The 143,274-nt window shown below is 49.3% G+C and overlaps 3 protein-coding genes across 6 annotated transcripts in view; 2 read left to right on the forward strand and 1 right to left on the reverse strand.

The window, feature by feature from the left end:
• The first annotated feature begins 292 nt into the window (after positions 1-292).
• cps1 (carbamoyl-phosphate synthase 1, mitochondrial) lies at positions 293-41,801 on the forward strand. 2 transcript variants are annotated; one of them, XM_066687620.1, is made up of 38 exons: positions 293-632; positions 3,873-3,982; positions 4,141-4,285; positions 4,394-4,483; positions 4,648-4,704; positions 5,008-5,100; positions 5,215-5,304; positions 7,190-7,318; positions 7,636-7,742; positions 7,952-8,093; positions 9,227-9,304; positions 9,941-10,039; positions 11,184-11,279; positions 11,408-11,597; positions 11,736-11,893; positions 13,464-13,592; positions 13,893-14,037; positions 14,208-14,418; positions 14,626-14,824; positions 15,047-15,223; positions 16,037-16,155; positions 18,971-19,112; positions 19,895-19,960; positions 20,101-20,164; positions 20,672-20,853; positions 21,063-21,257; positions 22,023-22,090; positions 23,354-23,429; positions 26,544-26,621; positions 32,239-32,346; positions 32,502-32,591; positions 33,257-33,427; positions 36,103-36,177; positions 37,136-37,234; positions 38,735-38,794; positions 38,917-39,035; positions 40,867-40,996; positions 41,109-41,801. In XM_066687620.1, exons 1-38 carry the CDS (start codon positions 513-515, stop codon positions 41,205-41,207), a joined length of 4,506 nt encoding a protein of 1,501 aa, XP_066543717.1. In that variant the 5' UTR covers positions 293-512; the 3' UTR covers positions 41,208-41,801. The 2 variants fall into 2 exon arrangements, with proteins under 2 accessions (XP_066543717.1, XP_066543719.1); XM_066687622.1 differs by lacking the exon at positions 293-632 and adding an exon at positions 2,995-3,738.
• A 19,657-nt stretch (positions 41,802-61,458) lies between these two features.
• LOC136711908 (uncharacterized) lies at positions 61,459-105,325 on the forward strand. The gene is made up of 10 exons (XM_066688496.1): positions 61,459-61,745; positions 62,087-62,108; positions 64,317-64,388; positions 66,375-66,505; positions 66,898-67,000; positions 88,471-88,586; positions 101,553-101,631; positions 102,358-102,516; positions 103,716-103,831; positions 105,271-105,325. The coding sequence occupies exons 1-10, from the start codon at positions 61,684-61,686 to the stop codon at positions 105,323-105,325; spliced, it is 915 nt and encodes a 304-aa protein (XP_066544593.1). The 5' UTR covers positions 61,459-61,683.
• Positions 105,326-141,989: 36,664 nt separating this feature from the next.
• Positions 141,990-143,274, reverse strand: part of erbb4b (erb-b2 receptor tyrosine kinase 4b) — a 258,461-nt gene continuing 257,176 nt past the window's right edge. For all 3 annotated transcript variants that reach the window (XM_066687236.1, XM_066687238.1, XM_066687237.1), the window contains exon 27: positions 141,990-143,274. This exon is cut by the window's right edge and continues 6,800 nt beyond it. The gene's annotated coding sequence lies outside the window, so the exon portion shown is untranslated.

Here is a 143,274-nt window from a genome sequence, read left to right on the forward strand (position 1 = left end):
CTACGTGGGGACTTGATTCAAGTCTTCAAAATCATGAAAGGCATCGACCACATCAAACCAGAGGAGCTTTTCCAGATCAGCAGGGACACACGCACCCAGGACACAAATGGAAATTGGGCTTCACCAAATGAGCACGATGGGGCCAATGGGCTCCTCTCGACTGGACACTGTCCTGTGCGCCGCTACTCCACAGTGTACGGGACGCTGTGCGCCGCTACTGCACAGCCCACGGTACCGTGTTTGCCCCTGGACACGTGGTGTGAGCAACAGGCGCTGTTGCCCACTCCTCCCTCTCTCCCTCCTCCCTCTCTCCCAGCCCTGGGTCGGATCCACGCCGATCACATTTCACTCTCCTGCGTGGGACAGCTGGGCGTCTCAGTGCATTGAGCTGTGCACGCCTCTATCTCAGTCTTATTCATATTCCAGTTAGTAAGAGCTGTGAACTTGTGCGCAGAGCAAGTGCCGCTGATATAATAATAATAATAATAATTAATATTAGAGATAAACCCGATATGACAAAGATCCTGACAGTGCGTGAGTTGGTGCGGGGCTTCAGGTCAGGGCTGTCCGTCTGCTGCAGCCGGAGTGGACGTGGCTGGAGAGACGCCGGGACACGACTTCTGAGCATGAAGGTAGGCGGACTTATTGCGGTGATTATTATTAATTAGTAGGCACGCTCTTGTGTGAGTTAATTGCTGTCAGATCCCGAGTTTCTGCGCACAGACGCACTGCGCATGTTCCACAGATTGCGCACCAGGTTTATAGTTGGTATGGGATGATTCTGGGCATCTGTTCATTGCATCACTTTTTTGTTGTTGTTGTAGAGATAGTAAAGTAATAGTTTTCTTGCGGGGGAAATAGACTTTTGCAACTCAATAATGTTTCACATTGTTTCAGAGCCAGATACAAGTGCAAACACGCAGGAGGAGGGAGAGCAGCACATTCCGGGTCTTTATTTGTATCTGTTGTGATTGTAATGTGGGAAGTGCAAGGCTTGCAAATGCCATCAGGTTTCCCCGTCCAGGCAAACTAGACCAGGTCGACCTGCTGTGCCCCCCCAGGAGAGGACAGACTCATGGACTGTCTCGCCCGCAGGAGCCTCTTAGAACATTAGAACATAAGAACATAAGACAGTGTCCAATGGAGAGGAGCCCATTGGCCCCATCGTGCTCGTTTGGTGTCCATTAATAACTAAGTGATCAAGGATCCTATCCAGTCTGTTTTTGAATGTTCCCACATTGTCTCTTCAGCCACATCGCTGGGGAGTTTGTTCAGATTGTGACGCCTCTCTGTGTGAAGAAGTGTCTCCTGTTTTCTGTCTTGAATGCCTTGAAGCCCAATTTCCATTTGTGTCCCGGGTGCGTGTGTCCCTGCTGATCTGGAAAAGCTCCTCTGGTTTGATGTGGTCGATGCCTTTCATGATTTTGAAGACTTGAATCAAGTCCCCACGTAGTCTCCTCTGTTCCAGGGTGAGAAGGTTCAGTTCCTCAGTCTCTCAGTAGGACATTCCCTTCAGACCTGGAATAAGTCTGGTTGCTCTCCTCTGAACTGCCTCTAGAGCAGCGATATCTTTCTTGAAGTGAGGAGCCCAGAACTGTCCACAGTATCCAGATGAGCTCTAACTAGTGCATTGTACAGTCTGAACATCACTGCCCTTGTTCTCAATTCTACACTTTTGACAATATACCCTAGCATCGTGTTTGCCTTTTTTATTGCTTCCCCACATTGTTTGGATGGAGAAAGTGAAGAGTCCACATAGACTCCTAGGTCTTTCTCATGCGTTACTTCCTCTAGTTCTGTTCCTCCCATAGTGTCATTATAGGGACATTTTTGTTACCTGCATGTAATACCTTGCACTTGTCCACATTGAATTTCATCTGCCAAGTGTCGGCCCACAACTGAATGTTATCTAAGTCCCTTTGAATAGCCTGTGCTGCCAAGATTGTATCTGCTGAGCCACCTATTTTAGTATCATCTGCAAATTTGACAATGTTGCTAACTATCCCAGAGTCCAGATCATGAGATCATTGTTCAGGGTTTACCTGCAGTCTGCTTCTGAAGCCCACGCATGGCGCTGAGCATTTCAGACTTGGTTACCCTGTCGCTGGCATGCACAAACAACCTTGATTTGGCTGTTAAATCCTTTGAAACGTTGCTTTCATGCTCCATCACTGCACTCTGTACTAAATCGTGCAGTATGTAAAACCCGCTGTGGCTCAGACATTGGCAATTGGCACACTACACAAACCACGGGCAAAGCGTCAAGTGTTGTGGTGCACTGCACTGAGGTTGGACTCCCTGTTGTGTAGCAGGTGTTCAGAGCATGGGTTTAAGGTCACGAAGGGCAGGACATGAAAGTTCAGGGTCATCAGTGCCATTCTAGTGGACATGGGGTTTGTAGGGTTTGTGTGTTTAGGGTTTGGATATAGTCTTGTCCCTCAGCTGTGTACTAATCCCCTGAATCAGCTGATCCTCAACTTTTTTTGTTGCAATGGGAAGTGACTTAATCTGCAGCCGGGGATGCAGCCCTGAAGAGCAGTGACAGTCAGGTCAATAAATATTTGGACAGAGACACAATTGTCATCATTTTGGCTCTGTACGCCACCACAATGGATTTGAAATTGTTACATTCATTTTGATTGTTTAAGTGTAGACTTTCATCTTTAATTTGAGGGTAGTTACATCCAAATGGGGTGAACGGTGGAGGAATTACACCCATTTTTATATATGGTCCCCCAATTTTAGGGGCTCAAAAGTATTTGGACAAACTAACATAATCATGAATTAAATTGTCAATACTTGGTGGCAAATCCTTTGCAGTCAATGATGGCCTGAAGTCTGAACCCGTAGACATCACCAGATGCTGGGTTTCTTCCCTGGTGATGCTCTACCAGGCCTGGACTGCAGTCTACACTTAAAGCACATCTTGATTGTTTCCTTTCAAATCCATTGTGGTGGCGTACAGAGCCAAAATTGTGACAATTGTGTCTCTGTCCAAATATTTATGTACCTGACTGTCACTGTGAGTCTCAGTAGGCTTGTGTTCAGTGCCATGACCGTGTAGGTGTGTTCAGAGTCAGAGTCTCACTAACTGCGTCGAGTGACTGCCTGACACAATTAAGCTGAATGGTGACCGAACTGACGTTGAGCAGGGAAGTGTACGGGCTGGGGACCAGACGGGCGGGGGATGGACACAACTATAGCTGTATTTGTATTTATAAAGATTGGGAGACACGGCAGCAGTTATTTCTGCGCCGTGGTGTGTTACCCGGTGACCTGGAGTGACCCCGGCCTTGCGCTGCGCTGCAGGAACAAGGGAAGAGTCTGGCTCAGCGATCAGGGCAGGAGTGGGGCGGTTCGGTGACGAGGGTGTTTTGTGTGGGTATTAGACTCCGGTGTTCCCAGGCATGTGTCTTTCAAATACTGTTTCAGGCCACTGTCCCTCTGCCTGCGTGTCGGGTGAGTGCTAGGCGATCATTGTTGGACAGATGACAGCGGGTTCGAGGCAGGACTCGAGCTGTGCGGCTTTACATATTTCCCATCTCCACTGAAACCTCACTGGTCTGGCTGATCCACAGCCCAGATGCGCAGATCCTGGTGTGTTTGGTTGTAGGGGCAGTCCGCCATTGTGAAACGGGTTTGAACAGGTTCCCAGAACTGTCTGGGGTGTGGCTGCGTGGGAAGCCCTGAGGGGAAGAGCGTCCCAGTGGGTGGTGACGATGCTGATCGATTCACTGCGTAAGTGCCTGATTGGCTCGGCCTGCTGCTCAGCGGCTCGGCCCAGCATGGAGACGGTGGCATCACAGAGAGACCCCTGCGGCTGCCTCCTCTCCTCCCCTGTCATCCCCTCTCCTCTCCCCTCCGCCCTGCAGGCACAGTCTGCACACCTGGTTCTGGATGACGGGACTCGGATGAAGGGCTTCTCATTCGGACATTCGCGGTCGTCGACGGGGGAGCTGGTGTTCAACACTGGGCTGGTGGGGTAAGAGCCGAGCCCTCTTCCCTGCCCCCAGTATATTACCCCACGCACTCTGAGATCCTGCCCCACTTCACCTTGCGTGTGAAATCCTGTCAGTGTCCTCTCTCTCTCTCTCTTTCTCTCTTTCTCCTCACCATCTTGCCGGTGTCTCTGTGCTGTAGGTACCCCGAAGCCCTGACAGACCCCAGCTACAGGGGGCAGATTCTCACCCTCACCTACCCCATCGTGGGCAACTATGGCGTGCCCGACACCCAAGAGCTGGACAGCCTGGGTCTCAGGACCAACGTAGAGTCTGATCGCATCCAGGTGTCCTTTTCTCTCGGATTATTGTGTAATGAATTGTAAAGATCTGCAGCGCGCAGTTTGTAACCCCCTTGTGCGTGCCGAGCGGTGAGTGTGCGCTGTGTGTTGCAGGTGTCGGGGTTGCTGGTGCAGGACTACAGCCACGACTACAGTCACTGGAAGTCAGTGAAGAGTCTGGCGCAGTGGCTGCAAGAGGAGAAGGTATGACGCCGTAAAGGGCCACCCGGAGGCGCTGTGTCTGTGTGTCCGAGTGTGTCCGTGTCTCTCTCTGTCTCTCTGTCTCTGTCTGTGTCGGTTGAGTGGTGGGTGACGTGTGATGTATTGGATTGGACTTCACGTTTTGCCCTGTGCTTGTGTCATCGCAGGTCCCGGCCCTGTATGGAGTCGACACCCGGATGCTGACCAAAATCATCAGAGACAAGGTGCGGGGGGGTTGTGCAGTAGCCAGCCTCAGACACTCGGTCCTCCTGGGCCAGGGGTGGGTCTCCCGGGTTCTGCAGTGTCACAGCGGGTTCTGATTTGGGGGATTTGAATCAAGAGCCCGCTTGGACGGTCCTATCCAGTGGGGGGCGCTCTCTCCGTCCCAGTGGGCTGCCGTGGGAGGGCAGATAGATTGGTCATGGTATCTGCGGGGATGTCTCTCCTCTCACAAAACAGACATTGACACCCAATAGGCGTACGCGGTGTGAAATGATGTCGTGTTTGTGTTTGTTTACCATTTCAAGGGCACAGTTTTGGGGAAGATTGAGTTTGACGAGCAGCCCGTTGAGATCTACGACCCGAATCAGCGCAATCTGGTGGCGGACGTGTCCACGAAGGTAACTGCGGCTGCGCACTCTCGGGAGGGGTTCGGTGGGGCGACCGCAACCGCTGTTTGTTTACTCTGCTGTTCAGAGATCTTTGAAGAGTCCCTCCCTGTCTTCCTCCCGCAGGAGGTGCGTGTGTTCGGGAAGGGGAATCCCATTAAAATAGTGGCAGTGGATTGTGGGATCAAGCACAACATCATCCGTCTTCTTGTGAAGGTGAGAGCACGCCCGGGGTTGCTCTGCCAAGGTGATTTGCTCACCCATAACTACAGTAAAGGCACTGTGTCCTCTGTGTGACAGATATGCTTTCTCTGCGCTGTGATAACGCATTGTCTGTGTGCTGTGAGTCATTGTGTCTGCTCTGTGCTGTAACGCTGTCTGTGTCTCGGTGCTTTGATGCATTTTTGTCTTTACTGTGTTATGAATCAGTGTGTTGTGCTATGATGCAGTGTGTCTACTCTGTGCTGTATCGCTGCAGTGTGTCTACTCTGTGCTGTATCGCTGCAGTGTGTCTACGCTGTGCTGTATCGCTACAGTGTGTCTGTGCTGTGCTGTATTGCTGCAGTGTGTCTGCGCTGTGCTGTATCGCTGCAGTGTGTCTGCGCTGTGCTGTATCGCTGCAGTGTGTCTGTGCTGTGCTGTGCTGTATCGCTGCAGTGTGTCTACTCTGTGCTGTATCGCTGCAGTGTGTCTACTCTGTGCTGTATCGCTGCAGTGTGTCTACTCTGTGCTGTATCGCTGCAGTGTGTCTACGCTGTGCTGTATCGCTGCAGTGTGTCTACTCTGTACTGTATCGCTGCAGTGTGTCTGCGCTGTGCTGTAACTCTGTGCTGTATCGCTGCAGTGTGTCTACTCTGTGCTGTATCGCTGCAGTGTGTCTACTCTGTGCTGTATCGCTGCAGTGTGTCTGTGCTGTGCTGTATCGCTGCAGTGTCTACTCTGTGCTGTATCGCTGCAGTGTGTCTGCGCTGTGCTGTATCGCTGCAGTGTGTCTACTCTGTGCTGTATCGCTGCAGTGTGTCTACTCTGTGCTGTATCGCTGCAGTGTGTCTGCGCTGTGCTGTATCGCTGCAGTGTGTCTACTCTGTGCTGTATCGCTGCAGTGTGTCTGTGCTGTGCTGTATCGCTGCAGTGTCTACTCTGTGCTGTATCGCTGCAGTGTGTCTGCGCTGTGCTGTATCGCTGCAGTGTGTCTACTCTGTGCTGTATCGCTGCAGTGTGTCTGCGCTGTGCTGTATCGCTGCAGTGTGTCTACTCTGTGCTGTATCGCTGCAGTGTGTCTGCGCTGTGCTGTATCGCTGCAGTGTGTCTACTCTGTGCTGTATCGCTGCAGTGTGTCTGTGCTGTGCTGTATCGCTGCAGTGTCTACTCTGTGCTGTATCGCTGCAGTGTGTCTGTGCTGTGCTGTATCGCTGCAGTGTCTACTCTGTGCTGTATCGCTGCAGTGTGTCTGCGCTGTGCTGTAACACTGTGCTGTAATGCTGCAGTGTGTCTGCGCTGTGCTGTATCGCTGCAGTGTGTCTGTGCTGTGCTGTATCGCTGCAGTGTCTACTCTGTGCTGTATCGCTGCAGTGTGTCTGCGCTGTGCTGTATCGCTGCAGTGTGTCTACTCTGTGCTGTATCGCTGCAGTGTGTCTGCGCTGTGCTGTATCGCTGCAGTGTGTCTACTCTGTGCTGTATCGCTGCAGTGTGTCTGTGCTGTGCTGTATCGCTGCAGTGTGTCTGTGCTGTGCTGTATCGCTGCAGTGTGTCTACTCTGTGCTGTATCGCTGCAGTGTGTCTGCGCTGTGCTGTATCGCTGCAGTGTGTCTGTGCTGTATCGCTGCAGTGTGTCTGTGCTGTGCTGTATCGCTGCAGTGTCTACTCTGTGCTGTATCGCTGCAGTGTGTCTGCGCTGTGCTGTATCGCTGCAGTGTGTCTACTCTGTGCTGTATCGCTGCAGTGTGTCTGCGCTGTGCTGTATCGCTGCAGTGTGTCTACTCTGTGCTGTATCGCTGCAGTGTGTCTGCGCTGTGCTGTATCGCTGCAGTGTGTCTGTGCTGTGCTGTAATGCTACAGTGTGTCTGCTCTGTGCTGTAACGCTGTGTCCACGTGTCCGCAGCGCGGCGCGGAGGTGCACTTGGTGCCGTGGGACCAGGACCTGCTGGGGCTGCAGTATGACGGGCTGTTCATCTCTAATGGCCCTGGGGACCCTGCACTGGCCACCACACTCGTCCAGAACCTCCGCAAGGTACCGAGCGCCGCCTGCACCGGGCCGGGGGGGTGGGCAGGGTGGGCTGAGCTTTGTGTTGGGTAAAGCACAGGATAGGTGACCCGGTGAACACAGAGGTGGTTGATTATGAGCTGTGACACGTGTGTTGTGTGTGAGGGCGCGATGCAGGGAGGCGCTGTAGTCCCTCTGGCTGCTGTGTGCTGAGCCCAGTGCATCGTCTCGGCCATCGGAGTTCAGCTTTATTCTTGGTTTTGGGGGTTCCTCCGTGTGATGTGGTTTGCTGTGCCTGCGGACCCCCTGGTCCAGCTCACTGCGGAGGGTCTGTGTTGTCTCAGGTGCTGGAGAGCGACCGTCGGGAGCCGGTGTTTGGTATCTGCATGGGCAACCAGATCACGGCACTGGCGGCCGGTGCCAAGTCCTACAAGCTGCCCATGGGGAACAGGTAGGCAGGGGGGGCCCCGAAACTGCTGCACCATCCCACAGCATTCAGACGCTTCCTTGGACTGATTTAATCTGTCTCTGACGTCAACTTGTCTGCATGGAATAGACTGTTTCATACACACAATGAAAAATAAATAGTTTAATTTGAATTTCCTTACAACTCTCCTCTCTCTCTGTCTCTCTGTCTCTCTCGGTCTCTGTCTCTCTCAGAGGTCAGAACCAGCCAGTGTTGAACCTGCTGACGGGCCAGGCCTTCATAACGGCGCAGAACCACGGCTACGGCATCGACAGCCAGTCCCTCCCGCCCGGCTGGAGCCCACTGTTCGTCAACGCCAACGATGGCACCAACGAGGTGCGAGTGTTCAGTGTGTGGTGTTCAGTATGTGAGTGATTCTGTTGTGTTGAGTTGCTCAGTGAGTGTGTGTATCAGTGCTCATTGTCTGTATGTGGTGTTGAGTGTGTGTGTGTGTGTGTACACCGATCAGCCATAACATTATGACCACCTGCCTAATATTGTGTAGGTCCCAAAACAGCCCTGACCCGTCGAGGCATGGACTCCACTAGACCTCTGAAGGTGTGCTGTGGTATCTGGCACCAAGACGTTAGCAGCAGATCCTTTAAGTCCTGTAAGTTGCGAGGTGGGGCCTCCATGGATCGGACTTGTTTGTCCAGCACATCCCACAGATGCTCGATTGGATTGAGATCTGGGGAATTTGGAGGCCAAGTCAACACCTTGAACTCGTGATTCATCAGACCAGGCCACCTTGTTCCATTGCTCCGTGGTCCAGTTCTGATGCTCACATGCCCATTGTAGGTGCTTTCGGCAGTGGACAGGGGTCAGCATGGGCACCCTGACTGGTCTGCGGCTACGCAGCCCCATACGCATCAAACTGCGATGCACTGTGTGTTCTGATACCTTTCTACCAGAACCAGCATTCACTTTTTCAGCAATTTGAGCCACAGTAGCTCGTCTGTTGGATCGGACCACACGGGCCAGCCTTCGCTCCCCACATGCATCAATGAGCCTTGGCCGCCCATGACCCTGTCGCCGGTTCACCGCTTTTCCTTCCTTGTACACTTTTGATAGGTGCTGACCACTGCAGACCGGGAACACCCCACAAGAGCTGCAGTTTTGGAGATGCTCTGACCCAGTCGTCTAGCATCACAATGTGGCCCTTATCAAAGTCGCTCAGATCCTTACGCTGCCCATTTTTCCTGCTTCTAACACATCAACTTTGAGGACAAAATGTTCACTTGCTGCCTAATATATCCCACCCACTGACAGGTGCCATGATAACGAGATTATCAGTGTTATTCACTTCACCTGTCAGTGCTCATAATGTGATGGCTGATCGGTGTAATTGCTCAGTGTGTGTGTATTAGTGCTCAGTGTCTGTATGTGGTATTCAGTGTGTGTGTATATTAGTGTTCAGTGTGTATTTGGTGTTCAGTGTGTGGTGTTGAGCCTGTGTGTGTTGTTGCCAGGGGATCATGCACGACTCCAAGCCTGTCTTCACTGCACAGTTCCACCCCGAGGCTAAAGGCGGCCCGACTGACACTGAGGTAAGTGTACACACCCTCTCTCTGGCACTGAGGCTGACAACGCCCTTCTAGTGAAGAACGCACAGGGGCCACACACGGGTGCCACACGCTCCGGTGTCATAAGCCTGAGGTTGTGTGAGTGTGAGTGTCTGTGTGTTAGAGTGTGTGTGAGAGTGTGTGATTGAAGCGTTTTCTGCAGCGCTGTGAAATGTAGCACACTCTTAAAACCACAAAAGGAGAAACAAACTGCTTGCATTACAGAATGAAACACAATCACTTCAGCTGGCTACAGGGGGCCTTAAATCAGCAGCCCGGGAGAGCGATGTGACTCCTTGTTGCTCGGTTGTGTTGATTGCATGCCGAGTGGTTTATGAATATGTGTGCCGGGGGAGCGGTGCCGAACACACAGCCCTGTTTCACTCAGACAGGCGAGGAGTAACACGGCCAGCTCACCTGTTTATTATTGAGTGTTATTGGAGTCAGAAAGTGTCCATTACAACGTGTGCAAATGCATTTGAATATATAGAACAGAATACAGTGTTTATTTAAATGTATTTCAGGCCAATGCTGATGTATATTTTACTATTTATTTTCTGCACAGGAACATATCCTGTCCACAGTGTGTGTGTACTGACTCTGTTCTCTTCTCTGTTGCAGTTCCTGTTTGATGCCTTCATATCCCTCATTAGGAATGGTAAGGAGGTCAGCATCGTGTCTGTGATGCCCAGGAAAGAGCAGCCAACCAGACGAGCCCAGGTATAACCGCACTGTTCTGCACAACTACTGTGTGTGTTCCTGTCTTACAGTGTGTGTGTTACTATTATAACATACAGACGGGTGACAAATGAAAGGAAAAACCTGAATAAATGAGTGGAGGAACATAACGAATTCAGACGCCTCCAAACAGGTGCACTGCATGATACAATTAAGCAATTAACATCCTATCCTGCTCTGTGCATGTATACAAATGCTGAGCAGCCCAGCTGACCTCGATTTTGGATCAAGATGGCGAGAGGAAAGGATCTAAGTGACTGTGAAAGAGGGTCATTATTGGGGCACGAATGGCCGGAGCTTCAGTCACACAGACGCTCAACTGGCTCGTGTTCTGGACAAGTGGGCGAGTGCATGTGTGGGACACCAAGAGAACGGGACAGGCCTGACTGCTGGACCCTACAGTGAGGGGGTCCGGAGGCTCTGTTGTGCTGTGGGGGGCATTTTCCTGGCATGGTTTGGGTCCACTTGACCCTTAGAGCCAAGGGTCACTGCAAATCATGACAGAGTGATTCTGAGTGATCACCTTTATCCTGTGGTGACACATTTCTCTCCTGATGGGAGTGTCTCTTCCAGGATGACAATGCCCATCCACAGGGCACGAGGGGCACTGAATGGTGTGATGAGGATGAAAATGATGTGACTCATATGCTATGGCCTTCACAGTCACCAGATCTCAACCCAATTGAACACCTATGGGAGATTCTGGACCGACGTGTTAGACAGCGCTGTCCACCACCATCATCAAAACCCCAAATGAGGGAATGTCTTTTGGAAGAATGGTGTCCATCCCTCCAGTCGAGTCCAGAGACTCTAGAATCTGTGCCAAGAGCATTGAAGATGTTCTGGGGCTCGTGGTGCCCAACACCATAGTGAGACACTGTATGTTGGATTTTCCTTTAATTTGTCACCCGTCTGTATGTTATGGTGACACATGTTACAGTGTGTGTGTTACTATGGTACAGTGTGTGTTATATGACACACAATGTGTGTTACTGTGATAGTGTGTGTGTGACAGTGTGTGTTACTGTTTGTGTTGCTGTGTCTCTCTGTGTAGCTTTATGTGCGACTGTGTTACAGTGTGTGTTACTGTGTCACTCTGTGTTACAGTGTGCGTTTGTCCGGCCAGGTGTCCAAGGTGCTGGTGCTCGGCTCCGGTGGACTGTCCATCGGCCAGGCCGGGGAGTTCGATTACTCCGGTTCTCAGGCCATCAAAGCCATGAAGGTAAACCAGTGGATCTCTCGTCAAGCATGTTTTTCTCCTCTCCCCTCTGCTCTATCTCGCTCTCCTCTCTCTTCTCTCGCTCCTCTCCACTCACTGACTCCTGTCCCTCCCTCCTCCCGCGGCCACAGGAAGAGAATGTGAAGACGGTGCTGATGAACCCCAACATTGCCTCGGTGCAGACCAATGAGCTTGGCAGCAAGCAGGCCGACTCAGTGTACTTCCTCCCTGTCACGCCGCACTTTGTGTCCGAGGTGATCCGCACCGAGCGGCCCGACGGCATCCTGCTGTCCATGGGCGGCCAGACGGCGCTGAACTGCGGTGCGTTGCCGAGAGCTGCCCTCCTACACACTGCCGCCTCTCCCTCACCGTCGTGCTGTGTGTTGTGTGTGCTCTCTCTCACAGGTGTGGAGCTGTGTAAGAGCCCTGTGCTGATGTGTACGGTGTGTTCTCTCACAGGCGTGGAGCTGTATCAGAGCGGGGTGCTGCAGCGCTTCGGGGTGCAGGTCCTGGGCACGCCTGTGGAATCCATCATGGCCACCGAGGACCGGCAGCTCTTCTCTGACCGGCTGACGGAGATCGGCGAGAAGATCGCCCCCAGCATCGCCGTGGACACAGTGAGGCGCAGCATGGGCGGCCATTTCCCATAGCAACACACGCCCTCTCTGGCACACGCTACATGCCCTCTCTGGGTCACTCTCTACACACCCTCTCTGGGTCACACGCTACACACACTCTGGGTCACACACACACTCTGTCGCACTCATGTTCACCTACACACCCCATGTCCAGGCTTCCTTGCACATAAACTCCACACGTGTGTCATTGCATTAGCGTGGCAGCCTGCAGCACCGGCACTGTTAGGCTCTCACTCGTGTTCCTGTCGCCTGTTCGGGTTATTTATTCTCTGAGACCCGGTGCAGTCCGTCTTTACGGCCACAGCGATGACGCGGCCGATCCGATCATATTCACTCTTCCTCAAGAATGACCATAAACCACACTGTACTGTTTCATGATAAACCGCTTGTAATCCTCCTTTACGGCTCGGTCGTTTGTCTTCTCTGCCACAGCCGAGTGTCCCGCCTGCCGAGCCGTGATTCAGAGACGCCCCTCTCTGGAAACTGCAGACCGTGGCTGTCCAGTGGGCCTGAGCAGGATTAAGATTGGAGGGACTGCGCTGATTATAGACCACATAATAAGGGCTCTCCAACTCAACAGCTATTTATTACGCAATTAAAGCTCCCTGGCTGCACTAATGAAGGCCGTTTCAAGGTTCTTCATTGCTATTAATTCACACATTTTCTTGAGTTCACAGCTCTAGATTACAAATATGAGCAAATTAGTCTCCATTCAGGCAGCCATTGTGATGCCGCACTAAACCCTAATTGCTAAACCGAAACCCGGCTGAAAATATCACCAGGGTATCATCTGGAGTGTTTCTCCCCAAAGAGCGTTTTGCATTGTTTATAAGTGATTGTGTGCGTTTGTCAATACAGACGCATGAAGCCCGTCTTTCCAAGTCCTAATTGATCTCAATAATCGTGTCCTCGCGGTTAGACACTGTGCTTTTAGTCCCGTGTAAGTGTGGGGGATTTAAAACCACGTTCGGCACCGGAGTGGGTCGGGCGTCGGTACCACAGGGCTCAGCAGTCAGTTATTTCTCAAAAGGGACGATCGATATTTTCAGGGGAAGCACGGAGGTTTAAAAGCTGACTCTCCAGTCCCTTCATCTTTAGAGTGTGCTGGTCCGACGCTAGGGCCCGCCCGCCCGAATCGGGGTACCTGTCCTCCGCTGGGTTACACGGCCAATGGGGAAAATTTAATCTTATGTCATCGCGGCTGATTTGTTTACATCGGAAATTAACGTGACCTACACAGTATTAATTTCTGATGATCGTATTTGGCAAGTTTTTGTCAAACTCGTTTGCCCCGGACTCGGGTCACTTTTGACCTCTCAAATTACAAACCTGTATCCTATAATTTTTTGTATTTATTTATCAGTGATAGAGAAGGGCTTCTGATGATAAATTAAAGCAGGACAGGGTGCCAGGTGTGTAACTGGCCTTCTGCAGGTATTGATGTGCCTCGGCCCGTGTTTAGTGTGACTCCACACCCTACAGCACAGCTATGTGTGGGCGGTTATTTGCTTGACCCTGTTGACACTGTTCATGTGTCTCTCTCCCGCAGGTGTCCGACGCCCTGCAGGCGGCTGAGCGGATCGGGTACCCGGTGATGCTGCGCTCTGCCTACGCCCTGGGGGGGCTGGGGTCGGGGCTGTGCGTGGACAGGGACCAGCTGCGGGAAACGGCCAGGAAGGTGAGTCTCAGCCCCCGCGGGCACACGACCCTCTGGCTGTCGGACATGTGGGGAGCCTGCGGTGTTTGGTTTGGTTTGTGTGCGAGTGTGTGCGTGACTGTGAGAATTTGTGTTCGTGAGAGCGTGCGTGCCTGTGACCATGAATGTGTTTTTGTGAGCCTGTGTGTGTGTGTGTCTGTGCGTCTGTGCGTGAACACGTGTGCCTGTGTGTGCGCGTGTGCATATAGTAAGCCAGCAGCAGGTCTGTCTCTCCACGTGTGTGATCTGTGTCGTGTTGCTCTGTGCTTCTCCGTCCTCCAGGCCCTGGCGATGAGCAGCCAGATCCTGGTGGAGAAGTCTCTGATGGGCTGGAAGGAGGTGGAGTACGAGGTGGTGAGGGACGTGGCGGACAACTGCGTGACCGTGTGCAACATGGAGAACTTTGACCCCCTGGGCATTCACACAGGTATGACCCAGCCCCTCCGCTGGTAGGGAGCGGCCAGAGCCGTCCCATTCCGTGTCCGGTGCACAGCTCTGATTGGCCAGTCCGCACGAGCCGACATAGCCACACGATGCACGGCAGCACGAGGCCATGGGGCGGTGATTCAGCAGTCTGCGTTTGCGTTTCCCCGGCAGGCGACTCCATCGTGGTGGCGCCGAGCCAGACGCTGTCCAACGAGGAGTACCACCTGCTGCGTGAGACGGCCATCAAGGTGGTGCGGCACCTGGGCATCGTGGGCGAGTGCAACATCCAGTACGCGCTGCACCCTGGCTCGTTGGAGTACTGCATCATTGAGGTCAACGCCCGGCTCTCGCGCAGCTCCGCCCTCGCCTCCAAGGCCACGGGGTAAGAGGGACGGGGACACGCCGGGGGACACGGAGGCACGGGGACACGGGGAGAAGCCCATCAGAAGAGGACGCTCAGACACACCAAACATTTGGATTTATATCTTTAAAACCTTTAATCTGAACTGGGGAGACTTCCCGATGCCGTGGTACAGGTGCTGTGGTAAAGAGGCTGTTTTTCCCGTCTGTCTTCTCGCCCGTTTCCCAGCTACCCCCTGGCGTTTGTGGCTGCCAAGCTGGCACTGGGCATCCCGTTGCCGGAGATCAGAAACGCGGTGTCGGAGAAGACCACGGCCTGCTTCGAGCCCAGCCTGGACTACATCGTCACCAAGGTCCCGCGCTGGGACCTGGACCGCTTCCAGGGCATGACCCGGGAGATCGGCAGTGCCATGAAGAGTGTGGGCGAGGTGAGCAGAACCGGGCGTCATACTGTTACACTTATAGTGATCATTTTACAGGCAGTCACTCTGTGTATCTGTCAGTCAGCCAGTGTGTCAGTCAGTCAGTCAGTCATCAGTGTGTCAATCAGTCAGTCAGTCAGTCACTCAGGGTGCTAGTGTGTCAGTCACTCAGTCAGTCACTTGGTGTGTCAGTCGGTGAGTCAGCCTGCCCGTGTCTGTGTGTGTCAGGTGATGGCAGTGGGGCGCACTTTCGAGGAGAGTATCCAGAAGGCTCTGCGGATGTGCCACCCCTCTGTGAATGGGTTCGAGCCCCAGCTGCCCATGAACGAGGCCTGGGCAGAGCCTCCCGACCTGCAGCAGAACCTGGCTGTGCCCTCCAGCACACGTATCTTCTCTCTGGCAAAGGTAAGGCATCCACACGGCACAGCACAGCTCAGTATGGCACGGCACGGCCCTGGGTCACACCAGTTGATAAAGGATGAATGTCCCTCTCTCTCTCTCCATCCCTATCCAAACTGCCCCGCCTCGCTCCGCCCCGCCTGCTCTTCCTCCCTCTGCACCGCCCTTCACTGTGGCATCACCGAGCAGCACCAACTTTTGCTCCGGCTCTCCTTGAAATGCCTTCTCCGGCTGACTCTGAGAAATAATGTTTCGGGAGTCTTGAATGAAATTATTGACGCTGGCAGATTTATTTAGGAGTAATGGGCCAAATCGCGTGCAGCTCTGAAACATCAATAACTCTCAAGGTTAGCCGTGTAACAGCGGCGCCGTCATCGCATTGTTCCCCAGGGGCCGCAATCCCACTCATTAGCAGGCGGGCTGTCAGTCTGCTGATTGGCTGCGGAGCTGCGGGGTCCTGCGAAGTTCAGCGTTCTGGGGGTGTTGTCCCCGATGTGATTTGAACACGCAGCCTTTGATCTGGAGTCAGATACGCTACTGTTGTGCCACAAGGTCTTGACACTCACACGGACACTCACACCAGCACATGGGCACACAGACACTCACATGGGCACATGGATGGGCACATGGACTCACAGACACTTGCACGGACACTCACACGGGCACACGGACAGGCACACGGACACTCATACGGGCACACGGACACTCACACATACCGTACACATAGACAAACACAATCTCACTCTTGCACACATGGACTCACACTTGCACAGATATACATGTGCACACATCCATACACGCAAGGCTCTGTCTCCGCAGGCGCTGCACAACGGGGTGACGGTCGATGAGATCCACGCGCTGACGGCCATCGACAAGTGGTTTCTGCACAAACTGCGGCGCATCACGGAGATGGAGAAACACCTGGGCCAGTACAGCAGGTGAGAGAGCGGCAGAGGGAGGGAGGCGTTGTTTGACTGGAATTCTCCGGCTCGGTTTCCCGACAGAAGCGTGTCGAAGCCGACTGACTCCCAGAGCGTCAGTGCCGAGACGGACACCAGATGGCGCTGCGGCGCTGCAGGAGGCGGCCGGCCGCGTCTCTCTGGGCCTTTATCTCGGGCTTCTGTACATGGAGACGGAGGGAAAAAAATCAAAGGAAATAAAAAAACGCACCCAGACAAAATGAACAAAGGCAATCTGAGGCAACAGTTTAACTTTACACGGAGCTAATGGCACAGACAAAAGAGGCACATCGGTTAATTAGAGAACAAGGCAAATTGAGTTGAAACGATGTGAACTCGGTGCAGAGCCGCCACAGTTCAGACAGAGGGCTGTGAGGGGTGAGAGCTGAACCGCACGGATCCGGGCCGGCCTCAGGGTCCACACCTGCGGTACTGGATCCACAACGATACAATATACAACACTGTGTCCTGTCTTAGGGATTCCTGCACCTTCTTAATCCATACAGATATATACAGGATATATACATACATACATATACTACTGTTCTTGTGTAGAACAGTAAACTGTCAGTGCAGTTTTCATTATTTAAATCTACACCGTGGTGTATCAACAGACCCGTTCCCTGCCCACGACAACGCACTGTGCCAACACACCGGTCCCCTGCCCACGACACTGTGGTGTGTTAATAGACCCGTCCCCTGCCCTTGACACTGCGGTGTGTTAACAGACCGTCCCCCTGGCCATGACACCGCACTGTGCCAACACACCGGTCCCCTGATTATTACACCGCAGTGTGCCGTCACTCCGACTGTGCCACCCTTCGCACCCTTGCCCAGCCCTGCGCAGCCTCCAGCAGGGTGTAAACACAGAAAACTCGTAGAACTTACACCCAGAAAGATATGTGCAAGAGAAATTATATATAAAAAAATCCGTCTTTCCCTGCATTACTGCTCGACTCATGCTGTACAGCCCCCCGGCCCTCTCCTCGCTGTTCAATAATACATGATAGCTGGAATTTGGGCCTAATGAGGGAATCTCGGCCGTGCGCTTGATAGGGAGGCAGTGCAGTCTGGGACGTGCTGTAAGCATATCAATTAGCACAGAGAACGAGCACAGTTCTGTATCTCTCGCTCTCTTCCTCTGCCCTCTGCTGAAATCGGCCTTTTATCTCTCATCAGCGACTGGTAGGAAATACTAAACAACCCCCTGCGCTCTCCGCCCGACCGGATGCCCCCCGCCTTGCCGCTCTGCGATAACAGAAATATTACTGAACTGATCTGGGCTCTTTTTGAATTTCTTCAAACTCTCATTGTAGTGGAGCAGGGCAGGTGTTGGGGGGATGGGGGTTGAGATAACACTCAGAACGTAAGAGCATGAGACAGTGTCCAATGGAGAGGAGGCCATTGGCCCCATCGTGCTCGTTTGGTGTCCATTAATAACTAAGTGATCAAGGATCCTATCCAGTCTGTTTTTGAATGTTCCCAAATTGTCTCTTCAGCCACATCGCTGGGGAGTTTGTTCAGATTGTGTCGGAAGAAGTGTCTCCTGTTTTCTGTCAGGCTGTGGAATGATTTCACCTCCCCCCCCTCCGGCTCTGTTCTTACTCTCTTATTGTTTTCAGGGAGATGCACTGTGTGCATCTAGCTGAGATTCATTCAGGGTTACTATTCGCATGGGAAGTGTGTGTCCCCGGGATCGTGCACTGGACAGCATCGTGCATTACACAGTGCATTGCATTGGACGGGCCTCGTGCATAGGCCAGTATATTGCATAACACAGCATATTGCATAGTCTAGTCTGGAGACAATTAAAGGAGGGTGCCACTGGCTGTCAGTCACTTTTTCAGGAGTAAGATGTAAGTGGGTGGCATTATTAGTGGTAGTTGTATTCATTTTTAATACAAATCATAATAATCTATCCTTCAGCTGCCTGTTTCTTCTGACTGAACAGAAGACGACTTGCTTGCTCTGTTTGTGATCCTGGGAGAGTGTGGAGTTCCAGTGAGACTCCGGCTCCTTCGGCGAGCTCCTGGGTGAATTCCAGTTATGCAACCACCGATTCTTTGAAAGGGCGAAGAAAGGAGTACAAAATATAAAAACAAATGTTCTCGCAGAACGGGAGAGCAGAGCTGCCGGGGGAATTGCAAGCAGCTCGGCGTGTTGGATCTGGTTATTTGCAGTGAAGCCATTTAATAATTAAGTAAAAATAAAGAAATGTGCAGACTTGAGCAAAAAGGCCTGCTTCCTTTTCTGAGACGCCGTTTCCCCCGAAAATGAATCTGTGCTCACATGAAAACCCACTCAGCCCGGCACTCTCCCGCCGCACTCGTTTAGTTGGGCGCCTCTGTGGAATTCTACCCTTAATTTTCCCGGAGTTGATTCTGTAGACCATTCCTTATTACAATATTCCCACAATCCCCGGCTCCCTTATTCCCACACCCCCGTCGGTTTATTTACTTTTTCTCAATGGAGGTTTCCATGAAAGGAATCGATGTGTCCACCCTGAGCACCAGATCAATGGTGATGCCAGGACCAGGGCACACGAGGTGGGAAGTGTCTTTTGGGGGAGTCGAGACAGTAAAGTTGGCGCACAGAGCTGTGACCGATAAGGACAGACCGCGCGGGGGGCTGGAGAGTCAGCTGTAGTTGTTGTGAAGGATGCAGACGGACTGCGTAGAGGCGCGGCTGCGGCACCGCTCTGGTGTTCGCTGTCACACGGAGACCAGATCGACGTCTCCCGCTGTCTGCCAGCCGTGCTCCACGCAGGGTTAACGCTGTGCTCTCTGTGCCACAGCTCCACGGTGCCGCAGACGCTGCTGCTGAAGGCCAAGCAGGACGGCTTCTCGGACCGGCAGGTAGGCGCGGCGTTGCACCTGGAGGAGACGGAGGCCAGGGAGCTCCGGCTGAGACAAGGCATCAGACCCTGGGTCAAACAGGTGGGTGACGTCTCTCCTCATTCGACACTGTCTGCACTGTCCTGAGAGGACACACACCAACACACACACACACACACACAACCAACATACATGCACGCACACACACACACACGCACTGACTCTCCAATGTGTGGCAGTTTGCCCTGGTTCTTCAGGGACCGGGTTCTTCGTGTGTCAGAGCCTGGTTAGTGTCGTCCCTGCAGCCAATTGTAGGTTGAACTGCTCTAGAGGCAGATCAGAGGAGAGCAACCAGACTTATTCCAGGTCTGAAGGGAACGTCCTACTGAGAGACTGAGGAACTGAACCTTTTCACCCTGGAACAGAGGAGACTACGTGGGGACTTGATCCAAGTCTTCAAAATCATGAAAGGCATCGACCACATCAAACCAGAGGAGCTTTTCCAGATCAGCAGGGACACACGCACCCAGGACACAAATGGAAATTGGGCTTCAAGGCATTCAAGACAGAAAACAGGAGACACTTCTTCACACAGAGAGGCGTCACAATCTGAACAAACTCCCCAGCGATGTGGCTGAAGAGACAATTTGGGAACATTCAAAAACAGACTGGATAGGATCCTTGATCACTTAGTTATTAATGGACACCAAACGAGCACGATGGGGCGAATGGGCTCCTCTCCACTGCACACTTTCTTATGTTCTTTTTCAACATCATGCGGTTTGTGTGCCGAGGCTCAGAGTGTGTGCTTCCTCCTCTCTGGACCGGTGGTGCCGTGTGTGTGGGTGTGAGTGTAACTGTCCACCTGATCCTCCTGTCCTCAGATCGACACCCTCGCTGCAGAGTACCCTGCTGTCACCAACTACCTGTACTGCACCTACCATGGCCAGGTGAGTGTGTCTCTCTCCCTTTCTCACACACCCACTCACACTCCTGCCCCTGTAGACAGTGCACTGGTCTCCCTCTCCTCGTGGCTCTCTCACTCTCTCTCACTCTCTCTCTGCTCCGTGTTTTCTGTTCCCCCCCACAGGAGCACGACATCGACTTCAGGGACCAGGGTGTGATGGTGCTCGGCTGTGGACCGTACCACATCGGTGAGCAGGACTGCCGGGGGGCCGGGCGGGTGGGCAGCTGGGCCCTCGGCTCAGTGATTTTCTCTCGTTTCCTTCTGTGTTGGTGCTCCTCTCCTGCGATGGCTGCCCGTCTTTCTCCCAGCCTCCGAGGGCTTTGCTGCTCGGTCACACAGCCGCAACAGTACGGCCAATCAATCAATCAATCAACTGTATAGTGCCTTGCACAGTGGAGCCACAGAGCGCTTTGCAGAATCACAAACATACATACAAACTAACAAATAAACCAGAAACAGTTTAGAAAATGAAATAAACCAAAATAAAATAATCATTCGGCACAAAGGAGAGAGAAACACACTGCAATGAACGATTATCAGAGGAGAAAATAAATCTCTGGGGGTCCACGGCTCGAGGCCCAGGCCTAATCAGACGCCTGAGAAACCCCAAGCCATCCCTCGCTCTTTCTCATATATCATATCTTTCTCTCTGTTCCCCCACTCCTCTCCCTCGCTCCCCCCGCCCCCCCCGCAGGCAGCAGCGTGGAGTTCGACTGGTGTGCCGTGTCGTGTATCCGGGCCCTGCGGCGGCTGGGCCGGCGCACCGTGGTGGTGAACCACAACCCCGAGACGGTCAGCACGGACTTCGACGAGTGCGACCGGCTGTACTTCGAGGAGCTGACGCTGGAGCGCGTGCTGGACGTGGTGCAGCAGGAGGTCGGCGCCGGGGCTCGGGGGGGCGGTGGGCCTGGTGTTCGGGCCGCGCTCCGGCTGGGCGGGGGGGTCAGGCGCCAGTGTTCCTGGAGCTCCTGGAGATGTGGTTTAGTGGGAGAGCGCAGTGGGCCGAGGGAGAGCGCCCGGCCCCTTGCTGTGCCTGATGTGTGTGTCTCTCTCTCTCTCTCTCTCTCTCTCTCTCTCTCCCTCAGGGCTGCAGCGGGAGCATCATCTCGGTGGGGGGGCAGATCCCTAATAACCTGGCCATACCGCTGCACCAGTGTGGCGTGTCCATCCTGGGCACCAGCCCCCTGCAGATCCACCGGGCCGAGGAGCGCTCTGTCTTCTCCACCATACTGGACCAGCTGGGCGTGGCGCAGGCGCCCTGGAGAGCCCTGAGCTCGCTGGTGAGGAGCAGGGCCACGGGCAAGAGCAGGGCCAGGGGCAGGGCCAAGGGCAGGGCCGAGCCACAGGCAGGAGCAGGGCCACGGGCATGGGCACGAACAGGTGCAGGAGCAGGGGCAGGGGCGAGAGATTCATCTCTGTACATTTGCACAGTAGTGGTTCTGGCGTTTTCTCCTGTGGTTTTGCCATGCCTGTGCTTTGCCGGGGTTTTTCCAGGCCAGGTGTCTGTCCTCATGGTGGGGGGGGGGGCAGCCTGTCATGAGGAAGTATGTGTCAGTCAGAGCCTCTCTCTGAGATCCGAAACAGCATGGCGTTCCCTTTGAACAGTCGGATCTGAGCTCCGCCTGCAGGCCTCTGTAGCTGCTTCAGTTTGCATTTTACTCCCAATTTAAATCCTGCGTACACCTGTCTGCGCCGGCTGCTCTTGCAGCTCGTGTTCGTGTCGGCGGCGGGTCGGGCTCCTGGCTTTCTAAGAGCTGTCTGATGGGCTCTCCCGGTATCGGAGCTTGTTAATAAAAACGAAAAGAGAGACAGAGAAATTGCCTTAAGTAGCACTTTGATAAATGCGGCTGTTTCTTCTCATCAGCCCGCAGCCTCTCGCAGCACCGGCCCGGCGTGACTCGCTTTTAACGAGTGGTGGAGCTGTTCCTCCACGCCAGGCGTGCTCTGCCGGCGGTCACGGGGGGCTTATAGGGGGGAGGCTGTAGGGGGGCTGAGACAGGAACACATGCTGACCGGTCCGTCAATCTCCCTCTGGTGTGTTTCAGGAAGACGCCATCGCCTTCACCAGTCAAGTGGGCTACCCCTGCCTGCTGAGACCCTCCTACGTGCTGAGGTGAGGGCCGGCGCCGCCCGTCCTCGGCACGCCTTCGCACCCGTGTGCCGTTGTTGACATCTGTGTGTTGCGTGTGGTTTCCACTCTCGCTCTGCAGTGGGCAGCACCTCAGCATTGTGTGTGTGTGTGTGTGTGTGTGTGTGTGTGTGTGTCCAACACTTTCTCAATCTCTCTCACACACTCACACAGACTCTCTCTCTCTCTCTCTCTCTCACACATACTCAATTTTCAGTTCAGTTCAATTCAAGGTTGCTTTATTGGCGTGATAAACAGGTCTGCAGTGTTGCCAAAGCAGTTAATATTACATACATACATTGAAAAGATTTCATATTTCATAAAATATATTACAGTAAAAAAAAGGGAAAAAGTACAATATAATGTATAAATAAGATCTTAATATACATCTACATTTACTTTATTTATTTATAACTAACAAGTTTACAGCTGGTGTGTGTTTTCACGGTGAGCCCCTTGGGTGGCCAGGGGGGCTATGTGTCCCTCCCCCAGGAGGATAGCTATTTTTTTATTCATTTATCATTTACTCTCTCTCTCACACACACACACACACACACATACTCTCTCTCTCTCTCCCTCCATCCACAGAGGAGGTGAAAGCCTGTATCAGTTCTGTTCATCTTTCCTACTTTTCTGTACGAAACCCCCCCAAACCCTGCAGTCTTCTCTCCAAAACCGCGTCTTTCCCGCCAAGCACCGGATGAAACATTAAACATCACCTCGATACTCTTTAACTTGGCAGACGCCCTTGAAGTGTGCGTTTCCTGCCGGCGGTGAACGAACACACCAGGGTGCGTCTGTGTGTTTTGCTAATCGTGCACAGTTTGTGTTTTTGTAGGAAGTCCAATGAATCGTTTAGTAAAACCAGCTCAATTAGCAGAGTGCCAGCGCTGTGCGGGGCGGGGGGGCCGCGCTCTCGGGGGTGCTGCGGCGGTGGGAGGAGCTCCCCAGAGTGAGGTAGCCCCCCAAATCCCACTGAGGGGGGGAGAGAGACTTCTGCACCGTGGGCCGAGAGCCCGGGGGGGCACTGCGTGTACACGGCTTTGTTTTGCTTAGTTTGAAGGAGAAGAAAGAAAAAGGAAAATTACCCTAAAAGCCTGCTCTCTTGGTGACGGCTCTTCCCACAGAGGGCTGGTGAAAGGACGAGTAATTTCTCAAGAGCCTGGAGTGGTTGTTGACCTGAATGCCTCTCTCACTCAATCGTTCTTATTCCCCCTCTTTCCCTCTCCTACTCTCTCTCTCCCCCAGTGGCTCGGCGATGAACGTGGTCTATGGGCAGCAGGAGATGAAGAGGTTTCTGGAGGAGGCGACCCGGGTGTCTCAGGTGAGCCGCTGCCCCCCCCGGCCCCTCTCTCTCACGGCTCCCGTCAGACTCTGCTCTCTGTCTCGCCTCGGCACTATTGATTTTCTTTTTTCCTTTCTGTTTTGAACGTCTTGCACCTGAAATCTGCAGATTTCTTCATAAAAATGTGCCTCGCTCCGGCACTTCTGTCCTGAAAGGGAGCTGAATTATACATCTATTCATTTTTAAACCATGCTCAGCGTTTCACAGAGCCGGTTGGACTGAGGAGTGTCGTTTTTCTTATAAAGGAGAGCCCGGCATTTGAGTCTGTTGTATTTTCTCCATTCTGCCCGTATTCCCTCTCTCTGTGTGATTCACAGCAGACAGACTCTCTCCTGCCGGCATGTTAATGGAGTCTCTTTACACCTTCGCCCGGCTCTCTGAGGCGCCTGGGAGGACGAAGGAGAAATTGCGTTCGATATCCTCGGCGCAACAGACCCGTGTTGCTCTGACTGAGCACGTGGGCCCGAGGGCGAGATCACAGGCGGTATAACCAGTGAACCCGGCGCAGCAGACTCTTCACACTGAACGGCACAGTTGTGTAGGGTTTCCTGAGTGCAGGCGCCCCACACAACCCACAGTATTGAGTTTTAAACCAGCATCGGCACACACAAACACACAATCGCTCAACAGGGCGACGGCTCGGTCGGTACACGTGAGAGGACGACGCTCAGGACTGTTGAAGTTGTACAGAAAGCACTACAGCTCCACATACACACACACAGTAGTCCGGGGGGCGTGTTAGTTGGGCAGGAGGGCTGCGTTGATCTCGGTGTCCCACCTGCGGAGACAGTCAGGAGAGCTGGACTAGACACAGAGGACGAGGACACAAACGAAACGAATCAGAGCACAGCAGCGTCGAGGGCAGGCGACCGATCAGAGGCCCGTCCAACCGGCGGCCGATAACAAATTGATCGGAGGGTCTCGCCCAGCTGTTTGTGGGAGCCGTCCTGGGGGCTTCGCCTCACTAATGAGGGGCTTCGCTTCTCCTGGTTCCAAATACACGCGTCCAAAAAGTGTACAGTTTGTCTTTTTCTCTTGTGCCTTTCTTTCACCTTTCAGGTGAAAACACACGCCTAAAGAAGGGCAGCGACTGCAGCGAGTTTTACAGCAGTCAAAAGGCTGCGTTTTGAAGCTAACAGCCTGTGTTTAGGTAGAAACGGATTCCCACTCGTGCTGACAGCGCCTCTGCGTTGGGGGATTCTCTCCTTGCCTTTGGACTGGAAGCCGCTGCCGCTCCCCCCCTCCGTTCGGCGCTCACCTTTGAACAGATCGTGCTATTATAAGCAATGCTCCGACACTACGGGCTGTGTTCTTTGAGGTAGCTGAGCGGAGAGATCTGAGCGAGTTTCTGGGCCGTGTTATATGTCACATGAGCCCCGAAGAGATTTAAAAATAGAAGGAAAGCGAAAAAAGAAACTGAAAGGAAGAAAAGAACTCGACAACTACAAAGCTCTTACGTAATTCCCTCAGATTTGTATAAATGGCGGCGATGGATAGTTAAAGATGACGATGTGCAGACGAGCCGCTGCTTTCGGAGGATGGGTGTGTCTTGCTTCCTACACTCTTTCTCCTCGCTGTTGTTTGTGTATTAAATGTGTTTCGTGTGTTTGTGGACAATAACGAAACGACGGCCCACCTGATAATGGCTGACAGCCGGTTCTCAGTGCTCTGTTTGAGTTCTTCTGCGTCATATAACCACTGTCAAGTCCTGGCATCGTACCCGATGTCTACGGTCTCCAATTCAGGCCAAGGCCGCTCTGTGTCTTGGGCACGGGTTGCGTTTGTGTCACAATAGTTTCCACGAGGATCGTCAGTTTATTTTTCCTTTTCTCCTCCTCCTTCATTTCACTGTCTCTCAGTGTCAGATCAGTGCACGATGCCCAGAGTTTCAGTGTCCGTCCTGTCTTGTTTATTGCACATAAACAACCTAATTAACCTCTAGCGAGACAATCTGTAAATATGTGTCACTCTGGGTGTGTGTGTGTGTGTGTGTGGGGGGGGGGGGGTGTATACAGTGTATATCCTCTTGTGACATTAGAAAGCGCAGCCTCGTTCTCTGAGGCTCCAGTTTATGCCAACGTCGCTCTCACAGCCAACTGACCTGCTGCTCGGGGGTCAGATACTCACCCTCCCTCTCCATTTCAACACTCGCTCACACACTCTCTCACACACACACACACACACACACACACATGCGGTGTTTGAGGCTCGGATTGGTGTCCGTCTCCAGTGCTTGACGCTCCTGTGGGTAATCGGCTCTGCAAGGATCTCTGTTACTCCTCCGTCCTGGGGCTCTTTCTGCGCTTCTCCCCCCCCCCCTCTCTCCTCTCTCTCTCTCTCTCTCTCTCTCTCTCTCTCTCTCTCTCTCTTTCTCTCTGTGTTTATTTGTACACCTGGTAACCTGTAAAGAGCAGCCGCTCCTGCCCTGCGGAGCCACAGGCTCTCTGTTTCATGAAGCTCCTCCTCCGCCCTCGCGGCCCGGATGGGCACAGGGGTTGTGCACCGCTGGACTGGACAGATCAGAGCAAGGCTCCGACTCGACGACAACAACAACAAGCGATCAGATAAACCCCATCTCTCTCCAGAGTTGGGCTCAGCTCCCGCTGTGGGCTGCAGGAGAGCAGCTTTAAGCACAGCGCTGGCTTGGCATTTTTGTTGTTGTTGTTGTTAACACAAAAGCTGCTAATTTGCGGCCTGGGAACAATCAATCAGGCCTGGGTGAGGAGTCACTGACTGTCTGATAGAACCGTCTCATCTGGTGCAGTGTCGACGTACAGATGTGTGTTCCAGCGCTTCCCCCCCAAATGAATCTTCCCCAGTTTTTAATCCAGTGCGTCAGCTTCAATAACATGGCGGGGGGTTCGTGGGGAGACTCTGTGGGACTCGTTTCCTCTCGCTGTCCCTCGGTCTTTGTGTCACAGGGTCTCGGATGAACTGTCCAGGCTGACAAACTGGGTGAGAGGAGCTCTCCGTGTGGGAGTGTGAGTGTGTTACAGTGAGAGCTTGTGTGTTTTCCATCTGTTTGATCTGGTGACCGGCGGCTGCAGGTCCGCTCCGCCGATCCCTGATCCGTGCTGTGTTTCTCTCCCCCAGGAGCACCCTGTGGTCATCACCAAGTTCATCGAGGGAGCCAGGGAGGTGGAGGTCGACGCCGTGGCCAAGCAGGGAAAGGTGAGTAGGAGGGAAGTAGCTTGTTGGTATAGCAGATGGGTTATAGTATAGCCCACCGTGATGCTGACCAGTGTACAGTATAGCCCACCGTGATGGTAACCCCCGCAGAGCAGGTGGCCAGGGCAGAGAACACGTGTGGCACAACCACGGCACAGCGGGTGGAAAAAGCTGCCACTGGCCAGCCAGCTTACCGATACAGTTGAGTCTCATCACGGAGACCTGGCTCGTCGAGTGCCACAGCAGAGTGGGTGCCGTGGGGGTGTGCGAGAGGGGGCAGAAAGGTATGCAGACGGGACTGCCCAGTCAGGCGGCGCCGCACTGTGAGCCAGCAGGCACTGAGGAATGTGAGTCAGGCAGCGTGGTGAGAAGGGAACAAGACGGTGAGCCTCAGTCTTCCTTGCAGCCTGCCTGACCCCCGGCTCCGACCACCGCTCCCACACCCGGTCGCAGGGCTGGTTTTATCTGCTCATTGAGGGAAACCGGCGTTTCCTTTCTGCAGGGCGGTTTCGTAAGCCTGGGAGCAGATGCCGGTGCGTTTCTCCTGAAACACGGAGCACAGAGACTCTTGCATCACCCTGCGTTTCGCTCCCTTGCTGTAGAGCAAATATATTTATAGTATCGATGCATGAAAGCGTTTTTTTCTTCCGAGTTCGTGCTGGGCGGAGAGAGGGAGGGGGGAGTCTGTTTCTGTGTGATTAAGTATGAATATATCAATATGAATCTATACTGTCTAGATACCGTCTTAATAATTCATAGAGACACCCTCTGAGGCTGTTTCTGTAAATAGAGGCAGAACGCAAAGCAAGAAACAAACAAACAAACTCCCAAATTAAACCCCATCCAACAAACAGAGAGAGATGCATCAGGCCAGTCCTCAGTCCCCCCGCATCAGCGTCTCCCTCGGTCCTGCCGTGACTTCTCCATTCGCTGCGGCCCCCAGCCCTGCGAGGCACGTCGGTGGGGCTCTCTCACTGACTCTTGGATGGGGAGGCCAGAGGGGGGTTTCCCAGGTCACTCGACTCGCTGCCCGGGAGGCAGCGCTCACTCCCTGCTGCCCTCGGTGCCAGCGCTGCAGCGAGGCTGAGAGGGCGACACCCTGTCCCAGCGAATCAGAGCCGCTCCCAGACGGGCCGCTGAACTAGATCAGTGCCTTCATCCCGTCCTCTACTGCCTCCTGTCGATTCACGACAACAAGAGAAATGCAGAGACGGCCTGATCGTGCAAGAGCTAAACTGTGTATCGATAACATCACAGAGGCTTTCGATTTAGATGAGCTCATATCAGTAGGCAGATAAGAACATGAGAAAGTGTCCAAGTGAGAGGAGGCCATTGGCCCCATCGTGCTCGTTTGGTGTCCATTAATAACTAAGTGATCAAGGATCCTATCCAGTCTGTTTTTGAATGTTCCCACATTGTCTCTTCAGCCACATCGCTGGGGAGTTTGTTCAGATTGTGACGCCTCTCTGTGTGAAGAAGTGTCTCCTGTTTTCTGTCTTGAATGCCTTGAAGCCCAATTTCCATTTGTGTCCCCGGTGCGTGTGTCCCTAACTGTGTCAGCAATTGTGTCCACATGCGCTCGTCAAGGGGGGTGTCAGCAGGAATCGGACCTCCCTGGGTTTGCGCCGTACCCCTGTGGGAGTGACTGCTATAGGCCCAAACCCTTACAATTATTTATTTATGATGATTTTTCATAATAATCATGCAGAAATGACACTTGGCGAACACTCAGTTCTGTTTGTTGAACTGGTTCCTGTCCACAGTCTGTCCAGGGCAGCGTATCTGTCCATTGTCTCTTTCTTCACGGTCAATAAGCAGTTTTTATCTCTCTCCTAAAGTGCTGGCGTCGCTCCTCAGGCAGCCTGGGCCGCCACTGACTGTGTATCGTTGCCCTCCGAGTCGCCCGGCTGCTCGGGAACCAGAAAACAATCAAGCGCTTTCTATAGATATAAGAGCAAACAAACAGCGGAGCCGCTTCAGAGCCGCTTGACTCGAGACGTGGGGGGAGGGCAACGCTGCGGGATCGTGGCCGGGGGGGGCAGCGTTGATGGAAAGTCACTGGAAAGGGTGGGAAACAGAAAACCGTCTCTTTCATTTGCTTCGTATTTAGGTGTAAACGCGGCAGCCGGGCTGAGAGCGAGGCCGCGTAGCGGGGGGCTGTGCTGGGGGGGATGGCTCTCCGCAGCCCGCCACTCGCTTAACCGCTGCAGCCGAGGCCTGGGCACGCTCCCCCAGCCGGCGGCCCCCAAAACAGTCCCGCTGCCCCCCCCAGCCTGCACACGCTCGACATGAAAACAGACCAAAAATTACATGAAATATCGTACAAGCAGAGGGGAAAACTGTTTTCAAGCACAGGCTGTGAGCTTTAACCCTTCCCCTGCCGTCCTCCTGCGCTGGAGGCCCTGCTGAGCTCCTCCGAGCGCTAACGATGCGTCTGATTGTGACGCAGCAGCTCCAGCCTGTGAAACAATGCCTTAATGAATGATGATGATTAATTGCAATCCGAAACAAAGGACGCTTCACCACGACCGTCCCTTGGCAGTGTTTGGTAGCATCTTTGCTCTTGTGTGTTTAACTCTGAAGAAAGAAGTACGTTCAAGTGTTTTTTGTTGCAACCAAGCTCTCAATTACTTAATTGGACCCTTAATTGAACTCATAATTTCCTAAATCAGAGCATTTTCATTATTTTTAACAGTTGGGGTTTTAAGTTAAGTATAGAATTGTATAAAGAACTTATTAGAGATCTAACTCTTTTATTACACAATTTAAAAAGTCAAATCTAAGCAGATTGTTACTCTAATTAGCGTTCAATTGAGTAATTGAGAGCTCGGATGGGACGGATGTTATAGCCATTTAAAGGGAGCTCCTGCCTCCTGTTTGTCTGCTGTCCCTCTGTCCTGCTGTTACCCTGCTCTCCATCCCTCCCTGTGTTTGTGAGCAGTCAAACAATCAATGTTTATTTGTATAGCGCCCTTCGCAGGGTAGCCACAGAGCCCTTTCCAGAATGGTAAACATACAACAAAATTAAGCAACAATTTAGCTCAGTGGAGAACTTAGGACCAACAATGAGTCTCCTCTGTGTTGAAGAAGCTCTCGTGGAAGCGGTGTCGGGGTGCGAGGCGCCTGCTGATCAGTGGCTAATAAGACGAGTCCTAACCTTTCCTTCCCCGCGTGTCTGAGTGCCGTGGCGGGAGCTCGGCACTGTGAGGAGCACCAGACACGGCTGGCAGATGACGGGGTAGTCGGGACGCGGCTGGGATTCGCCTCGGGGAGCTTCTCACAGCCCTGACACTTGGCAGTTAGCTGATAATGTTAATTGCTGATGTGTTTATGAGATCTCTGCAGAGGTGCACTCACTCACTCACTCACTCACTCACTCACTCACACACGCACTCGCACACAGACACACTCACACACATAAACATGCACTCGCACACAGACACACACACTGACACTGACACACACACTGACACTGACACACACACACACTCACACATAGACACACACACTGACACTGACACACACACACACTCGCACACAGACACGCACGCACATGTACTTGCACACAGACAGACACACACACACTCACACAGACACACACACTGACACTGACACACAGACACACACTCACACACAGACACACACACTCACACACACACACACTCACACACACTCACACAGACACACAGACACACACACTGACACACACTCACACAGACACACAGACACACACACACTGACACACACACTGACACACACACACACTGACACTGACACACACACACACACACACACAGACACACACACACACACACACACACACACACACACACACACAGACACTCACACACACACACAGACACACACACACAGACACTCACACAGACACACAGACACACACACACTGACACACACACTGACACACACACACACTGACACTGACACACACACACACACACACACAGACACACACACAGACACACACACACACACACACACACACACACACACACAGTCCCCGCTCTCCTCCCCGTTGCCTGCTCTGTCCCGAACATTGACTGACTGCCAAACAAAATGCATTATTCAAGTCAGACGGTGAAAGCAATCTGGGAGCACTTCGTGTGGCTTTTCCATATTAATTATCGTGCTCATTTGAAGTGTGTTAATGAACGTTACAGTTATTGAGTGTTCAGGGGCTCTAATGACATTGCAGTTCATGAAATTCTGCAGCTTTCCCCCGAGCAAACAATAGTATTTGGAACAGAAAAAAAAACAGAAAGAAAAGGATTCAAAAAAAGGGAAAAGGTGGCATTCACAGCTTTGGAATAAATTGTCCTTAAAAGCACAAAGAAAGCGCCAATGCAAATACAGATCCAGGTAATTCATTCATTGATCTGTTCATTCATGGTTTACCCCAGAACACACCCGTCATCTGCGCATTAATTTTGCATCCCGGTCTGGAGTCGTTCCAGAAAGTCTGTGGCTCCGGGACAAGATTAGAGTGAATCTCCACCGCTTTTCTCTTTCTTCTCTCCGTGGCAGAGGAAGCTGCTGGAGAATTCTCCTCGTGGCTCCACGGGTGGCGTGTGACGGTCGTTTTGTAGTGTTTAATTGCTGCTCTTATGCTCATTTACGAGCGATGAAGGGAGGAATGGTAGGAGTCTCCGTCCTGTCCCATCTCACTTCCCGTGCAGAGAGAGGGGGTCCGGGTTTAAGCCGAATCTGGGGATGTCCTAGGGTTTTATTTCAGCTGGAAGTGTTGTCTTGTGTGTAGAGCTTTGTGTTATTATCATAGTCTCTCTCTCTCACGAACACACCGCTGCACAGAGGGCATTGTTCTTGCAAACACCTGCAGCCGTTTCTTTATTTATTGTACTTCTTGATTTCTCTCTCTGACCTCAGTGAACTGGCTGCTTCACAGCGGCAGCACAGAGACGCTGGTATCTCCTCGGGGGTGAAGACTCAGACCTGCCTGCCGGGGTCTGGCGCTCCTCTCGGGGTTTATCATCACTGCCGAAGAAGAGAGAAATGAAATGTTGTGATTGTGAGCACAGTCCGCTGGAGGAGCAGCTTTTGAGGCTACCTACGGTCATCGACTTCACCAAAGTGAAAACCAGAGGAGCTTTTCCAGATCAGCAGGGACACATGCACCCGGGGACACAAATGGAAATTGGGCTTCAAGGCATTCAAGACAGAAAACAGGAGACACTTCTTCACACAGAGAGGCGTCACAATCTGAACAAACTCCCCAGCGATGTGACTGAAGAGACAATGTGGGAACATTCAAAAACAGACTGGATAGGATCCTTGATCACTGAGTTATTAATGGACACCAAACGAGCACGATGGGGCCAATGGCCTCCTCTCGATTGGACATTTTCTTATGCTCTTATGTTCTAAAGCACCATTTTGTCTTTACAGCATTTTGTCTGTGATAAACACTGTGAAAAGACATGCAAATTACTATTTTTCCCTGTATAGCCTTAATTTGTTGTGTGGAAATGCACATAAATCACAGTGCAGAGTGTAGTCTTTGGGCTACAGCACCTGACCCTGGTGTCTGTGACTTGGCCGTGTTCAGTGTGCCGTTGTGTTGTGATTGTGCTTTCCTGGTCGACAGGTCCTGGCCCACGCCATCACGGAGCACGTGGAGGATGCCGGGGTCCACTCCGGGGACGCCACGCTCATGCTGCCCACCCAGAACATCAGCCAGGGGGCCCTGGAGAAGGTCAGGACTCCCCCGCCGTCCGGCCTGAGTGCTCCTGTGGGGCCCAGGCCCAGGACCGCCTCCTCGTTTAACTACTGCACATATAGGACAGGATATGGCACAGCAGAGCCCGTTATTCCCGTCCCCGTTTCTGTCTTGTGTCTGTCTGCATTCAGGTGAAGATTGCGACGAGGAAGATCGCCCAGGCGTTCGACATCTCGGGCCCCTTCAACACGCAGTTCCTCGTGAAGGGCAACGACGTCATGGTGGGCTTCTCTACTGTCGCCGTCTTTGATATGAACCGGCGTTTTAATCTCCGCTTCACAGTGTGAACAGTATCTCTGTAACTTTAGTGAGGCCTGAGACACAAACCTCAGAGCCCTGATTGTGTGTTTTCTCACTCTGTGTTTGTAGACAGGCTTGTTCCCCTGCTGAGCTCCCCCTCCTCCTCTCTCTCTCTCCTCTCCCCTTCAACCCATCTCTGCATCTCTGGTAGTTCGGTCCCATTGTGCAGTTCCTGTAGGTTCCCTGTGATATACATCTATTGTGACACAGCTAGGGGTTTCTCGGGTGTGTCGGTCCCAGTCCCAGATTACTACAGTGTGTCTTTGTGCGTGTGTGTGGCTATGTGTGTGTGTGTGTGTATGTATATATGTATATATATACGACAGCATAAATAGGTGAGAGACGGTCTTTTCAAGGCGATTCAGTGAGAAAAACAGCACAGATGCTCCTCTGAACAACTTGAAAACATCTGCACTGGAGCGCCGCTACGTCACCCTGATCTGTGTGCTTTTGTAACAAACTACAAACTAAATAAAACTCTTCTTGTTCAGAAAGTGGGGGAGGTAGAATCACTGGCTCTGTCCTTGTCACTTCCTGGGGGGTGACGCTGCCCGTCCGTGACCTCTGACCTGTGCCTCGTCCGCAGGTGATCGAGTGTAACCTGCGCGCCTCGCGCTCCTTCCCCTTTGTGTCCAAGACGCTGGGCGTGGACTTCATTGACGTGGCCACCAGGGTCATGGTGGGGGAGAACATTGACCAGAGCCGGCTGCCCACGCTGGACAACCCCATCATACCGGTGGACTACGTGGGCATTAAGGTGAGGGAAGGGGAGAGGGTGGGGGGGAGAGAAGGGGGCAATACATCCTGTCTCTTCAGAGGACACCTGCACCTCAGGGACCGGACTCCAGTCCTGTCACTCAGCGCTTCTTTATTGTGACGCCTCTCTGTGTGAAGAAGTGTCTCCTGTTTTCTGTCTTGAATGCCTTGCAGCCCAATTTCCATGTGTGTCCCGGGTGCGTGTGTCCCTGCTGATCTGGAAAAGCTCCTCTGGTTTGATGTGGTCGATGCCTTTCATGATTTTGAAGACTTGGATCATGTCCCCACGTAGTCTCCTCTGTTCCAGGGTGAAAAGGTTCAGTTCCTCAGTCTCTCAGTAGGACTTTCCCTTCAGACCTGGAATAAGTCTGGTTGCTCTCCTCTGAACTGCCTCTAGAGCAGCGATATCTTTCTTGAAGTGTGGAGCCCAGATTCAATTTGTCAATTTGTCTCCACTGTCGTAGAGGCACAGAAACTGTGTTGTGTGTAACGAGAGTGAAACTCCAGAGAGAAAACCCTGAAACGCAGAGTTGTGTGTTTTGTTGATTACACGGTGTGAGAAGCCCGGCGCAGGCAGGCAGGGTGTCCCTCTCTCGGCCGCGGTGGGAGGAGGACTGTAGTGCCACATTTTTCTCTCGAACTCCAGGAGTGGAGGGAGATTAGCTGAACCGGGTTATGAAAATGTGATCACGTCCCTAATCTTAAAAAAAAAAACATCTCTCGTCGCTCTACCTTTTTCATGGTAATGGGGCTTGTTAATCAACAGCCATTCTTCTGTGGAGAGGGACAGGGAGATGATTGCGCTCTGATTTGAATACAGATCTCTCGAACGCACTGTTCTCGACACTTCATTCCCTGCCATTTTGTTACTCTCTGTTGTTTTTGAAAATGAGACTTAGTCCGAGTAACTCTTTCCATCCACTGCGGCTGCTGGGCTGAGGCGACCTGCAGAGACGTGTCCTACAGAGACAGCGAGGGAAAAGAGTGTTGGGTTAGAGTGAGACCACAGGACGGGGATTGTCCTAATGTCACCTGGTCGCAAACAGGGGGGGATCGGGGATCAGCTTCTCTCTGAGCGCCGGTCTCAGTGCGATCTCTCCATCCTTCAACAGGTGTCACCACCACGTCTGAGAGACAGATGCCCAAGTAAGGCTTATCGTATGACTCCTGTGTGCTGTGTTTACATATCTGCAGCATCACACTGCATACCATCATCCTACAGCCAGAGCCCTGCCCTGCCCTTCCTGCCCTGCCCTCGCCTCCGTTTCACTCGCTTTTCTTCCTTCTCAAGGTCTCTCAAACAGAACTGGAGCAAAGTTTATTCATCTTCTCATTCCTTGTTGATGTATTTATTAAGTTCTGAATATAAAGAGAGTCTGGGCCCTGCGTCGGCAGTGCTGGGGTGCGGTGTTGCCCCCGTACCGAGCTGCCCCGGGCCGGGCCGTGTCTCCGAGCCTCTCCACACTCCAGCTGGCACAGTTGACGGGCTGCAGCCGGAGCCTTTGGCCCACTCCTTCCCTCGTCCCTGATCTGATGAGAACCCAATAAAGACACTAAATGGTTTGCATGTTAACATATGTTCGCCTCTCCCTGGGCCGGCTGGTATAAACAAATTTAAATGCAGGAATTCATTATGCATTCTTGTGCGTCTCCAGTCCAAGATGGTTGGTCCCACTGGCGGCTCCCGGCTAATGCAGACAACATGGCATTCAAACCACTCGCCAGGAGACCGGCCGCGATTATCATTTCCATTCGTTTATTTATCTGAAAAAAACGCTTCGTTTCGTTGCGCTGGAGCCGAGGCTGGTGTTTCTCCTTTAACAAGTCCCATCTGCCCGGTGCTGCCTCCCCGAGACTCGCGTTCCCGCAGCGCGGTCTGCCGAACAGCGCGGCTAAAATTAGATCCGCAAACAAGGTGAATGCAGAACAGCAATAAATTGGTGGTGGATGCTGGGGTGTTTGTTTTTAATCTCCAGTACGAATTGATCCGCCGTTAGAGCCCCCAATCGGCACACAGGACCAGTGAAATGCTGTGAAATTGGTGTCGATGCACAGGAAGGCGGGGGAGGCAGTTGCGAGCCATCGGAACATGGTTAATTGCCTAATTAAAACTGTAATAATTTAATTAGAGAGATAAGGAACATGCAATTGGCATTATTCCCCTAATTTTTCACAATTGATTAAAGCTGTCCTCTGTCAACTTGAAAGCCTTCTTCCTGTGTGTGTTGAGCAGTGTGCCATCTCCCTGCGATTCGCTGCGGTGGAATATCAGACAGCGCTCGGGACAAAAGAGCCCGGCTCCGTTAAGTGGGGAGTCTGTCCCGTCAATTGCACAGACTGGTAAACCGGTGGGTAACCAGCGAGCGAACACTCCCTTCCAGGCTCCTGACATTCGAAAACCTGTTAAAAACAAAACCAAGCAATCAAACGAGCAACAACCGCAATATCTGTGTCAGTCAGACATCGGGCACTAATTAATTCTCAGCTGGAGTCGCAGGGACTTTCTACTCCTGCTGTGTGTATCAGCGCCGGCGGCCTCCGGGTGGCAGTGTGGTCTCAGCCATGCCAGGCAGTGCCGTCCTGTCCTGCTCGGCGCGGGGCTGAGCTGCGGCTCGCTGCGGGGAGGGGGGGGTTGTCTCCGGACTGCGGCTCTCTGACGGCGCTCTTGTCTTTCAGGCCCCCATGTTCTCCTGGCCGCGCCTGAGGGACGCCGACCCCGTGCTGCGCTGCGAGATGGCGTCGACCGGAGAGGTGCCCACAGCCGCCCGATTGTGTTCCTGACGTCCGCTGTGTGTTTATCTCTGCTGTTTGTTTTACTCGTGCTTTTCTGTGTCTCGGATCCCCGGTTAATCTCTAGCAAAAAGGCAGTTTAGCTTATTTAATCAGGGAGCAAATGCTAAGCCCCTCCCGGCACTGTCCCCGAGTGGACCGATACGGGCCTCGCTCATTAAAAAGGGCTTAGTGTAATTGCACTCGACCCCCTCAGTCGCTCTCATATCCGCGCTCTGCCTCTCCAAACACCTGAAGGCCTGAGGGAGGGTGTGGGGGGGTGTCACTGAATTCTGGGTAATATTGGACTGAGCGCTGATGTGCAAATATCAGTCGCTCAAGCAGCAGGGACTGAAACTGACAGAAACGCTTGAAAGGCAGCGAACAGGGGAGCCCTGCGTTGTTGTGTTATTGTGTAGGCAGGACTGTACACCTGCTACACTTGGCACGGCAGCACCGATCGGGGCTAATTTCCAGAACCCAGGGTGAGTGAGTGCCAGCTAGGCCACGTCTCCCCCCGAGGAGTGGCTCCAGACCCGCCCTGCCCACCGCGCGGCACCCAGCCTGCGGACGACACCACAGGTGGCAGAGGGGGTTCGGGAGCGCAGATTACAGCCAGGAAAACAAGGAGAAATGACTCCCACGGCACGGCGCCGGGCGGCAGCAGTGCGTTCAGACGCTGCTGTTTGTGTGTCACAGACAGGTTCGTCTTCACCATCGTGTGAACAGCAGCCGCTCACACAGCGGACTGAGAGGACGCTGGGCCGAGCAGAACCACGGTGAAGTGTAGAAAAGCAAAGTTAAAATGATGGGGGTGTATAGGTAGAACAAACCAGGATACACAACCACAGACAAACAAAATAAATGCAGTGCTAACCCTGATCTTGCCTGAGTGACTGTAGCCGGGCCTGTGTGAGGCTGTGTGGTTGTGTGTTCGCAGGTGGCCTGCTTTGGGTCCGATATCTACTCGGCGTTCCTGAAGGCCATGCTGTCCACGGGCTTCAAGCTCCCTCAGAAGGGGATCCTCGTCGGGATTCAGGTGAGCCCCCGCGCAGCGCCGGCGTGCCGATTCAAAAGGAAGGCTCCCCGGGCATCGTCACTGTCCCCACGGACCCCCACCAGACCGGCAGGAGCGCGTTGTGTGTTGTGGTCCGTGCCCGACGCTCCAGTGTGTTACAGATTTAACCCTGGGGGGCCCTGCTGTCTCAACCCCCCCGCAGTCTTGCCTGTAACCACACCCTGCATTGCCGTGAGATCAATACAAATCAATACCTCTGATAAGCACAGGACCTGAACATCCAGAGAAGCGGGCAGAGCAGTGCAGAGACCCCCCCCCCGGCCCGTGCAGGTTTACCTGAGAGAAACTGGATGTGTGTGTGTGTGTGTCTTGTGTAGGACTGTGTGTGCGTGTGTGTGAAGGTGGGCTCTGTGAGTCTTGAGCTGTGCATGTGTATAAATGTAGACCTGTGTGTGTGTGTGTGTGTGTGTGTGTGTTGTGTAGCGCTGTCTACGTGTGTGTGTGTGTGTGTGTGTGTGTGTGTGTGTGTGTTGTGTACAGCTGTGTAGAGTGGCTCTATCCTTGGCTCGTCCACGACAGCCCTCCCGGTCCCTCCCTCTCTCTCTCCGGCCCTCGACTCTTTTGAGGCGCAGATGGGAGTCGACAGAGTTATTCCTCATCATGGAGGAATGTTTAATGTGTCACCGGCCATCAATACTCATCTGAGAGGAGAACGGAGCGCCGTCATGACACACAACACACAACACAGAGCCCCACTGTGACACACAACAGCCCCAGAGCCAGAGCGCTCGCTGCTTGGGAACCTGCCAGTAGTGTCACGTCTCATCCTTTCTGCTCGGGGAAGCCTATGCGGAAACGACTTCATAACGGCTTGAGCTGCCAAGCCTGCGGAGGCCTTCACTGCAGCTGGGGGAGAGGATCGGAGAGAGGGAGGAGAGGAGCGGAGAGAGGGAGAAGAAAGGAGGGAGAGGTGAGAGGAGAGAGGTGCGTGAGGAGAGGCAAGAGGAGAGGAGGATAGAGAGAAGAGGTAGGTGTGAGAGGAGAGGAGAGAGAGGAGTCCCGCTCGCAGTGTGAGGACAGGGCCGGTCGTGTCTGTCCCAGCAGCCCCACTACTGTCCCGCTGCTGCTGCTGCTCCACATTGGAAAACGGAAGCACTGACGCCCAGGTGTGACGGTTCAACACACAAACGCCTCCTCCCGTGCTCCCGTACCCCCTCCGCCATACAGAGAAGCTCGATCCCTGTAGTTGTGCGTTCGATGTGGTTCGGCACGTCTCCGTCACCTGCGCCGGCCGCGGCTCATTGAACGGATCCTGTTTCTGAGTCGAGACGCGGCTCTGTGAACGGGGTTGCGCTCTTGTTAAAAGCTTCTATTGATTTCTAAGTCTTTGAAATTGAAAATGGTTTAATTCCCCTCCTCTCTCACCCTCCCTCCCTCTCCCTCTCTCAGTCAATTCTTTATTTATTTGTGTATTCGTTTATTTATGTTTGTGTGTGTCTTTCTTTATTTGTTTATTCCCAGCATTCCTTCCGACCAAAGTTCTTGGCCGCGGCACACCAGCTGAATAAGGAAGGCTTCAAGGTGAGAGCCGGGCTCTGGCTGAAAATAACACTAATAATAATTAAAGGAGAGACTTTTTTTTTTGTTGAATCACTGCGCTATTGTGTGTCCTGGCGCTGACGCCCCCGCTGTGTCTGTTGCAGCTGTACGCCACCGAGGGCACCTCTGCCTGGCTCAACGCCAACGACGTGCCCGCCATCCCGGTGGCCTGGCCCAACCAGGACAGCCCCGGCTCGGCCGCCTCCCTGCCCAGCATCAGCAGGTGAGAAGGGTACGAATGGGTACACTTTACTGTGTTTATATCACACTACACCACACTGCACTTTACTGTGTTTATACCACAATACACCACACACTTCACTGTGTTTATACCACACTACACCACACTGCACTTTACTGTGTTTATATCACACTACACCACACACTTCATTGTGTTTATACCACACTACACCACACTGCACTTTACTGTGTTTATACCACACTACACCACACTGCACTTTACTGTGTTTATACCACACTACACCACACACTTTACTGTGTTTATACCACACTACACCACACCACACTTTACTGTGTTTATACCACACTACACCACACTGCACTTTACTGTGTTTATACCACACTACACCACACTGCACTTTACTGTGTTTATACCACACTACACCACACACTTCACTGTGTTTATATCACACTACACCACACTGCACTTTACTGTGTTTATTCCACACAACACCACACACTTTACTGTGTTTATTCCACACAACACTGCACTTTACTGTATTTACTGTATACCACACTACACTTTACTGTGTTTGAACCACACTACACCACACTACACTTACCTGTTTATACCACACTTCACCACACTGCACTTTACTGTGTTTATACCACACTACACCACACACTTCACTGTGTTTATACCACACTGCACTTTACTGTGTTTATACCACACTACACCACACCACACTTTACTGTGTTTATACCACACTGCGCTCTTGTAGGTGACAGAAGTGTGTCAGCTCATATTGTGGCGCCTGGCCCCGTGTGACATTTATTGTCCCCTTATAACGCTTTTGTACTTCCACCTCACTGTGTCTGTTCCCCATTGGGGGATTCCCCATTGACGTCTGTGGTCGAAGTGATCCACACATAGGTGCCTGGTCCCTCCTGTTGTGCTATTGACATCGGGTTCGGGATCTCGGGATCTTGACCATTTCATTTTCATCCGATGGATTGAGAACATCTGAGGTGGTGGGTCCTGTAGGACTGATTTAAAATGTGATCTGTTCACATGACGGATGCATAATTGTGTGCATGCGTGTGCAATAATGTCATCACCTAGATGAAAAGATCCCCAAGATGCATGCATTTAAATATATGCTTTATATTGCTATAATTCTTCTCTGATGACCCCAGTGGGTAATCACTCGTCTGCCTCCTCTCCAGTCGACACGTCCTCTTCGTTAGCAGCTTTTCATTGAGTGGCTTTTTTTTCGCCCATTAGTAATAAGAGCTCATTACAATCAGAGCAGGTTGAAGGGGCAGCGGCTGCAGCCGGCGCTGAGCCGAGAGCCGGAGCGGCGCGCGAGAGTGTGAAATTACCCACCGGGCCGGCGCGGGAACATCTTATTAACGGGGAGAAGTGACCATTAACAGCTGTGCTGCGGCTGCAGTCTGTGAAAGCTGTGCCAGTAATCCTCTCGGCCCAGGAGGCAGGGAAGCCCGAGTCAAGTGCGTCTGAGACCTGTGTGACTTGGCCGTTGGAAGGTCTTGCCATGAAGAACGGGGAGGAACATAATGTCAAAAGGACCCGAAGAGCATTTATTAAGAGCGTTTGAATTCTTCGTCGTCGTCTTCATAATAATAATAAAGTCTGTATCCCTGTGGTTCTGTCTGTTTGCTGGGAGAGTGGCAGGAGGAGGAGGATCTGTTAAAGGACAGTTTTAGTCCGGGCTGTGGTGCACTGTTCCTCCGCACACCGAGGTCAATACCATACGAAACCAATTGTGGGGGGGAGAGCCGTGAGCTCTAACGCTTCGCAGTGACTCGACTCTTCAGGTGTCTTAATCCAGCTCTGTCCCCATGTCCCTCAGGCTCATTACAGACGGGGACATCGACCTGGTGGTGAACCTGCCCAACAACAACACCATGTTCATCAAGGACAACTTCCTGATCCGCAGGATGGCCATCGACCACGGGGTGCCCCTCATCACCAACTTCCAGGTTAGAGCGAGGCCGGGATCCAGCTTCTGTTTTATTTTACCTCAGTGTTTTTCCATTCTTCTCTCTCTTCCTCTTTCCCTCTCCTCTCACCCTCTCTCTCTCTGCTCTCCAGGTTGTGAACCTGTTTGCCGAGGCCATCAAGCACTCCGGCAAACTGGACGCCACCAGCCTCTTCCACTACCGCCAGCAGGACACCAGCCAGCAAGGCTAGAGTCCGGCCCCCCAACCCCTGACCCCTGACCCCATCGGCGCAGCCCCACTGAGAACAGCGTCTCCCCTCCCTTTTAACTGAATGACTGTCAGGAACCACAAGTGCCAAATGTTTTTTAAAGGTCCGAAAGCTTTACCAGGGCTGTGGCGTGCATCTGTCACTGCGTCCCACTGTGATGTGTGTTACTGGACGCATGTTGTGTTGTGCGATGTGTGTTCTATATGTGATGTGTGTAATATATGTTTCTGTATGTGAAATACCTCGGCACTAGATACGAACACGAGGAGGACTTAAGGAGCTGTTGAGTGAACTGGGGGACACCGTGGCTCTCATTGAGGGGTTTGGAAGAATCAGTTCACAAGAATCTCTCTGAATTCTTTACTAATTTAAGATACTTATATTATTTTCTTGATAAGGAGAAAGTCAGTGTTTTTGACCGAGAGAGAAGTCCAGTGAATCCAGATATTTTCTGGCTCCCGATCGGTGAACCGAGTCCCCGCCGCCACCCTGATGCCTCCTCCACAGAGAGGAGAGAGAGTCGAGACTTTGACCCCTTGAGATACGGGACGAATAAATGCTTAAAAACACGCAAAACCGGCTTTTGGATTGCCTTTGTGTGTTGACATTCAGTCAAGTCGACAGGGAAGATCGGATGAGTCGAGGGATTAAACTCTATGTGTAAACATGATGCGATGTAGTGTCAGCTCAGAAATATAATAATTATAATATTTCCACAAGGAAACGAGTTAAATTGACTAAACAAACTACCTGGTGCAGCCTCCTGTTCTCTGTGTTGTTCGCTTAGCGACTTCGCTGCAGGAGGCGCACTCACCCAGTCGCCCCAGTCTTTACAGTGTCACACACTCGTGTCACCCCCTCGGCCTCGCAGCCAGCCGACTCTCCTCAGTGGGGGCTGCTGTGGGGAATCGGGGGCCTTACAGAGGAACGCTACGATCTGGGTGTTGGGTCGTGGTTTAGGGGGCTGTCACACTTCAGATCAATCCTTATCACACACAGCCACACACACACGTGAAGAGGGGCCCTGGCAGTGAAGACAGAACCGTGGAGTTACCTGTCCGTCTGCCTCAGGTGTCCCATCTCTCTCTTGCTGACCTCTCAGGACCTCTGCAGGGAGAAACTCCTGCCCGTCTACAGAGCGCCAGGGGGAGTGTGGCTTTGTGTCTTTCTGGATCACAGCCCCGGTGCATTGTGGGCCATCTGTACTGGGGCCTGTGTTTTGCGTGGCAGAAATACACACACACACGCACACACAGTGAGTGCGTTGAGACGTCACAGCCGCTCTGAGCAGCAATTAATCACCCGCCCAAATGATGCCTTTCTTAATTGCGCAGGTTTCTTGCTTTGCTTGCCTGTAATGAAGTTCCTTGTGCTGACATGACGCTGTGTTCCCGTGAATCGCTCCTGACAGTCGGAGCGGGACTCTCTGTTCTCCGGCTGCTTGCAGGCGTGTCGGTGGTTTGCGCATTGCAGCTCAGCTCAGCTCAGTTTAAAAAATGATCAGGGCCTTTGAATGATGAAGGAAATGTCACATACTTCTACAGATATAGATGCGTATTTGATTTTCTTTTCATCTTTTTCTCGTACACCATATACAGTTAAGAGTGGAAACAGTCTGCGTTGTGTGTTGTAACAGCGGATGTTGTTACAGAGCAACAGTAATGGTTTTCGAAGAGTCTACCTGAGCTGAAGGGCCCAGGAAGGTTTGACAAGGGCCTCCCAGGGCCACACTGCACATTCTGTTAAATGTATATTTACACTGAACAGAAATATAAAGGCAGCTTTGCAACAATTTTTAAGATGTTGCGGAGTTACAGAAATCAGTCCATGGAAATCGATTAATTCAGCCCCAATCTATGGATTTCAAGTCTCCGGTGTTAAGGGAGCGTGTGATTAGCTGCTGACTGAATATCCACCAGAGCTGCAGTCAGGTTGAGACCCTGGTGAGGAAGATGAGCCGCAGAGGAGCTTCCCTGAGACGCGGTCTGACAGTTTGTGCAGATTTTTCCGTTGTGCAAACCCACTGTTTCATCAGCTGTCCGGGCGGCTGCTCTCAGAGGCGATTTATGGTAGAGATGAGCATTCGATTCTCTGGCAGCAGCTCTGGTGGACAGTCCTGCAGTCAGCAGCCCATCACACGCTCCCTCAAAATCGGAGACATCTGTGGCATTGTGACAAAATTGCACATTTTAGTGGCCCTTTATTGTCCCCAGCACAAGCTGCACCTGTCACGATCATGCTGTTTAATCAGCTGTTTAGTCAGGTGGACGGATCTTGTCAAAAAGAAATGCTCGCCAACAGGGATGTCAACAAGCTTTGTGTGTGTGCGTGCGTGTGTTGAAAATGTGTGGGATCTTTCATTTCAGCTCATGAAACTCAGGATGAGAACATATGAACATGAGACAGTGTCCAGTCGAGAGGAGGCCATTCGCCCCATCGTGCTCGTTTGGTGTCCATTAATAACTAAGTGATCAAGGATCCTATCCAGTCTGTTTCTGAATGTTCCCACATTGTCTCTTCAGCCACATCGCTGGGGAGTTTGTTCAGATTGTGATGCCTCTGTGTGAAGAAGTGTCTCCTGTTTTCTGTCTTGAATGCCTTGAAGCCCAATTTCCATTTGTGTCCCGGGTGCGTGTGTCCCTGCTGATCTGGAAAAGCTCCTCTGGTTTTATGTGGTCGATGCCTTTCATGATTTTGAAGACTTGGATCAAGTCCCCACGTAGTCTCCTCTGTTCTAGGATCACTTTATGTGTTGTGTTTATATTTGTGTTCAGTATCTATATTATGCTAAGATATAACTGAACTGGCGTGACCTGGAATCGAGTGGAAACGTCTTGGCGAGGCCTCCACCTGGCAGGGGATCAACAACAGCTGCTGCTGATATTAAACGCCTGCTGCATTTGAGTTGTGTTTTGTAATAAAGTAACGGTACACCTTACAGTCACCCTGAAAGATTCAAACTGCAAAATCAAGACCAAGGCGCTCATGAAAACAAATGATCATTGTTCTTCAGATGGTCTACATTTTTGTGTACGATGTAGAGTTTTAATTATTGCAGCTTATTTATTTTCTGGCTGCTTAAAATTTGGAAATGCTCATTTCATTTCATTTTATTTAATCTCTTTCTTTTCTTCCGTGAAGCCCCTCAGATTTCTCACGATGGAGCCGTGCATTGGGTACTCAAGAGCTGCACGGCTGCCGAAATCAGACGTGTCTTTTCCAAAGTGCTGGAAACAGCGGTGTAGGACAGTAGATATATTTAGGTTTTTGCTGATTAGTACAGGAGCTTGTTCACCGCGCTTTCCCAGAATTAATTTAATCCCATGGATAGCTGTCCCGGGAGACTAATGGTCTGTTGTTTCTGGTTTCCTCTCTTCAGAGTTTGTGTCCTTTATCGTACCCATGATGCTTTGCTGTACATATTTACTGTTACGCTACACTTAACCAAACACTCTGCCCCCCCACACACATTTGAATGAAGTGCTTAGACTTCATTATGAGTTGCCTGACAAATAATATTATTCCTTCTGTACGAGTTCCCTGCTTGCATTCTGCGAGTCGGCAGTCACCTGCAGCCACCTCCTGGCATTTCAGGATGTGCGGAGAGATGGGGCTGGAGAACAGGAACGAGCAAATTAACCACCTGTCTTCACCCTTTAATTAAGGCAGGGGCAGCTCCCCGCCAGAGACTGATCCCCCTGTGGGAATGGGAGTGGAGTGGGGGTCCTGTCTGTCCGTTCATCCCATTACAGACACTCACGACTTCCGGTATGCAGCCAGGCAGGAATAAAATGTGCCGTACTCCTGGAGGCAAGACAATAACAGTAATAAAGATGGAGAGGAAGGTTTACCATGAACGTCTTAAGAAAAGGTTGCTATGAAATGCCTTCCACACGTGAATTAATCAAACACATCCTTGTTTTATTCGTTTATTTTCTTTGCCAAATGTACAGTACTCTCTCTGGATCACTCTCTCTGGATGAGCACGATGGGGCGAATGGCCTCCTCTCGATTGGACACTTTCTCATGTTCTTATGATGCTGTGGTTCAGTCTGACGCTCGTCTCAAGTGTCCTGTTTTATACGGACGGTCCGGCTTAGCCACGACATCGCTGGGTTCGTTTCCCTGGCGGAGGAGAGCGGCAGCGAAAGGGGCTGAGCTGCTGCCGGCACGTTCTGCAGAAGCGGGCCGAGCTCAAACTGTTCATCACTCGGCTATAGCAGGGGTTGCCAAAACACAGCACCTGCCTGGAGAGAATAGTCACCCAGGTAGCAAGTGGCACTTAATTACAGCCTCTCCGTGGTCGTTGATGGTGATGATGAATCATGCCAGAGATGCTTTTCTGTTAAAATAATCAAGCCAGTCGCCTGTCGGTCTGTTAGTGCATCCAATGGCATTAGTCTCGCACTCGTGCTCAACGTGCCGCTCTCTGCCTGCCCGGTATTAGTCACCTGCAGGCTCTGACTGTAATTTGCAGCTTTGGACAGTGATGAGGAATAAAACAGGGCTGCCAGGTGTTCGCAGGAGAACAAAAACCAACTGTCAGTGTGACGCTGGTGGTGCGCAGCCAGGCACAGGGCCGCGCAAAATTAATAATTAGCTGGATTCGTTTCAGGCTGTTCATTTCTGTGTTCTGCCCCTGGTTGGAGCCCTTCGAGGTGGCAGAAATAGACGCGGGGCGGTGTGGTTGTGTGCTTGTCTGCACTGCCGGCGCCTCCGAGCTGCGGTCATACGTCTCAGTCAGACGAACGTCTCTGTCCATTTTAACGGGCAGAGTCCCGGGCCGTCGTGGCGCATCGAGGAACACCGAGGGGTTTTGTGCACATTGCAGGACGTCCGGTTCTGGAAGCAGCCGAGTCCGAACTGTCTGCACTCCCCCAATGTCCTCCCGACGAGTTTCACCTGGAGAGTAACTCATCGCTGAGAGCTGAAATGTGCCTGTGAAACCTCCAATCTGTGATTTCTGGTGTTGTTATTCAGATGACAAAGATGCACAATGCATTGGTTTCAGTATTGTGTTACACATAGCAAGGCTGTGTGCATTACAGTAACAAAGATGCCAACTCAGCAGTTATGAAGCACAATTAAGAAGCGGGCCGAACTCTAAGCTTTATCAGTTTTCAAAGCCACTTGTCAGATTTGCGTGCAGGAGGAGTAATGAAACATTAATGAATCCCTGTAGTAAATTAGTCAATTTTCCATTAAGACTCAAACCCTTATTGATGTTTTCAAGCCCCAAAAATCTTTATGATATTGAATCATTTTAACTGTGCTGTAATTGAGTCAGTTGCATTCAAAGCTCTCAAGAAAGCAATTTAAATTGTTCACCACTTTACCAAATATCTTTTGCATATATATATCTCTTTATATATATATTTTAACATCCTATAATTTGATGCTTTCTGACTGCTTAATTAAAAATAGCCTCTGAAGATATTTCCAAAACCAGTAACAATGACCCGGGCGAGTTTATCTCCATATTGAGGTAGCGGCGTATCAGTGAGTCTCTATGAGCCAGAACGTCGTGTGGCATCTTTTACCTGAATGCTGAGATGCTGAGATGGAGGCTGACTCCTCTGCCCAGCTAGCAGGGTCCTTCGTCCTCGCACAGACGTCCTCTTCGGTCAATCTGCCCACAGGGAGGTCATTCTGTTCAGACCGTCCTCCGATACACAGCTGGACAATGTACGGTTAACGTGGAGCTGGCCGGTGGGTTGTGAGACGCACACACATGACCGAGAGTACTATCTCTGTGGCACCGGAGAACTCTGTGCCATCAGTGTCTTTTTGTGTGTGTTATATTTCCCCCCACCTTTCAGTTAATTTATAGCTCTAGAGAACTGCCGACGTTCTGCGCAGCCCTGTCCCCCTGGGTCACTGTCTGCGTTTTAATGTACTACCCAGAGTTTATTATTCATATCAGTATCGTAATGTCATGTGCCAGTGGGCATGTGTCAGGTGAGATTAATGAGGACAGCAGCGCTGAGCGGGATCTCCGCGCATGGCATGACAGTCGAGCACCATTTTCCACATGAAGGATGCTATGGTGGGGGTGCATGATGGGACTGGTGCTAAAGCATGAGCCCGCCCCTACAACATGCTGAGGACTGAGCGCTTGTTGGACGTCACACGCGGGCATCTCTCGGACTGAGGAGATGTTCCCGTGTGGAACAGCATCCCCGCCTGCCCTCTGGATCCTGGCCAATAAGAATCTATTAGATCATAAACGTGTGGCCCCTAAGAAGCTGTGTGATAATTAGTGCCACCACCTAGGGGCCCAGTTACGGTCAGGTGCGATTGCCTGTGAGTCCACTTGGGTAAGGGCGTCTGCCAAGAAATAATACCGATTGCTGTGGCTGCGCAGCTTGTCGCAGCCCTTGGGTGGCCTGTATTCCCATTCGACTCTCCTTTCATAGGCGTAGGTTTAGGGGGGACAGCGTCTCCCCGATGTTGAGGGAACGTCCCACCCGCTTGATAAGAATATTGATGCCAACTCTTCCATGCCCCACAACTGTGCTGTCCTCCAGATAGTTAATATGTACCTTTATAGCAACTGATGTGATCCATCTGCATGTGAGGACTCCATCTACATCTCCACCCTCTTACATCTGCTTCTATCTGAGGATGTAGATATTCTTCCTCCTGGTACCGATGGCTGAGGAGTACTGCTGGCTGTGGGGATCATCTTTCTTTGCATCCCCACGCATCAGCATGGCGGTCGTCTGGATTGACCTAGACTCTCACTTCGAGTGGACACCTTGGTGTTTCGTGGACTAGCCCATGACATCAACGGTGATTCTGGCATCCCAGAACCACCCACCCCCGCCCTCCACTCAGCTCAGCCCTGAATCCTCAACAGCCCACTTCCACTGGTGAACACAGACTCTCCGTCCTCGTTGAGCAGCGATGCCTCTTCCTCTCGTACTCTTCATCAGCAGGGCCCTCCCAGGTGAACAAGGCGTGCCGATCCAGAGCACAAGGCAATGTCTGCAATCAATCTCTCGCTGCCGTCAAGTCTCTTTTGGGACAGTTTGTTTGGAACTCCAAACCTTTCACTTCCATAGACATAATGTTCCCAAATGTATCCAACTGCTTCTCGACTGTTCCACTAACCCGTGAAAGTGCTCGACAGACCCCCGTGCTGATTGTGTCCCGTGCAGTTTTCCCACCAGCCCGTGGCCGTGTGACTGCAGGCTTGTGCCCATTGAGGTTCCTCTCTCTCTCTCACGCTGGTGTCTCTGGCTGGATTCACAACGATTCCTGGGTTCATCATCAGGTTGTGCCCATGAAAGAGCTCCTCTCGGTTAGGACAGGGTGCTGGTATCCTACAAACTGTGGTTGGCCTTTAAACTGGCAGCCAATCATGTGATATTGCACAGCAAGAAGACTCTGATGCTGTCTGAAGAGCCCTGATTGGTCCATTGAAATATCATAATAATTAATTATTCTACTCTTATTTGTATTATGTTTGTTGTGTGTTTTTGCAGACTCTCTAAAATGTATACAGCGGAAAACAAGCGGAACACATTTGATGGAATACATTTTCTTTTTATTGTTATTCAAAATGATCCACCTCAATTTGCAGTGAACAATTCTGGCTCTGCTAACCACTAGAAACCCAGCTGGCACAGACGCCACTCAGTACAGACCAAAGCGCACAGGTACTACTTTAGTTTTTAGTGATGAGAATATGCTACACTGGAAGAACCTCTAAAACATGTCTTCCCTAAAAATAAACCCTGATCAGTCATAATGTTTAATGACTAAACCTGATCCTTAAAATAACACTAAAACAGTGCCCATCCAGGGCTCCCCGGCCGTCTCCTGTCCGTGCCTTCCCCGAGCGGCTGTGACTTTGCGGGGAACGTGTGAAACAAGCCCGTCTCTGGCAGCAGCCACTCAGCGCAATTAAAACACATTACCCTTCACCGGGGCACTCGAGCAGCGCGGTCGCTAACAGACTGTGAAATTGTCATCAAGTAATCATCGTCAAGGTTGTTTAAATTCCTGTAGTAGAACATCTGTCACAGATGTGCGGTTAACCTGTTTAACTCCTGCAGCGCCGCAGAGCAGGAATCGCTCCGACTGGGATATGGGCTCAGGTGGTCCCCGTCCCCCGCAGCACCATCGTCCTGCAGTTTCCCCCGTGAGCCCGGCGGGTCCCTCGCTCAGAGAGGCGGGCGCAGTGTTTTGTTTAGGTTTCCATCAGTGATGAAACAAAACTATAGGAATAATCAGGGTTTTTTTGGAAGGTGTATTGAATAGGTAATAAACCAAGGATAAACGCCTCTCGCTGGGTGTAAACTCTCTCACTTCATGGCAATTTCTCTCCAGTGAATTTAGATTTAAATCACACGACATCACGGCTGTACTACTACAGAAGAACGAGAGGCTCCTCGTTCCCGGAGAGATGCTTCAGATCCCCTCTGCCGACCTATTGCAGAGCGCTGAGATCCAGAGATGCAAGAGACCGTGCTCCCGGTGGGCTCTGATTCAGAGACAGATTCAGAGCCAGAGCCAGGTACCAGATTCCCACCAGAGGAGACCAGCAGATTTACTTATCTGCTGCTCCACCGATCCACCGACCCTCATGGGGCTACTCTGTGTGTGTAAAAGAGCGGCACTCAACCGCTTTTACAATAAAACCATTTAGCTCGTTCAGATTCAAACTCTACTGATTGACTAACAAACAAACGCATGAGAGAGTAGATGCACACGCACATGCTCTTGCACACAAGAACCGTATGTTTTGGCTAAAATGCTCTGAAACCTCACACCGTCGCTCCTCAGTCTGTGGCCCCGTGGCGGCTCTGAGCCCGGCCCGGCCCTGCCGCACGGCTCCGGGGCGGCGAATGACGGATGTTAATTGCAGGCGCGCTGTGCGGATTCCAGGCGTAATGGCTGGCACTTTGATTGGATTTGATTTTGATTGCCCAAACCCAGTCTGCTCTCATCTGCCAGCTTCACTGACGACGATAAAAAAAAGGATTGAAAAAGTGAAATATAAAACAAAAAACTGTCAGACGTGGCTGGCATTGACAGCCTCCGCTCTCTCCTGAGCACCAAGGTCATCCAATGAATCACAGCTACTCTAGGCCCAATCTGTGGGCCTTTGAGGAAGCTATTTACTGTAACGATACGATGTACAGATGGCCCCCATATGCTGCCCTGATGAGTCTTGACCCTGCCAATGTCAAAACCCCAGTCCCTCACTCGGGCCTGTTCCACTGGCAGCACAGAGAGAGAGAGAGAGAGAGAGAGAGAGAGAGAGAGAGGGAGGGAGGGAGGATAAGGAGGAGAGGGGAGTTTTTGCCCCTGAAGTCCACTTTACTCTCTGCTCTCAATAAACCCTCCGTTCCCTGATACCAGAGGGAGAAACACAAACCACAATGAACACAAACCGACCAGCAAAGAGCGTAGACCAGAATGAGGTTTTCTGGGAAACGATGCAGCAGTGAAAACAGCGGATGAGAGAGAGAGGCAGAGAGGGCAGCAGCTCTTCAGTGGCAAGGAAACAGACATTTAGAATAATTAATGAAGCTGTCAAAGATGATCATTCTCCTTTTAAAAATACAAACATTCAAACCTGGCCAGCAATGGAACGGGTGTCTCTGGGTCACCAGCTGGGCCCGGGACGGTCCTCTGCAAGTACCCGATCCTCAAAGTGGTATTACCAAACTGACATCCTAAAGCCAGGGATTACAGGAGGCTTTCTTTTCCAGGTCACAAACTCTTGCCTCAAGCCCAGTCCGGCCGCTCTCCCCATCTCAGAGGTGTGTGTGTGTGTGTTTGTGGGGGGGATCCCCCTCTCTAGGCCGATGAGCTCCAGACCCTCATTTCTCCCCTTAATTGCCTGTCCGTGCACAGCGCTATGAACACATGGAGGCGGGCAGGTACCAGTGCACTGGGAAGCTGGTTCGACTGCATGAGTGGCTCCATGTTCCTCCATCTCCGCGCAGATGTCCACACATATGTCTGTCATAAACACCATGCCGTGTGTCCAGAGGCAGCACAGCCAGGCCTGGTCTAAATAATTAGGAACTGTTCATTATTAACCATGTGCACTGGCTTTGGATGGAATAGTTGTCTAATGTATTACCTGTGGAACTTGGGGGTGTTGGGTGCTTTGTAAACCAATCGAACATGAGATTAACCCAAACCCCTACACAGAGAGCCCGGTCTCTGCCGGCCGGATCAGCGCTCCTGCACAAAGCCCAGTCGCACATAAAGCCCGTCTCACAGAACTACGGCTCAGCGCACAGACCTCTCTTTTCAGATTACAGAGGCGTTGGCTCCGCTCTCCTGGTGTGTGTGTGTGTGCATGCGTGCGTGTGTACGCGTGCGTGTGCGTGTGGAAATGCTGAAGACTGAAGACGTGGGAAAAGAGATATTCAGATGAACTGGAAAGCTGTTTTGGTAAATTCCGTCTCTTCAAGCTCATTTGAAACACCTGAATAGCCGTCAGTCTCTCTACAGGTGTCAGTTGCCTTAATTAAGCGGGTGATTTGTTTAATTGGTCAATGACTCACACATTCCCAGTCTTCGGAAACTGCCGATTGAGGGTGACTCATAACGCTGACACACTGGGGCTGTCCTGGTCAGGCCTGAAGACCACCTGTCTGAGGAAATCTTCATCAAACGCGTGTTTATTGACGTGTTTATTTCTGCCCTCTGCTTGACTGGTATCTGGAGTGCTGCCGCTCCTCTGATGCTGCGGCTGGCTGGAAACGGTGGGTCTCTTTCAGCACAGCACTTTTTTTTCCTGAATGGGTGAAACATTCAATTAAAACTGTTGTCACCACACCAACAGAGACACACCAAAGATTCATCCCACCAGATCCCCAGAGAAGGGACTACAGGAGGACTTCAACCGAACCAGAGTCTACAACGCGATTTCTCAATTTAGATGCCTCTTTTTTGTGTGTGCATCTCCATTTCAGTCCTGTTTTGCTGATCCTCTTTTTCTTTTCATGTCCCTCTCCCTCTCTCGATGTCTCTCGTCAGATGACTGAAGTTCTCTCCGTCTGTCTGCACAGAAAGTGCCTCCTCACATCTGCAGCCTCTGTAGCGGCAGACTTCACAGACGCGCAGGGGGGGTGCTCTCCTCGGAACCACCGCGGTACAGAGAACGGCGCAGGCATCGCCGGTGTGTCGATGCATCGACTGCACGCCGCTCCCCTCGCTGGCACAATTCCTCCAGGACGGCAGACAGGAAGATCAAACTACGAGACCCCCCCCTCCCCCGCCTCCAGATGCTATAAATATTGAAACAGGCTGTATTCTGCGGGGACCGCCCCGGTGCGGATCAATATCGCTTGCTTTAGTACATTTTGTACACCAGTAAACAACATTACATCGCATTACATTCATTCAGGAGTCAAACTTTCTCCCTCTCTCACCCTCCCGCTCCCTCGGCAAGGAAGGCTTTAGAAATATTTATGCGTGTTCATACGGGTGTGTGTGTGTGTATTTATATATAGTGAGCTGGCACCCATGAGGTGTAAAAACAAGAGCCTTTTATTTAAAAAAACTTCACAGAAACCACCAGCACGTGGGCCTGAAACAACAACACTCAAATGCTCCCCATGTCGTTCAATCTGTCCTTCATTCTCAGCGCTGTTTTTATTTGCACTCTCTGTGTTTCTCCTTCAGTTAGGAGTCGAGGCGCCTTAAAGGGGCGTGGTGCCGCCCGGGAGATGATTGATTTATTGGCCAACCACACATGAGGCAGCAATGGTCGTGCAAAGTAAGACATTGTACCATGAAATAAGAGTGCTGTTGATTTTGAGTGTCCAAGTGAGAGGAGGCCATCCACCCCATCGTGCTCGTTTGGTGTCCATTAATAACTAAGTGATCAAGGATCCTATCCAGTCTGTTTTTGAATGTTCCCAAATTGTCTCTTCAGCCACATCGCTGGGGAGTTTGTTCAGATTGTGACGCCTCTGTGTGTGAAGAAGTGTCTCCTGTTTTCCGTCTTATGTTCTATTTTAACCCGTGCCGTGTGTGCAGGACGGGTCGAGGGTCAGATCACTGTCCTGAACTCTTCAGAAGCTGAGTGTCTTGAGCATGTTGAACAGAGGAGGAGAGAGAGACGGCCTTTTCTGATTCTCCTGACTGAAACGTTGAGAGACAACAGCGATTTCTCATTTCCCCCTGACCAATATGGCCACTGGTTTGTCATATGATCTCTATGATCAACACTGAACACATGAGCTTTTATTCATTCATTTAAATACTACAGAAAATCACCACATGATATACAATTAACAGACTTTCCACAGAGAAGGGTTTAGACATCAGGTGTAATGATTTATCCATGGATAGGTTTGTGTTTCTATCATCTCTGATCTGTACGGCGGGCTCTTTCTTAACACTGGCAAGAAAGGGATGTTGCGAGCTGCTCTGTAGCGAACTGCCCGTGGCTGTATATTTCCTCTCTCATCTGTTTGTCAGTTTCCCCCCATATGGTGTTGACCATACTTGGAAAGTGAGAGCAGAGCGCCTCTGGGATCCCTGCAGGCTGGCTCTGCAGCTGATGAAGTTGTTTCAGGTCCTCTCATTATACAGAGCGCACATTTCCTCCACTCCTTTCTGCTCTATGACTCCTGGACGTGGAAGGAGCTCAGGAGCAGATGCTGTGACTCACTCACCTGCACACCCCCAATCCTTCTCTTCAGAAGATCAGGGTTGTCCAGTATTAATTGTTTCTAACATTGGCTTCCAGGTGGACATTTGCAGGGATTGAATCTATAAATGAGTTTGAACGTCTTCCTCTGTGTCATAGCATCAGTGATCTCGTAACCCTGTCTTGTTCTTGACCTTTGCGTGAGAAGAGCACTACATTTGACTGTGACTCCACCCTGGTGTCTGGCAGGTTCACCACAGCACAAACGGGCGCTTTGCTGGGGGGTCAGAGGAAAACCGATGAAGAAACATCTGTGACCCAACTGAGAGAGGGTTTCCAGGGCTTCTTCTAGAGGTTTTCAAACCTGTCCTCTTGTTTTTGTTCCAACTGTACTCATAATTGCTTAATTGAACCCCTAATTGAACTAACGATGCAATATATAGTTCAATGAAATAATTAAGATCTCAGTTGGAACAGCATCCAGCAGGGCAGGGAGTTCCCCAGGACCAGGGAGGGACTCCCTGTTCTAGAACAATGAAAAAGGGATGTCCATTCTCTCGCCCTCAATCTCTCTCACTTTCTCTCTATCTATCTCTTTCTGTCTCTCTCTCTCTCTCTCTCTCTCTCTCTCTCTCTATATATATATATATATATATATAAAGGCAGTTTGCAATCTTCCCCGCGCCTCAGAAGTAGATTGCACACTGTCTGTTATCCTCAGTGTGATTGAAAATCTGAAAGCAGTTCTGCAATTTCGGACACAACAGGGTGTTCCTTTGGGGAACGGGACCACAATGCAATTTCCCCGCTCGGTGTGTCTGGCACTGACTCTGACAGGCGTGCCAGCCTCCGCTGTGGAGCAGGCTGGATCTCACAGGAACCACCACGCTGCCCTGCCACCCCGAGGCCTGGCACAACCGAGCTGGGAGACTTGAAAAAATAAACCTTTTCCCATGAATCTTAAAAAAACAACAACCAAGAGAACTGTGTGGCCCAGATCCCCTCTATTTTAAGAGCCATACGATTACAAAAGGCACTTTGTTCAGTCTGTGTCCTTTAACGGGCTCTGATGTGGTTCTTGATAATTACTGCTCTATTAGAGGTAATCGTTTCTGGGCACGAATGGCCGCTTGAAGTATTTAGTGTGAACATGACTTGCTCCGGCACTACCTCTATTGGTGCCGCTTATAATAATAATGCGTGTTGTGTGGTGGTGTGAAATAATAATAATCAAACCAAGGAGGTAAGGATTGCCTTAATGCGGGAACTGAACATGGCTTGTTATTGCACTGAACTCAGGGTGCAGGAATGTACATCTTCTCCAGACGGTGCTGTGTGAATCAGGCACAGTGCTGATATTGGATAAATAATTCACTGAAACAACTGTGACTCACCTGCACTGTTTATTTCAGTTATTTCTGAGGCGGTGCTTTAGTTTAGTATGCTGGGGAGAATCTCTGCTGTTTTTTCCTCGAGCTCGAGAGATCTTTCCACCGAAACGCCAGGAAAGAGGGATGCAATAAACCGACAGGGCTTTAGCGTAAACGGCTGGAACCTCGTCTTGTCTGGTTGCTGCTCAGCACCGACGGGGGGCTCCGGTCCTGCCACCGTAATTAGAGCAGACGATCATTACTGTTTCACTTTCTCTCTAAATGACTAAATTAATTGGCTGTCTACTGTAGTGGATGCAGTTTCCTGCTGATAACTGGAGTGACTGGTCCCCCCGGAGGAAGACACTTGGGCCGCTGCTGTCATTTGCAAGCATTTAAAACACAAAATCCACGTGCAGACTTTTACCACCACTAAGAAAACGGCAAAGTTGCCAATCCTAGGAAAGTGGGTCGAAATTTCTATTTCTGCTTCGCAAATATCAGACATCAGTGGAAGAAAATTCATATTCCCGTTAAGAGGTGTACATGTTGCCCAAAGCCAGGAAAAGACAGCACGAATTAAAACACACCAGGAGGCAAACTATTAATTTTAAATAGTATTCCGAATGAGTGTTGTTTCTTTTCCGTGTGTGTGTGTGCGTGAGTGTGTCCTGTCATGCGTGACAAATTTTTCTTCTCATTGTCTGAAAGTTTGAGTGGAAGCTGCGGAGAAATCTGCAACTTTTATTTGCGTCTTCTCTGAGTGTGTTCCTCTCGGCACGGTGACAGGCCGCGTTACGCTCTCCTTTCCTCGATCTTTTCTCATTAGCCGACTAAATGACTGCTTGCTTGGGTTCACAACAAGTTGTTCCTTGTTGACTGCATAAGCGCCACGCATTTAACATCATTACTCTGATATAAGACTCTGTGTCATGTATGATTTCATCAACGTCTTAATGCAGTTCAGTAAAGCGCGGCAGTGAGAACCAGTCAATCAATCAATATCTGTTTTTTCTCTCTTCATGGTGAGTGCTCCCTCAAAGTGCTCCGAAAGGTCAGGATACAACAGGGTGTTCGAACAGCACGATAGCATCGAGTAATCTCCGGGGCCGAGCGCAGTCATTAGCGCGAGCCTGATGCTAAACAGCGATGTTATGCTCTAATCAATTCAAAACACATATTGAGTTTTGGAGTTTATAACGTTCATAAATTATACATGAACTGTACATGTGATATCACTGTAGCATTTAATTGCAGAACTAATTCAATATAACAACCCAGTGTACAGATTTGAGAGGGTCTCCAGCCGCATGGCCCTGTGAAATCCATGCCCCCGACACCTGCCAGTCTGAAATCCCTGCAGCCGCTAAACTCCTCACTGCCCCATCCCATCCGCAGTGTAGTGTTTGGAGCGACTGGCACACAATGGCAGCTGGACATCGCATCGGTGGAGCTACACTTGTGGGGGGGTTGAGCTTCCTGCCAACCGTAAAGCAATTTGAGATCCCTGGGAATGAAAGGTGCTACATGAATGAAATGACTGTTATTATTATTATTATTGTTGCTGTTGTTGTTATTAGCCAAACAGACCGACCCCTCAGCGCTATCACTCTTGAGACCCCAGGGGAGTGACCTCGTAAATGAAGAACTATTGGGACCTGTTGGTGTCCCTCCTTCGTCCAGTAGAGCCCCAGTCTGTCAAGGTTTACACACGTCTCCACTCGGAGGAAGATGTTTATCCTGAATAACTTCTCCAGTAATTGGTTCAGTTAAGAACATAAGACAGTGTCCAGTGGAGAGGAGGCCATTCGCCCCATCGTGCTTGTTTGGTGTCCATTAATAACTAAGTGATCAAGGATCCTATCCAGTCTGTTTTTGAATGTTCCCAAATTGTCTCTTCAACCACATCACTGGGGAGTTTGTTCAGATTGTGACGCCTCTCTGTGTGAAGAAGTGTCTCCTGTTTTCTGTCTTGAATGCCTTGAAGCCCAATTTCCATTTGTGTCCCCGGGTGCGTGTGTCCCTGCTGATCTGGAAAAGCTCCTCTGGTTTGATGTGGTCGATGCCCTTCATGAATTGGATCAAGTCCCCACGTAGTCTCCTCTGTTCCAGGGTGAAAAGGTTCAGTTCCTCAGTCTCTCAGTAGGACATTCCCTTCAGACCTGGAGTAGAGCAAGACTAGTCCTGATCGAGGTCTGTGAAACCACACAATCCAGTCTGTTCACAGCTTTCCACAGCAAAAGCGTTTTTGACAAAAGGCTTGTTCTCCTCATCAGAAATGCTGTATTGGACCTAAATGGAACGCTGTCAGAGAACGGGGCGGGCTGTGAAGCGTGAGAGCGAACGGCAGGCACATGTTCTGTCACCGTGGCAAAGTGCTCCTCAGGACGACGTCATCGTTATGCGATCTGGCAGGGAACATCTGGCAGGCTTCAAGCCAAACTCCGACTATTTACTTTTCTCTTTCCCTCTTCATAACGGGACCAGCTGGCAACGCCAGAGAGACGGTGAAAAGAACAAATCTCCCTCGTTTTCCGCTCCCTGGGGCTCGAGACGCCAGCATGGGGAGGGACAGAGAACCAAGGCTCAGAACAATGCGGCCAGTGCAGGACTCCCCTCCCTCGCATGCGGTTGAATAACCCGTAATAATTGCATGTTGAGCCTTGAGCCCATGCAGGAAGTGTGGACGGTGACAGAGAATGAACTGGGTCCCATAGAAAGAATGAATGAATGAATGAATGAATGAATGAATGAATGAATACATAAACAAACAAATACAAATAACTGATTAATTAATAAACAGACAGGTGGAGGACCCCTAAACATGTATGCCTTGTTTATTTAGTGATTGAAATGTTAGACTGTCCCAGGACTCTGGAAGGGTCTGACCTGCGTTTTAGCTGAATTGTCTGTCCCTTGTCCCCGGACCCCTGAGCTCCTTTACTGCCAGAACAGAACCACAGACCCACAGTGACTGCGGGGCCGCTGCTCCAGATACAGGGGAGACAAGCGGGGGGAATGGGGTACACACTGCAAGACCTTGGGGTCTCCAAGCTTCACACGAGACAAAGTCACCGTTCCAGAATGCATGTGAGAAAAACAGGACGGAAATAAACACACTGCTGCTAGTACAAATAATAATAATATTAATAAAGCTAACAAACTACACGATCAGGCAGGACCTGCTGTTTCTGGAAGAGAGAAAATCAACTAATTAATTGACGTTCGTTTTCCACGCTGTGTGAAAGAATCCCTCATACATTATAAATGGCTGCGAATCAATCCTGGTCGTGACGCCCAACTGCGCCAGTCCAATGCTGTCAGGTGCATTTGATTGGCAATTAGAGGGAAAGTCCTGTTTGTATTCAATCTGAGGAAATCTGGTTGTGCCAACTGACAGTGGCTGAGCAATAATCAGAGTGACTCCCTCCTCTCGGGGCTGCCACCGGAGACGGGCACAGACCACGGCAGCCGCAAGGTGCCAGTCCAGCAGGGGTTTTGAAGAGGACTGCTACAGAGATGTGTTTATCTGGCTGGTTGCATTTCTCATTGCTGTAGTAACTGTATTGGATGCTTTGAAAGCTTCTCAGAGCAGAACGGATGGCGCTGTGGAAAAACTACTGGACTGAACTAGAAAACTCTCTCTAATTGTGAGGCATGAAGTGAGAGACATGCCAGACACAGCGCTGTGAAAGGTCAATATCACAGGGTTTTCAGAGGGGAACTACAGAGCGACAGGAATTTATAAAAGGTGCTCTTTGATTCCCACTCCCGAGGAAGGACGCCCTCATCTGGACAATGTAACCGACCGTCTCACACAGCTGGGCTGAGACCTGCAGGCCCTGTGCCTGACACACGAGGCAGTGCCCCACACCTGTGGAGAGCGAACCCTGAAGCACGTCCAGGTGTCCAGATCAGTTTGTGTTTGCCTGCCCTTAGGCTAAAGGCCTGCTGGGAAACGGTGGCAGTCACTGCTGACGGTCTGGAACAACACCAACCAATCGAGGTGCCATCTCAGTCTCACACATGCCAGCCTTATAAAGCACAGGATGAGTCTGTGGATTTGAGAAGGGCAGCAGCCAGAACAGATCCCTGCCTGGTCCCTCTGGGTGAACGGAGACAATACAGTCATTTCCAGTAAAAAGACCAGATATTTATCTGGAGCAAAGAGCGTTGAGAATCCCTATCGGTTGGGCACATGGATGAGCCTCATCTTTCTCTCAGTCAGGCCTCCGTCCTACCCTGCTCCCAGACTCTGACACACTTCAGCACAAAGTGACCTCTGGACTGGGCAGTGCCGTGTGGGGATCGGACGCTGCTGGTGCTCAGAGCAAGACTGGTGGCCATTGTGCTCTGAATGAACCTGCAGTCTGGGGCTGGAGCAGAGTCCCGGGTGTGTCTTGGGCCGGAAAGGGGAGTCTGTGTCTGTCAAGGTCATGTTCCAGTCTCTGCGTTCCAAGGTCCTGGGATACTCCCAAAGTCATCATTACGGCTTGGTAAAATAACATGAATATTTAATTCCATGTAGCATGCCATGTGGTCTGTGTTACAATTCCCAGCGTGAGAGCGATTAGATTAACGATAAATACCTCTGATGCTTGGAGAGTACTTGCCTGATCAGGCTTTATTACCTCCCTTTAAAATAAAGATTAGGTGTCTTAATTGCTTTCTCCTACAACATGTGGGCAGAGCGCTGCGGCACGGTGCCCTCCGTGGCTCCACACTCCCCCGCGACGGCAGCCCGTGGCTCGCCCAGCTTGACCGGCGCAAACACATTCTCCACTAAAGTCCTTCAAATCGAGGGCCGCTGCTCTGGGGACAGAATAGGTTTCCCACTCGCTGCAGGGATGCACTGGAGGGTATTAATGAGAGTACAGCATTTACCTCATATACAGTGTGAGCCCTTCACAGTCGCTCAGTGTGAGAGTGAACAACGTACTGTTGTGACATTTTGTGTAACGAGGATCTTCAGTTTATTTTCGTATTTCAGTTTTTCTCCTTATCACTTTACACTCCCACCCATTTTCGCCTGTTTGAACTTCTTAGACGTTCAAACCAGAGGAGCTTTTCCAGATCAGCAGGGACACACGCACCCGGGGACACAAATGGAAATTGGGCTTCAAGGCATTCAAGACAGAAAACAGGAGACACTTCTTCACACAGAGAGGCGTCACAATCTGAACAAACTCCCCAGCGATGTGGCTGAAGAGACAATTTGGGAACATTCAAAAACAGACTGGATAGGATCCTTGATCACTTAGTTATTAATGGACACCAAACGAGCACGATGGGGCCAATGGGCTCCTCTTGATTGGACACTTTCTTATGCTCTTATGTTATTTATTTACAATTGACTTGGGTTCGAGCACTGTTATATGTTTTCCCTATTGCACAGTCAATATCTCCTCACAGCAATGTCAGATCTTAACAGTCTGGGTATCATTTGAAAGTTTCCAGTGATATACAAATGCTATAATAATGCCAGAGTTATTAATAGATAAATCTCAACCCGCTGGCAGGTTAAAGAAGAAAAGAAAATTAAGGGCTTCAAGACCTTACAGGGCAACCACTTACATGTGTAACCTGCAGGTCACCTGGACAAGGGCGTCTGCCAATAAACACATAATAATTCACTGTCAATTACCCCCAGCTGCAGATTCACTGAGACACGCTGGATGAAAATATGAAAATGGCGAGGGGCCGGACACACTGCGAGAAGAACAGATCAAAGATGGACAAAGGAAGCTGTCGAATGGATCCCAAGAGATGAAAGAAGACCCAGAAGAGGAGCTCATAAAGATGGGAAGATGAAATGATGAATTCTGCAGGCGTGATATGGAAGAGAGAAGCTGTAGATCAAAGCAAGTGGAAACATCTTGGGGAGATTCATCCAGCAGGGGATCGATATGGGCTGATGGTAGTGATTTTTGAAATACCGTATATACAGTGGCTCTCAAAAGTATTCACCCCCTTGCCACCACTGCTGTAGGGCGTGTCTATAGACACCGGGGCAGTTAGAAGGCTCCTATATGATTCGGTATGTCGACCTAGTGAAGATGTTTTTGACAGTATTATATCAATCAATAAATTAATATATGAAGATGAAATGCAGCTACAGCAGCAAGACGGAAAAGTAATGCTCATCCTCTCCAAATGGTTGTGCTGCAGAGTGACTTCTTACCATTGTAATTTACATCCATTACTACTTCCTACCCTGCACACTATCCGGATTGCTAACACTAGGTCAGCGTTGCTGGCTGCCCTGCCGGCGCTAGGACCGAGCACAGCCAGCCGCACTGGTTACCAATGTAACGACCGGGCAGGGAAACGACACAGACGGAGTTCAGAGAAAGTAAATAGCAGTTTAGAGAGCCGACAATAGTTTCATTCTCAGCTGTGTGATAAAGAGACAGCGTGTGTCACACTTGCGCTTTAGTTCATTTGCGCATGAGAAAGTTTGGACATGTCTGAGCGGCTGCTGAGGTACCCAGACACATCCAGGCTTTACAGTTGGGCTGAACTGAGGTGAGCCTCTCGCACACGTGTGTTTGTATGTGTTGCTGCGGGGCTCTGCGGTGTTTGTTTGTATTCATTAATGCTGGGTTCTGGGATGGTTTTTTTGGGTGGTGTTTCTGATTGCGGGACTCTTGAATGTTTGTATTGATTAATGCGGGGTTCTAGAATGTTTGCCAATCAGTTTTCCAATTTCAATTGCTATTTATCAAGCAACCGTTTCATAACAAACAAAACGTAAAAAAACCCTTAATAACATGGTTATTTATTTATTTATTTATTTATTTATTTATTTTAGATATTTCAAAAGATGTCTAAACGATTAACTGTCCAAATCCTTTCTTTTCCCCCAGGATGTTATCAGCAGCCCTTGGGGTAAGTGTGCCATCAATATGATTTTAGTCAAGAATTAAAACAGTAGGTTACACTACAACACAGTTGTTTCTACTTTTTGAAACCGAAGTTTTCATTCTGGCAAAACCTTACAACAGATACAGTGCCATATTTGCTGTGATTATTGATTATTATAGGATGGATATGAATTGTATGGATCAATTAGTTGTTATTGGCATATAAACAAATTATCCAGATCCTCTCACCTGTGTTCTCATATGAAGTGTCTACATGGTACCTGTGTTCTCATATATGTACATAAGAACATAAGAAAATGTACAATCGAGAGGAGGCCATTGGCCCCATCGTGCTCGTTTGGTGTCCATTAATAACTGAGTGATCAAGGATCCTATCCAGTCTTTTTTTGAATGTTCCCACACTTTCAGCATCTACCACATTGCTGGGGAGTTTGTTCCAGAGTCTACACGGTGCCTGTATTCTCATATGAAGAGTCTACACGGTAGCGTGTGCCAGACCGCCATGATGCTTCCTGTCAATAACTGCCATCTGTTATCAGTCCTGGATAGAGATCGGACTCTTCTGTACCTTCTTTCAGAAACCCAAACCAAAGCCGTCCCAGTCTTTGACTTCCTGTTCCCTCTCTCGTTCCCCTTGAAGTCACACACTTGCAAAACAATAAATAATAATCCTGTTAAATAATAAACAGCTGTCAATCTATTTAAGTGCTGTTGTATTTTTTCCACATCCCTGAATGGGCTGAATTTAAGAAACATAACACAGTGTCCAGTGGAGAGGAGCCCATTCGCCCCATCGTGCTCGTTTAGTGTCCATTAATAACTAAGTGATCAAGGATCCTATCCAGTCTGTTTTTGAATGATCCCAAATTGTCTCTTCAGCCACATCGCTGGGGAGTTTGTTCAGATTGTGACGCCTCTCTGTGTGAAGAAGTGTCTCCTGTTTTCTGTCTTGAATGCCTTGAAGCCCAATTTCCATTTGTGTCCCCGGGTGCGTGTGTCCCTGCTGATCTGGAAAAGCTCCTCTGGTTTGATGTGGTCGATGCCTTTCATGATTTTGAAGACTTGATTCAAGTCCCCACGTAGTTTAACACAACACACACACACACACACACATATATATATATATATATATATATATATATATACTGTCGTTGTGTGTGTGTGTGTGTGTGTGTGTGTATTTCCTTTCTTTGTTTTGGAAATGGGAGATGCTTCATCCCTTGACTTGATGGTTTTACTCAGATCGCTTGTTTTCGCCAAAATTACCGTCATTTGAAATTACATGTTTTTTGTTTTTTCTTCCATTTTAATTAGCGAAAACATGAAAAGAAATCTATCATTAAAGAAAATACATTTGGCAGTTTTCCTTTGTAATATTCCTGTATTTCAAAGGATGAAAATGTGCTTTAAATGATACGTTTTACAATTAGCATAACAAAAACCTGCACTAGTCTTATCAGTTCCCTTGTTTAGCTTAGAAACTGCAATTAGGAGTGATAGAAAATCTCCCCTCGCATTCAGGCTGCCAGGGATCTCGTGTGGTCTTTGAGCCGCTTTATCTCCACTCCTTCTCCAATTCACAGAACATCCCCCCTAAAACGAGGGCGGCTTGCCGGAGCCGTGGCGTGTGTGCAGATGCTAATGGCTCTGCTAAGTGGCTGGAGATTTGTCCGTGCAACTCGCTTACATCCTTTTATCTCCCGAAACTTTACTGATAGCGATGAACTTTAGGCAAGCGGGGGGACGTCGCCTGGTCTCCTGCTCCTGTGTTTTATAATGTATCTTGTAGAATATATGGCACATCCGTTTAAGTGCAGCGCTTGAGTTCAATTACATGTCAGCTCTGAATCTTTATGATGTTCATTTCGAAATAAAAGGGGGAAAAAAATGATATAAATGAAGTTGCATTTAATATACCGCCCGTGTGGGACCGGTTTTATAGAAAGCAAGCGCCTGGGCACGATTAAAGCATCTTGATGAGGCTGACGTGAACGCAGCTCTGTTGTTCCACGGGCTCTGAGTTTGGATCTGAACAGCTGTTATCCCAACTAATCCCTTTTAACGACGGTGGTGCGTGAGCCCGGTGCCGAGATGTTCTGAAACTGTATCGGTGAATGTGCGTCTTTGCCTTAACGCTGCTGTTTGAATCCCGTTTCTCTTTCTCTTTCTCTCTCCTCTCCCTTCTGTGTTTGTTTTTGTTCCCCCTGCCCAGTTCCCCAGCAATCTCCTCCTTCGGCGTCTGCCATCAGAGCTGGTTAAGGAAGAGCCGGGCGTGCGGTCGCAGGTAATTTGGGAGTGATTGCTTTCCTGGCTGGGTGTCGGCTGCTGGGCACAGCAGGTCCGGGACTGTTTGGAGATCTGGACGCGCCCCGTGGTCGCCTCACACTAAACTGCAGCCCCATTGTCCACGTATTCAATCAGGGAGGATGTGATTCGGCGCAGGGAGAGGTCTATGCCTCTGGCTGTCAGGTAGCAGGGAAATTATTAAGGGCTAGATTGCATTCACTTTTAAACCCCTGTGGCTTCTTTTCCAGCTTAAACGTGTTGCAAGATGGAAAAGCAATGTTAATTATGCTGGAACAGGGCCCGGTGTGTGAGAGTCCTGCTGCAGGGATGGTTATCAGTGAGGCAGCACTCTCACACAGACGCACACAGAGACACTCGCACAAACACCCCACACTCACACACACACACACACACCAGAGACTCGGGTTTCTGACTCTTTTGTGTGTTTTTGTTCAGGCTATTTACAGCGACAAACTGCAGAACGTAACAATGCTCGTGTTGTGTGTTTGTGTCCCCCACTCACCCTCGTCGATCACAGAGTGTTAACGCATCTGCACGGTGGCCGGTTGCTCTAGTCCGGCACAGAACTGTGATTCGGATGGTGTTGCTCTTGGGGGGGAGGGGGGGTGTAGAATGACACCGAGTGGATATTGTTGTTCACCGGGTGAGAGAGAGAGAGAGAGACGGATACTGAGACTTGGGAACAGGCGGCCGTGAGAGGAATTCCTTCTGTTCTGCGCTCTTGTGTCTCGTAGCCATGTTTCAGGTCTGAGTGCCGGACGCCTCGGTCTGTGCCCTCCTGTCCGTCCTGTCCCTCCTGTCCCTCCTGTAACGATGACCTTTAGCTCAGTGTAGTGATTCAATGTGGAGTCGGGTCGTTAGTGTGTGTTTTCTGATGAGCTGATGTCGTGTGGGGTATTGTGGGGTGCTGCACTAGGGTGCCCCCTGTCTGCACTGTCCTCTGTCCTCCTCTCACTGCTACCTAGGGCACCTGGGACCCCCTGCCCTGGTGGCTTTTGTTCCAGGTGACCTCTCAATTACTTAGTTGGACGCTTAATTGAACTAATTTACTTCATGTGACTTGTGTAAATTGTGTAGCTTATAAGAAGTTGGAGATTTCAAGTTCCATCTACCCTTAACAGGAACTCTACAACTGTTTAAAATAATGTAATGATCTCAGATTCGTCTAATTAGTAGTTTAATTAGGGTTCAATTAAGTATCCTACTAGTACTCAACTAATTGAGACCTCAGCTGGAACAAAAATCTGCAGGGCGGGGGGATTATTTTTGCACAAATGCATGATTTTCTTGTAATTTGAAAAGGGCATCATATGTATTATTCCCTCTCTCTCTGTGTGTGTCTCTCTCTCTCTCTCTCTCTCTCTCTCTCTGTGTCTCTCTCTCATTATATATATATAGTCAATGTCAGTGTCAATGGATCAATGTCTTGACCAGGTTGCTCTCCTGGAGCTTCATGCCTGTATTTAGTCACCTTTCCCCTCATAAAAGTCTTCATGTATGTGTAGAGAGGCGGCATGGTGTATGAGCTCATTAAAGAGAATCGTTGCTCTGGTGTTGTGCAGCTTTCTTTTTTGTAACATTTGCCCTGTCGTCTATAAAGCTCTTCAATTGCAGATGTACTGTTGGCAGGTATGGTTATTTTAGCAGTATTATAGTAATAAAACCCAATCTAAAGCACGATGTGGTTTGCGGGGATTGAAGTGAGACGTGTTGCTCCGCAGTTTGAGCCACACTCTACTGCCGGCAGCCGCTGGGCTCGTTTCCCTGTTTTGAGAGTCATTGCGCAGGTGCGTGTGCTCAGGTAGGGCAGTATGATTGGACACGACTCTCCTGTTTTGAGAGGAGTGCAGGCAGCTCAAACCCTGGCACAGATCTTACCTCTATGCCCGGGAGTCCGATTTCCCTCCCCGAGCGCTCAGCTGTGCCTGACTCTGCTGTGCCTGACTCTGCTGTTTGTGTGTAGGGACTGCGGCGCCGCCTGGATCTGGACTGTTTCGTGGTTGCGCTGGATTCCTCCCACAATGGAAAAAGTGGGATCTACAATGTGAAGACCCTCAGAAAGTGCCTGGACCTGCTGGACTGCAGCTTCTTCAGGTGAGACTCATTCCCTGGGAAATGGACACTAGATCATAAGAACATGAGCAAGTGTCCAGTCGAGAGGGGCCCATTCGCCCCATCGTGTTCGTTTGGTGTCCATTAATAACTAAGTGATATGGGATCCTATCCAGTCTGTTTTTGAATGTTCCCAAATTGTCTCTTCAGCCACATCGCTGGGGAGTTTGTTCAGATTGTGACGCCTCTCTGTGTGAAGAAGTGTCTCCTGTTTTCACTGTCCCGTGAGAGACGTCAGAGAGGACCGAAGTCAAAGTTTTTTTTTCTACGTTGAGATTTTAAATCGGTTGTCAGTAACACTGTTTTTGTGGTGCAGCGTTTGAACCCATTCCTGTGAAGAGTGTAGTCTGACCTTCTCTCTGGTGTTTCCTCAGTTTCGCCGAGCTGAAGGAGGCCAGGCTGGCGTTCTCGGCCTACGAGGCGCTGGACCAGAGGGGCATGAGACTGGACCTCCGCACCCTCCTGCGAGCGTTGAAGGTACAGTACCGCTCTGACTGCCGCCAGATCTCCACCGGCGATAGTGACACCACAACTCTACAGACTTGTCAAACACCGCTGGGAATATTAACAATACTGGCACTGCTAATAACAATACTAATATTACTACTACCAATAATATATAAATAGTGAGACAGTCGACTCCCTCCCTTGTGTGAAACTGCCCCCTGCTCTCATGTGACTGCATTCGTTTTTAAAGTTGTTTGTGTTTGTTTGTTTATTGATGATCTGGTTCTATACTCTATATACGCTTTTGCTTTCTACATTAAGTCCACAATTGCAGCGAAATGCATCCTTACTGGAAAGGCCGTTGATTGACGGTTTCCACCAGAGCGGCTGAGATTACTTCCTGTCCGACTGAGTGACAGGAGCCAATCAGGGCGGGCGTCTGCACAGAGCATGTCAGAGCCGCGGCTTAAATAAAGGTCACTAATACGGTCACCCGCCGCGCATCGGGAGACAGGCTGAGACGTGACACTAAATTTAAGGTGATGGATGAAAACAGGCTGTTTTCTGCTGTCTGCACAGAATACCAGCGCCTGCTTGATATGTACCCTCCGTAAAAAACAAAAAAGGAAAAGGAAAGATGTTTATTACCATGAGCGAGAAGGAGGGAGAAAGAATCAATAAATTTTTAGTTGCCATTGCCAAAGGAGAGAGAAATAAGGTTCGCAAATATGATCGGGACTCGGATTAACCCGGGTCAGGGCCGACAGAGAAGAGGGGAATATATTTTCTACCTGCCTTACAAATACATTTTTATTTCATGTTGCGTGGCTAAGCTTCCCATTGGGGGCGCTCTGAGGTCACTCTCCTGCCCGTCTGTCCGCCCCGTTTCATATCCCCGTGTTTCCTGGGTTTGTTGTCTGTGCTGCGGGCAGGCGGCTCTATCTGGTCAGTGATTCAGTGTTTGCAGGCCGAGAGACGGCACTTTCTCAGTTTTTAAGGCTGGGGGTCTTACATATTTGTTCTTTAAATACATCACAAAAACAATGTTTTCTTAGTAATAATTTTAGAAATAAAAGTGACGCAGTCGTGCAGCCCGGCTCTGAGGTCAGGGGGCCCTCGGGGGTCCTGGGATGGAGAAGCTCGCTGCAGTCCGGCCCCCGCAGTTCTCCCCGGTTGTCGTCTCCGCGAGTCGCTCCCAAGGTCGGCCTCTCCGCACTCACACCAGACGCTTTATTTCCTCGTGGCATATGGCGTCCCATTATGGGTGTGAGAGGGGCAATCAGCTGAATTAGGAAGTGTAATTAGAAAAAGTGAAACTGTGTGTTGCGTGCTGTCACATCCTCTCGGCGTGATGGCGGACACTGACAGAATCGCAAATGATCTGTTTCCTCACAGGCTGCTCCGAAACGCAGATTCCCTTGCGACTCAATGTGGCACAGGGGTCTGTAAATCCCATTGTTGGCCTTCGGTGAAATAGTCTTTCTATCAGGGTTTCTGTGGTTAATAGGAGAGGTGACTGAGTGTCGCCACTTCGGCCATCTGCTAAGATATCACTGCTCTAGAGGCAGTTCAGAGGAGAGCAACCAGACTTATTCCAGGTCTGAAGGGAATGTCCTACTGAGAGACTGAGGACCTGAACCTTTTCACCCTGGAACAGAGGAGACTGCGTGGGGACTTGATCCAAGTCTTCAAAATCATGAAAGGCATCGACCACATCAAACCAGAGGAGCTTTTCCAGATCAGCAGGGACACACGCACCCGGGGACACAAATGGAAATTGGGCTTCAAGGCATTCAAGACAGAAAACAGGAGACACTTCTTCACACAGAGAGGCGTCACAACCTGAACAAACTCCCCAGCGATGTGTCTGAAGAGACAATTTGGGAACATTCAAAAACAGACTGGATAGGATCCTTGATCACTTAGTTATTAATGGACACCAAACGAGCACGATGGGGCAAATGGCCTCCTCTCCATTGGAAACTTTCTGATGTTCTTATGATTAACTAATTAACTGGGGGAATTAAACACTTCACTCTGGGCTGAAAATGATATTCGAACCACTGCACCTTGAAGCAAAAGGATATCTGAAGCCTTCAAACTGCCAGCAACTTTTAAACAATGCCTTATGTGTCTGATGGATGAAATGGGTAATTACTGAGATTGGAAACACCCCCAGGAATGACACACCTGCTCTAAAGTGACACGGTCTCCTCCTCCTGCACCCCGATTGTCTCCACAACCAGCGCGCGCCGGCCCCTCGCATCCCGATGGGTGTGAGACGCAGTGAAGCAAACACTCCGACAGGCTTATTAATGGCACATCATCAATTACTCGGCTCGTTTGACTTTCTCGGCCATCAGTTACTATTTCTAGATTAATAAAAAAAAAAATGGATTTAATTTTAGATTTCTTTCTCGGGCTGATTCATGAATTGTGCGACGCGGTTCCTAATATACTGTAGTGGAAGTGAGCCTGGGAGAGATGTGCGGAGAGGCCCCGCTGCTCTGTTTCGTCACCTGTGGTTCAGCACTGTCAACATTTAATTACAGCTCTTAGAAAGCAAACCGAATCGACCGAAAATACTGTGATTCAGCCGTAATTACATTAAGAGTTCAGAATCCCCTCCGTGTTGTGCGAAGCGCCTGGTAATTCGGAGACACCACGAGTCAATTAGAGTCATTGTATCGGAGCGTGAGCTCGCTTGCGTCCCGTTATACTCCGTGACGTGGTAAACCCGGCCTCTGACCGCGTGGCTCTCTCCCACGCCAGTCAAAGTGCGTTAAACCGGAGCCAGGGTTGTCCTCGGGTCACGGAAGGTGACCCCGTGTCCCTGCAGCACCCTCACCTGAGAGGACGCTGTCTGCAGGAAAGGCTGTCCTTTCCTTCACGTCAACCTCTGGATTTGTTCGGCATCCTGAGTGTGCCGCGGGTTACCCTTGAACAGAGGTCACATCACCGCAACACCACACTGCACCGGAGTCCCTCACAAACTGCACCGGCTAGTCTCCCCACCTGGGGTATTGTTGTGTCCTCAGCTGCCCCCGAATCAGAATCTGCCCCCTGTCCCCGACACACCGGCTGGCCTCAGGCACCGTCTCGGGTCGCTCCGGTTCGTGCGGCTTCACCGCGGGTGGTACGGCGGGAGAAAACGCTGACCAGGACCCCGGGAGTTGACGTATTAATATTTATGGCGATATAATTTGTTTTTAGCACAAGCAGCGAGCGGCAAAGAAAGAGATCCTGGAGAAATATATGACTTCGATTGCGGTGCTCAGCCAGGCGGAAACGGAGAGAGGCCGTAATACTCTGTCTGAGTTATGAGCGCTCGTGGTCTGGGGCTGTTTACAGCTGTTCTGCGGTGCCGAGAGGTCGCGCCGAAAAGGCAACCCCCCCGGCCCGGTTCTCGTTCCTCTGCGGGATTGTGATTCCCCACCCCCGCACCACAAACACACCAACTCAAACACTCGCACACAGCGATGCATGAAAAACATAATGTATTCACAAAAAAGTATTCCTCTCGTCCCATCTTTTGTGGCTCTGTGTGGCACTTTGTGCTGATTTCTCTGGATGTGTTGAATTAATTGCGCGCCGTCCTTGAAAGCCTGATCTACGACGGGATAGTTTCTCAGATAAGCTCTCCTTGTTTCGCATTAACTGGGCTCCACCATATTGCGATGCTCCTGGCTCATATTGGCTTATTAATCAACCCTTCTTGATGTAGTGCTTTTAATCTGCCGCGTTATTTGTTTTTCGCTTATAAGAAACATTAAAAAAAGTATCCAGGCTGATGTTCCGTCAGCTTTCTGGAGCTGGCTGTGTGTTGTGTGCGTTAAGGCTGTGTGAGGCTGCTGTTCTCTCCTCTGCCTCTCAGTCCCGCCATCGATCTCTATAACACAGGTGCCACCATATTGAAGCCCAACTGGGCCCGACGCATACAGGCCACGTCTGCACAACCCGTTCTCATCCAGCGCTTCACACAGAGCAAAGAGGGGCTGTTATTGAGAACCAATGTGTGATGCAGTGTGTGTGTGTGTGTTGGTGATGCTGTGTGTGTATGTGATTGTGTGTGTGTTTACTTGTATGTGTGATGATTTAAGGACACTTACACTGGTTTGTCCGCACCATGAGGTGCTGAATTCGGTCTATAAATTGTTCAGGGTGCCGAGGAAACCTGGAGACCCGGCCGACCTCCAGAACCAGAACCGGGACCGGCAGCCCTGGTTGAAGCCAGCAGTTGCCTTCGTTAGAGGAGATCTTCCTGCAGAGGCTCATCCTGGGACAGGCATGTGATGCAGGGTCCCTAGCAACCAATGTGTATCCAATCAGAAGAGTCTTTTATTTTTAAATTTAGAAGTCTTTTAGTGGGTGGGAGAAAGGGAGGGAAATGAAGGAGACAAAAGAGGAGAGAGAGAGAGAGAGAAACTTATTTAACACTGCTAAGATCTGTTGAATGCTAATTCAGAATGGAGAGAATTAAATAAAGCACATAGTTAACCTCTGGCACCTGGTAATTACTGCCTGTTTATTTTGCCACAGCCAGCAGGTAAAATAGGGAATTAAATACGTATTTAAAATGCACAGCTTTCTGTTTTGTGGTAGTGGGTGTCAGTCCTTCAGACCATCGCTACCATATATGTTCATGTGTATACCACGCGCCTGCGTTTTAAAGGGCCTTTAAAGATGGCTGATAGTGCAGGGGCCCCAGCTCTCCCGGTCTGATTTGGCAGGGTATAGAGATGCCCTTGTGCTCTTGGCTCAATACAGAGCATCCCTGTAGGCCGTTATAGCTGGTCTGGAGCTGGTCGGGCTAGTGTCCCCTCACCTGAAGGCAGGCGCTGGTCAGCCTCGACCACAGTCTGTATCACAGTGTTGTGTTGGGTTGTGGGGTCAGTAGCATAAGAATGTGACAGTGTCCAATCGAGAGGAGGCCATTGGCCCCATCGTGCTCGTTTGGTGTCCATTAATAACTAAGTGATCAAGGATCCTATCCAGTCTGTTTCTGAATGTTCCCACATTGTCTCTTCAGCCACATCGCTGGGGAGTTTGTTCAGATTGTGACGCCTCTCTGTGTGAAGAAGTGTCTCCTGTTTTCTGTCTTGAATGCCTTGAAGCCCAATTTCCATTTGTGTCCCCGGGTGCGTGTGTCCCTGCTGATCTGGAAAAGCTCCTCTGGTTTGATGTGGTCGATGCCTTTCATGATTTTGAAGACTTGGATCAAGTCCCCACGTAGTCTCCTCTGTTCCAGGGTGAAAAGGTTCAGGTCCTCAGTCTCTCAGTAGGACATTCCCTTCAGACCTGGAATAAGTCTGGTTGCTCTCCTCTGACCTGCCACTAGAGCAGCGAACAAGATCTCTAGATCAGTTTGAGGAGGACTACGATGCTGTGAGCTGCAGACAGTCCAAGACAGCCCTGACTCCGGGGGACTCAAACCGAGCAGAGACACTGCCATGTAGTCGGATACACTGCTGCTAAATCCTTTAATCTGTGTTTCTCGAATGCCAGTGAGCTCTGTCCCTGTTTTGTCTTCTCTATGCTTCGTAGAAGCCAGTGCTGTATGGTTTCACAGTCACAGGTCACTGTCGCTGGGTTGGAGCGAGACCTCAGCCACACCAAGCTTTGCTGTTGCAGTTTTACCTCACATACTCGTCTGGAGGATTACATCAGAAACTCGGGAGACAGACTCGTCTCCTTCCTACGAGCTGAAGATGAACTGCCAGAGCAGATTGAGCGACGACCTGAAGCCAGCGTGTCTAAAGGAGAGGGTTCGACTCTGTGGAGCTGCACTGCCGCGGTTAACACCCTTCTCTTCCCAGCAGTGTCAGGGCAGGTAGGGGGTTAATGTGCACGCAGGTGCGGCTGCCAGCCCGCCGGCCCTGGGACTGCTGAGGTATACTTCCGCAGATCGCTCTCGACAGTAATTTTACTTTTAATTTTACACAGTGTAGCTATAAAGAACATTAACATTTATAACACTGCGGCGGAGGAGCATGAAGTCTCGCCTTCCTGACAGCGCCGTCCGCGGGAGCTAATTCAGCCGAAGAGCGATGATCTCTGTGCCGGGGGTGCAGCGGCCTCCTTTAATAATGGTCTGGGAGCTGCCATTGATTATACAACGAGACAATATGGATGAGCCTCGCCCGGCCTCTGCTCTTCTCCCTTTCCCCCCCTCTCATCCTCTCCCGCGTGTCTGCGGAGGATGGGGAGAGAAGCGCGGTAATGGAAGCCGCGGCAGCTCTGGGGGGATTGGCACCTCATTAATCGGCCTTGTTCCGCCTCGCCGCGGCACCGTGAGTAACCGGTGATCAGCAGCCCGGCGATTGATTATCACCAGCTCCTCAGTCACCTCTGATACAAATGAACCCTCTTAATAGCGGCGCTCGGGTGTTTATCCGTCTCGCTGTGCCGGGTCTCGGGCGGGAGTCATTATTTTGTGCACCTGCTTTATTGACTTCGTCGTCTTTATGGGTCGTTTTTCTCTTTTCTCTCTGTTTATTTATTTATTTATTTGTTTTCCAAGTCTGAGCTCTCCGGCTTATCTGTGTTTATTTAGATTCTAGATCTTGTATAGAGGGATTCCATTTGTGTCATTTCATCAAGTTTTAATTATAATTTTAAAGCAAAACTAAAGTACACACTGCTGGTCGAAATGCCCTCTGAAGGCCAATATTAGAGCCATTTATTATCCTGATTCAGTCTTTCCACAGTAAATGGCTCTATTGTATTGTGTTGCTTGTCCCCTGCGATACAATAACTCATTATGTAACTCTCACAAGGGCAGTTACGACTCTTTCTGTTTATAGTGGCTGGAAGTGGAAACACAATGAGTCAGCCATTTCTGGCTTCTGAAACATAGCGTGTACATGTGTATGTGTCAAATAAACGGGTATTTATCTTATAACTTTTATTTCTCAGCCCTTCCCGGTGCTCCTGACGTCTGGAAAGGCTGGGCTGTGCCAGAGTGTGAGGCGTGAACCTCTCATCATCGTCTGAAGCAGCTGCGCTATATTGATCAGCTGTGCCTTCCTTGATTTCGGTGTGGAGTCCCCTGCTTGTGCCAGTCTCTTCCCAGAGCTCTGTCGCATGGCGGTTGGGGGATTCCTCATGGGGCGAACACAAATGGGCTCATTTAGATGAATGGCAGCAGTTGCAATGGGAATTAGAACAAAGAAGTCTCTCCGTTACTGGAGCCGGGCAGGTCTCCGATTGGATGTGTCTCTGGGCTCCTGCTACCAGACCGAGTCTGAAGTGTTCTCTGGGACCGGTGCTGTCTCAAACTCGCTCCTGCTTAATCCCTTCAGACCTGGAATAAGTCTGGTTGCTCTCCTCTGAACTGCCTCTAGAGCAGCGATATCTTTCTTGAAGTGTGGAGCCCAGAACTGAACGCAGTATTCCAGATCTTTCACCAAACCACGGGCCATATGACCCTACTGTGCATTCAGTTTTATCTGAATGAAGCACCAATTGCACATAAAGACCATAATGGCCATCCACAGGTTGTGTGATGCTGGGCTGGGCTTGGTACCCCGACCTCCACCCTACTGGGGGCAGGAACTCTTCAGGAAGCCATCTCTGTGATGTCCCTGCAGTCCTGGCTGAAGGAGATTGTGGGGCCGACGTGTCTCTCCATACCCGTCTATTCCTGTGCTCCTCAAACTCTGTGCCTCCTACCATCCATGTCCACTTCCTCACACAAGCACCTCTCGGGTAATTAAACACAGACCGTAAAAGCTCCATGTTTGAGCTCATCATTGGCCCTCGTCAGTGCCTTCCTGAACCAAGAACCTCATCCTGTCCTGACAAACTGTTCATGTATCCCCTGTGCAGCCCTGTCACGAGACAGCACCGCCCCCCCACCCCCCCCCCCCCCCGGTCGGCAGCGCTGCCGGTCACACAGTCGTTATGGAAACCCAGAGAAAGGCTTTTCTTCACTCCTCCGTAACGTCTTGCTCCGGGAGTGGATTAGCTGCTGATTTCTCTGATTAATTGTGGCAGTTAATTGAACCCTGAGTGAATAATCAATAGTTTAGCAACAACATTATCAGTGCCTGGTTGTGCTCCGATGTTTCATCTGTCTGCGCAACTTGTTACTTTTCTCACTCTTCATCCCTCGCTCTTGCCCTTCTCCCTCTCTGCTCATCCCTCTCTCTTACCCCACTTTCTCTCTCTCTCTCTCTCTCTCTCTTCCTCTCTCGTCTCTATTCCTCCTCCTCTTCCTCTCTCACTCTTACTCTCCGTCTCTCTCCTGGCCCTTGACCCCTCTCTCCTACCCCTAGCCTTAATCCTCACTTTCTCCCTCTCTCCATGGTTGCCCATCCCTCCCATTTAAACCCCTCCGCTCGCCTCCTTAACTTCCAAACTGATGTTTCTCCGGTTCGCTGAAATAATGGCTGTTGTAGTGTTTATTTACACATCGCTTACTCTTCCTCTGCAAATCTATTTCTTGTCAGTAGTCGTACTTTTCTTACATGTCTTTCTAGGTGTATTCTGTTTCTCTCTCTCTCATATATGTGTGTATTTATAGTTTTTTGTGGGTTGCATAAAGAGAAATAGAGTAGTCTTATTGAGTCTTATCTCTTTGTGTTGCCTTTGGAAGCACAATATCTGTTAATTCAGGTGAGGAGAAGAAATATATTTAGTTATTTGCATTTACTGTCTTTCTGGCCAGATGCTAATATCCGCTGTCAAGTCAGTGTAGAGGACTGGTCCGAGTGCTGGTGTGAGTCTGCTGGAGGGGCAATCATCTCTCTGCCCCGGGGGCTTTGTTTGCGGTGTTGTTTGGGTCATAAATCCCATCTCTGTCCTGCCCTCAAAGACAGGAGTCCAGCCGACACGTTGTGTTTGTATAGGCGGCTCTCCGACAGATGGGTTACTGTCCCAGGATAGACTGGCAGCGCCGAATATGCCGATGCAGCGCGTCTGTGGTGTGTGGGGTTTCGGCTTGTGTGTGGTGTTTGTGACGGTTGTGTGTGAGGTGGTCTGTGGTGTTTGTGTGTGGTGTGCGGTGTTTGTGTCAGTTGTGTGTGCGGTGTTTGTGTGTGGGTACAGGATGCCGCAGGGATGGCCCGCTCCTGGCAGGCGCTCACACAGCACAACACATCTCATCACATCTTTCTTACGCCATCGAAAAGGAAAGGAAATAAAATAATTACATCTTAAAAATCACGCGGAGCTCCTGTCTGCTGCATTATTCCACTCCTTGCTTTGTAAAAGTCAAACTGGAGCCTAATTGTTATGTGAGATCCGACTCCCCTCAGGTGATCTGGCGGATCAGAACTGGTGGAAGCGCTTTTCAGGCTTTCAGGATTTTATAGATATTTTAGAGAACTGAGGCATGTATTTAAATTAGACATGACTTTTAATTACTTTTTTTTGCCGTGTAATTTCCTCGCTGAAGGCTGCGGATACCTTTCTGAGAGAACATTATTATTATTCCGGTACAATTTGGAACATGTGCATAAATTCAGTCACGGGGTCTGTGCCTTTGTGATGCTAATACAGTCGTAAAATTAAAACATCAGGCTAGCAAAACCCTTTCTTGTGTGTTTTTTTATTCTTGTTTTAAAAATGGTAGAATTCGCCGCAATTGGCGTTATGTTACCATATTGTTATCCAGACTCTGTGCTCTATTGAGGTTGTGAATGTGCTGCTATTGAATCGCACACACAATGGCACTAACTACAGTACGGCACAGCGCCAACAGACACAATAAGCGCTTAATCGACGGGTTCAGAGAGACAAACAGGCTTTTCACTGCGGTGGAAGAAACGGACTTGGAAGGGTGTCAGGTGCCTTGAGTTCTCCCAGCGTGGGAGAGTTTCATTTAAACAGCCTCTCTGTATCTCTGAATCCTGCGATTTAAGATTCAGCGCTGATACAGACCCTATCCAGGGAGCGGGTGATCATCGGAACTAACACATGAGAAAGACCTAGGAGTCTACGTGGACTCCTCACTTTCTCCATCCAATCAATGTCGGGAAGCAATAAAAAAGGCAAACACGATGCTAGGGTATATTGTCAAAAGTGTAGAATTGAGAACAAGGGCAGTGATGTTCAGACTGTACAATGCACTATCTGCTCATCTGGATACTGTGGACAGTTCTGGGCTCCACACTTCAAGAAAGATATCGCTGCTCTAGAGGCAGTTCAGAGGAGAGCAACCAGACTTATTCCAGGTCTGAAGGAAACGTCCTACTGAGAGACTGAGGACCTGAACCTTTTCACCCTGGAACAGAGGAGACTACGTGGGGACTTGATCCAAGTCTTCAAAATCATGAAAGGCATCGACCACATCAAACCAGAGGAGCTTTTCCAGATCAGCAGGGACACACGCACCCGGGGACACAAATGGAAATTGGGCTTCAAGGCATTCAAGACAGAAAACAGGAGACACTTCTTCACACAGAGAGGCGTCACAATCTGAACAAACTCCCCAGCGATGTGGCTGAAGAGACAATTTGGGATCATCCAAGTGATCCTTGATCACTTAGTTATTAATGGTCACCAAACGAGCACGATGGGGCGAATGGCCTCCTCTCGATTGGACACTATCTTATATACTTTATTTAATAAACAAAACAAAAACCGTACGGATTTAAATATCCGGTGCAAGTGTCAGCGAGTGAACGTGTCAGACTGCAGGGTGGGCAGTCTCCCGCTGTAGTCTCTAGTTCGATGAAGCGCTCATGTCTTACTGCAGCAGATGTATGCTGTTCCCCTGCGCCGAGCTGCCCCTTTAAGTTTGGAGATCAATCTCGGTGATTCAAGTCGAGACCAGACATCTCCGAAGTTCAACCCCCCCGCCCACAGACAAAAAGTGTCCGATTTTCTGTCTAAGTAGAAAATTAGCATCTTATTTACAGGCAGCTTGTATTTGTTTAGTAATTAGGTTCCTGGCGTGGAGCTGCGTTTCAGTGGAGCTGGCTTTATGAAAGGGATTTATTAATGGAGGACATGAGAGGGGCCGACCAACCCTCAGAGACTGGGATCTGCTGTATTAGTGGGGCTGCAGAGAGGCTCTTCCAGGTGTGCCCAGCTGTGCGGTGGAGAGAGGGACGGGTGCACAAACACACAGGGTGAGCCAGAGGACTCTCTCACAGCAGAGGCACATAATATGATTGTGGTACCGTTTCGATGCTCGCAGGCCAATGATGACAACACAAATATTGGTTCAGCATCACTAATAAAGTACAGAGCAGATGAACAGGCCTTCTGGGTGCCGGCTGGAAACTCGGTCCGAGGAGCCACTGTGTCCTGGCAGCTGCACAGACGCTGGATTTAGCCAGAAGAGGTGAAGCACGGAGCGACAGGTGGCCGGATCCACGTCCCGCTCGGCTCGCTGCAGATGACAAGTGTAGGGAAAATTCACTGGCTTTGCATGAAGGGAATGGAGGGATTTCTTATGTTCTTCTTATGTTAATATAGAGGGGCCCATTGGCCCCATCGTGCTTGTCTGGTGTCCATTAATAACTAAGTGATCCAAGGATCCTATCCAGTCTGTTTTTGAATGTTCCCAAATTGCCTCTTCAGCCACATCGCTGGGGAGTTTGTTCAGATTGTGACGCCTCTCTGTGTGAAGAAGTGTCTCCTGTTTTCTGTCTTGAATGCCTTGAAGCCCAATTTCCATTTGTGTCCCGGGTGCGTGTGTCCCTGCAGATCTGGAAAAGCTCCTCTGGTTTGATGTGGTCGATGCCTTTCATGATGTTGAAGACTTGGATCAAGTCCCCACGTAGTCTCCTCTGTTCCAGGGTGAAAAGGTGTCCGTTTACCTGTGTATGAAAGAGAGGTGGAGATTTGACGTGTCCTGTTTACCAACCTCGAAGCTGGAAGTAAAATTTTCTAACGATGAGGAGAAAAGGCCCTGATCTCTTATTTGTGTAATTATTTTGTTCCCTAATAAATAAAATGGAAACGTTCCTGCAGTCTCCCATTAGCGGGCTGACACTTTATTTAGAGAGGAGCATGGTGATGTTGGAGTCTTGGGATGCTCTTCCAGCGGGTCTTAATGAAATACGTCTGATAAATGCTGGAGTTTCACGTGTTATTTATGATTCTGTGTATTCCTCCAATGCATCCCGAGCAAAGAAAAGGTGTGCTCTCTGAATATTTATGGAACTGTTTCTGTGTGAAATTGGTTTTGGCCTAATGTTTTTTTGCCTGGATGAATTCCTGTTACTCCACAATCTTATAAACTCACAGGAAACACGGTAAAAGGTAGTGAAAGCGTGGTAATGCAGAGGAACACGACGGAGTGGATGTCGGGGAGTGTAGGCGATGGGTGGCAAACGCAGAAAGGAAAATGTTTTATTTATGTATTTTTAAGAAAAGTTAATGCGCATTTTCCGTGACGGAAGGTCGTATTAAACATCTGACGGGTATGAATGTGAGTGCGTGGATGGTCGGGGAGCACCGGGAGATTGTGTGTCTCCTCTTAAAGGACAATCTCTGCCCGTCTCTGTTGAAACAGCGCCCACAGAAAGATGCTCGAGATGTAACCGAACCCGCCTATATAAACCGGTCGTTCTGGGTTTTTCACCTTCATCTTAATTAGAGTGAGCTGGAGAGAAACGCCTCGCCCCCCCGCCCCTCCTCGCGCTCTCTCCCTTGGCCTCCATTCTGTAATTAATCGGTCTGGTCCAGGGGAAATCTCAGATCCCTCTCAGAAGCTCCCAGCCTGACTGATTGGAGCTGACGGCTGGGGATGAGATGTGACAGGCTCTTTCCTCTGCCGAGATCAGATCTAAAGACACATCCTGACAGCAATTAGAAACAGCCCCATGCAGGTCCTCGGAAATCACCGCGGCTCCCCTGATGGAATTTGTCAAGCTGTCTGCGGCTATTTTGTGACTCGGGTCTGAGTGGTTTCATGTCAGCTACCCCCTCCCCCCGCTGCTCCTCCTGTGAGATACCGCACCGAGGTGTCCCCGTCGGTGGTGGCAGGTGGCAGCGCCCGGCTGGGTCCCGTCACTCACTCGTCAGATGCTTTCTCTCTGTCCCGCTCTCCGCCTGGTGTGGTCGGCTGACGGTGCATCTGAGTCTGGGCGATCGGGTCTGTGTTTGATAGTGAGTATACGGGGGCTTTGCTTCGTCCCAGAATCCTGCCACAGTGTGTCAACAAGCAAACGAAGAAACAAGAGGCCAGCCTGTGTGTCAGAGTTGGGTCATCCTCTTACATTCATAGTTGTGTATTTCATGGGCTTGTTTGGGCTGTTTCTCCCGATGCCAAGGGCAAACTCTGTCCACCGGCGAGTGATGTGAGTCCAGACAGCATCTGGACCAAGAGGACGTTGGGACATGGTGAGGTTCTTGTAGACGTTGGGTTAATCTGTAAACCATGGCCAGCGGAGACTCCGCCCCTGCCTGTGGCTTTAGAAACATCCGTCTTGTTGGGGCTGTACCATAAATCTGGAGTCCTCTTATCACCCCACGGCGCCGGCAGTGACAGAGCGAGCATCGGCAAACTCTGTCAAAGAGCGACGGAGTATCTTGCGTTGACGGCTGTGAGAACTGACTGATGGCGCCGACTCCGTGTCATCCCCGTGAGTGTGCAGCCCGTCCTCCCAGAGACGCTGTTGGTCTCGGTGAGAAATGAGCCGATCGTGTGCGGTTGGGTTTTTGAGGAGGGCAGCATTTTGCTGTCTGTTAAGCCAACCTTGGCTGAGGAATTTACCCGTGCTCCGAAGCCCTGCGTTCAGATTTAATTTCCCTATCAACTGCTTTACAACATGCTTACTGTAAACTCTCTCTCTCTCTCATACACTCGCACACGCACGCACCGAACACGCTCCGAGCATTACACTCGCGCACACACTTTCCCTGCACTTAATCATTCAGGGGATTAAATGGGAACGGCTTGTTCAGACAAAACTGAGGACATCCAGCTCAGCTCGGCTCTGAGTGTTAAATCAAGGAGAAGCTGCTTTGTTCATCAGCGATAAACCCCCCGAGGTCCCGCGAATGCAAAGCAACTCCTTATACATGTAAACGAAGGAGGGAGAGCCGTGCCACTCAGCCCCGGCCTGACAGCCTCTTCGCTCTCTGTCTCTCCCCATCCATCGTGCCTCTCTCCTGACAGGGGCTGGCCAAGCAGAACGCTGCCTGGCAGCCAGGTAATTGATATTCACTACCTGAGCCCGGCGATGGAGGGGAGAGAAGGGAAAAAAAATGGATTGACTTTAATTTATATGACAGCAAATTGTTTTCGTTTGCACTTGGCACGAAAGGCGAGGCTACTTTTTGTCTCGGCTCTTTCTGCTCCCCCCACCCCTCTAATAGAAATGATTTTTATTTGCTGGCAGTGTCTTTTTTTCCTTCTTACTTCTGTTCAGTGAAGCTCAGAATCACTCGCACCGAGCTTTTAAGGAAGAAGAAGGAAAAAAAAAAACGAAACACCACCGTAGATTCACAGCACTGAGTCAGATCAGACGGTTTAAAGTCTTCCCCCGAGCGCGGCTTCCCCGGCCCGGCAGCGAAGGGAGTTGAGAGACCCTGAGTAGGCGCAGTCCAGCACGGTCTGATCTCGTCATGAGCTCGGTGTGCGCTTCTGAAGGAGCCTTTATTCTGTTTTCCATCGCCGGTTGGCGTCCAGGCGGGCAAGGCTGTTCTGCCGGGTAATTGTTTGCCGCAGTGGAGAGCACAGAACCAACTACCGGCTAATGAACCGGATTCTGTGTGCGTGTGGAACATAAAAATGCAGAGCGGCGGGCGAGAGCGTAACGCCTTCGCGGACCAGTTACCCGAGTCAGAGGACGGCTACAGCTCAGAGGAGAGGAGTGTGGGATGAACCAGTCACTCTGATGAAGGAGTCGCCCCAGGATCCAAGAGGCTTGTCATTTGCTTTTTTAACCCTTCCTATGTTTTTCTGTTGGTCATTTCTGTGACCTGAGGATCTCGGTGTTGTCTTCAGGAGAGAGAGACGCTTTCTGACCATTCACACGGCCTGGACAGGGAGGGGTCACGATGTGTCCAATCAAGAGAAGGCCATTCGCCCCATTGTGCTTGTTTGGTGTCTATTAATAACTAAGTGATCAAGGATCCTATCCAGTCTGTTTTTGAATGTTCCCACATTGTTTCTTCAGCCACATCGCTGGGGAGTTTGTTCAGATTGTGACGCCTCTCTGTGTGAAGAAGTGTCTCCTGTTTTCTGTCTTGAATGCCTTGAAGCCCAATTTCCATTTGTGTCCCCGGGTGCGTGTGTCCCTGCTGATCTGGAAAAGCTCCTCTGGTTTGATGTGGTCGATGCCTTTCATGATTTTGAAGACTTGGATCAAGTCCCCACGTAGTCTCCTCTGTTCCAGGGTGAAAAGGTTCAGGTCCTCAGTCTCTCAGTAGGACATTCCCTTCAGACCTGGAATAAGTCTGGTTGCTCTCCTCTGAACTGCCTCTAGAGCAGCGATATCTTTCTTGAAGTGTGGAGCCCAGAACTGTCCACAGTATCCAGATGAGCTCTAACTAGTGCATTGTACAGTCTGAACATCACTGCCCTTGTTCTCAATTCTACACTTTTGACAATATACCCCAGCATTGTGTTTTCCTTTTTTATTGCTTCCCCACATTTTATTGCTTCTGTCACGTAGACAGAAATACGTAGAAATAGTCAACACTTGGTCATGTTGGCAGAGAGGAGCTCTTGGGCTTCTCAGAGGTCCCCTGTGCTTGGCGTTCCTACTCACAGAAGCGGCTGCTGTCTGAGTCTCGTGCAGTGATGCTTGCTTGGTCTGGCTCGGTGCCCCTGGGCGCTCGGGCTGGCGTCCCCCCGATGGCAAACATCCGGCAAGCTAGTGTACAGCCTGACCCCTTGTCCCTTATCCTCCATGACGCGCTGTGTTATTTCTGGTCAGTAGTGCCTGCAGCCTGGCCCGGGGTCCTCCTCTCGGTGGATGCGGCAGCCTGTTCGCCCTCCGGTCCTTGATCTCTGTGGGCTACGGCGCCCGGTCCCGTAGAAAGTGCTGGACAATATCATCCACGCCTCCTGGACTGTACGACTCATCCCTGGCGCAACACAGTGGGGAGGGTATTAGGGTTTAACATTTTAAAACGTGCAGAAGCCCTGTCCGTTTGAGATGGCGTGTTTACGGTTATTTAAGCATAAATTAGCTGCTGATCTGGAGAAATGCAGTAGAGCAACAGTTTCTTTAACGTACGTTGTGTTGCTCAGCAAAGCCGTGTGTGTATCCCGTTCCTGGCATGACTATGGAACCAGAAGTGGCACGATGGTGGTGCCGACACACTTGAGACCATTTAAACCCAATTGCTGCTCCGCTCCTCCGCGGAGATGCCTGCCCTTTCCTGTCTTTTAATTACTGCCAGTATTGCACACTGAAGGATTACTCTCAGTGTTTTGGCTTTCGGATGCGGTCCGCAGTCAGATTAGTTTCCTCTTTTTAATTTATTTCTGTCCGTTCGTCGTGTGAGTGGCAGGCTGTCAGGGGCTGCGTGTGCCCCCTGTTTATATCCGTGCACTTTGTCTTGGCAGCCCTCTCTGTGCCACAGGCCCCCCACCCCCCAGTCTTCACATGTCACAAGTATGTTGGCAGTCCTCCGCTTCCGTCCCCTGCAGCCAGCGCCGCGGTTGTGTCGCTTTGTCGCGCGGCCCGTCTGCTGTGTGTTTCCTGTGTCTGCAGACGTCTTCTGAGGGAATTGCTTCCCCAGCGGTGATGAAGACACCTTCCATAGCAATTCCGCTTTATAAAGGTCTGATCTTTAAAACAGCGGCCGTCAGAAATGCTTTTGAGTGAAGAAACGTTGAGAAAATCACACAATTTATTATAATTCCCTGCCTGTGAGGCTGATAAAGACATGAAGTACAGTCTGGTGTTGGGAAGACCATCCCGACTGAGACTGTGACATTGATGTTATTTCATGGTGAATAGTAAGAATCCCCCAAAAAAGATTAACTATATATATGTGTGTGTAAAATATGTTCCGATTTACACACACACAGCGAGTTACATTTAGTTTTTGTTTAAATTACATTTCTGTTTTTTGCATTTATCCATTTTGATTGAGCGTACGGGACGGGGAAATGTTTCAGGAAGGTGGGGGGGGACTTACGGACTTTGACTGAAGGACACGGTGTGTTGATACTCGCTCAGCACACAAACAAGTGGTAAAAACAGTCTGGATAATCCACTGCAAAATAGAAATAAGTAAATGAGAAATCAATCCCCATCGCTACAGCGTAGCAGTGAGTGCAGGGCTGAGGTTTTCAAGTCTATAGGGATTGATATGAATTAAGCGATTCATTGATGAGTAAGTCAGTGGGATTGAGACGATGAGCTCCGCGAGACAGCGCCCTTTCACAGCATCGGGTTTCGGGTCTTCAGTTCTGCCTCCGTGTTGGGCTAGTCCTCATGGTGTCACTTAGCCGGAGTAAATGGGAGGCACAGAGACAGGAACCCGGCTGCCAGACAATTTTAAAATAAAATGAATCATTAACTGCAGCTGCAAAGCTCGTCAATCACTTTAAAAAATAAATAGGGTTGTAATGAAATAATTATTAAGCAGGTCTTGACCATCTCAGGAGCTGAAGGGCCTAACTCCCTGCCCTGCTGATGGACTCTGTGCTCATCAACGATCAAAGCTAATGTGCTCCCATCTTACTTGGTTTGGATGACTGGAAGACGATGGCCGGAGGATCTGTGGTGAGTCCCCAAACCGGTCCTGGAGGACCCCCGGTCATACCGCCGTGCTCTCCCTGTGCGTGTGGCCGTCACATGGGCTTGGGTTTGGGGCTACGGGCTCGAGTGGACCAGGCTGGGCTGGGTTGAAGCACCGTGGCACAAGAGTAAATACGGGTCCAGAATGTGTGACCCTGATAAGACAGAGTGAGCCCAGTCCTGCTGTCCTACTGTAGCGGTTTTATTATTAATAACAATAACATTAGAACTTATTAAAGAGACATTCTGATCCCCAAAAAGTGTCATATTGACAGGAAACCAACTGCAACAAAAATGATCCTAACGAGCTGTGTCCCTGCACTGTCAGGTGACCAGTCCTCACAGTCCCTCCAGCCCCTGTTCTGCAGAGCCCGGGGCTCAAGCCCTGCCTGCCGGCCCATCTGCAGACAGCAGGGGGAGCTCTTGCTCCTAGATTGTGTCCTCGGTCGGTGGGAGCCCCCTCTCCGCTCCCATGCGCTCATTTTATTAATGCAGACACTATAGCAAGTGTTGCTCAGAGGCCTGAGGTCAGGGCAGGTGACCGCGAGAGGGCAGAGAGCAGGACGCACACAGTCGACACACTCTCACAGAGCGCTACACTGTGTTGTGTATGAAGTTGTGTGTGAATCGCAGGAGGAGCCTCATTGCGGTGTCTGACGGAGGGAGAAATCTCTGTCTTCAACACACAGACCTTCAGCCTGCGTTTCTCACCACGAGCTCCTCTCCTCTCCTCTCCTCTCCTCTCCCTACGCCTGATTGTGTTAGTAGAAATCCACACACCAGACAGTGGTGGGAAGGATATAAATATATTCCCCACCTGCCCACACAACCTGTGAGAAATTGTTGTTGATGTGACGGCTTCCTCCAGAGAATTCCCCATCTTCTGGGATCTCAGCCTCTTTATACTTGTTGCCTGCCGCACACATTGCTGAAATACCGTGGCAGTGAAGATATAAATAGTTATTAATACACTCCTTACACACACGGGCGGAAAGCATCTCTTTCTCCCCCCCGCGTCTCAGTTTCTGTAAAGGTTAAGTCCTCCTGGAGATTTAGCAGGTAAGTCCGTTGAATTGTTTTTTACAATACACAGTAAGCTCCTTGTCTCGTTAACACGCGGTGCTGTCATAATCTCTGAGTAATAATTAACCGTCTAATCAGAGTTCTGAGGCTCTGCAGTAGGAATTAAAATTAAATCACTATCGGCCATTTCTTTAGCGCGGCTGTCTGTGAGTAAGTCTGGATCCCAGCGCTTGTCTGGATGGGGTTTAGCAGGTATTGGGAGTAAGTCAACTGGCCCACTTCTTTCTGCTGACGTTTCACTGTCCTCAGTTGTGTTCCTGAGGTTTCATCCAGGTTTATATATATATATATATATATATACCAATCAGCCATAACATTATGACCACTGACAGGTGAAGTGAATAACACTGATAATCTCGTTATCATGGCACCTGTCAGTGGGTGGGATATATTAGGCAGCAAGTCAACATTTTGTCCTCAAAGTTGATGTGTTAGAAGCAGGAAAAATGTGCAGCGTAAGGATCTGAGCGACTTTGACAAGGGCCAAATTGTGATGCTAGACGACTGGGTCACAGCATCTCCAAAACTGCAGCTCTTGTGGGGTGTTCCCGGTCTGCATTGGCCAGTAACTTTCAAAAGTGTCCAAGGAAGGAAAAGCGGTGAACCGGCGACAGGGTCATGGGCGGCCAAGGCTCATCGATGCACGTGGGGAGCGAAGGCTGGCCCGTGTGGTCCGATACAACAGACGAGCTACTGTAGCTCAAACAAGTCCGATCCATGGAGGCCCCACCTCGCAACTTACAGGACTTAAAGGATCTGCTGCTAAAGTCTTGGTGCCAGATACCACAGCACACCTTCAGAGCTCTAGTGGAGTCCATGCCTCGACGGGTCAGGGCTGTTTTGATGGCAAAAAGGGGACCTACACAATATTAGGCAGGTGGTCATAATGTTATGGCTGATCGGTGTATATATATAATGTATTTAAATTCTCCACTCTAAATTTGGTGGTAAAGTTGAATGCTTAATTAATTAACACAGCTCCAGTAATGACCCACGCATTCTGTAAGAGTTGTGGACGAAGGTTGTGGATTTGCAGTGAGTGTTTATTATCTGTAGTGTAGAGAGTTGCTAAACAGGTGCCAATGAGCTTCATGTGCTTTAAACAGGCTCAGCAGCGGCCCGCTCAACAAGGACTGCATTAAAACCACTGGCTAGAGAAACTGCGTGAACCTGCTCCGAGTTTCACCTGCGCAGACAAGGTTTTTTGTCTGTCTAAGAGCCCCCCCCGCCCCAGGAACCTGTCTCTGCGTGTGTTTGTGTGTTTATGATGTGTAAGCTCTGAATCACATTGTTTTATTTACTTTCCTTGTCTGAACTCGCCGGTAAACAGTCGAGACCCTTTGTGCTTAAACTGGAGCGTCGGATACGTGATTGCGATCGGGCTCCTGTAAACGGATCCTGTCTGTTCTGTGAGGCGCTGTGATCTCGGGGTTTCACCGCACGCTTCCTTTGATGTCACTCCGGTGTCGTGTCTGCGGTGCGGCCGTCCCCGGGGACTCCCTGGTTATTTTGTACCCGTGTGTAATTGGCACCTTGTAGTACGATTTTGTGTTCCCAATCAAAATGATAATTGCTCAGCAGGGTCATTAAGTGATTATTATGAATTGCCAGCCTTGAGGAAAGCCACAGTACGTTTGCTTGGGAACTTGGCAGTTTCCCAGGGCTTTTCTCATTGTGTGTGTACTGTTCTTTGCCACAGTTTTCCATGGTTTGCAATACCAATCATGTTTTACATTAATTGAAATGTTTTCCTACCCTTCGCAGTGCATTTACCATGTTTACTGCACTGAGCAGGAAGGTGACGGATGGAGTCCGATCCCGACTCTCCCCTGTGTGGGATTGTCAGGGGGTTAAACTCTCAGACATTAAGATAAGAACATAAGACAGTGTCCAGTCGAGAGGAGGCCATTCGCTCCATCGTGCTCCTTTGGTGTCCATTAATAACAGATCTGGAAAAGCTCCTCTGTACGCAGCTCTGACCGATAGGCAGCCCAGGTGTCCTCATCGCCCTGGTGTATAGAGAACACAAATCCTGCTTTTAATTGTGACGGTTTTCTTGTTGTCGTTGTTGTCATATCGTCTTTCTTAAATCAATACACAAATGAGATGGAAATGACGCTGTGGGCCGAGATAGAAGCGCTGGGAGAGGCTTGGAGCTTCGTGGAGATCTGTGTCGTCTCCTTGTATTCATTACAGACATTTTAATTTAGTTTAATTTAGCTCTAGTGTGGTTTCAGAGGTTTGGATTGCGTGGAACTTATTAACTCACATCTGAAGACGGGCGACATCGAAGGCTTATTAACGTTTTACACATATTAATACATCGTAAAACATTTGAGAACATTTGAGTGTTGAGACTTAACAGTCTTATAATTATATCATCATTGCTTAATCTGATTGTTAAAAATTTCAGTTTTTGATCTAGACTGGAAGCGTTTCTCCTCTTTATTTGGTATTATTAAAAGATTCCCATCTTCTTGCACTAAAACAGCTGAAGCCTGTTATGTTTTTTAAAATACTGAAATGTTTATTTTTATTTTCTATATTAGCCTTGACATTATTTGCAAACAAACAAACACAGAGCTCTGAGGATGATACGGGAGCGTCGTGCGCTGGTTTGTTGAGGAATCGTCGAGGTGGCCGGAAATTGTGAAGTCAACACCCTGGCCGTTATTTCGGGCTGAAAACAGCATTATTAAGCCCGGGGGGGTTTGCTCCGCCTGTCGCAGGTGCAGTAATTGGTCTGTCCGTGTGTTTCAGATGTGCAGACGGGCCATTTCCCCTCTGAAGCTCGCGCACCGAATTAAACACCTGCAGAGGGGCCTGACCGAGCCGGGCCGACTGCAGCTCTACGAGTTCCTGGACCTGCTGCCCCTGTGAGTGCCCCCCCGCCCTGTAACTACCCCTCTCTCCCTCTTTCACCCTTCAGTGCAGTTTACAACAGGACAAGAAGAGCTGACTTGGGAACTAACTTCCATTGAATTAGTATGTTTGTATTTGTGTGTCTGTGTGTGTGTGATGTATACGTCCCTGTGTGTGTGTCTGTGTGTGTGTCTCTCTCTGTGTGTGTGAGATCGAAAGAGAGGAGGGAGAGTGTGTGTGTGTGTGTGTGATGTATAGGTCTCTGTGTGTGAGAGGAGAGAGAGAGCGATAGTTGAGATTTTAATTGTTTTTAATGTTTCCTTTGAAGTGCTGCATGTTAAATAGCGGCACTGAAAATTTAATGAAACACAACCTTGACTGTTCAGTGAGAGTCAGTTTGGCCAGGAGGCATTGGAAATGAGCGCCGGATTGTGCCGACTCCCGGAAGGACACGGGTTCGGGGGGGGGCTCTGGTGTGCGCAGGCGGAGAGGAGAGGAGCACCTGTGGAGTCAGGCAGGCTCTCTCACAGCCCACACGTGTCCCGGAAGTGGCGAAGGATGGCAGAGCCGTGTTTAGGCAACTCCTGAGCTCCTGCGTGGGCTGAAGGACCTGGCGGAGATTAGGGACCCGGAGCGAAGTCACGGCACCGTGTCACCCAATCAGTGGTGCACAGGCCGACATCTGTCCAAGTGTCTCTGCACGGCAGGCGAGGCGAGAAGAGGAAGATGGTGAATGTTTTATTGAAATTACGCCTACGAAAAACAGCGCATGAATTTCATGGCATTTCGCAAAAGCTTTGTTTGAGTTTCCTGACAGGTAGAACAATCCCTTCCTTGCCTGGAGCAACGCATTATATCTCTCTCTCTCTCTCGCTCGCTATACATATATATATATATATATATATATACATATACTCTGGTGTTGTGCTGCGGCCGGCGCTCTCATCAAGGCCGCGGAGGAACCGGTGTCTATACCAGATACGCTGCCAAGTCGGGCTGAATTCCCTGGGCCGGCAAACTTTAATGAAGAGACGAGGAGTTTGCGGTAATATTTCTAGTCCCATTTGAATCTGTTTCAAAGACCGCTAATTCACTCTACACATCCATGTGGACCTTAATGAGCAACCGGGGCCAGAGCAGGGGAAACGCACTGAGGAATTAATATGATTTTATCCAGAATGAAACGCACAAACAGTAATGAAACTGACGCAAAGTCATTTCTTCCTCTTTTGAAACTCAAACCGTTTTATTATTTTTTCCCCCCAGCTTTGTTTTTCGGTGGATGGATCCCTCGGTGCAGATGCAGAATCCAAGTGTCGCGCGTAATTGAAAGCCTGTTATTATTTAATTTTGTTAATCATTTTGTAATGTTTTTTAATTAAAACCGAATCCGCAGATTTAAGTGCCTATTATTTGATCCGCGCTTGATTTCATCAGACGGGTGTGAGTTGTGGGGTTGATGGTGCCGCGTGGTTTGGGAAGGGGCTGGTTGCATCTGTGCCTTTCTGATATTACTTCTATTAATCAGGTTTTATGATAGTAATCAGTGTTTATCAGCTGTGCACATATGCGTACATTTCGGCAACTTAATAATTTCCGAATTATGAAAAATCGCGTGTGGTACTGCGTACCAGCTGACCGCACAGTGAGAGAGAGCTTATAGATCTCCAGACTCACGTCACTTTCACCACAGTGAGGCGCTCCTAGGGGATAGGAGACGTGCCTCAGTGCCGGCGCTGTGTAACCTGGCGTAACGGACTTCTAGCAGAAGATCTCTCCCGTCTCTTTTTCATAATTCGGAAATTCTCTCTCCTACACCCAGCACATCACCATGCTGACACGCACCTGCAGATTCTTCCTGAGCAACATACGCCGGATCTGTCCCTTCCTCACCGACTACTCGACTCAGCTGCTCGTCCAGTCACTGGTCCTCTCCTGCCTGGACTACTGCCACTCCCTCCTGGCCGGCCTGCCTGCATCCACTACCCGCTGCTCCAGCTCATCCAGAACTCTGCGGCTCGTCTGGTATTCTCTCTGCCGCGATTCACACACGCTGCTCCACTGCTCCGCTCCCTCTACTGGCTTCCGATAGCGGCACACATTCAGTTCAAGACATTGACCCTCACCTACCGCTGTCTCGACCACACTGCACCAAGCTACCTTCAGTCACTCGTCTCTCCATACATCCCTCCAGACCACTGCGCTCCTCCAGTGCCAGAAGACTAACTCTGCCTCCTCTGCACTCTCCTTCCTCCAGAGCCGCTCCTTCTCATCCCTGGCCCCTAAGTGGTGGAACAACCTTCCCACTGAAGTCCTTGACCTCCTTCCGGTGCTCACTCAATACACATCTTTTCAGACTCTACTTGTAATTTAGTCATAGATTTATACAACGTTTTGTCATACTCTTGCCTTGCTTTACTAGTACTCATATTGTTTATTTTGATTTCCCCTCGATACTGTATATCTCGTACTTGTGTGAATTGGAATTTGTAAAATGTATTATGCCTTGAAATGGACAAGGCATCTGCTAAGAAATAAATAATAATAATAATACAAAGATGAAAGTGGGGACCTGATTCAAGTCTTCAAAATCATGAAGGGCATCGACCACATCAAACCAGAGGAGCTTTTCCAGATCAGCAGGGACACTCGCACCCGGGGACACAGATGGAAATTGAACTTCAAGGCATTCAAGACAGAAAACAGGAGACACTTCTTCACACAGAGAGGCGTCACAATCTGAACAAACTCCCCAGCGATGTGGCTGAAGAGACAATTTGAGAACATTCAAAAACAGACTGGATAGGATCTTTGATCACTTAGTTATTAATGGACACCAAACGAGCACGATGGGGCAAATGGGCTCCTCTTGACTGTACACTTTCTCATGTTCTTACAACCTACTCCACCAGGCTGATGCCATCAGTTGTCCTTCTGATGTTGTCTTCATCATCTCTGTCTCCACATGTGTCTTCGTCGTCTTCCTCTCCTTGTTCTTGCAACGGGAGACAACTTTGTGAAGGGGCTCCATCTTGGAGGAGGGGGTGGAGCTGGAAGAAGCAAGACCTGGAAGTTTAGGACTAGGATACAGGACTGCCCACTGTCTTCATCCAGAAAGACCATGCTTGCACGTGTTGTTAAAGGTGTCGAATTGAAAACTAGGGCAGTAATGTTGGAACAAATACACTTCTTAGACCAGTGGACACTAACTCTGCTGACGAGGTTGAAATAAGACGATCCTTAGTTCGGGTGAGGGTTACATTCAGCTGGACGACAGCCCACAGATGCCGGCTCCTCTGGGGAAGCTCTGACTTAGACGACAATACGAGGACCCAAGAAAGTGGAAACTGAGAGTTGGGGCTTTCACAACAGAGTAGGAGACACTTGAGAAGTCTTGAACAGACCCCCCAGCTGCCCAGAGTCGAGGAGAGTGAGGAGATCCTGCCCACAGGTCCTTCCTTCGCTGCGGATGCGATGCCCACTTACAGCCTGACTTCAGAAACCCATTTCCCCTGGCACAATCCCACGTCTATTTTCCTGAGCTAGCTCAGGGGAGTGCGGTGAATCATCTCCTATGGGGAATAGTTCTCCTTTCAATCTTATTTATTTATTTCCGTCTCCGGCACAGAATACCTTTCTGCTGTGTTCAATGCAAAGTGTGCCGAGGCCGATTGAAGTCTGTGAGCGATAAGGTGACGCGTTAACTCCCTTGGGGAGGAGAGAAACAAACCCTGCTATCGGTGGCCCGGCGCTTTGATATTGAGCTACCGGAGTGAAGGAGTGCAGCTGGTGTTTAGCTCAGCATATGATGTGTTCCTAACAACTCTGTTAATGAGCTGCTCTTCTGATCAGCGCAAAGATGGAGGTGTTGGAGCGTCTTGTGTAAATACTGGTGCTCTTCTCTTTGCAGCAGCAGCAGTCCATCCCACGGCACTCTCAGCCTCAGAGTCTCTCAGCCTCTCATCCTTTGAGTCTTTCAGTCTCTCATCCTCACATGCTCTGTCTCATAGTCTCTTAGCCTCTCATCCTCTGAGTCTTTCAGTCTCTCATCCTCTCATTCTCACATCCTCTCAGTCTCATAGCCTCTCAGCCTCTTCTCTGCCAGGCTCCTGTGGGCACCCGGACCCACGTGCCCTGATCGCAGCCATGTGCCGGGTGACTTTACGGAGCAGGAAGAGCAAGAGATGAGTGCTGTGACAGGCAGGCTGCGGCTACAGGACCCCTGCTGGAGATGAAGGGCCTCCAGGGCTGAAGATGGGAGAGTCTGTGGGGCTCAATGAGAAGTGCACTCTAGGGTCACCAAGTGACTCACAGTGGGATGAGCAAGATGCTCTCCTGCTCGTTGTGCTCTATTCACATGAGCTCAGGGTCGCTTTACCAGCTGCACACAGGCAATCTGTAGCCCCGGGCCCGGTATGAAGTCACGGCCTCATTGCGCCACTGTGGCCCCCAGTCCCAGGCCCCCGCTGCCTTCCACAGGCCTGGGGTGTCCGACGCCGTATTGTTTATTCATCAGCGCTGCGCTGGCAGTGCGTTTCCCCGGACTGTTCCCTCCCCTCTTCTCTCTTAAACATGCGTTTCCTTTTCTGATTAGGCTTGAAGAAGAAGAATTAAAAGATATGCTATTTATTTAAATGTACCCTGATTAATATTTCACGCTACGAGATACATGAAGAGCTTTGAAGACACGCTGGGCATCTCCCATGGTTTCCCTGCACAGCAGAAATCTGAGATCAGTGATGGAGTAGTTTTTTCACTCTGTAGACTTTTGACTCGGCCACATAACTCCCGTTCTGTTGATTCATTCTGTCTGTGTGTTCTGTGACAATTGTAAGTCAACCTGGGTAATAAATATATAAATACATAAATAAATAAATAAATAATATCTGCAGTGTGACGAAGGCAGGCATGAGTCAGAGCTCACGTGAGAACATTGTGTGTAGGCTGTGGAAAATCGGGGGGAAGTGAATTCAGGCGACACAATTTGAAACCGGAGTAAAACATCTCGACACAAGGAGCGCAGGAATGTGGATTGTGGACGGGACAGGCCCTGGATTTGCCAGAAGAAACTCTGGGGAGGATGGTGATGTTTGAAGGGTGAATATGTTGCGTGTGTAATTGGTGTTGCTGGGGTGTTGTGAGCTTCTGAAGGTGCACCAGTGAAGTTTATCTGTGGTTTATCCTGCGCAGTCCTATCCCACACCTGGGGACAGCTTCCCCTCCACAACATATTGATGATGGCGGTGTTTCGGTCACATTTGAGACCGAAGGACATCGACCACATCAAACCAGAGGAGCTTTTCCAGATCAGCAGGGACACACGCACCCGGGGACACAAATGGAAATTGGGCTTCAAGGCATTCAAGACTGAAAACAGGAGACACTTCTTCACACAGAGAGGCGTCACAATCTGAACAAACTCCCCAGCGATGTGGCTGAAGAGACAATTTGGGAACATTCAAAAACAGACTGGATAGGATCCTTGATCACTTAGTTATTAATGGACACCAAACGAGCGCGATGGGGCGAATGGGCTCCTCTCGACTGGACACTTTCTCATCTTCTTATTTGTCAGATTTCCAAGTTGAACGCTTTTCCATTGAAATGTGCTGGGATGTCGAATTCAGTTCCTTCGTGAGCCCCTCGTCCCCTGTCCCCCTGTCCTGGAGACGCAGGCTCGCTCTTGCAGGTGCTCTTTCTCATTTATGAAACTGTTTGACCCCGGACAATCCTTCCTAAAGTATTTATCTATGTGTGTGTGTATGTTTTCCCAGGCCTGCTAATGTGCTCGTGATGTTTCACTGAAGCAGCACCCATCCGACTCCCCACACCGCCCTGCCGAGATGCGCGCCTCTTGGGGGAAGTCAAGCTTGGAGTACAGCTTTATTGGTTTCTGTCACAAATGGGGAAATTATGCAGGTGTTCGTCGGGAAGAGCAGGCAGATCTAATCTCCTAACAGGAATATCCTTTTACCCAATCGCCTCTTTAAAGGAGTGCATCATAATGTAATCTTATGAGGAAATAATCCGGATCTGAGATGGGCCACTTATTTACATAGCAAGCTGCTTGCGTTGCCTAATACACTACGAGTGTCTCGCTATTGTTTTCATTTCCCGGCAGCGTGAGTTATTGCCGTCGTCCTTCTCTCCCGCTTTGTGTGCTTTTATTATTCTCTGTCCCGTGTTGCACTACATTATGGACTGTCAGTCTGAATTATGATCATGATGATTATTATAGAATGATGTATATTTATTTTGTTGTTTGCGAGTCCTCCAGGAAGGCAGCTCGTCTCAGTCTGTGTCGAGGTGTGTAGCCATCGAGTCCTGGGGCGTGGAGGTACGGTCCCCTGAACCCCCGCTGTCAGCGCCGCACCAATCCTCATCACAACACGACAACACGGGGGCCACAGGATTGGTTTAGTCTGTTTGCAGGATATTTAAAACATTGTGCAATTAATAAACAAATCAATATTTAATACGGCAATGCAGATTTCTTGAGCATGCCTCGGTACACAACCTGCTTCAAACCGGTCGTGTTTATGTTTCATAATATAATACGTCGATGATGTGAATTCTGTCGTTGTCAAATAACTCAAGGTGTTCAGTGCAGATTTCCCTAGAAATCAGAGTCTTCCTCCGATAAATAAACAAATAACAGGAACAGAAAGATTTGTATCTTGTAAGAAATCGCCATTTGTCACATTATTACAACTTGCACCGATCATTCCTGTTAAAGATAATCTTTCAAATTCTGATGAAACTGTTTAGATTTTTTCGCCCCTTCTCTGGTTGTCTTCGCTCAATTTGTTCTCAAAGTTGACGTTCAATAATCTGTCATGTAACTCAGAGATGTATTTTTGGGGGAGGAATTAAAGGTAAGAAGACAATCTCTAACAGAGCCATAATTTCTCCAAAGCCAGATTGCTATCAGGGAGATGTATGAGCCAATAAATGATATTGCTGCTGGTGTGGTAATAATGATCCCAGACAGGGCGCTCTTTCACGAGGTCCCTGCGTCACAGCGAGGGTCTGCTCCAGCAGATTGATTAGGTTCTCCTGTGAAATACAGAGAAATATCTATTTGTTTAGGTAGCTTAGGTATATTCTGTAACACAAAGCAGTACAATTATACAGAGTAATTACTTAATTGGGCGTTGTTTGGATTGTTTGCCGAATTAAGTGACTAACGAGCTCCTGCAGTGGGAAAGATTAGAGGGGCTTCACTTGGGCTTCCTGAGTCTCGGCTCAGGGTACGAGAGCTGTGATGCATCATTTATACCGAGACGGTAATTTGTAGGCACCTGCAGAAGTTCCACATCTGAGCTACAGAGATGATATAAAAATATTCTCCGCAATTATCAATTAATCATCACAGGGGCAAGCTTCTTCTCTGTGGACTTGTCTGGGCGCTGTGGGATTCTGTCTTAGAGGCCCGAGCAGAGCGAGATCTAAACCCCCTTCTCCCTGCATGTGAATGCTGGAGATTTCTCCTTCTCAGGAGACCGCACATCTACATTTAAGTAACATCATTAGAATCCAAGACGCAGCCGTCCGCTACTGTGGATTCATATAAGTTGCACCTGGGGGATGATTCATCTGCAGCTCTCTAGAAGAGGACGCCTTATTTGGGAACATTCAAAAACAGACTGGATAGGATCCTTGATCACTTAGTTATTAATGGACACCAAACGAGCACGATGGGGCGAATGGCCTCCTCTCGACTGGACACTCTCTCATGTTCTTCTGTTCTTATGTACTGGTGAGAATAGTCACAGTGGTGTGCAGTGAAAGAGAGAGGGATGAGTTTGTTTCCTTGAACTACCTTTAATAGTATGTCACATTGTATTCTGTGCTTCTGCTTAGCTAATGAACCAAGGTAATTAGGACCAATATGGTATATTGTATTCTCTTGCTCTTTCTGTATTGTGTTTCCTAGATGGTGTATGTGGTCTGTGAGTCACCCTGCGTGAAGAGTTTCTTTTATTATAGTTCTTAGCAGACATCCTTTTCCACACACTGTAGCACATTCATTTAACATACAATTAACCATTTATATAGATGGGTTTTCACTGGAGCATGCTCACAAACACACGCACACACACTTCTGAGATACGTTCTACCTAAGTTAATTACTTAATTGGGATCTTAAAAGCTATCCTAATTGGTCTAGATGAGCTTTATTAACAAACCTTCCCGGAGTTTCGGTCCTCAGTCCCGCCGCAGGGCTGTGGCTCTCAAGGAGGTTGTGTGAATGTCACCAATCATAACATCACCTCCTCCTGTGTAACTCAAGGCTGGGAAAACAGAAAACTAACCCACAGAGCCTCCAGCGCTATTGCGTTTCCACACAATCTAATTATGTTTGAGGAAAAACCAAAGAGGCTTTTAATTAAATCACGACTATGACCGCTGATTGTATGTGAATGTATTAGTATCCAGTAATAGGGCATTAGCAATGGCCTGAACGTACACAATGCCACAAAAGAGTCGCACCTCAGAAGCGATTAAGGAGATTAAAGCTTGGTGGTAAAACGCTGCTTCAGGTGCCAATTTAAACAGCGAGGCAGAGTGAGCTCGTAGAGTATTCTTGGACATTGAGGCAGACGGACCAGGTGTGACATTTCTATAGAACAGGGAGGAAATGAGATGCAGAGCAAATATATCCTGTGAAATAGTCCTCGAATGACTAAACATACTGAAAAGAGAAATTTACACAACAGTGTGGATTTGTTTGCTTGAATGCTGACGTACCCGAGCAGCTGATTGTGACAGAATGGTTATTTTCTGTCGTCCCGGCGCTCTGTTGATCTCATACTCTCCCAGGGTGCCTTGCCTCTCCGTCCCTTGAAGCCTGTGATTGGTGGGAACCCGGCGAGTTTTCCCTGTGCAGTTGTACAAACAGCCGCGTATATATATTTTTCATGTGTGTGTGTGTGTGTGTGTGTAGCATTATCACTCGAGTGGGTCACTGGGAGTGCGACGGTAACCCGACGGTGTATGCCAGCTGAACTCGATCTAGCCTTTCGGAGCTGTGCTGTCTGTTGCCTGTGAGTGTCAGGGCCCCACAGTGCACACGGAGGTGATGTCATTGTTATTTTCTTATTTGTTGTGTGTTCAGCATGACCAGGTGACACGAACCTGGAAAGCAAGTCCGCTGACGGGTTGCAGTTCTGCTGGTGATCGCGTCACTCGGCCTGGTGACCCAGTTTAGAAAGCCTTGCCGTACCCGGGCCCTTAGAGGCCCTTCTGACCCACTTCCTCCCCGTTCTGATGATGTCACCATCACCCCGTAGAGACTGGGGTCTCGGAGTAATCAAAATTAAAGAGAGAGTAAAGAACTAATAACAATTATAACAATAGAAACAACACCACAATGGGAAAGCACAGAAAACGCCACTGCTGCGGAAATAAAAATGCCGAATTAATTCCCAAGCCGCGTCTCTTCTGATCTTGCAGAAGAAGGAGAATTAGGATGTATGCCTGCAGGGAAGTGTGCTGGAGTCCTAGAACCGGCAATAAGTACCGCGCAATGTTCCCATCGCTTTGTTTGACTATTACTGTGACCGGAGCCTTTCATCTTGAAGCAATTATCTTCTAATAGTGTTCTAACGAGCGAGTAATGCGTTTGATTGGATCTGAACTCGGCGTTGTATGGCATTGAAGCCACTTCACAGTTTTCTGCCTCTTTGAGATAAACTGCACTTGCGCTGCCTGAGACGGGGGTGTTAATTGTGCGGGATGACGTCTCTCTACCCACATGGCACCACCGGCGCCACATACCCTCCCCGGGCTACGCCACCCTCCGCACATCTCAATTAACTCCATTATATTTATTTATTTATTGATTTATTTAGGTATTTATTTGATGATACATTATTTATTCATATACAGACAATTCAAATAAACCTCATTAATGTATTATCTGTAAACCCTATTAATTAATTATCAACAAATGATCGCACTTCGGCTCCATTTGAGATTTCCATTCTTAAATATTCTCTTTCATCCGGCGTGTGTTTTGCTCAGAGTTGAACCAGCGCTGTGTCTCACCTTGTTTTCTCAATGACCCCTAATAGCAAAGCATTCAGCGCAGTTATATACCTTCAGTACCAGATGAAAGGGAAGCTTTTCTGTCGATTCATTACCACTCCTCTTGGCTTCCTTGGGTTTTTTGAGACCAGCTTGGAGGGCCAGCTGCGGACTCTGTCATTTTTTGTGCGTTTGGCCCATCGAACAGGTCATAAGAACATAAGAACATAAGACAGTGTCCAATCGAGAGGAGGCCATTCGCCCCATCGTGCTCGTTTGGTGTCCATTAATAACTAAGTGATCAAGGATCCTATCCAGTCTGTTTTTGAATGTTCCCAAATTGTCTCTTCAGCCACATCGCTGGGGAGTTTGTTCAGATTGTGACACCTCTGTGTGTGAAGAAGTGACCCTTTTCAGTTTCAGAAAGACTAGTGGGAGTCGTAGTCGCCTGTTTGGGAGGTGGGTTACCTCATCTTCATGTGTTTCCTGTTCCTCACGCTAATCAACACAACACACAGGAAGCTGGTTGCGAATCCAGCCCTGCTTCAACCCGGCCTCTCTCTCTCTCTCTCTCTCTCTCTCTCTCTCTCTCTCTCTCTCAAGGCTGCTGTTCCCGGTGCCGGGGCCCTGTGCTGCTCTGCCTGTGTTTGTATCGAGTGGCAGTGTGTTCATTAATAACTAAGTGATCCAAGGATCCTATCCAGTCTGTTTTTGAATGTTCCCAAATTGTCTCTTCAGCCACATCGCTGGGGAGTTTGTTCAGATTGTGACGCCTCTCTGTGTGAAGAAGTGTCTCCTGTTTTCTGTCTTGAATGCCTTGAAGCCCAATTTCCATTTGTGTCCCCGGGTGCGTGTGTCCCTGCTGATCTGGAAAAGCTCCTCTGGTTTGATGTGGTCGATGCCTTTCATGATTTTGAAGACTTGGATCAAGTCCCCACGTAGTCTCCTCTGTTCCAGGTGAAAAGGTTCAGTTCCTCAGTCTCTCAGTAGGACTTTCCCTTCAGACCTGGAATAAGTCTGGTTGCTCTCCTCTGAACTGCCTCTAGAGCAGCGATATTTTTCTTGAAGTGTGGAGCCCAGAACTGTCCACAGTATCCAGATGAGCTCTAACTAGTGCATTGTACAGTCTGAACATCACTGCCCTTGTTCTCAATTCTACACTTTTGACAATATACCCTAGCTTTGCGTTTGCCTTTTTTATTGCTTCCCCACACTGTTTGGATGGAGAAAGTGAGGAGTCCACATACACTCCTAGGTCTTTCTCATCGTTACTTCATCTAGTTCTGTTCCTCCCATAGTGTAATTATAGTGGACATTTTTTTGTTACCAGCATGTAATACCTTGCACTTGTCCTCATTGAATTTCATCTGCCAGGTGTCAGATTAATACTCCCTATAAACCACTGGTGGAAACCCTGGTCCAGAAGCCTTTTCTAGGTCTCTCTGTTTACCCACACCACTCACAACCTGCGGTCCTGGCTTAATTGCTTCTGCAAACAAATGGTTCAGTTATGTACCTTAGAGCTGAGGTGGATCAAGACACTGTAAATGATCTTTGAAGGATCTGAGAAAGCTGGTGTCCAGCAGAGCATCGCAGTGCCGTCCTCTCAGCGTTGGGGTTCACTGGATCCATCATGCATCGTATGAATGTGTTGGGTCAGGAGTGGTTAACAGCTGTAGCATAAATGACCCTGGATCAAGGCTTTCCTCTGTCCAATGGGCAGCATTCCTATAAACTGTGTATAAACTCAGTCTGCGGTGAACTGGCCCTGGACGTGTCCTTCAGAATCCTTGAGTTTCGTCCTTCATCTCATTGCATAAGTTCCTGTCTGCCAAACAACGCTGGCAGTGCTTTAACATACATTTGCAGAAGTGCCTGAGATTGTTTGTTTACTCTCTCATTTATTTATTTATCTATTCTTAGTGAAAGAACAATTTTAAGAAAAGGAAACCAAACCAAAACCACAGATGATCGCTAGAAAGATCTGTTTATACATTAATTATTCTGCCCACTTCCCTTGGTGTCGCTGGTGGAAATTTTTCATGTTGAGTCTGAGCAACGCGCTGGAGGAGCTGAGAGGCGACCATTATCATCAGAGCGTATCGGCACACTCTCTTCATTCATCTTGTGTGTGTGTGTGTGTTTGTGTGCGTCGCTTCATTAAAACACCGAGATGCATTGACCTTAAAGGAGTTCGGATGGGTTGACACAATTTATCTGTTAGAAAAACAAACCAACACACTAACCGAGCGGTGCTTTGCACGATGTTATTCGAGGCAAACCCACCAAACACGAGCGGGCTTTGCGAGCCGGTTTGCCTTCCCGAGTCGCGTCCAGCTCCCCGCGGCTCGTCCGTCTGCACTGGCAGCCCTGAACCGGGACGTCTGCCATCACAGCCGCCCTCCTGCGGGGCACCCAGCCCTGCTCCAGGGTCACGGCCTCTGCGCTCGTTACTGCGGACGCTCCTACAGCCCCTCTCTTCATCCCCAGTCTTTCTTCTTCCCTTTTTAGTTTTCCCCGGCTCCTTCCACAGCGGGTTTCTATTCCATCTTGGCTCCCTGTCTTTAGCCGCTCCTCCTCTCCTCTTCCATCTCCCTTTCCTTTTATCCTTTAGTTTTCTCTTTCTCTCTTCCTGTTTGTTGCCATCGTCCTTCATCCTCTCCTTCTCTGCCTTTCACACATTCCCCTGTAGTGTTCTTGTTTTCTCCTGTTATCATTTTCTAATCTTCCTCTCTTTGAAATCCTTCTCCCTTCTCTCCTTTCCTCTCCTCCTCCAGCGCTTATTTCCAGTTCTATCCATTAATTCCAGCACATTTAATTATCTTCCTTTGCCCTTCTCATCCATATTCTTCCTCCTCCTCCTCCTCCTCCTCCTCCTCCTCCTCTGTCTTTACCCTCTTGTTTACCTTCTCCTCTTCTTGCTAACCAGCGTATACTCTCTTCCTGTCCAGCTGTGAGGTGCAGAATCAAGTTCCCCTCCAGGAGAGCAGGGCTGGTGCTACACAAATGACACCGAGACACATTTATAAGGTGAGGACAGATCCTCCTGCAGTGAAAAGGTACTTTGTCGGTTGCCTGCTAGTCATTTAGCCTCTAACAAGATCAGATTACTCTCCCTATATAGAGCAGTGACATTTCTCCCTAACCTTCACAAAACACTTATGTAGAGTTTGCATAACACAGTGTAAATCCAGCTGCCGTGTCTGCAGGTTGTTTACTCAGCGCTTTGGGGGGAAATTGTGCCCTTAATGCCGGCGTTGCGCAGGACAATAATTCCTTGTGTTTCGACACTTAGTGTAAAGCGGCGCAGGTTAATGTCATCTTGTGCGTCGAGCCCGAGAGAGATCACCGGCGAGACGAGGCCGTTTGGCGGCTGCGGGAGCCTAATGATCCACGAATCTCATGCAGCCGCTCCTGCACAAATCCCCAGGAGTCGACTTCAGTAGATTGGATTGGGGTGGGCGTGTGTGTTTTGCAGACTCTTCAGTGTGGAGAAGTGTCTCCTGTCTCCGGACCACTCCAACACACAAGGGCTGGATTATCTTTGAGCAAACCTTAACAACAATCTACAAACCGTTGCGTGAGGGGGGTTATATTTAGGAGTAGAGGAGAGAACTCTGACATACAAACAAAGCTGCCGTGGCTTTAATCTGGCCCTGGTTTCCATGCTGTGCCATGTGTGTGTCATTGAATCTGGACAGTGTCCACTCTCATGCCAGTAAAGTGCATGTCCTTTTCTCTGTCCTGTCCCCCCAGCTGGATGAGGCCAGTTCCTTGCTGGGGCCCGAGGACCGGAGGCTGTGGCAGCTTCTGGACCGGCGCTTTCTGAGTGAGGAGCGGGATTACGGGCCGGTGAGGGCGGTGGGCGGCAAACTGACAGGGTCACCGGTGTTGCGCCTTCCCACCGCACATCAGGTGAGTCCCGTGTGGACGCCACCGTCCTCTCTGGGAAATCTGGCACGCTGCTGACCACACGGCCCCACAGGAACCCCCAACCGCGACAACAGCGGCCGAGCCTTCCTTAGCGCCTGCTGGTTCCTGTCCTGTCATCGGGGGATTGGTGAGCCCGGCATTCAGATCTCAGTATGGAAACGGACACAGAGAATTCAGCCGTGCGTCCGATTTGCCCGTCTCTCCGCGTGGCGCTGCTCCCTCCCCCGGTGCCCCCTCCCTGCTCACGCGGCCTGGTGCTGACGCTGCCATCGCCCGGCTGCTTCCTTGTTGCCTGTGACTGGTCGGCTAATTGGTCATGAAATCCGCTGACTGTGCCAAAGCACACGGGGGTTTCTAATGGCGCGGGGAGAGGAGGCGGCCGCGGTGCGTGTCCGGGGCTGTGTGAGCGGGGGTGTGGACTGACTGTGTAATGAGTGGGGCTGCCAGCGTGGGTAGTGTTCCTACAGGGGTCGAAGCATGGCTCGGTGTTTCTGCAGCATCCACGTGGTCCGAGCGGTGTGGTGTATGTCTAGGGGACCATGTCTCTCCTCTGCGGAGATGCCGGCTGCTGTGGGAGAACAGGACTGCGTGTGGTTGTTTTATTCCTTTTTCTTCTACTTTTTTGTTGTTGTTTTTTTTTTACACAAAATGACGCAGAGCTTTTGCGTAGCGCTCGCAGTCCAGACAGGCGGGGTGTGACAGAGCTGATGGTGTCTGTGAGATCCCTCGGGGGGGATGTGAGAATGGTGTGCAGGGATCACTGACATTTTATCTTGATAAATAACCTGTAATTAACAAATTAGACATTAGTTAATGTTCTGCAGTATTTTACAGAAATGTATAAAGTGTGTTACTATGCTGATGACCAGTACACCTTCAGAAGGGCGTTACTGTGCCGATGAACGGTACTCCTTCGGAAGGGTGTTACTCCTCCAGAAGGGCGTTACTGTGCCCCAGCGAAGCCCTGGCTCACCTCAGTATTGCAGCAGGCCTTTGTCCCCAGTGAGGCAGGACGGCCGTGCACAGACCTACAGCAGGAGCAGGGTAACTCTGCCTGCAGTCACAGCCGGAGCGGCCTGGCTCTCCTCTAGGCTGGGGAATCGGAGGCCCCTGGTCCCAGGCCTGCAGTTGTACACGAGGCTCTTACACCGTAATTCAATTAGGCAAATGTTTCTGCTCAGCCTCCCATTAACGCAGACCGAGGGCTGGAGCCGCCTGCGCTCTTCACCGGCTCCCGCAGGAACAAACCTCCACACCTCAAAGCACCGCCGAGCGGCCGCCTCCGCACGGACAGCAGGTGCTGCCGAAGCACACAGACCTCTCGGTAAATAAATCGTACCGAGGGCTACGCAGTCGCAGTGAGGACTGGATCGATTCTGCATGGGCAGCACAGACGCCAGCGCTGAGAGGATAAATGAGAGTGCGGGTTTGGTTATTTCATCATTTTAAGCTTTGCACCGATACAGTTAGATCTTTACAGTTAGAGCAGCTTTATTAGCAGCCCCTCACTCCCCGTCACTGGCATCTCTCTCTCACCTTCACATCGGTGTGCCTGTGTGCATTTGTTTTATTTTAGTTTATACTCTTGTTTTTAACCTCAGGCAATTAAATACAAAAAAAAACTGCAACTGGCATGTTTTTTTAAAGAAAGTCAACACAATTCATTAAAAAGAAAATCTTTAAAACAAAAATATTCAGAAAAAGAAAAACATTTCATCGGATACATCCTCTGTTTACACCGGCGCATTTGCTTATTTTATTTCAATCCTTCTTGAAAACAAATGCACAAATAATAACCTTTACTGTTGTTAACTGAAGGCTGCGCATCGACATGGCAGACATTGTGACATCAGGACCTGAACTGAACAGGCCACTTAGGATTCCATAATAGTCCATAAATACCGATAAGAGACGCCGCTTCCATCTTCACCTCTTGTCCAATTATTTATTTATAACCCTCATCTGTAAGTAATTATAGTTTTATGAGAAAGATACTTCAAGTGCCTGGGAACGTCAGAGTCTTGCCAGCAGGTAGAAGTTGTCTGAAGCATAAAGGCGGCGCAGGGTTGTGTTCTTTTCTTCACAGAGATAATCGCGTCCGACTCATTCATTTGCCGCGCTTGTAATGGAATAACAATTAGAGATATTACTCCTGCTGCATCCAATTAGCTCCTTGAGAATGAGGAGCGGACGACGAAGGAACGAGCGCACAGCAATCACCCCCCCCGGCCCTGGAGCATAAATAATTTAAAGCGGTCGTTAGTTCTATATTTGGGAGGAAAGTGGGCTTAGCGGTTCTGCGCTTGGAGACGCGTGTGACGGTGCGTTTCCCTCCGACTGGGGAGGGTTTGCAATCAACGAGGGGGACGGGGCCACTGTGTGGGGCCAAGGGAGGACGGTGGGAGGGTGGTGAGTGCTTGTTTAGTGCACTCTCTACATCCTTTGAGTTCAGCTGTCTTTTCTGTTTGTTTTCTTGAGCTCCCGGTTATGTCTGTCCATCAGTGACTGCACGGTTTCAGTCCATCAGTAAGAGGGTCCAGTTAAGCATCTCACAGTGCGATCACAGCTGCAGTGTCTCCTCTCAGCTGGCGTCCACAGGGGGATCATAAGAACATAACAGTGTACAAGCGAGAGGAGGCCATTCGCCCCATCGTGCTCGTTTGGTGTCCATTAATAACTAAGTGATCAAGGATCCTGTCCCGTCTGTTTTTGAATGTTCCCAAATTGTCTCTTCAGCCACATCGCTGGGGAGTTTGTTCAGATTGTGACGCCTCTGTGTGTGAAGAAGTGACCCTTTTCAGTTTCAGAAAGACTGGTGGGAGCCGTAGTCACCTGGTTGGGAGGTGGGTTACCTCATCTTCATGTGTTCATGTGTTCCTCAAGCTAATCAACACAACACACAGGAAGCTGGTCGCGATTCCAGCCCCGCTTCAACCCGGCCTCTCTCTCTCTCTCGGGCTGCCGAGCTTGCACTGCCCACCGGGAGGTCCGGCCCGTTCCAGGTGCCGGGGCCCTGTGCTGCTCTGCCTGTGTTTGTATCGAGCGGCAGTGTGTTCTGGCGGTGATTTAGGCAATTCATCACGATAATGGAACAGCCCTGTAGTGACTGACTCGTCCCCCCACAGCTCCTCCTGCAGGCCCGGTGGGGAGGTGTTTCCTGAGCAGCCCTCCGGACCCCTGCACACACTGCTCCCACTGCACAGTACACAGGAGCTCCTGTCTGTCTGTATTTAAAAGAAAAGTTTGAGTCTGAGTTTAAATGTGTGTGCGGTTAGGGCCAGATAGGGAGGGAGAGAGAGAGAGAGAGGCGTGAGGCGAGTGCTAATGTGCTTGTTTCTGCCTAATTGGCGTTGTCTGTCACGCTTGGTGAGTGTGCCGCGCCGCTCGCTCACAGACCCTCTCCCACCCCCCGGTACCTGCAGTAGTGTAGCGCTCTCATCCAGGGCAACACACACACAACTCCGTCTGCGTTACACAATAACACCACGGCCTGCGGACTTCAGCTCACGAGAGACATTTCAGTGTATTGTTTGTATTATTATTATTACTCCTCTTTCTCCTTTCTCCTTATTATCTGTGTCCTTCTCCGTTGTTCAGTTAGCGATGACCAGGTAATTAGTTCATTAGCAGGCTGATTGATTAATTCAGTCTTTTCCTCATTTCCCATCTGCGTTAACAATGACACGTGGAACAGTTAATGAATAAATTCATAGGCTGACTGACTCATTGTGTTAGATTTGCATATGCGATGACGCTAACGAACACTGACGTGCATTGGAGCACGGTAGGAATTAAGTTTAGGTATATTTTTATAAATGTTTTATGTTTTAAATCTCAGATTAAAATACAGTCTGTGCTCATGGAAGAGAATGAGGGGGTAGGATATCCTGCCACCGAATGTGGGGCTTATCTGTTTTTGGGCTTTGATTGTAAGTACGTAATCGTGGGATTGGGAACAGCGAACACTGTCTGCCTGTTGACCTGCGTACCGGTGGTCGGGTTTGTTTCAGATGTCACCAAGTTCACTAACAGTTCACTGCCAGCGAACTCCCTTAATCTGCCGTTCAGAATCACAGCTTCGGTTTTTGGAGAACAGATTCTGCGTGCGATCTTGTGGTTGTGGCTTTGGAGCATTTGTGGGAAGATGTAGCAGTTTAAATACTTGTCAGTCAGATATTAAATGAATCCATGCAAAAAGGCTGAGAGTTTGTGAGACTTAAACAAATAACGCCGAGTAAATAAGACAAACCCTTTCTCAGCAGCTGTTCTTCTGTTGAAATGGAAACCGAGAGCCCTCTTCTCCGGCCTGTCAGGCTGCAGGGATGATTTCATTAGGAAACCGAGACTTTAAATGACGTGTCTGTCTGACAGGATTTTCAGCAAATAAATAAATAAATACATAAAAGCATGAGAGGCAGAGAGAGACGCATCACTTTTGCCAGAGGTGTCGAGTTCGTACTGATCTGAGATAAACCTTCCAGAAAATTCCTGATAGCAGGCCAGCGTCTCTGTGCTTTGTAATGAAAAACACACCACCCCCGCCAGAGCAAGAAGCCAGGGACAGGAGAGTCAGGTTTGTAGATCTCTGCTTTCACATCCCCACCCTGAGCAAAACTAGGACACAATGCTTCACTGGTTCAGTTTAGCAAAGCTATGGAGCTCCCTCCTGGACCACTGGTTTAAACTGAGCACTGCTACTATTTCCATGTGTGTCCCCGGGTGCGCGTGTCCCTGCTGATCTGGAAAAGCTCCTCTGGTTTGATGTAGTCGATGCCTGTCATGATTTTGAAGACTTGGATCAAGTCCCCACGTAGTCTCCTCTGTTCCAGGGTGAAAAGGTTCAGTTCCTCAGTCTCTCAGTAGGACTTTCCCTTCAGACCTGGAATAAGTCTGGTTGCTCTACCAGAGCACATGAGCATAACCAGCAGATAAAGAGAAGAAAAAATAACCATGTTCATGTTCAGCTTCTTTCTTGTTCTTTCCTTCCCTGTTTCTGATGAATATCTGTGGGGAGAAGCTTATTAATTAGACAGGAGCATTTGCTTGCTGAGGAGACATCCACGTGTATTCAGGGGCCTCTCCACCGTGGAGGGCCAGTTATCAGCACGCCATAATGGGGTGAGCATCCGCGGCTGCGCTGGGAGCCTCTGGTCTGAAAGCCCGTCTACTGGGAGAACGGCCCGGCCTGCTCTGTGTTCATAATCACCAATAACCTTTCCAAGGGCGCCATTGTATCTCGGCTCAGTTCGTTAAGATAGGCTTAATGGCTTTTTATACAAAAAAATCTCCCTGTATAAAGAACAGAGTGGGAGAGAAATTAATGTACCCCTCTCTTTACTCTGATAAAGCAGGTAGTGAGAGTTTGAAAGACGTGCCAGATAATCCTTTTTCATGAATAAGTGAATAGAAATACGCTGGAATCGGGCCAGGCGCCGCTTTTTTCTCTCTTTCTTTCTTGTGTGTCGCCTGCACTCTCTCAAGCGGCATGTTTTATAGTTGTTTTCTTCTTCTTCTGATTCTTGAAAGAATAAACTAATGCCTGTTCATTCGGCTTCTTTCAGACGGCGCCCGGGGAGCCGGCGGAGAGGCGAACCTTGGAAGTCAGTAAGTTCGAGTCTCACTCCTGAGCTTCAGGGTTGGGTGAATGTGTGTTGTGGGTTTCCGAGGGCTCGGAGGTGAACTCGTTGTTTGTGTGTGACCTTCTAATGAGGTCCAGCCCAGCTCCAACCAGGACTTACAAAAGCCTGCGACTCGATCAGGGGATGAGATCGTGTGAATCACGACCAATCCTTGACGTTGGTGATATTCTTCAGCTTGTCTCCTCTGTAATGCAGATGATTAGTGAGTAATGTCTTCACTGCACTGGAGACTTTAAAAAGCACAACAACCTGCCCCCCCGGTGCCTGCTCTGCCTACACTTCTCTCCGAGTCCTGACTTACAGAGGACGACATGAGCCCCTGACCTGCACCCTCGTCTGTAGCTGTCAAGCGCTGTGTCATGGGACTCGTGTTTGGAAGGCGAACAACATAAAAAATAAACTGGGGAAATAAATATATATATATATATATATATAAAGCTGTCAGTGAGGTAAATTCCCTTTTACTAGACATGCAGTGAGACGGTCCTGTCTACCAGACTGCCCTCGGGCTGTTTTCGTGTTGTTTCAGCCTCTCGCTACTCGCTCTGCTGTTCATTTAGAGTCTGAGAGCTGTGAGAGGAAACCACGATAGGGAAACAAACAGGACGGTGTGGAGAACTCCCCCTGCTGTCTTCTGGTGGCCCAGTCCCAGTGGCTTGACCTCTCACAGCGGTGTAATAGCAGTGCAGTGCAGTGCACAGGGGAACAGTTCACTGCTGTGAGTGGGTGAGAAAGCGCAGACGATGCAATCCTGCAAAGCAAAGGATGCTCTTTCGGTCAGTGAACTAACTCTTACAGTAAAGCAGATAAGTGCGATTTTATTTTGGCAGAATCCTTCAAATGGTGATACAAGCAATTGGTATGAACATGCAGTCAAGGCCACTCTGTAAGAACACAGTGCTAGCCACGTAACCTTTCAACATGGCGTCCATTTTCTTCAAGATGGCCGCCAGTGTCTGAAAACAACAGCTTTTAACTGTAGAAATGGCCAGAGATATCTGATTCATTTCAGAAGGACACGAAGGAAAAGCTAATCTCTCAACCAGGTTCATTTCAAGGGAACAGGACTATGCTGGTTATAGTAACACAAATGTACCATTGTTTCATGCCATCAATTACATGCCAATACCACTTAATGAAGCCGGTGGTACAGAAGACACACTGCCACGAAACAGAGCAAAATTTCACCAAAGCTGTAGATTGTTGTAGGAAACCTATAAATCGCCACCCTGATCAATTGAATTGGACAAATCTATCACGGAATGCACCATTTTGGTTGGTCATCTGGCGGCCATCTTGGAAAATGGCCGTATTGGAATTTCAAATGGCTACCACTTATTTCTCAAAAAGTGACCTAAAATAAATATGTCATGCTTGTATCCCAATTTCAACGATTGTATGTGTTATCTGCTCCACTATTATAGGCGCTGCCAGCTGAATCACGAGAGGGAGAGAGCCAGGCCCCTATCTCTCTATCCCTCTATCCCTCTATCTCTCCATCTCCTCGAAAGGGTGCGCGAAGGAACTGAACCGCTCTTTCTTGTTGAGCAGGCAGGAAGGCGCCGGTGGGTGGTCTGGGCGGCTGGGGGTCAGAAATCAAGATTGGCTGATGCAGCGAAAGGTGGGCGGGGGGCTGGAGTTCGTCAGTAAATTGGAGCCGGAGCTTTTAATTTGCTCAGAGGCACCTTTTTTACCTGAGTGAGGTTTCTATGGAAACCTTTGTGGAATAACCAAAGACGCGGAGAAAGTGACGCCAAGGACGAGCACGAGTTCTGTGCAAGAAAAACAAACCAACACATTGAACAAGAAGAGCGTTTGTGTGGAGCGAGTCGGGGGAGGAGTGGCTCTGGCAGGTCCGCTCGTTTGCTGGAGGGGTCAGGGCTCTGGGCTCGTTCACAGACCGGCAGGGAGACGACAAGGACTCTTCCGCACACGGCAGGACACCCTCCGACAGTCAGGGTTTCTCCTCTTCTCCTATCCCCCTCTCCTCTCCTCTCCCTTCCCCTCTCCTCTCCTCTCTTCCTCTCCTGTGGCATCCTGTCCTCTCCTCTCACCTCCTCTCCTCTCCCCCGCCTCTCCTCCCTCTCTCCTCTCCCCTCTCTTTTCTCTCATCTCCTCTGCTTCTCCTGTCCTCACAATAACACTCCAGGTCTGAATGTTACCGAGACTGTAAGTCCGCCGCACGCTGACGCAACCCTTTTGCTTGGAGTAATTATTCTGAATTTCCTGAGAGTCATTACCCATGAAATTGTTTTTCTGGATGGCTTTAAGCCCTACTGTATATTTTAAACACATTAAAAAATAAATAAAGCATGACTTTTCATTTTGTTTAAGCTTTCCAGCCGAAATACCTTTTGCTTTTTGCTCCCACCTCCACCTGGCACCCCATCATCTCCCAAACTCACAAAAAAAAAAACGAATACATTTCCTCGCGCCCCGTGTAGATCTGTTTATCTGAGGCATTCAAAACTTTTATTTCGGCAACTTTTATTTAGTCCGGCGGGGTGCTGAGTGGGGGGTCCGGTGGGGTGCTGAGTGGGGGGTCCGGCGGGGTGCTGAGTTGGGGGCGACCCGCGGTACAGCAATGCTGTTTCCCTGCCGCTCAGTTAACGGAGCTACTTGTGTTCGATCCACAGGTGAGGCCGAGAAGCAGGACGCAGACGAGTCTGAGGGATGGATGTGGGTGGTCCCCGTGCCCCAGGTGAGTGGGGGGGGTTTCATCATCAGTCACACTGCTCTCCAGACGCTGAGCCCGAGAGCAGAGGGGTGCGTCTCCCGGCCTCCATCGCCTCACAGATGCAGCTGTGTTAGTTTAGCACAGTCTCTCTGAAGTGTTTACCTCGAAATCACAGCAAGCGTAATCATTTACCGCAGTTTGAACAATTGTCTGGAGCGTCTTGGAAATATTGCTGTCTTCAAATAATAAATAAGTTCCCACATAAATACATACATACATAATACATACATAATACATACATGAATAGCATAGCTGCTGCAGGTTTGTGGCGTTGCGTTCTCCAGCGGACAGGGCCACAGCAGGCCCTGTGTGTGTGTGTGTGTGTGTGTGCTTGTGTCTGTGTGTGTGTCTGTGATTTGTGTGTGTGTCTGTGTGTCGTGGGTTGCGGTCGAGGCATCCGGCCCTCGAGAGCACCCTGCTCTTAGAGCGTCCGAATCACAGAGATGTGATTTCGCTGTGCGCCGTGACAGATTGTCACTCCCGTGGCGCCTGCAAAGTAATCAACCTGTGACAAATGGTTTCGTTTAAGTAATTTGTACTCATTTTCTTGCTGCGAAAAGGCATGGGTCCTGGCAGAGTGGGCTACATCTCCAATTCCCTTTCTTGTTTGAATAGAGTCCTCTAGATCTGATAGATGTTTGTTTCGGTTTGTTTTTGTTTTCTTTTCTAGATCGGTTTTGTCATCTTTTTTTTCCCTCTCTGGTTGAGATTTGCCTCTGTGGAGTCGGCATCTTTTCACATATCCAATAAAATGTAAATGTAGAGTATAAAGTGAAAATACAGATGGGTTCTCTTATTTAAACTGTTAAACATTTTATACTGTCACCTGTCAGTTCATTACGTAAACAAATAACCCCGGGAAGGGGTTTACTGTCACTTTCACTTCCAGCAGAGACGAATCCTATAGTGGGGAAGAACAAATAGCGAGCTCGGCTTTGGCAGAGCACAGGAATTCATGTTGTTCAGTGGAAAAGTCATCATCGGAGGCGGGAGACGGAGCTCAAAGGCCGGGAGTGTAGAGTTACATTGATCCGTAGACTTGATCCAGTCGAAACACACAGAGAGGAGACCTGACAGACAGACATGCCCACTTCAAATGCCTCCTTCAGCAGGGATGGGATGAGAAGTGCACTTTGGAGCTTCACATTGTAATCTCCATGCTTTTTCAAGGATTTGGCAACGATGCCAATTTGCATTCCTCTTCAAAAGGAAATCTAATATTTGTTCTATTAAAAGCTGTAAACGGACACACACTCACACACACAAACACGAGCTTCTTTCTCTGTGTGTTGTTTTGGCATATTGTGTGATTTCCGGCTGCCCTTGAACACGCCTGTCCTTATCAATAAGGCCGTCTTTGTGTAGACAGCAGCGTGGCTGGCACGCACCTGTACCTGTAACGACACTGTTGACAAGACGAAGCCGCCGATGACAGTCCAATATGCTCTGCTTAGACAGAAAACTAAGTACATTGGATCCATGCCTGCCATGCTCACAAGTCTCCACAAACTATCCCTTAAATCCACAGAAGCCACAATCTCTCACCGTACAAATGCAGGGCCTTTAATGACAGTACGTGTGTTTGCGTCAAGGTCCACACATTCAGGGGAATCCCAAGTGCTGTGTCCCTGTCCTGTCCTGTCCTGTCTCTTCCGTCTCTCGTGTGAGCTCGTGAGCGTGTGCGATCTTCGGAGCGACACCGTAATTACTGGACCAAATCCCTGTAGAAGAGTTCCCTGACGAGCTTGCGGAGAGCCTCCCCCCCCCAAGTAGATAAATGTCAGAAAGAAAACCCCCATCGTTAATGAGCTTCATAAGAAAGCACTGCAGCTGTAGTGGCAGGCCCCTAGGTCAATTAAGTCCTGGTAGGTGACCTTGAGAGAATGTAGGTCATTTCCAAATTGCCATGGAGGTGAAAAGGACTGTGTGGGGGGGGGGGCTTTCCACTGTAAATCAGTCGAGTCCCACTGGCGTCTAGCGACAGAACAGCATCATCAGCGAGGAGACGCACAGAAACAACACGTTCGGCTGAACAGACCTGCTGGACTGCAGGCTCTCTGTCCCGGCTTCACACCCACAGTCAGTCATCTTCTCCTGCTGCGGACGGAGCCGCTCTGATAGTCATTCCCAGACCTCAGGCAGTGCTGGAGAGCAGCTTCTCCGTGACGAGTGTATGACATTGACTTGGGTATGTTGAGGTGCTTACACCCTTAAACTCCTATTCACTGCTCCAATCAAAATCTCAGAGTGTGTGCAAGAACATCACAACATAAGACAGTGTCCAATCAAGGGGAGCCCATTCGCCCCATCGTGCTCATTTGGTGTCCATTAATAACTCAGTGATCAAGGATCCTATCCAGTCTGTTTTTGAATGTTCCCACATTGTCTCTTCAGCCACATCGCTGGGGAGTTTGTTCAGATTGTGACGCCTCTCTGTGTGAAGAAGTGTCTCCTGTTTTCTGTCTTGAATGCCTTGAAGCCCAATTTCCATTTGTGATCCATTAATAAGTGATCCAAGGATCCTATCCAGTCTGTTTTTGAATGTTCCCAAATTAACTTAGGTAGAAGGTATCTCAGAAGTGTGTGTGCGTGTGTTTGTGAGCATGCTCCAGTGAAAACCCATCTATATAAATGGTTAATTGTATGTTAAATGAATGTGCTACAGTGTGTGGAAAAGGATGTCTGCTAAGAACTATAATAAAAGAAACTCTTCACGCAGGGTGACTCACAGACCACATACACCATCTAGGAAACACAATACAGAAAGAGCAAGAGAATACAATATACCATATTGGTCCTAATTACCTTGGTTCATTAGCTAAGCAGAAGCACAGAATACAATGTGACATACTATTAAAGGTAGTTCAAGGAAACAAACTCATCCCTCTCTCTTTCACTGCACACCACTGTGACTATTCTCACCAGTACATAAGAACAGAAGAACATGAGAGAGTGTCCAGTCGAGAGGAGGCCATTCGCCCCATCGTGCTCGTTTGGTGTCCATTAATAACTCAGTGATCAAGGATCCTATCCAGCCTGTTTCTGAATGTTCCCAAATTGTCTCTTCAGCCACATCGCTGGGGAGTTTGTTCAGATTGTGACGCCTCTCTGTGTGAAGAAGTGTCTCCTGTTTTCTGTCTTGAATGCCTTGAAGCCCAATTTCCATTTGTGTCCCGGGTGCGTGTGTCCCTGCTGATCTGGGAAAGCTCCTCTGGTTTGATGTGGTCGATGCCTGTCATGATTTTGAAGACTTGGCTCAAGTCCCCATGTAGTCTCCTCTGTTCCAGGGTGAATATAGATGTATGTGAATGTGTATTCTTAGTTCCTTGGCCGTGTTGTAATCGTGTGCAGTTGCCTCTCCCTCCAGCTGAGGAGTGCCAGTTACACCCCAGCCAGAATGGAGCCGATTCTGTCGGAGGAGGAGCTGCAGTTGACTCGCAGGCGGACACGGGCCCTCCAGTACGACATGGACACACTGGTGAGTTCCCTCCTGCGCCGGCCACGACCCGCCCTCTCTGCGGCCACAGCCCTACGTATCCCTTACTCCCCGACTGAAGCATAAATAGATCAGCGTTTCCCTGAAGTAGAGCTTTAACTTAATGTAAAGAGGAGCTTTGTGCAACACCCATAAAGCAGAGAGACGCTTCACAGAAATAGTAGGATAAAACTTCCTGTATTGTGGAGACAAACGTGGGACTGTCTGACCGACACACCATCGGCAGACATCAATAGACGTGTTCTTTAGCGTTTGATTGGGTTCTTCTGAAGGACGCTCGGTCTGCATCCACCGTTTCTGTGCTAAATCAACTTTTACTTTCCCTTTTATCAAGGGCATGAATATATTTGTGGGTAATTGTGCGTGTGTTTGGGATACTTGATAGAAAATGTGCTTTTGTTGTGCCTCGGCGTGTGCACAATTATCTCGGCATAAAACGCAAGGACACATGAGTCACTGCAGTATCGACAATTGTGCAATTAATGAGTCGGTCATACCCAGATACTTTAAACACGACTTCCATAAACGTCTCGCTCACTTCCCTCCACTTTCATGTGCCGATTGTCTGCAGTTTGACCTTTAAACCCCCCACGACTGCAGAGCGGCAGCTGGAGGTGCTTTCCGCAGGACACTTCATCCAGGCGTTAGAGACCCTGATCCCTAATGCATTCCAGGACTGGACCGGTCTTCCCGTTCTCCAAACTCAATCTCACTGCCTCACACGTCCCGTCTCTGAGAGGAAACTTCCCTGAGAACAGCTGGCCACCCCGAGCACATCTGTCTGTGCGCCGCGCTCTCGTCAGCTGTGAGCCGTTGTGCAACTTGCTGAAATCTGCTCCATCAACACTTTGAAGCACTTTTAAACTGTTTCATTTCCTCAAAATAGCGCTGCTTGGTTCAATATTAATTGTAAATGTCACACTGCATCAGCAAACAGATTTATTAATCTCCATCTCCCCCCTCCCCCCTCCCCCCTGGCACAAAGGAAAAAAAATCATTAATGCTTATGGAGGGGAAATGTAATCCTGAACCTCAAGATGTAGTCGAATACCTGTAAATATTCGAGTACCGCAGGATACTGAGCCCATTCGCCCCATCGTGCTCGTTTGGTGTCCATTAATAACTGATCCATTAATAAGTGATCCAAGGATCCTATCCAGTCTGTTTTTGAATGTTCCCAAATTAACTTAGGTAGAAGGTATCTCAGAAGTGTGTGTGCGTGTGTTTGTGAGCATGCTCCAGTGAAAACCCATCTATATAAATGGTTAATTGTATGTTAAATGAATGTGCTACAGTGTGTGGAAAAGGATGTCTGCTAAGAACTATAATAAAAGAAACTCTTCACGCAGGGTGACTCACAGACCACATACACCATCTAGGAAACACAATACAGAAAGAGCAAGAGAATACAATATACCATATTGGTCCTAATTACCTTGGTTCATTAGCTAAGCAGAAGCACAGAATACAATGTGACATACTATTAAAGGTAGTTCAAGGAAACAAACTCATCCCTCTCTCTTTCACTGCACACCACTGTGACTATTCTCACCAGTACATAAGAACAGAAGAACATGAGAGAGTGTCCAGTCGAGAGGAGGCCATTCGCCCCATCGTGCTCGTTTGGTGTCCATTAATAACTCAGTGATCAAGGATCCTATCCAGCCTGTTTCTGAATGTTCCCAAATTGTCTCTTCAGCCACATCGCTGGGAGTTTGTTCAGATTGTGACGCCTCTCTGTGTGAAGAAGTGTCTCCTGTTTTCAGTCTTGAATGCCTTGAAGCCCAATTTCCATTTGTGTCCCGGGTGCGTGTGTCCCTGCTGATCTGGAAAAGCTCCTCTGGTTTGATGTGGTCGATGCCCTTCATGATTCTGAAGACTTGGATCAAGTCCCCATGTCGTCTCCTCTGTTCCAGGGTGTGTGTCTCATTGGTCTCACTGTGTAGGAGGTGAAACGCGTGTTAGGTCTGTGTCTCATCCAAACCCTGCGGCTTCCCAACAACAGTGATGGCACCAGGGACCCTCGCGCCATGGTGTGGGTTCATGGTCAGTCCTTAGAGAAAACTTAACCGCTGCTAAATCAGCTCCTTCCAGGATGAACTCTCCAGGCGACACGTGAGTGGGTGTGGCCTTATGCCTGCTATGGGAGAGACTGTGGGATCTGTTTTTCAACCTTAATTGATCTAATTATTAAATTAAATGCAACAACCCCAACATAGGTGATAATTCCTACAGAGCTGTATTTCCTGCTGGATCCAGGTGAGCGCTGGGTACTAACGATGCTCGGTTTGTAGGACTTGTGTGTCAGCTCAATTGCCGGAGCCGGGCTCTTCTAACTGGGTGCACTCCCCTTGACTGGCAGCCGATTAGACGGTCTTTAAAAGTAAATTAGACTCGCTGAAATAGTCTTTAGCTGGCATCGACGTCATGTTTGATCTTTCTGTGTAACATTTAAAAGTGAAGACATTCTGTTCTTCATGAGAGCCTCTTCGCCACGGTTCATCTTTTGATTTCTTTAGTTTTTCTGGAACTGAACACAGTGTGCTTAACTGATCCCATCCAGAAACGCTGTCACTAATTCAGCGCCTCCTATGACTGAATTTGAAATTGCATAAATATCTTCCAAACCTTGCCGTGCTTCAGCACAGAGCGTGTGTTTATGGACTGTGGCATGTCTCTACCTGGCTCTGACATGTCCACCTGCAGGCGGCACACCGTGTCCTCTCTCAGCTCCGTCAACAGACGGGATATATTTAATTTAATAACGGCCAGTGAGATGGCAGTCTGGCTCTATGAAGTGATATTTCTTGAACTATTATTGAATCAGTTGCAATAAATGTGACGTTAATATATTTTAATGCGATTGGCTGCTCTTTAACCAGTTTTAAGCGATGGTCCTGAATGGGAGACCAGGCCCATCCATCACACACAGCCTGCGGTGGGAAGAGACTGCCTCCTGCTCTGTCCCTGTTGGACAGCATCGGTGTGGGACAAGGGAGGAGTCTGCTGGCACGCCGGGACGGTGTCGCAGTGTGTGTGTGTGTCAGTGTGTGTTTGTGTCATCTGTGTGTGTGTGACTCTGTGTCTATGAGTGTCCTTACATGTTTGTGTGTGTCTGTTTGACTGTGTGTGTCTGTATGTGTGTTTATGTGACTGTTTGTGTGTTTATGTGTGTCTGTTTGATTGTGTGTGTCTGTCTGTGTGTTTGTGTGTGTGTGTCTGTATGTGTGTTAATGTGACTGTGTGTGTGTCTGTATGTGTGTTTGTGTCTGTTTGACTGTGTGTGTCTGTCTGTGTGTTTGTGTGACTGTTTGTGTGTTTATGTGTGTCTGTTTGACTGTGTGTGTCTGTCTGTGTGTTTGTGTGTGTGTGTTAATGTGACTGTGTGTGTGTCTGTATGTGTGTTTGTGTCTGTTTGACTGTGTGTGTCTGTCTGTGTGTTTGTGTGACTGTTTGTGTGTTTATGTGTGTCTGTTTGACTGTGTGTTTGTGTGTGTGTGTTAATGTGACTGTGTGTGTCTGTATGTGTGTTTATGTGACTGTGTTTGTGTGTCTGTTTGACTGTGTGTGTCTGTATGTGTGTTTATGTGACTGTGTTTGTGTGTCTGTTTGACTGTGTGTGTCTGTATGTGTGTTTATGTGACTGTTTGTGTGTTTATGTGTGTCTGTTTGATTGTGTGTGTCTGTCTGTGTGTTTGTGTGTGTGTGTCTGTATGTGTGTTAATGTGACTGTGTGTGTGTCTGTATGTGTGTTTGTGTCTGTTTGACTGTTTGTCTGTCTGTGTGTTTGTGTGACTGTTTGTGTGTTTATGTGTGTCTGTTTGACTGTGTGTGTCTGTCTGTGTGTTTGTGTGTGTGTGTTAATGTGACTGTGTGTGTGTCTGTATGTGTGTTTGTGTCTGTTTGACTGTGTGTGTCTGTCTGTGTGTTTGTGTGACTGTTTGTGTGTTTATGTGTGTCTGTTTGACTGTGTGTTTGTGTGTGTGTGTTAATGTGACTGTGTGTGTCTGTATGTGTGTTTATGTGACTGTGTTTGTGTGTCTGTTTGACTGTGTGTGTCTGTATGTGTGTTTATGTGACTGTGTTTGTGTGTCTGTTTGACTGTGTGTCTGTGTGTGTGTGGTAATGTGACTGTGTGTTTATGTGACTGTGTTTGTGTGTGTTTGACTGTGTGTGTCTGTATGTGTGTTTATGTGACTGTGTTTGTGTGTCTGTTTGACTGTGTGTGTCTGTATGTGTGTTTATGTGACTGTGTTTGTGTGTCTGTTTGACTGTGTGTCTGTCTGTGTGTGTTAATGTGACTGTGTGTCTGTATGTGTGTTTATGTGACTGTGTTTGTGTGTCTGTTTGACTGTGTGTGTCTGTCTGTGTGTTTGTGTGTGTGTGTTAATGTGACTGTGTGTGTGTCTGTATGTGTGTTTGTGTGACTGTGTGTTTGTGTGTCGAGCATGTCTGTGTGAACGTGTTTGTGTCTGTGTGTGCTCTCCGTCTGTCCAGTGAGCATGTCTGTGTGCAGCCGATTGCGTTGGCAGCCTCTCAGCCCTCAGCCCTCGGATGCACTCAGATCGCTTACTCCTCCGTGAGAAGTGCTGGGATAATGAAGGGCCCGGGATCACGAGGCCGGTGCAGTCTGCGCTCACAGACACTCTGGGCATGTTTTTGTGTATCACTTCACTGTGTCCACACTCTCATCCTCTGCACTCACGGATGCAAAAAGCACTTCAACGCAATAGCGGCGCTGTTGACACTGTAACGATGCGTCCCTGAGCCGGGTAATGTAATGTTCCAAATGATATTCCCACAAATGACTCTGCAGCGATATTATTTATTTATCTGATTTATTTATATATTTAGTTAGTGAGACAGTGAGGTTTTACTTCTTTATGTGCTTTCGAATGAAGAGGGGCTGTTTTATAATGCGTCGCACAGAACTGCTGCTGTGTGGGACCACAAGGTCAGAGGACACAGTTTCAGGCCGTCCTAACCGTCCGGGGAACAGAGATCTCGGGGGACACGGATGTGCGTGTTCATTATAGCCCAGGTCAGGAAGACTGTGACCGCTGTGAAGGACTGGCTTTTAAGTGGCAGTAGACCTGACAGGAAATGGCTTGTGATGTTCTTCCTGTCGGGACTGAGAGGAGGACGGAGAGCCAGCTATAGCATCCCTTTTGGTCTGTAAACAAGTTAGTTAGTTAATAAAAAACAAACAAATAACAAAATGCGATTACAAAAAAAAGAGAAATGGAGAGATTGATAATCCCATTTAGTTCAGGACCAGGTACAGAACAGCTGGGATAATGAGTTGTGACACTTTAATTAGGCTGCCCGAGATAAACAATATACAAATATCCTGGTGCTTTTCCAGGGCAGGCAGTGTTAACCCCTTGCTCTGTGGAGCGACTTCCTCTGCGTGTGTGTGTGTGTGACTGTATATCTATGTGTCCTTGCATGTTTGGGTGAGTACGTGTTTGTGTGTGTGTGACTGTATATCTATGTGTCCTTGCATGTTTGGGTGAGTACGTGTTTGTGTGTGTGTGACTGTATATCTACGTGTGTCCTTGTGTGGCTGTGTGTGTGCGTGTTAGTGTGTTGTGCTGTGTGTGTGTGTGTGTGTGTCACAGTGCCGTGGAGCAGGTCAGCAAGGTTTTGGGTCAGCACTGTCCCTGAATGTTTTCCTATATGTGTGTGTGTGCGTGTGTGTGAGAGAGTGAGAGTGTGTGCGTGTGTGTATTCATGTGTGTGTGTGTGTGCGTGTGTCAGTGCCGAGGAGCAGGTCAGCAAGGTTTTGGGTCAGCACTGTCCCTGAATGTTTTCCTATATGTGTGTGTTAGCGTGTGTATTCATGTGTGTGTGTGTGTGTGTGTGTATTCATGTGTGTGTGCGTGTGTCAGTGCCGTGGAGCAGGTCAGCAAGGTTTTGGGTCAGCACTGTCCCTGAATGTTTTCCTATATGTGTGTGTGTTAGTGTGTGTATTCATGTGTGTGTGCGTGTGTGTGTGTGTGAGAGAGTGAGAGTGTGTGTATTCATATGTGTGTGCGTGTGTGTGTGTGAGAGAGTGAGAGTGTGTGTATTCATGTGTGTGTGTGAGAGAGTGAGAGTGTGTGTGCGTGTCAGTGCTGTGGAGCAGGTCAGCGAGGTGTCGGGTCAGCACTGGCCCTGTGGCAGGTCTGTCCTCTGGGCCTCAGAGGTAGGTGGACGGCCATGTTTTATTCCCACTGAAACCAATTAAGAACCTCCTGGAAGCTTCGCCACCGAGCCGCACCAGCCACCCGCGTTGCTCAGAAATCAGAAATTATAAAAAGGAAAAAAGGAATAAAAAAGGCGAAGATGTGAATCACTGAGAAATCAGCAAACTGATTGATGGCTCTCGCTGGCTGTGAATAGTTAGCGCCGACAATGAGGAAGCTGCTGCATGCATTATTAAACAGGAGACGACCGAGAGACTCCTTCAGCGTCCGCGCGAGACCTGGACAGAGTGGACTGGCGCAGTTTATTTCCGGAGAATCCTGGATATTCTCTGACATGTATTACAGCACAACCGCTTCTCCTTCCTGTTCTTATTCCAGTTGTTCATCTTCTCCTCCTTCTGCTTTTCCCTCTCTTCTTTCTCCAGCTGAGGCTTCGCCACACTTTCAATGGACTCTCTTAACTCAGATCAATCATCTCTAAACTTTAGTTTCTCTCTGCCGAATAATAATGAGACAAATGTTCTAATGATATAATTCCTCAATAGATATTATTTAATTAACATTAATTAAAGTAAATGGATCACAAAATAATGTTTCACATGAAATCTGTGAATACAGCCGCATACAGTAGGTACAGTGGAGATGGAGTGTGTTTGTGTGGAGCTGTGCGTGTGTGTGTGTGTGTGCGTAGAGCTGTGTCTGTGTTTGTGTGTGTGAGAGAGTGTGTGCGCGTGGAGCTGTGTGTGTGTGTGTTAGTGTGTGTGCGTGTGGAGCTGTGTGTGTGTGTGTGTGTGAGAGTCTGCAATGTGTGTGAGAGTGTGTGTGTGTGTGTGTGCGTGTGTGTGCGTGTGTGTGTGCGTGGAGCTGTGTCTGTGTGTGTGTGTGTGTGTGTGTGTGCGACCAAGCCGCACACCTGTTGCCTGTCCTCAGTGCTCCTCTCGATACACAACCCTCAGCCCGAGAGCTCTTCAACACGGCTCGGCTCTACAGTCGGCTGAAAAAAACACACTAAGCACAGATTAGGATTGTGAAACGCCCTCCAGAGAGTGTCAGACAGCGGCACTGTTCTTCACCACGACCCGCGGCGGTTGTGCCACTTGAGTCGAGCCGAGCGCTGAATCTCTCTGACAGCTTTCACTACAACGCACTGAAATCTTCCCCGCAGAAAAGGGATGAGTCTGGATCGGGTTTGCAGTATCAAGTAAACAGCCTGGAGGAGCGTTCTCTGCCGGGGAAGGAGTCCCGGTGTGACTGCAGATACAATATAACCATAAAACCCACACTACAGAGGAGAGAGAGGGGCCAGTCGGTGTGTTTCCCCTGACTCGCACAGCAGTTCTGCACCCAACACACACCAGGGCGGGAATGGACATTTCTCTTTTTTTTCTTTTTGTCGGTGAAATTAAAATCCTTGACTTCATTAAAGTATGGAGTGAGGAAGCGTCCAGCTCCTGTCCTGTCCTCTGAGCGCACCCTTGCCTGCTGTGGACAGACCCCTGGATGCTCTCCTCTGAACTGCCTCTAGAGCAGCGATATCTTTCTTGAAGTGTGGAGCCCAGAACTGTCCACAGTATCCAGATGAGCTCTAACTAGTGCATTGTACAGTCTGAACATTACTGCCCTTGTTCTCAATTCTACACTTTTGACAATATACCCTAACATCCTGTTTGCCTTTTTTATTGCTTCCCGACATTGTTTGGATGGAGAAAGTGAGGAGTCCATTTTTGTTACCTGCATGTAATACCTCGCACTTGTTGATTGTTCTTGGGCCAGACCAGTTTCTGCTTGACATACCGATCAAGAGAGGTCCCGGACTCTCACTTAGCCAGGCTTCACTCGGCTCGGTCTGATTTACACACTGAGCTGACACTGCGGCCGATTCTTCTCACACCTTTGCTGTTTCACAGTAACGCAGAGTTTTCCCTTCTGTGCAGTGAATATCGGTCCACTCTCACGGCATGTTTTTTGCAGTTGGAGGGGTGGTGGGGGGTATTAATTATGAATTACAAAGCGCGGTGAGGAGGCTTAACCAGGAGACACCGACACGTCCACCGCGAGATACACAGACACAAGTGTGCGTGATTAAAACCCAAACCCCAGGAATAGAGAGACAGAGAGAGAGAGAGCGCACATTTGGATGTAGAGAGAGTGTCGGTATGTAAATAGGCGATGGCTTGGGGGGAAAGCCACTTCATTAGGGGCTGTGCAGGCAGAGAAAATCAATGGTTGATCTAATTGGGTGGGGGGTTCCTTACCGTTTAAGACTCCGGCGCTGGAAAGGTCCCACCTGTGACGGTTTTAATGGAGCTAATAGGATTTTTTCAAATTCGTTTTTTTTCTCATTAGGGAAACAGAGCTCCTGTTAGCCGGAGCCGGCCGGCGACGCAGCTGCGGTGCAGTAATTACGGACGGGCCGGTGCCGGCGCTCAGCTGTGTGCCCGGGATTAATGAGATGGGGGCTGTGTTGACCGGGGAGACGTCCCGCCCACCGCCCTCACCGAGAAGCACCAACACTTGAATATTAACACACTCACGCACGTGTACACACTGGAGCCTCGCTGCACGGCACTGCTCTCCCCACACACACCTTGCCCGTCTCGAAACGTGTGTTTCCTTTTCGAGAAAATGAATGACAAATCTGGAGAGAACACATACAAGACAACTCATCCAGGCCTGCTGGCAAATGGTTTCAGTTTGGCTCCTCTAGAGAGTCTCTTATTGCGCGGCCCGTCTCTGGGGGAGGTCAGGGGGAGGTTGTGCGTTAATGGGAGGAATATCTTGCTGTTAAAAAAGTTAGAGGACGTTAGAGCTCAGAACCAGAAAAATGACCTCAGCTATGATGACAGCGCTGACACAGCGTTCCTGGGCGTCCTGTCTGGTGTTGCTGGTTGGCGGTGACGGTTGGCCGGGTGTTGGTGATTGGATTTGGTGCATGCGCTTCGTTAAGTGGCCTCTCCACTCCTGCAGCTGCGCAGACTGGGGTTCAGGTCTGTTTAAAGGTATAAGATACGTTGCTGCAGTTTTCTGAGTCCTGTTTGCTTAAGAAATCTCTGCCACTGAGTTTAAGGGAATTCTCCGGAAACTGGAAAGTTAAAGAAGGAACATTTAGAAACATAAGACGATCATAAGAAATCGTCCAATCGAGAGGAGCCCATTCGCCCCATCGTGCTCATTTGGTGAAGCCCAATTTCCATTTGTGTCCCCGGGTGCGTGTGTCCCTGCTGATCTGGAAAAGCTCCTCTGGTTTGATGTGGTCGATGTCTTTCATGATTTTGAAGACTTGGATCAAGTCCCCACGTAGTCTCCTCTGTTCCAGGGTGAAAAGGTTCAGTTCCTCAGTCTCTCAGTAGGACGTTCCCTTCAGACCTGGAATAAGTCTGGTTGCTCTCCTCTGAACTGCCTCTAGAGCAGCGATATCTTTCTTGAAGTGTGGAGCCCAGAACTGTCCACAGTATCCAGATGAGCTCTAACTAGTGCATTGTACAGTCTTTAGGGACAGCAGTTTGTTCAGATTGTGATGCCTCTCTGTGTGAAGAAGTGTCTCCTGTTTTCTGTCATGAAGCCCATTTCAACGCAGGTGGATTTTTTAACACCATGTAGTGTTGAATCAGTTCTCCTCCTCCTCGCATCTCTTTTACTGCTCCTGGGAACAGCTCTGGGATACTTGGGAATGTGTGGGTGGGAGTGAGAGGGTGCCGTTCACACTGTCTTTGTGATCAGCGTGTGTTCCCTGTTCCCTCTCCCTCGGTGGCGATGTGTGACTGGGGGTCCAGGAGGAGAGGAGCCGATGGGAGCTGGACTGGAAGATTGATTACTACCTCCCCGGCCACCAGGCGTCCAGCGCAGTCACAGCGCCCCCAGGTGGGTGACACACTTGGGTGGGTGGGAGGGGAAGAATGGAGAGAGAGAGAGAGCGAGTGAGAGCAGGAAGAGTGTCACAGTTTGTTTATTTACTTACTTATTTCCTTAGGACAAATATCCCTGAATTTAATTAAATGATGTCACGCTCGATTCTGTCTGACTTGGCCGTAATTCATCAGTGTCCTGCCTCCCGTCTATCAAGCAGTAAATCGGCACAGTAATTCATCTTTGACACGGGGACGGGAGGAGGAGGGCGGGTCCAGAGCACGTTCATGTCTGTAATTGGGACTGTTGTCCCCGTGAAGGACTACTCTCTCACGATCACAGCTGGGGGCGGACAACAGCCGCTTTATAGGAGGGAGACACATCCTGGGTCTGCTGTCATTATCAGTAGCAGCTTCACTGTAATGTCGTCGTCCTCCTCCTCTCTCTCTCTCTCGTTCCTCCTTTGCTTGTCAGCGAAGCCGGGTCTGTATCAGGTACGTCTTTTCCTCGTCGATAAGTCAGCATCCAGATGGTTAACAGAGAAGTCCGTCTGCTTCCTTTTCAATACCCGTTCCTTCCTGGTTTCCGAGCAGATTTACTCCCCTTTTGTGGTTTCAGCGGCGCGTGAACCAGTGAGTGTAGAGGCTGAAAGAGCAGACCTCGGACTTCAGCCTGGAGACAGAAGAGCAGCGCAGGGCAGAGTATGGTGCCAAGGAGGAGGTGGAAGATCGTGTGGAGACCCCGCCCACGTGTCCTCTGAGTGTCAGACTGCGAGTGACGGGAGGATCTCTGTGTTTGATCCGCAGCAGCGGTGAGGGAAGCCCAGCCGGTGAGGGCGAGGACGGCCCCGGCGCCGGACGTGTTCAAGAGGCTGTCCTCTCACACGAGCAGGTGCGGTTCAGAGACTCTGCCCATGTGTCTGTGCGTGTGCAGGCAGTGGAAACGCCAGGCACCTCACTACTACTGAAAAACAGCAAATTCAATTTGATTTAATTTAAAAACTGGTAAAACAAGAAGGCAGCAGCCTGTCTACTTCAGTCGTCTTAAAGGTCACACAATAAATTGAAAATGCATTTCAAATTCTGCATGTCTTATTCATAGGCGGACTATATATTTATTTATTTTTCATCCAAGAATGAGGTGCCTGTGTGTGAGAGCAGAATCGACGGGTTATTGACCAGTCTGTATGGTGCTCTTTGAACCTTTCCCAACAAGTGCCCGTCTCTCCAGTCGATGCGCGGCTCGTACCTTGGCTTGATGCCGACTCTGGACTCCCTGCCAGAGTCCAGAGTCCATCCAGTCAATACAGACAGACGGACCGATATCCAGCTCATTAAAATAATAACATCCTTGTTTTAATAGTGCTGACTTGTGTCAATGCATCAAATGACTCTTAACTTGGCGTTGCAGCCTGTGGTGTTGCACATATCAATACACATGAAAGCAAAAGGATGCAGCCCTGACTATATGAGATCGGGGTGTCCAACCCTGGTCCTGAGAGCCCCTGTCCAGCAGGTTGTGGAGGTCACCCTTCTATCATCAATTTTTAAACACCTGGAAGTATTTAATTCAGTCATTTAGAAACCACTGGAGCAACCATCTGAATACCTTCAGCCTCTCGAGTCACGAACTCCCTTGGTCGAGTTGCTTAATTGATTAATAACTCCCTTGTGTGCCAAGTGTTTAGAATTTGGTGATTTAGGGGAACCTATAAGTGGACTGGGGTTCTCCAGGATCAGGGCTGGACACCCCTGATATAAGAGCAACACACATTATGTGCTGTTCTCTCTCATGCACTTGCCATCAACAGAGCCCTTGACCTCCCCAGGTGAGCGCTGGTATCGGTGTCCAGTCAGTGACATCGTTTTTCCCCTCAGGTGCCCCTCGGCTCGTCACGCTGCTCGCTGCGATGCATGGAGGCTGGGGATCGGAGCCCCGCCACACCCCTCGTCCCCTGGGCCGCCTCCCCGGGACACAGGGACATGTGAGGAGCGCCAGTCGCTAGCGCTGGGCCCTGGGGCAGGACTGTCTGGGGCCACCTGGTGCTCAGCTCCTGTGCTGGCGACCAGGAGGAGCGGGGGTCCGCACTGACAGGAACACAAGAGTTTCTCTGAAGTGAGTGCGGGGGGACGAGAGGAAACCGGGGTCTTTTTCAATTTAATGTTGGTCCAGACTAGATCACAGTTTGGACCCACATACCAGTCATCAATCAATCGAGGACTTCAATTGCCTTCAAAAGCAGAGTCTTCCTGTCAGGTTCTGGGAGTGTAAGTTGTGATGGACAGGTGGGCCCAGCTCTTTGTTTGTGCAGGAGTTTCATGTGAGAGTTTCTCAGGGTGTGGGTTCGAACTGTGGGAGATGCAGAGTTTTAATTCCTCTGGCAGGAGGTGATGGATATGCCTGGACACCCATTACACCTCCGCCCCCACAACCTAAACAATATTAAAGAAAATACGAATGTGAAATTGATCAGCGCCAGCAGCAGTGGGCAAGAGGAAAATTGGAGAGCTCCGTCTCTGTCAGCGCCCCCGCTGCGCTGCTCCCCATGCGGTCGGGGTCCGTGCTTCTGTCTCGGCCAGGACCCGGCTCCACGGCCCGGTCACAGCAGCCCAGTGGCCAGGAGGCGCACTGCAACACGGACAGGGCTGCCACCTGTCAAAGGGGTTATAAGAGCATAAGACAGAGTCCAATTGAGAGGAGCCCATTCGCCCCATCGTGCTCGTCTGGTGTCCATTAATAACTAAGTTATTTTGAAGACTTGACTTATAACAGGGATCTCAAACCCCCCTCCTAAAGAGCTGCAACTCACCCAACCCCAATTACTGCACAGCTCATTCACTGGACACATAATTTTCTCTCCTCTCTGAAGCCGTATAGGTACCGACTCCCAAAACCTGTATTTAATTGCTCGAATCTTGTCCGATTAATTCAAATGCATTCTGCAGCAGAACACACATCCTCTGTGCGTGTCGGTGTGTTTATGTTGTGATTTTATTCTCCCTCCTCTTTCCTGCAGATGTTACCCCTGCAGATTTGGGCTTCACCTGCCGCTGGAGGAGATTAGCGATGATTGTTAGTGAAGAATGCTGTTAAATGGAAATTTCTAAGATCAATAACCAAAGATTTTCTTATTTCAGAAATGAAATCTGAAAAAAAGATGAACAATTAGTGAAACAAAATGACTAAATTGTTTAAACCCAAGCATTCATATGCCGGCAATTTGCTGATTGCTGATTGTTATTCAAAACACCATCGGAAGGTGAAACAAACCTGTGATCGTCTGACTGCGGGGGGGGGATAATTATTGTAATTGATTTTTTTTTTTCGTTTCTTTGTTTCATCTCTTCTTTTAACAATCCGTGGAAAGCGAGCACCCGCAGACGCACAGCGAACAGGTTTGTGTTGTTGGTGCGTGTCAGTATTCCCCCGGGGATGTTTATAAAAAGGAGAATATCCTTTTGTGATACTGGGAGGTTATTAACATTAAATAAACATTATTTCTCATAAAATCATTGAAGAAAAGAACTGCCATGTTTCCCAAATGGAAGTCTCTCTTGTGCTAATTAAGTGTCAATGTAATGACAGCTAATATGTGTTCAAATTGACTAGATAACAGGGTGACAATAGTGTAATTCAAGACAAAAACAGTTTAACATAATTGGGTTGACATTTTAGTAAAGGTGCAATTACCGGTGTGTTTCAGAGAATGGAGTTATGTAAATGTAGCTAAACACAAAAGAAGAGATTGTTATTTCTAGTCTGCAAAGTGTGTGTGTGTGTGTATATATATATATATATATATATAAATTTAACATTTGAAGAGGTAGAATTAGTGAAATGTTCTTTGTCTCCTTTGGGCTGTGAACAGCTGCAATAAGGTGTGTGGGGGGGGTTTGCACAGCAGAGCTACTGTTACACGTGTTTACTGCAGTTACTGTCCTGAACTTCACAACGACGGGCGCTCTGTGACTCTACACACAGCAACAGTGTAATAAATCCCACAATAAATGTGCATCTGCCATCAGAGGGAAGGCTTGGGGTTTAGATTTCGAGTTCAACTAGTGAACCATATTGATGAAGAGGTACGCTGCTCTAGAGGCAGTTCAGAGGAGAGCAACCAGACTTATTCCAGGTCTGAAGGGAATGTCCTACTGAGAGACTGAGGACCTGAACCTTTTCACCCTGGAACAGAGGAGACTACGTGGGGACTTGATCCAAGTCTTCAAAATCATGAAAGGCATCGACCACATCAAACCAGAGGAGCTTTTCCAGATCAGCAGGGACACACGCACCCGGGACACAAATGGAAATTGGGCTTCAAGGCATTCAAGACAGAAAACAGGAGACACACAGAGAGGCGTCACAATCTGAACAAACTCCCCAGCGATGTGGCTGAAGAGACAATTTGGGAACATTCAAAAACAGACAGGATAGGATCCTTGATCACTTAGTTATTAATGGACACCAAACGAGCACGATGGGGTGAATGGGCTCCTTTCCACTGGACACTGTCTTATGTTCTGATGTTCTTATGTTCTTATGCTTCTAAAGCACAAAGGCCAGCCAGGCGAGTCTGGCAGGAACCGGCCCGATCATCAAACTGGGCAGAACCAGTTCACACTGTCCTGGAGAAGCAGGGAGTATCAACTGAGCACTTGCTGCTAAACAATCACAGCAACGAAAATATATCACAGTTAAGAAAATGTATTGATATTCAGAATATGTATTTACCATAAATAATTCATAAATCTTAAGCAGATTTGATTATTTTATTCATTATTTAGACTGGCACAAGAAGCCAACAAAAAAAAAAAACGAACAACGATCAGACGCAATCAACTGCTGAAGACACATTGGGAGCGGGGCGGCTATAAATCGCAGTGACTTTAAGGGTAAATAGCTTCAAACGTGCTTTATATATATATGTCTACTTAACTACTTATAATTTTGTTTTTGTGGCGATTAGACCTTGGTCTCAGTACTTTTGCTTTGGTTTGAATCTGTATTAAGCCACAGTCCTGCTGAGGAATCGAGCACACCTGGCCGTCTCCGCTGGAGAAAGTGGGCCGGGCGGTTTCTTAAGGGTTGACTGATCAGAGGATTTGAAGACTTTATTTGAAATTTTAATCCCCCTCTGACTGGGCGCGAGCCTCAGGTCTGCTGAAGGACAGGATGCATCTGCACCCGTCTGGAAGTCATCCATCGTCCCGGCACTGCACAGCTTTGATATCTGCTTTGCTTGTTTCTCCGAGCGTTACGCCGCGCAGAGCCCCTAGACTTCATAACACCGATGTTGTTTATAAACACAATTAAAAAAATGAAGGTTTGGGTTCTGTTTTTCTTTCCACCCGACCATCTGTCCACAAATTATGTTCTCGAGTAAAACTGACAAGCAAATTATAACTGAGAGAAGTTAATCACGAGGCAGCAGAGTGGGGGGATGGTGACACAAAGATCTGTGACATAAGAACACAAAAAAAGTGTCCAATCGAGAGGAGGCCATTCGCCCCATTGTGCTCGTTTGGTGTCCATTAATAACTGAGTGATCCAAGGATCCTATCCAGTCTGTTTTTGAATGTTCCCAAATTGTCTCTTCAGCCACATCGCTGGGGAGTTTGTTCAGATTGTGACGCCTCTCTGTGTGAAGAAGTGTCTCCTGTTTTCTGTCTTGAATGCCTTGAAGCCCAATTTCCATTTGTGTCCCCGGGTGCGTGTGTCCCTGCTGATCTGGAAAAGCTCCTCTGGTTTGATGTGGTCGATGCCTTTCATGATTTTGAAGACTTGGATCAAGTCCCCACGTAGTCTCCTCTGTTCCAGGGTGAAAAGGTTCAGTTCCTCAGTCTCTCAGTAGGACTTTCCCTTCAGACCTGGAATAAGTCTGGTTGCTCTCCTCTGAACTGCCTCTAGAGCAGCGATATCTTTCTTGAAGTGTGGAGCCCAGAACTGTCCACAGTATCCAGATGAGCTATAGATGAGCTAGTGCATTGTACAGTCTTTAGGGACTGCATGATTCATGTGTCGTCCTGAGCGGTCCACACAGACCAGACAGGTTTATGCACAAACAGGCTCTGGACTTAACCAGAGAGTAGGAGATGCTGCTGGAGTGCTCCAGTAAATGCACAACTGTAAAGGAAACCATTTACATCACTTTGGATAGAAGCATCAGGCAAATCATCATAATGAAATAAGTATGTATCATAATAATAGCATTCATTGGCTGCCAGTTTGCCACCGATGTTTGGCTTGAGATCTTTGTGAGTGTGTGTGTTGGGAGAGTTGTATTCTAGTTTGTATTGTTGTATTGTCTATTAAACAAATACGAAGGACTGTGAGTGGCAGGTTGTGTAACTCTGGCTTTGTAGGAATAACACAGTGAGATAATTAGGACAATGAGCTTCCAGCATCTTCCAGTTGTGCGAGTTATTATTTCATGGTCTTTCTCCGTGGTGTGGGGAGCGCCTAGCTTCGCTGCAGAAGGTAAGATACTGCTAAATGTGACAAGCTGCAATTATAGGCCCATTGTCACCCAACAATGAGCTGCCATTGCAGCATTGTGCACCGAGAGAAAAGTGCCGGGTAATTGCACAGCTCCACACAGTCTAACAATGACCCCACTTTCGGGAGAAGTACTTAATTAAAAGGAAACATTGTCATCTTGAAGCGTGATTTTTTATTACCGTTTATTTGCACTTGAACTCTGGGAACAATGGGGAATGGAATGGGAGAGAAGGGAAGCATCACAGGTGCTGCGAAAGTTGGAAATAAGTTCAGCGTGCGTTCTTCACCGGCGCCGAGCGACTGTGAGTGTGTGTGTGTGTGAGAGAGAGAGAGAGAGAGAGAGAGAGGGTGTGTGTGTGTGTGTGTGCGTGTGTGCGTGTGTGAGAGAGGGTGTGTGTGTGTGCGTGTGTGAGAGAGGGTGTGTGTGTGTGCGTGTGAGAGAGAGTGCGTGTGCGTGCGTGTGAGAGAGTGCGTGTGCGTGCGTGTATGTGTGTGAGAGAGAGAGAGAGGGTGTGTGTGTGTGAGGGAGAGAGAGAGAGAGAGGGTGTGTGTGTGCGTGTGTGAGAGAGGGTGTGTGTGTGTGCGTGTGAGAGAGTGTGCGTGCGTGTGAGACAGTGCGTGTGCGTGCGTGTATGTGTGTGAGAGAGAGAGAGAGGGTGTGTGTGTGTGAGGGAGAGAGAGAGAGAGAGAGGGTGTGTGTGCGTGCGTGTGTGAGAGAGAGAGAGAGAGTGTGTGTGTGTGCGTGTGTGTGAGAGTGTGTGTGTGTGTGCGTGTGTCAGAGAGCATGCGTGTGTGTGTGTGAGAGAGTGCGTGTGCATGCGTGTATGTGTGTGAGAGAGAGTGTCTGTGTGTTTGTGGGAGAGAGTCTGTGTGTGCGTGTGAGAGAGAGAGAGTGCATGTGCGTGCGTGTGTGTGTGAGAGAGAGAGAGAGAGAGGGTGTGTGTGTGCGTGCGTGCGTCTGTGTGAACGAGGAGCAGCTGCACAGTTTAGGACGTCCAGTTTCCGATGTACCGCCCAACACCATCCAGGACGTGTAATTTTAGGATTAAAGGAAAATGTGCATCTAATGGCAGCGTTTCCTGTCGAACAGGTCCTGAGGAACATCTCTCGGGTTCGGGGGCTGGACTCGATTACGCACAACGGCTCGACCCGCTTGCAAATTGCTAATTACACAGCTGCTACAGGAAGGTGGGTGTCCAGGCATTTCCTGCCAATCAGGGAGTTATCACCGTCACCGTCCAGCCCCCAGCTGTGTAATCTGCAGTGTGCAGGTGTGTCGAGCTGTGCCGCGCCGTGCAGACTCGGGCCTTCGACGATCCCAGGTCGTGTCTGAAATCTGGGACTCGTTTCAAATCCTTTCAGCTCCTCTTGTAATAGTTTTCTGCTCACAAGAGTCTAGTTCGTTTTTATTGTTAAATCCCAACTCGTTTTGAGTGACGCACCTCAAAGTGTTGGATGCAAGTGCTGAATGAATCTGGTGTATCGTACAGTAGGCGTGTAGCCCGGGCCTGGTTCTGTCTCGTTCCACACGTTCTTGTGCGAGAGGAGAGTCTTGCATGTGAAGCTGTTTTTGCAAAAGGAGAACACCGTGATCTCATCAGACACTCTTGCTCAGCCACCTGCTCGATCTCACGCTCTCTCTCGAAGTGAAACGGTTGTGCAAATGGTGTCGACAGATTTCCGAATCCCCCACAATCTCAGAATTAATTTGTGCAGATTGAGGATGAGTGTTGGCTGCTGGGGGATGCGATGATGCATCACCTCTGGCAGACTCGGCGTCTCTTATGTCAGTAATAAAGAATAGATGAATGGTGTGTTGGTTTGTTGTCGCACTGTTCCCTTCTGGCGTGAACTGGGACTAACACTCCCGCTTAAAAACACAGTGACTGAGATGAGTTTATTCCGGGGAGGATCACTCCATCCATCACGGTGTCCGGGCTTTCCCAGTTAAGTGCGGGAGCGGCAGCGTGGGAATTGAGTCGGGCCGGGCAGCGCTGGCAGAGCGGCTGCAGGGACCGACGGTTAATGCGAGGCTGATTTGTTAGTTTAGACCAATTTACTGCGGCGACTGTGCACGGCTGGGGGGCAATGGATTGTTTTAGTTTGGCAGTGTAGTTCATTAGGCATCACCCATCTGGAAAGCACTTATATATTATATAGAAAACATATAGATGTATACTTGTGTAGTGCATTCGAAGGATATTTCAAATACATAACAAAACAATAACATTTTATAAACGGCAAAACTGGACTCAATATATATATATATATATATATATATATATATATACACTCACCTAAAGGATTATTAGGAACACCATACTAATACTGTGTTTGACCCCCTTTCGCCTTCAGAACTGCCTTAATTCTACGTGGCATTGATTCAACAAGGTGCTGAAAGCATTCTTTAGAAATGTTGGCCCATATTGATAGGATAGCATCTTGCAGTTGATGGAGATTTGTGGGATGCACATCCAGGGCACGAAGCTCCCGTTCCACCACATCCCAAAGATGCCCTATTGGGTTGAGATCTGGTGACTGTGGGGGCCAGTTTAGTACAGTGAACTCATTGTCATGTTCAAGAAACCAATTTGAAATGATTGGACCTTTGTGACATGGTGCATTATCCTGCTGGAAGTAGCCATCAGAGGATGGGTACATGGTGGTCATAAAGGGATGGACATGGTCAGAAACAATGCTCAGGTAGGCCGTGGCATTTAAACGATGCCCAATTGGCACTAAGGGGCCTAAAGTGTGCCAAGAAAACATCCCCCACACCATTACACCACCACCACCAGCCTGCACAGTGGTAACAAGGCATGATGGATCCATGTTCTCATTCTGACTCTACCATCTGAATGTCTCAACAGAAATCGAGACTCATCAGACCAGGCAACATTTTTCCAGTCTTCAACTGTCCAATTTTGGTGAGCTTGTGCAAATTGTAGCCTCTTTTTCCTATTTGTAGTGGAGATGAGTGGTACCCGGTGGGCTCTTCTGCTGTTGTAGCCCATCCGCCTCAAGGTTGTACGTGTTGTGGCTTCACAAATGCTTTGCTGCATACCTCGGTTGTAACGAGTGGTTATTTCAGTCAAAGTTGCTCTTCTATCAGCTTGAATCAGTCGGCCCATTCTCCTCTGACCTCTAGCATCAACAAGGCATTTTCGCCCACAGGACTGCCGCATACTGGATGTTTTTCCCTTTTCACACCATTCTTTGTAAACCCTAGAAATGGTTGTGCGTGAAAATCCCAGTAACTGAGCAGATTGTGAAATACTCAGACCGGCCCGTCTGGCACCAACAACCATGCCACGCTCAAAATTGCTTAAATCACCTTTCTTTCCCATTCAGACATTCAGTTTGGAGTTCAGGAGATTGTCTTGACCAGGACCACAGCCCTAAATGCATTGAAGCAACTGCCATGTGATTGGTTGGATAGATAATTGCATTAATGAGAAATTGAACAGGTGTTCCTAATAATCCTTTAGGTGAGTGTATATATATATATATATATATATATATATATATATATATGCAGGAGATATATATAGTGGCTCTCAAAAGTATTCACCCCCCTTGGACTTCTCCACATTGTGTTACAACGTAAAATCAGAATGGATTTAATCAGGAGTGTTTGCCACTGATCTACATAGAAAATGCGCATAATGTCAAAGTGACAAGTTAAATTATTTACAAATACAAAACAGAAAATAATTGAATGAAGTAATCACCTTCTTTGCTCAGACACCTGACTGAGCTGTGGTGAAACCAGTTGTCTTTAGAAGTCTCATAATTAGTTGAATGGAGTCCAGCTCTGTGCAATTGAGGTGTGTCACATGATTTTAGGTTAAATACACCTGTCTCCGTGAGGTCCCACAGCTGGTTAGTACAATTTATAACATAAACTACATCATGAAGACGAAGGAACATTCAAATCAAATCTGGAATAAGGTTCTTCAGAAGCACCAATCAGGGGTCGGATATAAAAGCATTTCCAAGGCACTGAATATCCCCCGGAGCAAGTAAAGTCCAGAATTAAGAAACGGAGAGAATATGGCACAACTGTGAATCTGCCTAGATCAGGCCGTCCTCAGACACTGAGTATCCGGGCGAGAAGGGCACTAGTCAGGGTGGCCACTGAGAGGCCTATGGCAACCCTGACTAGTGCCCTTCTCGCCCGGTTACAGTCTTCCACGGCTGAGCTGGGAGACACTGCACACTGCAACAACAGCCCTCACTTCACAACAGTGGCCTTTATGGGAGAGAAAACATTATCAAATCTCAGCTCGAGTTTGGCAGAGAGCATGTGGGAGACTCTGAGACCAAGTGGAGGCAGATTCTATGGTCTGATGAGACCAAAATAGAGCTTTCTGGCCTCAACGCTAAGCGCTACGTTTGGCTGGATGAAGCACAGTAGTGGCAGTATCATGCTATGGGGATGCTTCTCCGAGTCAGGGCAAAATAGATGCAGCAAATTACAGAGAAATCCTGGAAGAAAACCTGCTAAAGTCTGCAAGAAACCTGGGACTTGGGAGAAGATTCATCTTCCATGGGTGACAAATTAAAGTAAAAACCTGTATAAATGAGTGGAGGAACACAACGAATGCAGATGCCTCCAAACAGGTGCACTGCATGATACAATTAAGCAATTAACATCCTATCCTGCTCTGTGCATGTATACAAATGCTGAGCAGCCCAGCTGACCTCGATTTTGGATCAAGATGGCAAGAGGAAAGGATCTAAGTGACTGTGAAAGAGGGGCATTATTGGGGCACGAATGGCAGGAGCTTCAGTCACACAGACGCTCAACTGGCTCGTGTTCTGGACAAGTGGGCGAGTGCATGTGTGGGACACCAAGAGAACGGGACAGGCCTGACTGCTGGACCCTACAGTGAGGGGGTCCGGAGGCTCTGTTGTGCTGTGGGGGGCATTTTCCTGGCATGGTTTGGGTCCACTTGTCCCTTAGAGGCAAGGGTCACTGGAAATCATGACAGAGTGATTCTGAGTGATCACCTTTATCCTGTGGTGACACATTTCTCTCCTGATGGGAGTGTCTCTTCCAGGATGACAATGTCCATCCACAGGACATGAGGGGCACTGAATGGTGTGATGAGTATGACAATGATGTGAATCATATTCTATGGCCTTCAGTCACCAGATCTCAGCCCAGCTGAGCACCTATGGGAGATTCTGGACCGACGTGTTAGACAGCGCTCTCCACCACCATCATCAAAACCCCAAATGAGGGAATATCTTTTGGAAGAATGGTGTTCATCCCTCCAGTAGAGTCCAGAGACTCTAGAATCTGTGCCAAGAGCGCTGAAGCTGTTCTGGGGCTCGTGGTGCCCAACACCTCACTGAGACACTTTGTGTGGGTTTTCCTTTAATTTGTCACCCGTCTGTATGTACATATATATATATATATATATAGTGGTGCATTGGGCGTAGCTTCATATTTTAGCAGTAGCTAACAACATGGAATCCTAGTCAACACAATAGACTGGCTCAGTTGCAGATATTCCCCCATCTTTGTTTGGTGCAGAAACACAAGGCTGACTCTAACCTGCCTGAATATCACAGTAGAGGTTAGATTAGTACGACGAGTGGAATTAAGGTGATGACAAGACTTGGGGTTATGAGCAATTATTTAGTGTGTATGTATTTAAGAAATTACGATTTTACTTGGTAAATTCTCTGCTCTGTAACTGACACTGTTTATTACACATTTTTAAAACGCCCTCACAGTCAAGTGTGACACGGGAATCAACTTTCCTTCTCGCACCCGGATGGATCATTTTGCTACATTTGGAAGCCGCAGTCTGCAGAGATTACAGCGGCGACTGAAGTGCTGCTTTTCGCCGGTGGTAATGTTTTAAAAAGCAGGAATTGCTGAGAAATGTAAGGCTTACTTATGGTAAATTTATCCTTTTCCCTGACTGTCAAAAAATGTAATATCCTTCCCTTAATGAAAGCTCTTTGGGGAAGCCGTGTGGAGCTTAGAGGGGCTTTGTCAAGCTGACTGAATCATGAACACGTAGCATGAGATTGCATAATAGGGCTTCAGACAGCAGGGCAAGGAGCGCGGAAGAAATGAGAAACGGATGAGGCGCTGATAAACAAGGAACAGGAAAATAACTTACTTTTGAGCCCCTGGTTAGAACATAAATAAATAAATAAAGACAGACAAAGAGAAAAAAAAATCCTCTTTTGTCACCGTCTGTTTGCTTGCAATATGTTACAGACGCGTCGCTAAAACAGGTTTGCCAAGAATCTACTAAAAATACTGGATTTTGAAAAGCTGAGCCAATTTTTGTGTAACTGTGAAGCAAAACCACTAAATAATACTCTAATTAATGTGCATTTATATTATTATAGTGGGGTATTAAAACGGCACAATGTATTGATTCGTGTGTGCGTTATTTGTAGGAACAGAAGTCCCACCTGCAGCTTTGCCAGGTTTTGTGTTTTTATTTCTTTGCTGTTGAATAGTTTATTGTAGAGAAATGTACAGTGAGGGAAAAAAGTATTAGATCTCCTGCTGATTTTGTACGTTTGCCCACTGACAAAGAAATGATCAGTCTATAATTTTAATGGTAGGTGTATTTTAACAGTGAGAGACAGAATAACAACAAAAAAATCCAGAAAAACGCATTTCAAAAAAGTTATACATTGATTTGCATGTTAATGAGGGAAATAAGTATTTGATCCCCTATCAATCAGCAAGATTTCTGGCTCCCAGGTGTCTTTTATACAGGTAACGAGCTGAGACTCTCTTAAAGGGAGTGCTCCTAATCTCAGCTCGTTACCTGTATATAAGACACCTGTCCACAGAAGCAATCAATCAATCAGATTCCAAACTCTCCACCATGGCCAAGACCAAAGAGCTGTCCAAGGATGTCAGGGACAAGATTGTAGACCTACACAAGGCTGGAATGGGCTACAAGACCATCGCCAAGCAGCTTGGTGAGAAGGTGACAACAGTTGGTGCGATTATTCGCAAATGGAAGAAACACAAAATAATGCTCAGTCTCCCTCGGTCTGGGGCTCCATGCAAGATCTCACCTCGTGGAGTTTCAATGATCATGAGAACGGTGAGGAATCAGCCCAGAACTACACGGGAGGATCTTGTTAATGATCTCAAGGCAGCTGGGACCACAGTCACCAAGAAAACAATTGGTAACACACTACACCGTGAAGGACTGAAATCCTGCAGCGCCCGCAAGGTCCCCCTGCTCAAGAAAGCACATGTACAGGCCCGTCTGAAGTTTGCCAATGAACATCTGAATGATTCAGAGGAGAACTGGGTGAAAGTGTTGTGGTCAGATGAGACCAAAATCGAGCTCTTTGGCATCAACTCAACTCGCCGTGTTTGGAGGAGGAGGAATGACCCCAAGAACACCATCCCCACCGTCAAACATGGAGGTGGAAACATTATGCTTTGGGGGTGTTTTTCTGCTAAGGGGACAGGACAACTGCACCGCATCAAAGGGACGATGGACGGGGCCATGTACCGTCAAATCTTGGGTGAGAACCTCCTTCCCTCAGCCAGGGCATTGAAAATGGGTCGTGGATGTGTATTCCAGCATGACAATAACCCAAAACACACAGCCAAGGCAACAAAGGAGTGGCTCAAGAAGAAGCACATTAAGGTCCTGGAGTGGCCTAGCCAGTCTCCAGACCTTAATCCCATAGAAAATCTGTGGAGGGAGCTGAAGGTTCGAGTTGCCAAACGTCAGCCTCAAAACCTTAATGACTTGGAGAGGATCTGCAAAGAGGAGTGGGACAAAATCCCTCCTGAGATGTGTGCAAACCTGGTGGCCAACTACAAGAAACGTCTGACCTCTGTGATTGCCAACAAGGGTTTTGCCACCAAGTACTAAATCGAAGGGATCAAATACTTTTTTCCCCTCACTGTACGTCTGTGAGAAGAGCAACGGAAACACCCGACAGACTGAGGAACAGAGGGGGACAGTGGGGTCCCCAGACCACAGGGCCCTGGTGCACCCCCAGTCTGGGCATCTACGCCAGGGGGCTCCAGCTCTCAGGGATAGGGAATCCAATCCCAGGATCCTGGGATTTGGACAATTTTCTAGTCCCGAAATCCCGGGATTGAAAGCGTGAAATACCCGGGAGCACGTGTCTGTGGCTAATGAATAATGTGACGGCGCAGTCATTCTTGGACTTCATGCGGTAAGTGATTTATAAAAGAAAACGTGCAAGAATGAACACAGAGGCACGTCAAGTGCAACACCCGGCCGCTCAGCAGAGGAGGCACTGCGGAGGTCTCTGTACAGGGGCAGCTGAAGTTCACGAGCCGCGTGAGCGGCGTGTGATGAACTGCGCCAACACAGGACTGACCCTCTGAAAGCACAGGGGGACAGGCTGAACCTGCAGTTCACACTCACTTTATGATGTCCACTGCACCAAACCGGTGCGGAGTCCGAAATCACCTCTGAGCGCATGTGGCGCACGTGTGGACAACATACGCACTGGTCTGAAATTGACCACTTTAACTTTCTTGGTTCTTTTTTTGTAATTGCTGTATTAAGAGACAGATAATAAACAAAACCTAAAACCCATCGGCCTGTAGTATATGATGTGTAACTGCTCAGCGTATGTTTTAATGTAGTAGTAGTAGTAGTCTAGCGCTTGTGGCTGTTTTGTGGCAAAAGTGCGTTTGTCTAAATTCTTGCCTTCAGTGTGTTACCTACACGGCTTATTCTGGTGTAGAATGGCTTTTATATAGATCAGTGCAGTATACAGCCTACACTGTAGTGCGTCTAACAGTGCGTCGTCTCGTCTCCGAGTGTAAGTGTTCAGTGCTCTCAGTGCCAGTACAGCAATCTGTTTAACATGCAATGCCATCCATGACGTGACGCATCAATACAAGCATTAACGTCTTTTGTTGTTTTCGTTGAGTCTTTTGGTTGTATTATTATTCTTACCTTTGAAAAGGACCCAGCTAATCCACGACGTTGCAGCAACGCAATAATGTGTGTGCTAGATTTAAACAACAATCCCGAAATCCGGGGATTGAAAACAAAGCGTAGGATTCCCTACTCAGGGGCTACAGGGGTCTCTGTTTGGCGGCCAAAGATCGTTTCCTTCATGATTGATTGATCCCCTTATCAGTTCAATCACGGAAACGAGAGCTTGGCGGGAGCGAGGGATGAGCACGGGAGGGCTGCGCCGGCCGATCTCATGGAGAGACGCTTACGTACCCTCATCCGCAGCCCGGGTCAGGTGATGAGCGAGAGCCAATAGACCGTCTGCACTCCACAGCCCGGCGGGTTAATCCCAGTCTGAGGCCGGTAAGCTGCGAGGCTCGAAGTGCCGCTAATCAGGGCTGTTAAAGCCCGGCGTGCGAGTGCGGCGCGGCGCGGGGATCCCGGCAGAGAAGCGGTTGTTTCCACAGTGCTGATCCACGAGCAGGAGGCCAGGGTTCATAAATAATGAGAATGAGCCAGCGGAGGTGGTCTGCAGTCTGGGCAGATCCAAGGGGTCCGCAGTGCGAATGCCGGCATCACAAACACCAGGCGCACCTATTTTTCCTCGGCATTTTCACTTGTACAGTTTAATTAGATGAAAACGTGGCAAAGCCCTGCGTGTCTGAAGAGCACCGGCCGCACAAAGTAAAGACACGGAGGATAGACTTTATGCCTGCAGGGTCCCTAAAGGGTTTTCACTTTGAGGTTGTGCTGGGAATTAACAATCTCTCGAATATATATATATACATTTTTAATATTTCTTCGTTTTCTGCATCTGTTCTCATTACTGTCTTTCCTCTCGCTTGTGCAGCCGAGCGCCGGAGACGGAGACGGTCCTGCCAACATGCCACACATACAGCCCAGACAATATAAATTGGGCAGGACTGCACACGGAAATAGTAGAGTTGGTTAAGCAGCAATCAGGAGGGAGTTTTCTCTTTCCCCAGCTCCTTAAATCAGCGTCTCTGCTGACAGGAGGAGGAGGACGCCCATTTTGTACGCATTTGTGTGGATAACTGACAGTAATTGAAAGCTGCTGCGAGGAACACACTGGCGGTGGTTTGTAGAGGCTGCATGCATGCGTGGAGACGCCTGTCATTAAACCCGGCACCTCTCGCTCCGGCGCTCCCTGTGTATCATTATTAATATTTAAACCTGGCAAACATAGACTACATCCCAATGAGAGGACAGCATCTTTTGCCAGGGCTGTAACACACTGAGTTTATTCCCCGTTTTGAATAACTAAATCATGTGTCAGTTCGGTTTGCAAACCCCTCACTCAGACAGCGTTGTGTCCTCAGATTAACCCGCACAGCTACGCTAGAGTCCAGTTATATCAGAGACAGCAAATACTTATTATTATATCGCGGGACAGAGACGAGTTCGGTGTGTCCTGGGCAGTGCTGGCTCTGCAGGAGGAGGGCAGGACCGCCGGGCCAGCGCGGAGCCACGCTGAACGACCCCACAGGGCCCCGTGCCGTCTCAGGAAGACAGGAGGGTTGTGGGCTTCGTATCTCCAGAAACATGCGTGAAGACTGGGTGTGTCACCAGACACACATCATGACTGAATCCCATCGAGTAACAGAGGCGGCTCTTCTGGGTTTGCCAGGTTAGTCAGCCTCCACTGGCAAGGCAATTAAAACTCTTTACTAACCTGTGAATATGTGTTTATTTTCAAATTAGTCTTCGCTTTGGAAACACTTGACTCTTTCGTCATCCAGTTGACCTCTGATTTTACCGGTGTCCTGGTTCTGCCATCGGTGCCAGAGCTTCGCCGAGTCGAGCCGCCTGTCAGACACAGTTTAGGGTAAAAGGCGGCCGGAGTCAGTGAGGTATTTTATGGGCCGCTGGATGTTGCTGCGCTGGGGGGAGGTCAACGACGCCAGGTCTGAAGACGTCCATCTCGACACTCTGGAGCTCATCAATGATACTGGGGGTGGGGGGGCACACACTCTCTCTCACGCACACACACAACAACACAATCACAGACGCACACTTTCTCACTCATGCACACACACTCACACACACCTCAGGACCAGAAAGACTTAACACACCCAACACAGCTCTTTTTAAATATTTTATTGATCTTTATTTATATTAAATTAAAAATATATTTTTGACAGATTCATGTAACAAAAATGCGGAACAGTATTTAAATGCTAGAGCCTTAAGGGGGGATCAAATGTCCACTGAAAGAGAAAACAGGTACCAGTGTTGCCGGGGGTGGGGGGGATTTGGGACGCTGACCTCGGCAGATCTGGGCAGAATTACAAACGCTGGCAAAACCAAAAACCTTAATTACGTCACTGAGGATTCAGGCGCCATGATCGCTGGAGAGGAGGAAACGGGACGGGGTTTATTCAGGTAGTTATATATTCAAACGTGTTCAAATAGTGGAGGCGGCGTCTTGTTTTCCACAGACGCTCTCGTGCCCAAAGTGAACCGCGACCCAACACTTCTCTCAGTGCCAGAGGGGGATGGGGCTTTCGTTAGACACACATCTGTGTGTGTGTGTCAGTAACAGCAATGTACGATAACTGTACAGTATCGCATTTTAATTAGAGTGAGTTACACATCTTTCCACCCCAGTGTCCCGAGGCCCTCATCCCACATCCCCCTCACAGACTCTGGGGTCAGGGGCCACTCTCTGTCACCTCCGAGACCCCCACACCCAACGTTTCCTCCTCGGCACTCACTCGCATAGTGGAGAGATGATCTGCAGGCGTCAATCGCCTTGAATTAGGTTCCCCTAGACTTCTATCAACATAAATGTTCGCCCCTATGAACAACGCAGGAGGGCTGGCCAGGTGACCTTGGGACTGGGGTGGGTTTGGGGAGGTTCTCGAGTGTTGGCAACACTGGTAGGTGCTTCCTGCTGCCGTCAGTCCTGCAGTTGGCACTCGTACCCACAGGTCAGACCTGGGAGGGGCTCACAGCAACGAAGCCCAGCTGCACCAATTAGAAAGAGGGAGAGAGAAACCAAACACGGGGGCGTAAAGGAAGAACTCAATTCAGGACAGATCCTTTCCAGGAACAGCTCTCGGGAGCAGAGGGGGGCACGGGGGGCACGGGGGGCCACAGTCAGCCCTGTAAACCCTGCAGTGGAAACGATGCTCAATTTAGCCACTCGACGGTTCACTGAGTGATTTCAGAATTGAGGCAACTAGGACCCTGGCAGCCCCGCGCTGCTCCCGAGAGCGAAGGAGAACCAGAGAGAAAGAGACGGGACTCGGTACAGTCCTCGGTATTGCAACAGTGTCTCAGTACACGCTACAGCGGGGGTCACGGGAGGAGATGAGAGGGAAGCGACAACAGACAGTCAGAGCAGCTCCTACCACGAGAGCGAGTG

Source organism: Amia ocellicauda, chromosome 16, assembly GCF_036373705.1.
Source record: "Amia ocellicauda isolate fAmiCal2 chromosome 16, fAmiCal2.hap1, whole genome shotgun sequence".
Lineage (NCBI taxonomy): Eukaryota > Metazoa > Chordata > Actinopteri > Amiiformes > Amiidae > Amia > Amia ocellicauda.

Bases quoted from the DNA above. Each gene is read 5' to 3' on its own strand.
- cps1 (XM_066687620.1), top strand. From the start codon at position 513: ATGACAAAGATCCTGACAGTGCGTGAGTTGGTGCGGGGCTTCAGGTCA. The intron at 10,040-11,183 runs GTATAACCGCAC...TTGTCCGGCCAG, and splicing joins AGCCAACCAGACGAGCCCAG to GTGTCCAAGGTGCTGGTGCT. The intron at 11,280-11,407 runs GTAAACCAGTGG...CCGCGGCCACAG, and splicing joins AGGCCATCAAAGCCATGAAG to GAAGAGAATGTGAAGACGGT.
- LOC136711908 (XM_066688496.1), top strand. From the start codon at position 61,684: ATGTCTGAGCGGCTGCTGAGGTACCCAGACACATCCAGGCTTTACAGT. The intron at 62,109-64,316 runs GTAAGTGTGCCA...CCCCCTGCCCAG, and splicing joins TGTTATCAGCAGCCCTTGGG to TTCCCCAGCAATCTCCTCCT. The intron at 101,632-102,357 runs GTGAGGACAGAT...CTGTCCCCCCAG, and splicing joins CACCGAGACACATTTATAAG to CTGGATGAGGCCAGTTCCTT.